This window comes from Corvus hawaiiensis, chromosome 8, assembly GCF_020740725.1.
Source record: "Corvus hawaiiensis isolate bCorHaw1 chromosome 8, bCorHaw1.pri.cur, whole genome shotgun sequence".
NCBI lineage: Eukaryota > Metazoa > Chordata > Aves > Passeriformes > Corvidae > Corvus > Corvus hawaiiensis.
The window spans coordinates 26,447,324-26,574,144 of NC_063220.1; the positions used below are offsets into that span (position 1 = coordinate 26,447,324).

Here is a 126,821-nt window from a genome sequence, read left to right on the forward strand (position 1 = left end):
TGTATAAAAAAATAAAATAGGATGATACTAAGAGAATGACTGATACTACATTTTTCCCTATTCCATTTTATTGATAATGACTATCACTCAAAGTAACAGGATTCCAATTTTTCTATTAACTTTATAGCCATACTCACCTGGACTGAGCCCTAATAAAGTTTCTCTGTAAATCTCTTTATAATTCATATATTGCCCATTATTGTATTATCTTTTTACCATATTCCATGATCTTTACTCAAAAGATACCTACCGATAAAATCTTCCAAATTAGTATGACTCCTGTGCTTTGAAATGAGGCTAAAGACAGGAAAAAATATGACTGGAAAACAACAGTGCCCCTCTGTATTTCTCTGTATTGTCTATAATGTCAATTGAAACCACTGGAATAGCACTGAGGATCTTTTTATTGACTGTAAGAGTCTTCATATTTGGCACCATCCTGTAATTTTGCTGCTTTTACTCACAGTGGCTCTGCAAGACCTCCCCTCTTCTAGTTCATATAAAAAACACCTGCCAGAGGGCATGGATTTACTGCAACCTTGAGAAAGCCCTGAAAATAAGTAAACAAAACTTAAGTGACAGAAAGTTTTATGAATGATTGCTATTGATGGTACTGATTCTCTGGAAAGATATGACTGACAAATTATCTTGACTCTAGACCTCTCCTTCTCATCAGATTGTTTTACTTGCTAATTTTCTCCTTTTCTACACCTATTTGCCTTTCTCCCCTTCCCTCATTTTGTCTTGCTTCTATCCATTTGGTTAAAATACATTTCCCTTTTTCTTTTTTTTTTTTCCTTTTACTTGCTCCTTTCCATCCCCCTACCTGTCACTACTGATATCCCATTTGGGTTATAAACCACTGAAAATGGAGCCTACATGGGTGAATGATAACCGTAGAAATGAGAAAACAAGTTTGAGCTAATAAATTACAGACAAAACACTATGACAGCAGAAAGGTAAGAAGAAAGCAGGTATCTCTAAGACTTGGGCATCCTCACTTCAGCTGCAGAAGAATCATGTTTTCCCTGGAAGCTTCTTCACTCATACTGTTTCACCACCATGGTAACTTTTAGGTGACTTCTTCTGAGTGAGGAGTAAATTGAATCAGGAATTCAGAAGAAATTCTGCATTACTAGAATCAGTTATGGAAAGACCATTTCTCAAGCTGTGTAATTTGTCTCTCTTATCAAAGCTTTCAAAGGCTGAGGATAATGACTTGATATGTAGAGATCACACACTTTTACTACAGTAACTTAAAGTTACAATTCCACCACATTAAAGAACCCAAACAAGCTTAAGTGTAGCAATACTGGATACAAATATGGATATAAACAACATGTAGGAAAGTGTTCTCTTAAACACACGTCTGTTCTGTTCTCTCACCTTTATCTCCATATTATTTATTGATATTATTTTATCAAGTTAACTGTTTAACAGGCTAACAGTTTAAATTTCTTATTTTGCTATTTTATTCTCACTTCATGTAAGGAATTCACTCCTAATTAATGCCTGTGGAAACAGTTTTCCAGGTGTTTAAAAAAACTACTTTAATACCACTTTCATTTTTGCTGTTTACTATTAGTAGCTTGCATGATACAAATAATGTGTTTTCAAGGAGTTACTGCAGTCCATCTTTTTTCCTATTGGAAATAAGCAATAAATTCTGCAAGACTCTTGGAGATATCCTTGAGGGCTATTTGGTTGGTTGCTGAAAAGCCTTGACTTAGCCCAGACGTTTTGCTGAGGGGGAGGTAGTGGTTTCATTTTTAGAGTTAACATAAGGAAGATTTGTCAAGATGTGTTTATTTCCTTTGCATAAAGAATGAAAAACCTGATCAAAGCAATAGAGTTTGAACACCGGGAATTCAAGACTCATTTCGCACCTGCTTCAAAACTCTCACCTCTAGAATTATCTAAAAATGAGCGTGGCTCAAGGCCTCTCAAATGTGCAGGTGTAGATTTCACTGGCCCATGAACATTCAGGGTAAAATAAATATTGCAGAGCAGAAAAAAAAGTCATGATTGTAGAAGGAGAGAAGGTAGTGTGTGCCTTGAGATGGGTGTTTATCACCCGGCATTTATTCTTTCATATCACCTTTCACCTTCTCTGGACCTCTGCACATGAGCATAAGTAATTCAGCTCTTTCATTCTGGAGGGTTTTTAATGACTTTTTGAGTAAATACCAATTCCAGTCAGAGCAATGTCTTGGTATGCATTCTATGTAACTCATTCCACAATAACCGCAGCTTCAGAGAGATCCTCTGCAGCATCTCCCATCTGCCATCCCTGCCATTTCCTAAGAAGACTCTCCAGGTTCTTCCATTACTAATGTCAGAGAAAATAATTCATTTTGCTTCTCACCCCTTTGCTTGTCCTTTTTGTATCTGTTTGACCTCAAATTCTCTATTCCTACACTTCATTGAATCACAATGTTTGAGGCTGGACAGTCTCTACTCCAACCTTCTGCTCAAAGCAGGACCAGCTTGAACAGGTTGCTCATGGCCATGTCTTAAAGTAATATATGCCAGGCCTTTATACATGAAGTGGCAGCTTTTAGTTTCTTAGGAAATAATTAAAGCTACATTGGGGCTAAATTGGGCTTTTATTAAAATGTATCTTGGTGTTAATTTCACTGGAAGCATTATTTCTTTAGAACTAAGCAGACATTAATACAAATTAATTTTCTGTTTATTCACCTAATAAAAGTACTAGCAGTTCATATCTCAACCCTGAGATAATGATAAATTAAAAAGCCTGTTTTCTAATCAGTCTTCATAAATAAGCCTTGTTGTACCAGAAATGGTGCAAAAATAACAAGATTAGTTAAAGTTTTCCATCTACTGATTTGTTGCTATTGCTTCATTTAAACAGCTTTAAACGATACTGGTATATCTGCCTTTAGTCTTTGGCAGTTTTCCTGTTTAAGTTATAAGCTCTCTAGAGAAATGCACAAGCATTTGTTTGTGTTACATGCTTATGTCAAGGCCTGTTAAGACAGCTTCACAAGTTCTTTGTATCCCTCCCAAATGATGAGAGGGTAGAAGGGAAAGAAAGAGCTCTGTTTCACATTCACCTCACACATCTAAAAGTTTCAGTTTGCAGATGTGGCAGTGTACAACATACAGATTTAGTGATTTGTACAACATACAGATTTAGGGGTTTGCTCATAAACCATTATAGTAAATGTAATAAATTAACCCACTCATTGTTAAAAGTTATGCCTTGGACAGCTATGGAAAAGTCTTCCATTAGAAATGGTCTCCCTTTAACCTTACAAAAAGCCATCTATATATTTTCAGTGGATGTTTTTCCAGCTGCTAAGGTCAGTTGTTTGGCTAGGGAAAGATTGTCGTCTGGCATGTAACAAAGCACAACCCTTAATTTCAATTGCATGGGGCGTGACCACACATGAGATCCACACACAGCCACAGCTCCTTTCTGAGGGAGCAGCTGGGGCTCCTTGCTGTTAAGGACAGGTCTGATCACCTGCCCAGACTAAACCCCATTACAGCCATAGATCTGTATCTCAAAAACAATTTGACAGGGAACTTCAGCTGGCTTCCAGCAGTGTGGGCTCTGTACGATCTTCTGCTCTCCCATGTCTTGTGACATTATTAGTGTATATATGTAAACCATTAGGATTTCCTCAGTGCCTTAGGAAACAGACTGATGCATTTAAACAGCTATTACCCAAGAGTTTTTGCTGCAGTGTTTCATAGATGTTTACAGTACAGGTGGTCTTTGGACTTTGAAACAAATATTGACTTTAGTACATGAAGTCAGGTTTCAGAAACCTACCTGCAAGAACAGTTGTGGAATTCATTAATTCTGGTTTCCTGACAAGTAACATTAGGTTAAATTCAGACACTTTTGACTTTTTTGAAATATAATACCAGAAGATACTTTTCCTTCATGTGGTATAAAACTGTAGTTACTTTTCTGGACCAAAACCCTTTACAAGTCTTCCCCATATGCACAGTGTATGTGAAACAATAATCAATATTTGCAGATGTACCTCTTCTATGCTTGCAAAGAAAATATTTACATACTTGAACTGCTTGATACAGGCACACATCTACTCAAACACTCAGTACTAATCTAGTAAATAATGCATAGCATAATTTTACATGCATTTTACATGACTGAAAGTAACTACACCATGCTGTGAGCTCCAGAATTAAGTGTGTATGGCTATCAGGAGAAAAAGATACAGCACACATCCAAGATTCATTTTAGCCATGATTCCTACCTGTGGTTATTCACAGCCTTTTCAGAAATTCTCCTGCTATCACTGCTACAGAGCTCAAATGCTCTACTGGTGCTGCGAGGTCTGCAGGAAACCCTTAACTAAATTAACTGATTGGTCACATCTTTCAGAAATCCTCCAACCTGACCGTGTCGCTACAGTTGATCCAGACTGGGAAGGCTGCCACTTAAGTAGCAATTTCACATACTTCACCTGGGCAAATACATTAGCAACCAGCAAAGATTACTATTGTTCATCTATGTCTGAAAGATTTCACTGCAGTTGGTCATTCAGCAGTTTCAGATACGCAAGTCTGAAATAAAACACAGCCAAAAACATTCTTAGACATCTGTCTAAACAGGGGATACTAGATAATGGATGAAGGGTATGTAGCATCAACTAACACAAGGACATAAATAGTACTATAGAAAAATTCATACAACAATCAGAACACAATCAACAGATTCCTGTTCACAGACAAAATATGGAATGAAAAATGGATCTCACCAAAAGATCTTTTGGCTTATAGATATAGTTGCCATCTCACAGTTTCATTATGATACTCTTCCTCTTTTCTTTTTCTTCTAACTCCCTTGCCCCAAAACAAGCTAGAAAGCTCAACTTGTTTTGCTCAATCTTGCTTTGACCCTTAGCAACAAGAATACTTTTAGCAATGAGAAATATCAGTATCTAGAATTTTACACCTTACCTGTTGTACTAAAACATGAAAAATGATTCGAACGAACAAAAAAAAAGCCCCAACAAACCTCCTGAATTTGATCAGTGTTTGCAATGTGAATTAAGACTATAAATTTCAAATTTTATTCTTAAGGTTTAAGATCAGTAACTTTTTTATTTTTGCAATGGAGAGTATTCAAGTTGTGCACAAATCTCAGTACTCCAGAAAATAAACCAGCAACACTAGATCATCTCAAGGAAGAAGACGGTTTTAGTCCTTTAAGTGGAAACTGAAGCCTGCAGCTCTACCAGGCAGGGAAAGAGGACAGATCTATTCTCCCTACCACCTTAAACCCTACCCTACATAGGTATATAGGCTATCCACAGGTAACAGCTCATAGCTAAACATGTGGAAGAGCTGCTCTTAGGGTATATCTCTATCTCTTTCTTCTACTCCAATATTTTCTTACCCCTTGATTTTTTTTCTTTTTCCCCTCTTCCAGGTTTTCCTACTAATCAATTTAAGGAGCACCCTAATTTCCTACATTCATACCAATCACTGATTGTGTTTCTATGCAGAGGATTCTTTCCTGTTTCTGAGGTTGATAGCTTACAGGTTTCCTGCTACTGCTTCTTTCTTATGTCCACAATCTCTGTTGCTTGTAATTAAACACCAGTGTTGCCTTTGGCCTCTCAACAGTTTGGTAAGTCAGCCAGAAAACAGAGATCAGAGCAGACCTGCCACAATCAAAACCTATCAACTACTCCTATTGACTCTGAGAAGAAAAAGCATTTGACTCATACATATTAGAAGGTTTAGCCAGTGAAGTGGAGCATACCATTTTCTGCTTTTGAAAATTGGTATTGAAATTGGCACCTAGCATAAGCCAACTCCTCTCAGATATCTTCTTTTCTGTATTTTTAGAAACCTTGGCTAATGAGAAAACTAATGGCAAATTTATACTGCAGCTTATTGTTAAATTATTCCCATTTGCTAGCAATGGCTTAGAATCCCAAGAGCAACAGTCAGAGGCTTTGGGTAATCAGTTCTAGTTTGTTCCCTCTCCACCTCTGCAGTACCATAAAATATCTCACTGGGATTCTGTAAGTCTTTAGAGGCAAGGGCAGCAAGGTTATTTCAATGTGTAATTATTTTTAAGACCCATACAGATATTCCCACGCAGTTGGCATGAATGTTCTACTAGGACTCAATGGGATTCCTGCCAGCAAATTCAGTAAAGCACAGACCTGATCTCCTTAGAAACTAAAATATGAAATTCATTTCCAGATTTTGAGTTCACAGTTATTTGAACCTATTCAAAGCTGCAGATTTCATTTTTATGGTGTTTACAACAATGAAATACTGTAAGCAATAAAAATTTATTTTACTTAAAACTAGGATTTTACTTATCCTACCAAACAAAGCAAAATTGAGAGAAGTCAGTGGATCTTTTTCTAAAGGTTAGATGGTCCTTTGATTTAAAGAAGTATGAAAAAGAATATTGGTGTATAGCTGCCAGCTGCATGAGCTTAGCACAGACAAAAGTGGCAACTTTCTCGTAGTCACAGAATAATGAGAGAGCTGTAGCTGCTGGAGAGACTTTTGAAGAAACTGCACCAAAATAAAGAAGCCTGCCTTTACTCTGTCAAGAGGCAGACCAAATGTATAGAAATAGAAATATATAGGTCTGGCTGTATTTCCTGACTTTTTGTGCCACGCAAAGCTTGGACAAATTTATAGACACATTCACACATTGTAACTATGCTGAGTTTCCAAGTGATAGCTAAAAAAACCCCTGGAAAAGTCACATAAGAAGGGTAAGGGGAAAACATGCTTGGGTTAACAGCAGCCTACATGTGAGCAGTGGCAAAAAGGTGCCTATAAACACATGATCTTTTGAGATAAGAGAATAGTTAGTGTTTCAGTATAGTGCTTTAGTATACGATCAGTCGTAGTTTTTGCAGAGTTCATACTTCTTGCCAATAAATCTGACTCCATAGGTTTTAAATACAAGCAAATACAATAACACTTAACCCAAGTTCAAGTGAGAAACGAAATACTGGCGCATTTTTGCTATGAAACCCTGGTGCATTTTTGCTATAGGCTCCTCTTAGATACATATGCCCACCGAAAAACGTTGAAGAACAGCTGTCTCAGAACTGCACCGCAGCCCCAGCCCAAGAAATATTCAGCTGTCAGTGCCTAAGGGTAACTTTTCAGTGCAGCCTGGCTTACAATGAAACAAACAGATCCTGTTTCCAGGGTTACAATTATCAGCTAAATAAATAACATTTTTTTAAACTTATCTACTAAACACATCAGTGGCAAAACCGCAATTGCTTAAGATAATGAACCAAATACAGGTGTGTCTGTGTGCAGCCAGTCATTTCTGGAAGAAAGTACATCCAAGAGGTGGAGTAGAAATTAAGCAGAATGATTGGAGAAGCCTAACACACTCCCAGGAATGTGACTTGAAACGGAGCAAAAGAGAGCTGCAGTGCCCCTCTGCTGAAATGGGAATGATTTATTATCTGAATGTTTCCTCTCTCCAACCCTCCCCACAATTAATCTCTTTTTATTTCTGTGATGTCTGCTTTGCATACAGTTTGAGGCAATCAATTCTCTCCTGTTTTAATATTAAGTACATTAAAAGTTTAATAACGAGGAGATGGCTTCTCAGAGGTAGAATTCCATGTTAGTTGAGAGCTCAATCCTCTTACGATTTCAACCACAACTTTTTCAGCAACTTCAAGGAGACCAAGACTGAGATCCTTGGAAGATATCTTCAGTGCACCAAAAAAGGGTTTGCCTCAATTTTTTTTGAAACAAAACAACAAAACCAATCAGCTCTATAATGGAGCTGGAAATATGATTCAGTTCATTAAGAAAAACAGACTAACCAAACCACTAATCAAGTTCAAACATACTTCCTCCTCCTCCCCCAGGAAAAGCCAATTTCTTTATCTGGAATCTGCTAGACAACATCTAAATTATAGACGGACCACTAAATAAAATAATTTGCTGAACTGAAACACCTGTTGGTTCTTGCATCAAATGAAAGTCACATTTTTCACATTTACTTTCCCAAGATTATGGGAAGAAAAACCCAAAACTTTTATGATATCAACTTCTATTGAGATCCATGAATGACTACATGGAGAAAGTGGCAGAATCTCCTTGGAGAGTTCATTTAAAAATTCCCAAACCTTCAAAATGCCCTTAGAGAAGCTACAATTCAGATAATTTTGGTGTGATATGCCTAAATATCAATTTTTATTTCTAAATCAAATCCAAGCTTCACATCACCATATAAAGTACATTGGAATTTTAAATTGTGCCGGATGCAAAGTAAGGAGGGAAAATTTGGAATTTTCAGTGAAGCATATATTACTGCAGCAGTACAGAAATGTCAATGGAGCCTTTGTACCAGATAAAAAAGATTAATCAACAAGAACCAAATGGCAACCTTCTCTGCTCATTACATTACTTGACAGTATGAACGTGCACTTACTTTTAGGTGATGAAACAAACATGTCCAGTATTAATAATAAAATGGTTTCAATTTTTGGGCATTGATTTTGGATGACCTGCAATTAAAGAAAAAATGGGAGCACTCAGTATCTTCAGACAGGCTCTAATGAATGTCATTTTTCATGATGTAATATTTTCTAATTTATTTACAATAAAAAATAGTATAGATTGCAAAAATTCTCATCCAAAATAGACACTGATTTTGGTTAATGATAATGATTCTATGAGGTGCAATTTAACAGGGAAGACCCACAGTATTGAAGCTGCATATACATCTGAGAACTTCCAATTCTGGGAATGAGTCTTCTGCTTAACTTCTTAAAAATTCTGCTACACTGTGACAGCTCAAAAAAAGGGCACTTTCCTCTCTACCTGGCCTTTCTTCCATTACTATTAGCCCAATACCTGTACAAATGCTGCTAATAGTGTAACTTCTTCCATTGTATGAATTATAACAAATACCTGAGTATAAAATACAATGACTGCATGAAGGTCTATAATGGTAGTGCCAGAAAACAAACAAAAGTAATAATAAATAAATAATAAGTAATAATAAAATAATAATAAGTAATAATAAAAAATAAAACCAAGCAAACAAACTCCCCCACAAAAAAACCCAAACAAAACCCCCCAAAAAAACAACACCTCAAAAACAAAACCAAAAAGCAAACAAGTGTACTGGTAAGATATTTTAAAAAGTACATCAGTTCTTATCAGCAAATAACAGGCTTAGACTCTCTTTGCTAGCTGTAGTCAATAGAAAACACTACTCTTTTCCTAACCTAAGTACAGGAAAAACTTCTTTGAAGTAAAACAATTAATAGCTGACTTCAAATATGAGTAAGCTGTATTAGTGAAGTTCAGAGGAATTCAATTTAACATTTAATCCAGACTAGTTCATCTGGCTCCCATTACCATTAGCAAATTACTGTAAAAAGCTTTTGCTTACAAAAAGATAAGTTAGTTCCTTTAGACTCTGAAGGAAAACCATTCATCATAAAGGGGACTGCAAACTTAATAAAACCTATTCTATTAAAAGATAACTTTAAAATGTGCTTGCTGCAACATGTATTTCTCCATGCAAGAGAAGGTTCTCACACTGCAGAGCTGGGTTTTCACCTCTGTGAGCACACTGATAGTTAATCTGAATCATTTTGTCCTATTCTAGGCTTCATATCTGTTTTCATCCTTGTGCTTCAGTATTGCTGGAATGAGAACAGCTGTGAATGGGCATGTTACTATCAGCATGTTCTCTGAAGGATCTGGACACGGCCTGAAAAGGACTGCTCTTACTCTGAAGAAAGGAAAAACTACAATTTCATAAATCTCTCAGTATTCAGCACCTTATTTTCAGTGACAGTTTCCATCATCTGTCTCTGAATTCTATTTTCTTCATTCCATAAAAATGTATTCAAAGGGAGTATAAGCCATAGATGAAGTTACATTTAGTAATTGTTTTTTTTTTTCCCAACATACAACTTTACATTTTATGCAGCGGTTAAATTGTGTTAACACTTCTGAAATCACATCATGCGCAGTAACTAAAATAGTCATCTGTCCTCCTCCAGGCTCTAGCTTGCTATACTCCAAAGAAAATGAAAGTTCAGAAAGAGAAGGTAAAAAATTATTTTAAGCTGCCTTAATTTCCCTCCCAGTTCAGACACTCGGGCAGAAGTCATCTTTGTTGTGAACTACATTTGCAAGTTACCAATAGGCAGGTTTGCACTTTAAGAAAGCACTGAGCCAAGAACTGTTTACCTCTTGTCCCATATCCAAGATAAGAATTCCTATAAAGCTGTAGAAGGGGAATAATGCCCCAGGTCTGTGCACATGAAATCCTGAAAAAAATGAGAATTCCTACAAATAACATTTTAACAACAAATGTTTTCTGTACCTAACAATAACGAAAGAGGTAAATTGGAATCTAGCACTTTATTTTGACCCTTGCTAAGTAATTTTCTGATAAAAGTTTCCATCCAAAACTTCCTATCTTGAAAGAAAGTGGGGAATATGGACTGCAGGACCACAAAGAAAAAGTCATAGTTAAAAATAAGCTGAAACAAAATGACAAACAGAAGTTGTAGTTTCCATGGGCTTTAACTGACAGTTCCCAGTATGTTTATTTAGGATGCACTCTAGTGGACACATTATTAAAAAAATCAAACAAAGATACAAATAGAATGAAAAGATTAAAAAAATGAAAGCAACGCATCATTAGAATTATTTTCTAGCATGTTTTAAAATAGTGTCTTACATTTTGAAGGCTGTACGGAGGTTGGAATTTTCACGGTCAACGTGACAGGACATTACGTGTAAATGGACATGAGTCACCAATTTTTGAAAATGTTAATCTAAAAATTAAGAATCAGTTATAAATAGTGGTTTAAAAGAGAAACTCCGTATGTTTATCCATTTACTCCACCCTTTTGAGATTGTCATCAGAAGCTCCTGTGCATGCAGGTGTAATTAGAACTGTGGTATCAAATAGTGTCCTTACAGGATTCTGTTGTAACTGTTACTAATAAATATAATCGTAAACTGTGCCAAAAGCTGCTTACTGAAACATCAGCCACAAGGGTGTATTCATGCCACAGGAAAGGTTTTGACTATCATAGAAATTGCAAACCTGTACCAGGCAGAATAAATGTAGACAGCAAAGCCTGACCACCTAGTCACAAAAGTAGTTCCATTTTTCATTGTCCCAAAAGTTACACAAACATTTCTAAGTATTTACACCTGGTAATGACATTTTCCTCTTTTGATTTTAAGGATACTCATGTAAGACGTGGTTATTAACAGCATCCAAAAAGCAATGTAGCAATAAAATGGGCAGAGGATTTTTTTAATAAATGTACTTTAAGAGAAAAAATAATATATTACTGTATGAAAAATCTATAGTTATTATGTTTTTAAAAATTGATAGGATTATTCTTAGTCTGATCTACATGATCAAAACCAGTTATTCAGAGCAGGAAACCATTTATTATGCGATTGTCCTTTGTATGTTGGGTGCATAGATATTTTTAACAGTTTGGCAAGGATAGCAAACCCCTTAGAGTCAGCGATACTATTAAAAAATTGAAGTGAAATTATCAGAAAAATCTCTTTCATCCCAAAACTGAAGAATGCAGTGAATGCATTAATTATGCATTGATTTTGTAATGAAAGGCATTTTCATTACACAGTATCGGCCATGACCAACTAACCTGTATTAGAAGACAGAGATGCAAAGGCACATTTTATTGAAGTGCAAGATTTCTTAATGCTGATGTCTTTTCCATTTATAACAAACAGACAGAGAACACTCTTGACAACCTATATCAAGATACCAGTGATTACAAACATCTGTTCTTATAAAAATGCATCTTTAAGGATTATAAAATTTATTTTTATAGATAACTATGGATAGAGCTAAATATTCTTTCAGATTTTTAGAAGTGAAGTTTTGAGAAATAATAATGATATTTAGTAGACAACACAGATTTAATTTGTTGATTTACAAATTCAAGAAAAATGCAGAAAAGGCTTAAAACCTTGACTAATCAAAACTGACATGCAGACACTTGCAGCTCACCTAGTACCACACAATACCCAAAAAAGGTTCTAATAAAGCCTGGAGCAAACACCCCATATTACAAAGACCACCTTATGATTTTGAAGAGACAAGATCTAGTACATCTGTCTACCGAGTCAGAGTTAAATTTATCTCTTCCAAATATATTTGGGAAATCTTCTGATTGGATTTTTGCACCAAGTCTGATGTCCAGAACACTCTCTCCATCTTCTAATCTGTACAGCATTCCCTTTTTCTATCAAAAACCATTCAAATTCTTGGAAAATAATTTTCAGTAATATTTTATTCTTTTATTTATTTTATTATTTAATACTGATCCAACTTATATTGTAGCATCGATCCTCAAATAATATAGACACATTAGTTATATTTGTATTTATTATGGTTACTTAGATATGCAATAAGTAGAAAAAATATTTGCTGCTTTCATTTCAACTGCAATTTTCTTCCTTCAAGTCAGCCATGCTAGCTACAGTTTAAGAACAAAAAGGAAGAATCAGTGTCAGAATTAGCAGACTTTATACAAACACCTTGAAAACAGACACTGGAGAAACAGGTACGTAAATCAGTTCTACTTATAAAATACATAAACCAAGATACTAAACTTCAGGATCAGCGAGTAATGAGTAGAAAATATTTTTACTGCTTTCAGGTCAGTTGGTACTTTCTTCTTCTGTTACTGTTGAGAGATCTGTTTGGCTCTGAAAAATGACAACAAAAAAATTCTATGACTTACCAGCATTCACTGAACTTTGTAAAAAGGAAAACAGACAAAACTGCCCATGATAAACAAGTTGGTACTTATCAGTATAACCATGTATTCTTCCATTCAGTGGAATACAATGAATGTCATCACCAGACTTCTATTATGAAATCCAGCAAATTTGGATGAAGCACTGTGATTCGAGGGCAGAATCAACAGTACAAGCTTATATATCTTATTTTATCAATCTGTTCTTAATTTGTAGCAAACACATCACTGTAAAACCTGAAAAAACATCCCCAAAAGCCAATGTAATCTAACACCTTTAGGTCTGAAAACCTGGCACATGTAGGAACCAGCAGGTACTACTTACTACTCACTACTCATTTTCACTTCTGGTTTTGCAATTTGTTTATTAAAGAACTCATATGCCCAAAGACTCAAGAATATTTTTTAATATGTAATTATCAGGAAATTATAAAAATTTGGGCTATATGAGATCTTGCATACTCATCTGATTTACCTCAGTGGAAAAAACACCAGTGAAAACCTTACCCTAAGAACAATCACAAGTATTTTCATAAATCTATACAGAGAACACTAATAAAACAGGCTGTTATTAAAGTAACCCTAAGTACAAAGCATATTAATATCACAACATAAATTCTGAGCTAGAATTACACTACTGGTACCAGAAATGAAGTGATTTAGTCAGAAATGAAATGGTTCACACAGCACAGGAAGGCTGCCTCCTCTCTGAGTACATTCATGCTTTAGTCAGTAACATATCTGAATACAAAAGGGTGTTTTAACTCTTGAGGATATAGTCAGCCAGCACCACAGAGTCTTTTAGAATGCCTTAACTCCTACCAGAGTGCTGCTATGGGCAGTTTGGAAGTTGTGGCCAAAATACCGTCTCTTAAAACCACAGGGGAGAGCCACCAACAGTTTTAACCTTTTGATAGGTCAGCACAGAAAAGCAGATCTGTAAGAATCAATAATTTATAATCTCTTTCTAAATACTTACCTGTTCACTCTCATCTGGCTTCTCAGCTTTGGATGAAGTAGGTGTTCCAGATCCATCTATATCGTCAGGTATTGTCTTTTCATTTTCCTGTGGTAATGAAAACTAGTTTTCAGTTAAAATGTCCCATGCCATGAAATCATGTGTTAAAATGACATTACATGTTAATATAAAGATAATATTTTAGATAAGTGCTACACAAATTTACTATATGGGAATATGGTCTTTGTATGCTTAACCCTATTTTTTTTTTTAAATTAACAGCAATTTAAAATTTTTACATATTCATTTTTTTCTGTCACTTTCATACTCTCATCTTCCTATGATTATATTTTGTCAGTATTTTAAGAGTGCTCTAAAAACTTCGATATTTCTAAAATACTCTGTGCTCCACATAAATTTAAGAAATATGCACTTTTAAAAGCTTTAGGGAGATAAACATGCCAATTATCCATGTATGTTCTTACCGAAGCAGTATTAAAAGACCATAAACATGGATATCGGTACACACACTCTTATATTAGTATAAATTCCCATACACCAGGAAGATATCAGAAGCCAGAGGCATTGCAATTCTAAAACACAGCTCCTTTTCCAGATACAGTAAGTTGACTTTGTGCTAACACCCTGTAAAGCATTACTGTCTTGATATTTAAATTAGACATGCTTATTTTATAAAATTTTCTAATAAATACCACCAAGGAATGTGGAAGCATCAGCGAAGCTGACCTTATGCTGAATATTTGCAATAAACTTCTGTTCTGGCCAGAATTCAAGTCTAAAACCCAGACTGCAGAAGCCACGTGTTAGACATTCCCCCCCAACTACACTCTTGCTTTTTTAATTATGTGTTAGTCCAACACTCATGGGCTTCTGCTCTGTGTTTTGCAATTGATGCCAGCATCTGGAAAAAATGGTTGATTAATGGTATTTTCAAACCACCAACTAAGTATTGGCTTAAACCTCTTCATCTTCCTGCTGCAAGTGCATTTCAGCTTCTTTATTCTGCAGTTCCAACTCCGCAAGTTTTTTTTGCAACTCCAACTCCTCACGCTCTTTTTCCAGCTGAGCCTGCAAACAGTTTAAAAAAGGACAAATTAGGAAGAAAAAACCCCCCACATTTATCTTTTTTACCACATTGTTTACAATGTATTTCATAACTGAAATTGTAAATAAAAACTTTACAGCTGCCATGTTATGTTAATAACAAAGTCATTTCTGTATCATCTGGCTCAACATTTTCAAAGTTTTGAGACTCTTATGGATAAAAAGGTTTTACTACCAAGAGGAAGAAGAAACAATTAACTGAAGTTAGTGTACACACTTCAGATACTGTCTCATTACACATGCTCTTTTATCAGTCTGTATTAGTTATCTCCTATCCTTTGGATTGAGCTCTTTGATACTTTGTGTAATATTTAGCACAGATGGATGAATCAATATAGAATCAAATCTATAGAAAAATTTGGCAAGCAATGTCATTAACATAAATCATGCCCATCAGCAACCTTTAGTATTTACAATTGGAAATGTCGAACAGAAAGTGTTTATTAATTGTGAACTTAAGTCCTATTACATCAAAACTTCAGAAACTGCATGATCTAAGTATTTACTTTCAACAACACTAGAGAATACTGTTTGCTCTTGCATTTTGTGAGTAACTAGAAGTATGGTCATAGTTTTCTATTCCTTTTTGGTACATAAAATCAAAACTTGCCTGAGTATCTGACTATGGCCAAAACTGAGTTAGGTTAAAAAAAAAATGCATCTAATATGAGCATTGTTCAACATCTTACCCACAGCTTATGTGAAATGATTTATTTAATGCTTTGTGAATTATCTCTTGACACAATCTTGTCATTTTCATTTACTATTTTACATCACTCATGAAACCCTTAAGCACATTACTTTTGGTTTGCAAATCAGTAAATTCCAAATTTTGTAAGTGCAAGTGAAATAAATGAATGCATCTTACACCAGAGCTGGGCTTAATGTGATCAGCATAAATTTAAAATTAAGCTTTTGATTTTAACATCATGAAAGTCAGCCATACAAAAAAAGTGCAGTCAGATCACATCAACATCACCACAACAACACTGAATTCACATGATGTCTTTATAAAGAATGGCTAGAAACACAGATATTGTATTTTTTTCTCATATTATAAGCCCAAACAATATTTTCAGTTACTTCTCACGTAAGTCCTAAATTGGCTGCTTTTTACCTTAACAGCCTTCATTTTTTAATAACATTTTACTGCCTAGTATGTAAGTTTTCCTACCCATGTGCTGACTAATAATTTCATTTACTCAGAAAAGTGAGATTAAAATACTTGCATTATGTCACTTTTATCAGTCATTATGCAGCTATTAGAAGTACACAAAGATGTACTCCAAGATGCCACAGCACCATATGCTGCTTAGAATTATCTATTATTAAATAATAATAACCTGACGTTGCTCTTCAAGTTTCCGCTCCTCTTCTTCCTGGATTTTTAACCTTTCAAGTTCAGCTATGGCTGCCTCCCGTTCTTGTTCCAGCTCAGCTCTCTCCAGCATTCTCTATTTCACCGGTAACATAGAATCAATTAAACATAAAAATGAAAGAGATATTAAATAGCATCAATTATATTGTAGCAATGTTTTTTTGCCTAAGTTGGATGCACCTTTTTTTCTTCATCTAAGTTTCTTCTATAATTGTAAATCCAGTGTGCAAGATACTCTATGGGATCTGCTGGCCGATGCTCTACAACCTCTGCCAGTCCCTTCGTCAAGCAACTTCCCAGGCATTGCTTCAGATACTGAGATTCCATCCAAATCTACTGACAATAAACAGACAGATATTAGGCACCAATGTCAGAATTAAGTCAGGGGGTTTAAAAATTCTTGCTTCAGATGCCAAACACTGACTATGACATTACTTTTTAGTAAGCTTGCAATTTAGACAGGAAAGTTATTCAGTAGTGGTTTAGTTCTTAAAAGCTCCAGTGACAGGACAGTTACACCAATCACTGCAGAAAAAAATGCTCAAACCCCATCTTACATGTATAATTCATAAATCACTTGGAAAGAGGCGACTAATTCTAGGTGTGCATTATAAAAAAAAAAAAAAAAAAAAAAAACACAAAAAAACCCCAAACAAACCAAAAACCTGAAAACCACAACACGACATAGAAAACTTCTACACAGATATCCGAAGAAAATGCAAGTAGTTCTGAGAACAATTAGGGGGGATTTTAGTTTGAATTGTCAAAGCTACCTTTAAGATATGTATGCAAGGCGAGGGCCTGAAGCACTCCCTCTATAGTTAGGAAAGGCACAGATCCTTGTGCACACTTTACTAGCCCAGTTTAAGTAAACACAACCCTTTCTTTGCTGTCAAGGAGCCTGAATCCGTGTGGGGCAGCCATGGTCCGGCGGGGCAGAGAGCCCGGGCACTTGGCACAGCAGCGAATCCTGTCCCATCCTCCGCGTTCGCGGCGCCTCCAGGGTGACCTTACTGATGCCGACCCTCTTAACCCGGAGCCTCCCCCGCGACCTCTGCCCCCGGGCTCCATTTAAGCACAGTCTGGGCCTCTCCCGTTCCCCTACGCTCCAGGCAGGGCGGGCCCGCTGCTTATCCCTACGCCTGGTGTTCGGAACCCTGGGAGGGCCTGGCACGTTACCCCGCCTCGCCCCGCGACAGTCACTGGGACCCGGTGCTGTCGCTGCCCTGCTTCTGGCACCGCGGGGCTGCGCTGTAGCCGCTCGCCTTCCCTCGGAGAGCAGCCCCGCTCTGGCTCCTTCCTGGCAGCAGCTCCCAGAGCCCCGGGACAGCAGCCCCCGGCCCGCCCCGCTCCTACCGCCCGGCCCCGGCCCTGGCCCCGGCCCCGCGGCTGCGGCCCCGCCCGAACGCGCGGCGTTGCCCCGCAACAGCGCCGCGAGCGCAGCGGGCCCCAGCGCCGCCCGCAGGAGGCGATGGAGGGTTAAAGGGCCTGGTCGGAAAGGTCCCTGGTGGCACAAACCGGGAGAAGGGGCCGAGACCGTAGAGGGTTATGTGGCCCTTGAGAGAGACCTCGACAGGCTGGAGAAGAATCTGAAATTCAATAAGGGTAAATGGAGGGTCCTGGATCTGGGAAGGAATAACTCTGAACACCGGGAGAAACTGGAGGCTCAGCTGCTGGAGAGCAGCTCTGTGGAGAAGGACCTGGGCGTCCTGGTGGGCAACGAGCTGTCCATGAGCCAGCAGTGCCCTTGTGGCCAAGAAAGCCAGTGGTATCCTGGGGTGCATTAGGAAGAGCATTGCCAGCGGTCAAGGGAGGTGATCCTGCCCCTCTGCTTAGCCCTGGTGAGGCTCTGCCTGGAGTGCTGTGTCCAGTTCTGGGGTCCCCAGCATGAGAGAGACATGGAGATCCTGGAGTGGGTCCAGCAGAGGGCTATGAAGATAACTAGAGGGACTGGGGCATCTTTCTTACAAGGAAAGGCTGAGAGGGCTGAGGCTGTTCAGCATTGAGAAGAGATGGTTTATAAGGGACTTTATTAATATGTATAAATACCTAAAGGGGAGGTGCCAAGCTCTGCTCCGTGGTGCCAACCACCGAGGCACCAGGCAATGGGCAGAAACAGATGCATAGGAAGTTCCGTCTAAACAACAGGCAGAATTTCTTTACTGTGTGCAGGTGACCACACACTGGGACAGATTGCCCAGAGACCTTGTGGAATCTCTCTATCTAGAGATATTAAAGAACTGTCTGGATACAGTTCTGTGCAGTGTGCTCTAGGACAACCCTGCTTGGACCAGATGACCCACTGTGATCCTTTCCAATTGTTTTAATGCCCTCTCTCTGTGAGCAGTTTCCCTTCACAACTGACGTGATCTTCTCTCCTCCCTGCCAAACTCCTTGGCTGATGTTCACCTCAAATTTGACCAGCTGTTTGTTCTACTGTCAGCGTCTAATCGAGTATTAAAAACCCCTGCAAATAACTGCAGCTGGAAGAATTAACTCCGTGTATTTATTAATTCCGACGCTTAAGTGCGCTAACGCTATCTTGGCCGCTCCCTGGGCAGAAATGGAAGGCTGCAGACGGGCTGCTGAAGGAAAGGCAGCTGGCAGAGGCGCTGTGAGCGGTGAGGAGCCGGCTCCAGCGGTTCGTGGATTGCGCGGGCGCGGCTGTTCCGGCCGGGGGACGTTCCGGCCGGGGGGTGTCGCTGGCGCCCCGCGAACGCCTCGCCCGGGGCCGCAGAGCGCAGCCGTGCCCGGGCCGAGGGGCCCTGCGCCGGCGCGGCCATGGCAGCGGAGCGCGGCATGGCGGCCGAGGCCCTCGTGGGGCAGGTGGTGCTGCCCGGGGATCTCCTGCTGCTCCCCGCTCAATACGACGAGGACGCGGAGGGCGAGCGGCTGCGGCTGAGCGCGGGCGCGGCGCCGCAGGGGCGGCTGCTCTGCGGGCCGGGGCTGCGGCGCAGCGGGGCCGGGCTGCTGGTGACCAAGTGCGGGCTGCTGCGGCACCGGCCCGCGGGCGGCGGCGCGTACTGGGTGGACTCGCAGCAGAAGCGGGTACGGGCGCGGCGGGACCCGGCTGTCTGTGTGTATGTGAATGTGTGTTGTCCCCGTCTCGCCCGCGCTCCCCTGACCCTCTGTCCGCCTCCCCCGCTGCAGTACGTGCCGGTGAAGGGCGACCACGTTATAGGGATCGTGACGGCCAAAGCGGGGGATGTGTTCAGACTGGATGTGGGCGGCAGCGAGCCGGCGTCCCTGTCCTACCTGGCCTTCGAAGGCGCCACGAAAAGGAACAGGCCAAACGTGCAGGTGGGTGCCCTGTAGCTGGCGCTTCAGCCACGTCGTTTGGTGGCGCTTCTGTTGCGTTTCAGTAGTTTGTCTTAGTGCAAGTGTTTGTGTAAGTTGCATGTTAGAGGAGGTGTGCAGGTCTAGTTGTAATGGTTTCGCCTTGGCCCTCCTCGGAGGGTTTTGCACCATTAGGCCCCGGGCTTTCTGAGGTTTCTTAGGAGCACTGTAACTAGTGGTTTGCTCTCTCTCAGGTGGCTGGCAGCTTCCTTCATGTTTTCATTTGCCAGCAGCAGATGCAGTTCATGAGTAATGTGCATCCAAAAGAGCACTCCGACGTTAAGGTTTTCAAACAAGCTTTTATGCCATATGATGCTGCTGGAAAATGTTAGTTGTGTGGGGTTTCTAACAGCACTGTTGTGAACGGTTGTGTGGCACATGCATGCCACAGTTTCTGCACTCGGATGAAATGCCATCACCAGAATGTAAAATGAACTGTAAAGAAAAACAGAATAGGCTGATGTGATATTTTTTTTTCTTGTCCTTCTAAGTGATTATAAGAGCAGGTTGCTTAGGCTGTTCATATCCTTGAAGTCTGAAGAAAGAAGAGTTAATATTTGGTATTTAAGAAAAACAGAGTTATCTAACTCCATTAAAAAAAAAATCTGTCCTTTTATCTTACAAATTCCAGTAGGGGTACAAGATAATTGTGGAGGGTGCTGTCTCTAGTAGAAGAAGAGAAAATTTAAATTCCTAGTATATCAGTTCGGTTTTGTGTCACTATTGTTTTGAAACTATTTTGTGGCCTCACTAGTGGATGCTTATCAATTGTTATAAATGTGCACTATGATTTCCTCTATTACTTTTGCTTTTTGACACTGTTTTGTTTAGGTGGGAGATCTTGTTTATGGTCAGTTCGTTGTAGCAAATAAAGACATGGAACCAGAGATGGTCTGTATAGACAGCAGTGGAAAATCAAGTGGAATGGGATTAATTGGACAAGATGGCTTCCTCTTTAAAGTTTCTTTAGGTCTAATAAGAAAGTAAGTACTAACAAATGTAAATGGTCCCTCTTATGTCTAATGTGGTGGGTAAGATTCCCACAACTATTTCCTCTGAGCAGTGTAGGCAGTTGTAAATCAGACTGTATAATTCTTATAGTCCATTTAAACCAGTTTTACTGAATAGAGTATGGACATTGACCTAGAAGGAAAGTTTATTTTTCCTCTTAAGAGGCTTAGAAGCTCTTTTGTATGGTGTTGCATGACCTGTTTAAAAAAAGTGGTGTGGTTGCCAAGGCAGTATGGAAAATAAACTGGTGACCTCGGGAAATCAAACATTTAGGATAGTGTTTCAGTTATGTGCATACTACGTTGGAGTTTAAAATTTGGTAATGCTTATTGTCCTTTTTCTGCTTAATGGCATATGTTTGGGCGTATGTTTGGCTGACAGCTGATTAAACGGGTCTTTGCATATCAGTACACATTATTTTCTGAATTCCAAAGAAAAAATAAATTGTATTGAAATAAAGATACAGATTAAAAAATGGTAGTATTTTAGTTTAAAACTGACACATTAATCCAGGAACTGTTTCATAAATTTTTAAATGTATTGTGAGCTTTGGAGTTACTTATGCTGATGTAAATACAAGACTTTTTTTGTGACTATCAAAGAATACCAGATTACATGGATAAACAATAGTCAAACTTTGTTGTTGCTTTTTGTGTGGAGTTTTGTTTGTTTTTGTTGTTCTTTGGATAAGCAATCTGGAGGTGCAGAGCAGCTCTTTCGTACCTATAACTGTCTGATTTATATGTCCTAGCAGAAGTGTGCATGAACTGATATGAAAACTTTTTGCAGCCATTCTGTTTTCCAAATTTTGTCTGTATGCAGGTAAAAAAATAACAGCATATTACAACTACTAAATCCTGATATGCTTTTAGTTTTTGTAAATACTTGTTCTAGCTTGATTTAATCCTAGGCATATTGCAGTATTTAGTATGCTGTCATCTAATAAAAATGAAGTAGTCTGTTTATTGCTGCTAATACTGTTGCCTGAAGTAGAAGGGAAGTCCTGTTTTGAAAGACACCTCTGGGGTGTCAGCTTTATAAATAGCACTTCAAAAATGTCATTTTTTCAAACATTGTGCTTTTAGAATTTATTAGATCATAAAATTGTTGTAAAAGTATCAATTCACTTTAAATTTGTCAGGGATTACTTCTGAATCTAATGAGAAAAAAAGAACTAAATTTACAGCTGTTTTATTTTTTAGGTGCATGTATTTTATACGAGGGGAGCTTTAAAAATCTGATACTGTATTGCTATTTTGGATGTATATGCAACTTGATCATCTCTGTGTTTCTCAAATAGCTCCCATAACAGCAATACTGCTGCAGTTATTGGTCAATAATAATGTGGTGTCTGTAAGTGTGAGCACTTCTTCCTCTGACATTTTTTGGTCTTGTTCACAGGCTCTTGGCTCCCAAATGTGAAATAATTCAGGAGTTATCACAATTGTACCCATTTGAGCTGGTGCTGGGAATGAATGGAAGAATATGGGTAAAAGCAAAAACAGTTCAACAGACTTTAATTATAGTAAATATTTTGGAAGCCTGTGAGTATATGACTGCAGAACAGAGAAAACAAGCGCTTGCCAAACTGTCAGGGAACTGATAAGAGAAAACCTTGAGGATTTGTTTGTGATGACTGTTTTGGTTATTTTTGTATTCAGATTTATATTAAAAGCATTGTTTAAAATTAAGTACTAGACTTTGGTTGTTCTTCATTTCCCTTCTTTATCCACTCAGCTTGTTTTTGTGTTGTTTAAGGAGTTGGTTTCGACTCACTTTTGTGATTATGAAGCCCTGTTTAGGTTCATGAATTTTCTGTCTAATATGAAGATGGTCTCTAGATGCTTTCATTAGCTCTGAATTTTGAAGCGTAACTACTTGGGACTTCTTTAAAAAACTGGTGATTTTATGAACTGCATGTATTTTTTTTTATAGTTATTAACATTTCAAACAATCATGTTTACTTGGGGTAGCAAAAAGTATCCCACAGGTCTTTAATTTTGGTCAGGTGCTCTATTTATAGAGTGACATGAAGTAATTATTTAATATATTATGAAATTTGGGAATAGAAATGCAGGTAGAGGATACCAGAAAAAAATTGCAGGGTGTAACATAAAAGAATCATAGGGTGGTTAAGGCAAATGATCAGATAAGACCAAAAAATGTTCACAGTGACATTATCACTTTCCCTAAGAGATGGCCTGCCTAGTAGTATTAAGGGCATAGTGATTAGGATGTCATAACAATAGCCATGGGTTTCTTGATTCTAGACACTGATTTATTTTCTTTATTAACAGTATAAAGATACCATAGAGCTTTGCTAAATGTTTAACAAAATCAACATTTCTAAAAAAAGCTATATTGGTCTTCTTTGTGTAACAGTCCCTCAGATGCATATGGAAGAGATGCTGTCCTAGGAAGGGTAAACTCTCAGTGAATTTTAGTATGTGTGTAATTTGCTACTGTTCTGAGAGAGAAAGATTAATGGAAGGGTAGTTACTGATGCCTTCTTCCTGTGGGAGAAAAGCTTGATTGTAGGTACCTAATGAACTGCTTGCAGCTGTTAGGCACTCAGTTAGATCTGTGACGTTCTGTGGTTCTTAATAAGCTGAATGGTTTAATAGCAATAGTTAAAGGAAATTATTAAAAATGAACTAATTAGGGTAAGCCTGAATACCATCTTAATTAAAGTGGAAAGATAATTTTTCCTGTTTATTCTGTATTTCATCCAAAGCTCAACCTATGGCATTTGATGATAGGGCATCTTTGGCATCTGTGCCGTTTAGAAATTGCTTCAGTTCAGAGCCACTCCTCTGAGTCATCTGTAATGTGCTTACCTTGGGCTTCCCCTGGTTCGACAAGAACACAACTCTAATGGTTTCCATGTGAGTCAAATGGCTACAATTCAGAATACTTTGTGAATTTCTCTGGTCTCCCTATTTAGCATCTAGGGCATTGCTCATCTGGCTTGGTAGATCTTTAGTCATCTTTTTTTACCTGTCATCTACCAGGTGAAGTGACTTTCATTCATATCCCATAAACTTTTTGGGTCTGTAATCTTTCTGTTACTACACTTGAGAAGCTGTAAATTGATAAGGATTTCAAGAACTGTTCTTCTCCAGAGTTTTTTCAATTTCAGCTAACCAGGGCCTCTCCAGGTTGTCTGTTATTGGAACAATAGCTGGCATAGGCAGAAGAGCATTTGCCAAATTATCTCAGGGTGCTAACTTGTTTTTTTGTGAATGTTCTGGGATCATAATAAAACCACAGGAATGGGCAATGCCATGGATCATTTCCTGGATAGTTGTGGCTTGAAATGGAATTAGCTTTAGCACTCCCCTTTACCTAAGCAACCTCCTTTCCCTCCCAAAAGCCTGCATTCCAAGCTTAACCTGCAAGATACAAATGAACAACCCCTGTTAAAATGCTGGCTTGGTAGTGCAGCATAGCAAATGGCAACCTTGAAAGTTCTTAGCATAATCAGCCCACTATTTCCTACCACAGCATTCTGTCCCACCCTCACCCGCTTATCACCCAAATACAAGAACAGGATACAAAAGGCACTAAAATTATGCTTGTTATTAATTTAGCAAAATGAAATAACCAAAAAATTCTTGGGTTTTACCCCCTACACAATGATTTTAAGTATCTGCTACATTTAAGTTTGTTGGACAGTTTATACAGTGGGAAAAAAATACAGTGGATGTGAGCAAAATGGGTGTGGGGAAAAAAGCTTGAAAGAAAGTACACTTAAACACATACTAACAGAAGGCGATACATTTTATTTTGGTTTTTTTTTACTTGGGCAAAAAAAAGCTTATCAACATTCTTCAAACCAATTGCAATTTGACAGGCTTTATCTAACAAAACATTCAGGCAAAATCTAAACTATCTTTGCAAACTTTTAGTTCTGGACTAGTGACTAAACCAGTCATGAGGAAGAGTTATGGAGTATAATTTGGTTCTAGGAAGAAAGGCTGATCATGATTTAGTTATGTATTCTGCTGTAAGTCTTCCACATTCCCATTAAAGGCGCATAAATCCATATATTTTTGGAAATAGGACTTGCAGAAGGGATGCTGTGGACTTGGAATGTACCTTGCTAAGTAAGTAGAATGTCTTTTCTGTTGCATTTCTCCATGATGTTCATGCTTATCAGGTTAAGTCATTATTTAGAGCTGTTCATTTCAGATACTCTATGATTGTGCATTGGATGCTCTGTTATATTGTTTTTCTTTCAAGCTGTTGTGATCAAGTTATGTAAAAATGATAGATAGCAGCATGAAAATTGTGCGTATGCCCATGAGAGAGATGCTCATGAGAGCACAACCTCTTAAAAAGAAAGTTCACCAAGAATTAAACAGAAAGCATATGTTGGAAGTATGAAATACATAGTTTGTGGCCCTTCCTAGGCTGATGCTGTATAAAGACCAAGAACAAATACTGTCATAAAATACAGATATGCAGTGCTGAAATTCAGTTTGATAGTAACACATTTATGTTTTGCTCTAGCAGAAGAAGGTTACACAGACAAATAGCTCAGTGTAATAAGAAGATTAAGAGCTTAACTCTAAAGCTGTGGTTAGAGAGTGTGGCTGTAACTCTGCTAGATTAGTAGTTTACTGTGCCTAGCTACTCATTACAGCCTTGCCACCAGGAGTTGGAACTGAAGCTTTCTGGCATGTATATTTGATTCCTAGCCAAGTTCTGTCAAAATGACCCACATTGGCTTCAACACTTCTAATACCAGGGCTATTTTGGTTGTATAACATGGATGTTCTTTAGCAAAAGAGGCCATGGAATTTTTCTCCCAGATTTTAAATATTAAGAGCAGAAGTGTGGTGCTGTCTTTGTGGGTAATTTGGGATGTTCATGACCCTGGTTTTGCTTGTAGAGCCTGAGGCTTGATCCCTATTCTAATGGCTTGAATAGCCATTAAAAATAACCTTTTTTTACTGGTCTTCAGTGTCCTACGTAATATGACAATACTAAAAAATCAGAGTGACATTTTTTGTAGCACTGCAATAAACAGGAGACAGGCAAACTATAGCCCACAGATTCTATTTTGCTTACACTTAGTAATTACACTTACCTGACACAAAGATATTTAAAGACTGAAGGACAGTGGGAGGACTGATGACCTCATCTGCACTTTCCAAATGCCTTGGTTATCTTTTGTCTTGTAAATGGTAGGCTTTTCTGTAATTCAGTGTTTATTAGGCTATTGCAAAAGAGATTTGTTATAAGAATCTGTATACTCGATGAAAAGACTTACTAATTCTTTCTTCCTGTTCTTGTCCAGATGGAGGGTATTGCACCAATCTCTTCTTGGTATCCCACTGTGAACTGCTTATGTGAATGAACTAATTTCAAAAGACCTGTATTTCCTTTGGTTTCTTCTGTGACTACTGCACTCTAATCTTAGCTAAAATAAATCTGAGATTCTGTGTCTGGGCAGACTGGTGTGTTTATTTCCTGAGAATCAGGATGAGGTTGAGAACACCACTACATGAGTACATGTCACTGTACAGCCTCCAAACAAGAGACAGCTTTTGCATGGCCTAGCAGAGATCTACGTCAGTCTGCATCTGTGTGCGTTTGCCTTTAGTGGCACATAGGTGAAAAGTTCAAGCTGTATTTTTTTTTTTTTTTGTATCTACATCTAATCTTATTGGCTTGGTATTGAAAATGTTAATTAGTCTGGAAGTCCTTTTACAGACCTAGGGCCTAGATCCTGCCTTAGTCCACCACTGTCTTTCCTTTAGAGATCTTCTGTTTCCTCATAGAAAAGACAACTTGTTTAGTATAAGCCATTTGTCTAACAATTCCCTTGGTCTAAGGCTGATCTATAGAAGCATGATCCAACAAGAAAAAGAAATAACCCCTGAAATAACACACAGCTTTGTCATTCTGTACATGAATTGAAAGTTTCGTAATGCTAGATCATGTTTTAGCACAGCTACTGATACAGTGCATTCTGACTTACACACAGGCATGCCAGGGAAATTTAATTAACTGATGTACAAGCAGTTCACAGACTGATTCTCCTCATTCACTGCTATAAAACTGAACTATGAAGGCAGGAAGAGAAGGGCTGAATGGGCTTTTTAAGAACACTGTTCAGAACCTGGGGATTTGAAGATTAAATAATGGTGTCTGTTGCTTTGTGAAATGTGCATGTGTGTGCGTTAGTTTATTAGTCTCTTTTTGTAAGAGGAAGAGTATGTGAATAATATCTGAAAGGGTGTATGGAAAAGCTAAACTTTTCATAGATCATAGATCAATCATAATATGATTTTATCAAGAGGGAAAACCAGAAAACCAAAGAAGTCAAACTCCCATTCAGCTTTCCTGACAAAATTGCACTACTTTTCTGAAGCGATGAAAGCAAGGATAGTCTTAATAAGGACAAAGTAAGGTTGCTGCAACTCCACTTAATGCAACACAGTAACTTTTCAAAGAAAGCAAGCTTTTCTGGAGATGTGGATAAGGCAGATTACATTCCAGTATTTTCATGAGACCGTGTTTCTTTGAGTTCTGTGCCTATTAGATGTGTGCATGCATTCAAAGGATTTTGCTGCTTTGCAAAGTAGGACAGTATTCCTGGATGGAATCCGGATGTGTGGGCTCAGATTTTTCTGCATCTTTTGGAACATTTTTACAATAGGGACACATGAAGTCAGAGTCACTTCTGAGATTAACTGCTTGTTATTCTTGCCTGGTGCCTTGTCATGGACTCTTAGCCAGGGAAAAGAATAAATAGATATTTTCTTTTTGTGACAGGTGGGTTTTTTTTTTTCCTCCTCAGCAATATTGGCTACCTTGGAACTGTGAAGGCCAGCAGCCAGGTTGTTAGAGGTGTAATGTGCAGAAGTATCATTAAGAAAAAAATTCATTTAGTGTGCTTACCATGGAAGAAAAATAATGGAGCTGCCATTCTACCATTGCCAAATGATGTCAGCTGGGTCCACAACCATGGTAAAATTCAGAAGAAAGGAATGTTGACAGCCTGCAGAAATTAGGATTTTAATTATATCAAGATGGGTGACAAAATTTGCCTATTTTTTTTGCTCATAATGTTTTTCCAAAGATTGCTGTGTCAGCATGGCAGATACATATATTCTAATGCTGATTGCATTTAAAAAAAATGACAAAGTCACTTCAGCATGTTTGGTGTTGACAGAGAACCTTCCCACATTGGTTGAGGAGAAAAAGCACAGATATGGTTTCATGTATTTCCCAGGACAAAAGCAGCCACAAATTCTCAATCCTTCTAAATTCCCCATTTCTTTCAGGCAGTCCGGTAATGCTGTTTCTGCCATGAGGTTTGCTTAGGTTATTCTTTTATTGCTGCTAAGACCGAGTGACTTTAGTGCTTTTTATAATCCATTTGATTTCTAAAAGAATGTGTATAGATAAAAGCATAACTACCACAATTTTGGGCAAAAAGACCAAAATCTTTTCCTTGCAACTACCTCCGCCAATGCCACTCTGACATGTGCAATGCAACATGGTGCAATAGGCTCTGTCTTGCAGAACTTGCTGTTCCATGTGGCTTTCTGGCAGCACATAGCTGCTGCTGTGCTCTGCTGTAGGAGCAGAGTGATAAGAAAAGGCCATTTTGTCTAGTTAAGTTTGGAACGTGATGAAAAACTGTATGGTGGAACGTAGACATTCCAGTACCATCAAAAGGGTTGTGTTCATTCTCCTGAGCTACTGTTGTGTTACCGACCAGACTGTTCTGTCTGTCATTGACACTACCTTTTTTTTTTTTTTTTTTTTTTTTTTTTTTTTTTTTTGGTTGTTTTTTTGGGATTTTAGGTGCCAGGTTAACAGGAGTCCTCAGGAAATAGTCCCAAGGTAGTGAAGATGAGTCCTCTGAGTCTGTGGTTGGAGTGGTGCCTAATGACCACAAGCATCTGAAAAGCGTGTTTGTTAAAGGATGTTGTGACATGCTTTTGGCTGGCTTATCTGAGCAAGTATATTCTTGAATGCAATATATATGCAAACATTTTAAGTGCCCCGTTAATCAGATTACTTGAATGATAAGCTCACTACATTCTTGGACTCAGGTCGTTATGGGTTGGGTGCTTTTTTTTGTCTTGCATATTTAAGCACTGTATCCCATAATGTATTTCGTTTCTTTCTTTGCTTAGCCAGAAGCTACAGTAGCCCCGGAGAGGAGACAGTGGGTTCCGAGAGAGAACAGAAGGCTAACGGCGGGGATAATCCCGCTGGCCGCCCCGGCGCAGAGCCGCGGGGCCGAAGGGCACCGAGCGCTGCCGGCAGCGGTGCGTGCGCGGAGAGCGCCGGGGGCGGTGCCGGCGGCCGCGGGCCGGGAGCGGCGGCGCTGTGAGTGCGGGGCCGGGGGGTCGCGGTGCGAGTGCGGGGCAGTGACGGTGCGAGTGCGGGGCCGCGCTGTGAGTGCGGGGCCGTGACGGTGCGAGTGCGGGGCCGCGCTGTGGGTGCGAGTGCGGGGCCGTGACGGTGCGAGTGCGGGGCCACGCTGTGAGTGCGAGTGCGGGGCAGTGATGGTGCGAGTGCGGGGCCGCGCTGTGGGTGCGAGTGCGGGGCAGTGATGGTGCGAGTGCGGGGCCGCGCTGTGGGTGCGAGTGCGGGGCCGTTACGGTGCGAGTGCGGGGCCGTGACGGTGCGAGTGCGGGGCCGCGCTGTGAGTGCGGGGCAGTGACGGTGCGAGTGCGGGGCCGCGCTGTGAGTGCGAGTGCGGGGCAGTGATGGTGCGAGTGCGGGGCCGCGCTGTGAGTGCGGGGCCGCGCTGTGAGTGCGAGTGCGGGGCAGTGACGGTGCGAGTGCGGGGCCGCGCTGTGAGTGCGGGGCCGCGCTGTGAGTGCGGGGCCGCGCTGTGAGTGCGAGCGTGCGGCCGCGGGTGCGTGCGGTGCGTCGGGGGTGGGCGGGGCGGCGCTGTGAGCGCGGGGCCGCGGCGTGGGCGCCCGGTGGGCCCACGGGATCGCTTTGTGCCGCCCCGGGCCGAGCTGTCCCCGCGGGGGTGCTGTTTCCCTCCCCGCTGGTCCCCGGGTCGCAGCCGCAGTGCGGCGGCGGGGAGGAGGCGGCGGTGATCGCCGGCTGCTGATCACCGAGGGGCGGCCGGGGACCCCCGCGACTCTCGCCATCGGAGCTCTGCTGCCCACCCCGAGCTGTCGAGGTTTGAAATCCTGCTTATGTCTGCCCTCGTGGTTTAACGTTTTGAGAGATCCCTGCAAACTTATCCTGTGTAAGTAGGCACAGCAAGATCCGTGAAGGACGAGGAGACTCCGTGCTTCGTTTCTCATTTCATTCCTGATGCGCTGGTTGGGTCCTGGGTGCAATGGCACAGCTCAGGAAATCCACCTTTGAGCTGCTCGAAGGACCAGCTTGGAGCCCTCCCAGCCTTTTCTTTTACGACCACAGGGACACTGTTCCCATCAGACCTGGTGCATAGCAGGCGATAAAAGGGGAAGCAAGGTTGTGGGGAAATGGTTCTGCACTGGCTGGGTGTATGGCGATGTGTTACAGCCTCGTTTATGCATAGAGCCCCCCTGCCCTATGGGGTGGAGTTGAAACGTGTCCATTTTCTTGTGTCTTTGATTTTAATAACAATTTTGCTGTTATTAATTTTATAGTGTGAGAACTGTGAAAGTTAGAATATAAGCAAGGCCTAAAACCCCAAAAAGGTGGGAAAATCTTCATTTAAGGTTGAATCTGCAGGACTTAGAATTCTTGGATCTGCTGGGTGGGAACAGGAGGGATCACTTGCTGCCTAGCACCTTCTGTGCTTTCAGTGAATGCTGATTTTTATTCTTAGCGGGTCTGTTGGTATTCCCTTTCCTCCCCCACCTCTGCAGACTGACACAGGGTGCAGCTTTCCTGCTCTGGATCACTAGCAGACCAAGCCATGAGTTCATCCTGTATTATCTTCAGATAGGTACCTTTTGCAGTTCTGTGCTCCATGAAATATGTCCCATCTCCGTGGTATCCATTTGCTGACTGATCAGAGATCTGAATTTTTCCATATACAGTATCTAGCTGCCTGTTCCCTCTCAATACAAGAGAGCTGGAAGATTTCCAAAGTTGTGTGCCAGAGCCCTTTGCTCTTGCTTGCTCGAAAGAAAAGACTTGTTGAGATGTTGGGTTTCTTCAAAACAGTCTGAAAATGGGAGCGATTATTTGGTCTAACAACTAACTTCCTTTCAAAGGAAGGAGTATGGTTTGTTTGCTTGACACAGCAACTTTCTCTACAGCTACAGCCAAGAGCACAGAATTCAGCAGTGAACCATGCACGGATTGGGAAGAAACCTAAAAAGATGATCATTATTCTTGACACAAGGAGTGGTTTGTTAGGTCTTTACAATGGCAAAAAGAAAGGAAAAAAATCCCTTGTGTTGTGAAAATTACATTCATGCCACCAGAAATGTTAGGAGGCTTCTCTGTGTTTTGATATTGGTATTTTACAGGCCAATTTAAGTTGGAAGAGACCTCCTAAGTTTCTCCAGTACTTAGCCCTGCTTCAAGCAGGGCTAAATTTGAAGGTCTGTCAGGATGCTGTATTTCGTAATCCTTAATGGTATTTAAAAGCTCATGAAATCTTGATGAGCATGTTACCAGGTTATTGTGAATTGTAAATTTTCTTTATAGGAGTTAGCTTACAAAGATATTTGTAATCATGACTCATTTGGGGGAGGGGGGGAGGGGGCAGAATGTCTCATAAAAAATCAGCTCAGCTTGTTTGGGATACACAAGTTCCGACAAAGCTCTGAAACATTTTTAGGCTTGATATGGAATGTCTTGGAGAAGCTGGAGTGGGAGAGAAAGGAAGAACAAGCAACGGTCAAAGCTGCTTTAGGCTAGAGAGTATTTGCTAGTGCAGTCCCAATTGTAAGACAGTTTTCTTTTTAGGAAAAGTATGTAAGTAAATCTGTTTGCTTCTCTGAGTCTTATTGACATCTTGAAAACAGAGGCTTTTTTTTTTTTTTTTTTTTTTGGACACAGCTGGAATGGGTCCTGTTTATGCTGTTAAAATAAATGTTTAAGGATAGCTGTCCTCTGAATGACAATTTTTTTATGGTTGTGGGTGGGAGGGAAATGAGACATCTGGAAAACCATGTCTTGACAAAAGTGAAGACCCATCCACTGGCACTTAAAACAGGATTAAGATTAATCTTGTTTAAATTCTGGTTAACTGAGTACTGACAGGCCATAAAATAACTCACTGCTATTTTGTAGATCTCTTGTGGTCACCACAAAAACAGACACACAAAAAGATGTTTTTCCTTTTTTTTTCTTTGGCCTCTGCTGTTTAAAGAGGAGTGTTCATTCTTTTCTGGAAGTTTTAGCAGACTTGAGAGATTGAAGATCTGATAGTCCCAGAGAAAATGATGCTTTTTAGCAAATGGATGTTGCCACTAGAGAAGGTAGCTGACCATAGAAACACTGGGTTAATTCACTAGTACAGCCTCTATACTAATTTTTTTTTCCTAATATTGTGTGTTGTGATGACTTTTTAATTGTTTCCAGGGTTGTTTGTATTGTTTTGGCATACAGTGCGCATGTGTGAAGGGGTTAGATGTAGAATAGGCTGAAACATAGGGAAAACGTTTCCTGTAAAAATGCCCAGTTCTACAGAAGAGCATGGCTTAGCCTGCAGGTCTTAAAGCTGTGTTCCCAGCTTCAGAAAAGCTTTCTGTAATTCCTATTCCCTGTACCTACCCACCCCATAAAAAGGGTAAACACGTGTTGACTTTAAAAAGAAAAAGGTTGAATGATTAAGATAGCTGCAAATGAACCTTGCCCTGGATTGGACAGCCGCTTGGTTTTATCACCTCAGGGTGGCTGGGCGGGGATTGGCAGAGGCAGGAGAGCCCGGTCCTGCAGAGTCAGAGGCTCCCGAGCTGGACTCCTCCCCAGCCCTGCCCCTCGCACCCGTGCAGTGCAGTTTGGCTCCTCTCCTGCCTGCCCACGCCTGCAGGAGCTGCTGGTGGCCGAAGCTCATGCAGCCTGCATGGGTTCTGGTGAGTGCTGCACCCCTGCTAAAGGCTTGCGGGATGCTGTCCTGTCTCTTCTCAGGGATTATGGTTTATGGGATGCTTTCTTGTGTCTTCGTATTGCTGATCGGTGTTTAAAAACTTGATCACAAGGCAGTTGTGTTTGTATTTTAAGGTGGGGGGGAGGGTTGTGAAGTCCTTTTGAGCTTCAGATTTCCTTAATAAACAGCAGCTAACCAGAAGTGAAGCTGCTAGTTGCAAATGCTCAGCTGTTTTCCAGTCAGTCTCGCCACTTGGGGTACAATGACATGATGTGTCAGGGCTCAGCTTGTCTTGTTAGCAAATGTTTTAATAATCCTGCCTGCTGCTTCCCATGCATATTTTTCAAAGTGGCTCATTATGGTGTTTGCTTAGCGGGGGAGGAATTTAGGTATCACCCTGCAGAGCTGCATTTTCCTTTCGCCTATTTATAGAAATAGCAAAAATTTCACATATTTGAATAGGGGTATTTTTTTGTAACTGTGTGGAGACCGAAGAGTCCAAGTAAACTGAAGAAGTGTGTTGATTAAGCTTCATGATCTCCTGGATCAGTGACCACTAATTTGAAGCTTCTTTTGAGATGCAATTTATGCTAATAAAAATAAAAAGCTATGTGAGAACTACTCATTAATCACTTGCCACAAACTTTGCAACATTTTTGTGCACAAATGATGTGCATAAAGGAGTAATACTTGGGTCCTTCACCCCCCTGTAACGATGAGTTAAGAAGAAAACACTTCTTGACCTGACGAGATTGAAATCGAAAGAATAGTCGAGTAATTGGACTCTGGGAGGGGGAGCAGGGCTATAGCCTTTTGGGTATGCCACAGAGATTTTCAGTCTTAAGGATATTGCTGCATTACATACATTTTGAGTTACATTTGCATCATTCCAAAGGCTGGGGTCAGGATGGTCTCTGATAGGTGTCAGAGGCAGATACAAAAAAAATGTCATTACAACGTGACTTCATGTTTGAAAGAAGTATGTAAAGAAAGCTGATATGGTCAAGGACGTTTTCACTTGGTTAGAAATAAGTGGTGAAATAGGGTAGGATCTGTTCTCTTGTCTGCATGATGTTTGTGTAAACTGGCCTTGTTTCTTGCTTGGGATCATGGATTACTTACGTTTCTAGATGCCATGATACTTCCTTCCTTGAAACCAAGTATGCTGTTAAAAGAACAATGTGATCTTTTTTTTTTTTTTTGTTTCCCAACGTTTTATTTGTTTATCGGCAGAATTCTGGAGCTGGGCTTAAGGATAGAAAGGGGTTCTCTCAAACAGAATTCTGGGCACAAAAGCGAGGAGCTACTCCTAATTGTTTCTGAATTCTGGCAACAGCTGTGGGGATAAAAATCATCTGTATGTGTCTGGGTTATTGCCAGTCACAGTTCAAAAGTGTAATATTTTATTACATTTATTAGGGTGGGGATATCACCCATACAAAAGTATATATAGACAGCAATATTCACCAAAATATTCTATCAGGAAATAGGGGTTTTGTGGGGGGGAAAAAAAAAAAAAAAAAAAAAAAATTCCATTCTCCATAATGTGTAATGCTACAGTTGTGTGAGTGCAAATCTACAGCCCTTGTGATGCAAGTGACTTCTTATACTGCCAAAACTCCAGTGATTCTTGTACCAGTTATTACTCAGAGCTGGATGTTGAACTTTGTCCATGAGGCAGGGCTAAGTGTGATTTCCAGCATCCTCAGTAACTGATGCTGCCTCACTGGAGGGTGCCTGTCAGCCCTTTCCAGGCTTGTGAAACACTTGCAAGGGTCAGGATTGGGCTGTGGGGGGTTTGTGGATGGAAGGTGGTGAAACAAAATTGCCAGCTAACTCGAGCCACCGGTAACCACAAGCAGGGTTTGTACTTTCACACTGGAGTATTTGTATGTAATGGTTCCCATTGCAATGCTATCAGTTCTCAGTGGTGGGTGTGAGTTTAGGCTGTTTGTTCCTGCTGTCCTTTCTGCTTTAGCAAGAGTGGCAGTGAGTTAGCATAGGGAACGAAGGTGCTGTCCCAGGCATGTTTGTAATGTTGGATCACTGGGTAATAAAATGGTTGCAAGTCTACATTTTTCTGTCTGCAAGCATGAGCTCTAAGTTTGGCTTGGTGCCTGCTTTGGTTCTCAGTGGGGAACTGTAAGGAATGTGAAAGGTTACCAGTTATGATGAACCAGATATAGCAGGATTAGATTTCTTTTTTTCCCAAGCCTTCTGTAGTATATTTGTGAAGTTCACTGTTTAATATAGATTAGTGTGTGTAAAACATTTAATTTACAAATGCTTCTTTTTTTGAAAGAAACTGCTGTCTTCCTGTAATAACTTAGGTTACTGTCTAATATACAGGTCATATTGTTAGAGCCTCTTTATTACACACATGCACTTCGATCATCTTTCTCCTCATTGCATTCAAGCCCTTTAATAATTAAAGTTTTTGTCAGCCTGGTAGCAGGGAAGGATAAGAACATCTTGTTAATATCTAGTTTTGATGTGGGTCAGGCACAGAACTGGAATGTAATCTCTATCTTTTAAAACCCATTTCAGTACATTAATGAATATACAAATCATCTCCATTAAACCAAAACTACCTGCATGAGCTTTTAGTTGTTTTAATCCAATTCATGCTCCTCTGGCATCATTGACATCCAGTGTCAGAACTGTTCTTTCTTTCTCATTCCAGAAATGTCCTTCCTGCCTGACTTGGGGACCTTCACCATGGGCATCTGGTCTATTGGCCTTGGAGCCATTGGTGCAGCTGTGACGGGGATCGTCCTTGCTAACACTGACTTATTTTTGTCCAAGCCGGAAAAGGCTACATTGGAGTTTTTAGAGGAGATAGAGCTGAAAACTTTGGGTTCAGGTAAGATTCTGGCTATTTCAGACCATATTCTTCAATAATTGGATTTTTATAAAAACCTTTCTAAGGCCAGGTTTGGAAGCAGTTTTCTTAGTCTTTCCTAGTTATGACATGTAGTTGATATCCAATATTTCTGGCGAAGGAAAAGCAACCAAAACTGTTATTTCTGGATGAAACAAGATACCCTTCTAAAAACCAATAATGCAAGAATATCCTCCTATACATATAGATTTTATTTCTTCTCCTGTTAGAACTATATTTGAATGTGGAATTCTCTGCAGTGCTTTGTATTGGTCCATAAAGTATTAATCATTATAAACAAGAATGGCTGATATTGTTATTGATGTTGTTTCTCCTGTACAAACAGAACAAAGGACATTCAAAGCAGGTGAACTATGGAAGGAGAATGGTGCAGTGATCATGGCTGTACGAAGACCTGGATGATTTTTGTGCAGAGAGGTACTTGCTGGGCCTGGGAATTAATTAAGAAGAGTTGAGGTCTCCTTGCATAGATACTCTGTAAATAAAGGGAGGGGATGAATAGGACAGTCATCAAATACATCTAAAACATCTGAAAGTTTTTGTTTTCTTCTTCAAACTGATCACCAGCTACCAGCACACTTAGTTTCCTTTGCAGCTGGTTTGTGCGATCCAGGTCCTGAGCATTTTCCTTCTGAAGGTGATGGTTACATGATTTTTACATCTGCCAGGGACCTAGCCCATGGTAATTATAAAAGGGAGATTGCACAAAATCCGGTTGGTAATGAGTCTTATGAGCTAGTTATACATATAGAGTCCAGAATAAATCTCTGTGAGCCAGATAGTCTCTGGTCAAATATAGCTCAAGATTGGATTGGCAGAAAGCCACCAGATAAAGCTCATCTGCAAAAAAAAGAGCTGTGCCTAGAGGGAGTCCCTCTCTGTTCTGGGTGCTAAATGTGAGGCAGGAAGGTACAGACTCTGAAGATATGGAGTTACTGTCATAACAAGGTGGGTTGGAAAACAGATTTTGATCCTTAAGTTGACATTAGGCTCCTTGGGTGGAGCTTCTTGGAAGGAGACACCTAAAACACAATTTGAATGTAGTGAGTGCTTGGGAACAGCCAGAGCTTGCATCTTGGACATTATGTTTCTCATAGCTATAGGGAAAAATAGTTATTATGTTGTTACTCACTACTCTATAACACGGAGTAATTAATATGGTAACCACTTCATTATGGCATCTGCTCCCATCAATAGTAATTGCTTAAGTACGTGTAGAATTCATGGAAGGTTAAAGTGCTTTTCTCTCTGAACAGGTGTAGCGTGGGCAGGAGGAGAATGCACGTACATGCCTGATTCTAACTTTCACACACAGTCAGTCAGGAATCCATGAGTGATTCTTTATTATTATTATTATTAATGAAAGTTTCAAATTTTCCTGTCTGTTCATCCCCATCTGTTTGCTACTTGGTACTCTGTAAATTCTAGATGTCCTGCAAGCCTTTCAGTTAAGGTATTTCAGTTAGGTGACTGAAAGTGATCATGTAAACTGTGTCCATGTTTTTAAAGTGTGGAGTTGGTTTTTTTTGGTGGGAATTTTGTCCAGTGAAAGGACCTTTCTCCATGGGAGATAGGAAATCTATTTTCAGTGCACACTCTGGTCTGTTCAAAACCTCAGGGATCTTTGTATAAACTATGGGAATTGGGATTTCTTCAGGAGAACAAAAAACCCAGCAGATGAGTGGCGACACCTTACACTTTTACTCACCAGAAAAAGCAGTATTCCTTCTGGGATACTGAAAGTCTGTGAAGGAATTCATTGATTATTTTTACTGGGGCATTTAGGAAGGAGAGTGTACCTTCATTACTTGCTTTAAACCTGTATAGCCTGCTCCAGCACAGAGCCCTCAAAATACTTTGCAGAAGTACTGATAATGATGGATGTCAACTTGGAAAAAAGAATTGAAAATTCTGAAAAAGTTAAGTGATGTGCAGGCATTATATTTTTACCATTCTTAAATACTTTAGAAGATAATTGAAGCCCTATTACAGGCAGGGTATATCTACAGCTTTGAGTTAAAAAAAGATGTTTTCTTCAGGATTAATATTTTATTAAAGAATGTGCTTCCTCCATGCTTAACAAAGAAAATTGTAGTAAATCTGATGAAGAGCTGCCTAGGAGTACAGCTAGCTTAAATGTTACAGGTCTGTTTCTGGTTTGTGCCTCAAGCTAGAACTTACGTGTTTCTGATGGTCTTGAAATTCAAGGTGAACCTTTCCAACCTCCATTTATTGACTGAAATGTTTGGGTTTTTTCCTTTGCTTAGGAGGCTTCTGAGCTCTCCTCTCTGAAACCCCAGCTGTCCAAGCTGGGTGTCCCTCTCTATGCTGTTGTGAAAGAGAAGATAGGGACTGAAGTGGAGGATTTTCAGCATTATTTCAAAGGAGAAATCTTTCTGGATGAAAAGGTATAGCGAAGTCAGTGTTCTCCTTTTGTTTAAAAACAAACCTAAGAATGCCTTCTTTGAAGAGCTTGTATAAATAAGTAGAATGTAGTCTGAATGAAAAAGGATTTAGTAGCACTGTAGTTTAAGAAGTTAATTGGTTTTGTTTTTCTATATTTATACATTCTGCTGAGCTTACAAACTGCGGTGTAGCTATGCACTGATAACGTGCTGTTGCAAGATTATTCCTCCCCTTTAACAGATAAACAATATGGCCTGTTAATATTTATTCCTTTCTTCCACTGGCCGTGTGACTTGCTGATGTTTACAATGTGTGAATCAAGGTTTGAAGGTGACACAATTTATGGTGTACAGGCCAGATTGCAGTGATATGGCTTGTCCCAGTACACTGGCACGTGCTGGATTGCCAATCTCATGTCATACAGAACCACAGCCCTGCTTTCTCCTTACACCAGGAGATACATTTAAAAATCATTTGTCTGCTGAAAAAAAAAGAATATATAATACTAAAAATCAGCTAGATGATCCCTTTATTTTCTCTGTCCCCCCTGCCTGTTTGAAAGAATCAGGCTGAATTAAAAAAAAACCAACAACCAACCGAACAAAACACATGTTTATCCCAAAGCACCACTGTTGTCAGCAATAGGAATGTTGGTGTACATGGGGCTTAAATACTTGTGGATGAGCTTAAAATCCACATGAATGAGAAGTCTTTTTTACTTTTTTTGCTGATGTATTTTCTGTTTCCCTGCAGAAAGGCTTTTACGGTCCACGCAGACGAAAAATGATGTTGTCAGGCTTTTTCCGCTTGGGAGTTTGGCAAAATTTCTTCCGTGCATGGAGAAGTGGATATAGTGGAAATCTGGAAGGAGAAGGATTCACCCTGGGAGGTGTATATGTGATTGGGGCAGGAAGACAGGTACTGCAGGCCACCTAGGAGGCTTTTATGTCTTGTATAAGACAAGAAGTTGTTTCCTGGAAACAGTGGATCTCTTGTAGGGAGATGTATCTGAATTTCTCTCTTGTGTCTTTGACTAGGGTGTTTTACTGGAGCATCGTGAGAAAGAATTTGGAGACAAAGTCAGCCTTCCATCTGTCCTTGAAGCTGCTGAGAAGATAAAACCACAAGCTTCATAAGTGGAAAAACAGCTGCACATGTTTCTGATTAGAGCTTGAAATGTAGAATGCATCCATGTCTTGAATGTGCAGTGTCATTGCTTAACTATTTAGGGATCAATGCACAGGAAAGGTTCTCTATGCAAACATAGAAAAAGATGAAAATCCTCTTGGATTGTTTTTTGTTCCTTTGCAGCCTTCCAGGTTGTCAGGATTTTGACTGGTCCTTTGTATCTGACTGTATTAATGAAAGGCTGGGTCTAAAATCTGACCTAGCCTAGATGTTTTCAGTGAGAGACAGTCAGTTGAAAACCTGTCTACCTAGGGAAACAAAACTCTGCTAAGGCTGGAATAATGGAGTACTAGCTGAGGGGAAGAGATAATAAAACTTCATGTAAATGAAATGCCTTTGGTTTTTGCTTTTTCATTACCATGTAAACACATCTGTGTTTCTAGAGGACTACATCCTGTCAGTCTAATTCTGAGATTTTGCATTCAAGACATGGCACTATGTCTGCACAGTGAGTTTCTTGTTAGTTAACTGCTGGCTGTAGATCTTCTAGCTCCATGTGATTCCCTGCAAGGAGGATAATTGTGGCACGAGGACAGGTTCCATTTTGTGTTTAAGATTCTCTTAAAAAAATTACATCATTATGAATTAAATCCTGACCTTTTTTTCTTAGTATTTATGTCCAGGTAAAACTGATTTTAACCAAAAATATTTATATGCTCTTCAGAGTCTGTTCTTCACAGTTCCCAGAAACAACACTACCAGTGAGGATTTTGAGTGATTCATATGTTTCATTTGGAAACTAAACAGAAATTGGACTCGTGTGCTACTATCAGCTGAAATTTGTGTTTGACTGTTTGGGGGGATGAAGTAACAGGATTTGGAGAGTACAGCAGCAAGGTCTATAGCAAATTGACTCTGTGATATGGACTTCCTCTATAAAGGCCCTCCTTGGAGCCATGGACAGGTGCAGAGCACCTGTATTGTCTCTGTCCATGTTCAGAGCTGCCCACGTCACCATGCCCATAAATGCTCTTGGATTCTCAAAGACATAAAATGCCTGGCTGGAGATGGGCTCTTTGGAGCCAGGCTGTTCCATGAAATAAAGAAATGTGCCTGAGGGATTCTTTTCCTGGGTTTAACTGCTGAAAGGCAGTACTGGTATTGTGTGCTGACACAAGGCCCCTAAAAAGTTCAAAGCATCGTGTAAGTGTCCACTTGTCTGCAGTAGGTGTATGGACACTTGGAAGTGCAAGTGGTGGGAAAGACGAGAGATGCCAAAAGAAAGGGGTGTGAGCTACGGTTCCTTACAGTTGCAAGAGGCTGTGAACAACAAAGATCTTACAGCAGGAGTATTCTGGATCATGGCTTCTGCAGAGTTCTGAATTTTCTTTCTCATGGGAACTAGAAAGCTTTGCCATTTGCAGAGAATGGATCTTGCACAAAGACCAGCAAAGGAGGTACTGATCTTAGACCTGCATTTCAGGCCTTGTCCCGAGGACTGTTTATGCATATCACATAAACATGAAATGTGAAAGGCATAAACAGTCCTTGGAGAATGGGATGGAAGCCAGATAAATTCCAAGAAATTGAAGATAAAGTAAAGTGCCTGTAGAACCTGCTAAATCTGGAGAGCATTTCCTTACAGTTTTGTGTACTTGCAACTGAATTCCACCTACTCTGTCAGAGCTGGCTGCCCAGTCTGCAGAGAGCCCTAGATGGTGACAAGGATGCCATGGGGCTGCAGCCCTGCTCTTAGCCTACCCAAAGGGATTGGAAACAGAAGCAGGAAGCTGTGTTGTCCAGCATTTGGAATGTTTATTGGAAGTATAATGGCTGTCAAACATACAAATCACTAATGCTACAACGTGCTGAAGTGTTCCTGTAGGGTAAACACCTTTTTAGAAAGACCCATGAAGTTTTTGAATTTATTAAAGTACTCATGGAAACTGAAAGCTCTCTGCTTGGGCAGGTTCCCCAGAGGCATTTACACAATAACCACGTCAGAGGTCTTTTCCTGCTCTAAACAGCATTAGTTCCTGTAAACAGTTAGTGCATTTCTTGATTTGAGAGTTACATAAGCTTACCTGCATTTCAAAGTTTTAGAACTCTGTATTTCAGAAATGAAATCAAAATTTGGAGCCTTAGAAGGTAAAAATGACATTTGAAATTGTTCTGAAAAATTATCGATAAATCTGATTTTTTTTTTTCAAGCCAGCCTTGGGGTTAGTTGGAGTTAACTCGCCTGTTCTGAACTCCATGTTTACAAAATAAAAATGTGAAGGATAGAAAATAGGTGGTACCTAGCAGCTAGGAACAGTTAATAACCATTGGAAATGGGCTATAAGCCAAATAACTAAAATTACAGCAAAAATAGTAAAGGAGGAACAAATGAAATCTAAGTGAATTTCCAATACTGGAGACTGAATTTAGAATGTTCACTTAAAAAAAAATTACAGTTGTTTATTTTGTTGTGCTAACAGCTACCTCTGCTGGCCCAGTTCTTCGTATGCATTTAATGTTTTGATTTTTTTTCTTTTAACACGACATGTACCCAAAATCTAAATCACTTCTAGGCACATCAAATATCACATCATGCTTCAACACTCAGCTGGCTACTGGAAACTAATAATTGAAAGTTTGTTTGTTGTTCTGAGATGTGCATTTTGCACCCATGCAGTATGATACTATTTATTTTCACCTTTAGATGAAGATGGATCAGGTCAGTAGGAAAGTGCACAAAGTGCAAGGGTAGGGCTTGAGAAACAAAACTCTGCTATAGTAATTTCTCTTCAATCAACTTTTCCTTGTTTGCCAGCCCATTTATCTTTTTTCAGAACATAACCGGGGTTAATAAAAACATTTTAAAAATGAAAATGCCGTGAAGTCAATGATGTAGGTGTAATATCGGAAAGAGCTTTTTATTTGAACTTAAGGGATCACCAATTGTATTTTCTATGTGTAGTCTCCTTTTAGGGCCATTAGAAAGATGATCTGCTACAGAGGGTGTTCTTGGTTCTGCATTTTTGTTTCCCCATGCGGGTTCTCTGTTCCCACGGCTTTCAAATTGCCTGCTCTTGGTGCCATTTGCGAATATCCACAACGAGACGGGAATGCCAAGGGATCCCTGCCATTTTCTGATGCGTTTCCTGTGATGCACTGTGGTAGAAAAAAAAGAATGAGCAAGTTTCTCTCCGCACCGCTGGATGTCACTGCTACCCAGCCAAAATGCAGGTGAGCGGTAAACCCGAGGGGTTTTCTGCAGTAGAAGATTTGCTTAACAGGTTCCAGGAACAGACCACTGTAGGACCACTGAAGAAAGGTGTTGGAAAAGACATCTATCCCTGCGACCTTTTCACTTGTGTGGACGTTTTCCCTTCAAGGATAAGAAACTTGGAGGAAGAATATATTGTATTGAATGACAGTCTGCGGTATATAGATATTTCTAAGTACTAGTATTTGTAGCATTTCTAAGAGGGAATAAATTATTAACAGACTCACTACAATACTTAAAAACTTTACCTATTACGATTTTGGGGTACTAATTTCCGATCCTGCGGGGTGTGCGCGGCTGCCTTTGTTGCACACTGTCCGCAGGAGAGAGGTGCGACAGCCGCTGGTAACAGCAGGGGGAGGTGGGGAAACGCTGTGGGACGGAGGGAAAACTTAAATCACTGATTCAGCCTAATCACCTCGAATTTTAATCTGACCAGTTCCATCCTAATTTATTATTCTTCTCATCGATCTCGAACATGTTATAAAGGCTCTCCCTAAAATATTTCTGCTTTGTCTTTTAGATCCAGCTACTGATTTCTTTGTATTTAAAGTTGCTTAAGGTCTCTCAGTAGCTTCTGTGGGCTTTGGCTCCTTGCACACCCCTCTCTCTTAACCTCATAATTATCAAAACCACGTGACAATTCCAAGTGTAACTCTGATTTCCGGATGCCTTCCTCCATAAACAGACCTTTTTTTACACTCAAAAATGGTGTTTGGTGATAATGTTGAACACATATAGTGGTGAACAGCTCTGGTTGGGCCTTTTTCCGCCGGCTACTCCTCATGATGAATTCATTAATTGCAGAAAATATTGTGCAGTAGTCAGAGGAAAAGAGCATTGACAAACTATACATGAACATCAGCCTGCACATGTTCACTAAAAAATCAGATTTCCCATTTTCATTCCTGCAGGATTATTACACCTCTTACTGCTGAAGTGACTGTCTCTTAAAAGTGTTCCAATTTGCCCTAGCACTTAGTTAATGGTTTCTGTGATGGATGAGATTTTTACTCTAATTTTCTTGGCAACACAGTGAAGCACTGTGCAGAGATAATGTCAGAGGCAAATAAATGGGACACAGAGAGGCTGTTCAAACTAGCTCCATGCTAACAGTGAACACAGTCAATTCAACTACGCTGTGAACCGCTAACACTGACCATTTTACAAATGGTAAATTGCAAGAGAACCTTATTTTATCGACAAATGCCCTTCCCAATTCCACAGTCTTTACATCCTAAAGCTGCTGAATTTCCCTGAAATTTCCCATTTTCCCTGTTGAATCTTTGCAGTTGCTATTGCACCATCTTCCTATCTCTTACAGAATCAGCACACTAGAGCTTTCTGTCTTGGCTCTGGACTTTCTGAAGATGTGACTCAGTGCTCTGTGAGATTACTTCAGTACTTCCAAGATGGAGAAAGGATCTCTTCCAGTTCTTTTAACCATCTGATAATCCAGTGACCTTTCCAAGCTCCCCTTCCCCTCTTAGATCCTGCCTAAAATTCAGGTAGTTCTTCTAGCATCTTCTGTCAGCTTTAACACTCAGTTCAATTTTGCTTTGGTTTCTAAGAAGTCTTGAGCAAGCTTGGGGGAGGCTGGCAAATACTCCCCCTCCCTTAAAAAAAAAAACAAAAACAAAAAACTCAAAACAAACCCAACCCCCCATTTATTTAAATAACTGCATGTAGGAAATGAGAAGCAATCTTGATAATGTGACTGGTGAGTGGGTGACACGCTGGTGTGTATCTGCTTTCTCAGACATCAGAAGGGTGTGGGTGATGGGAACTGTGTATTTACTATTAATTCTAGCATGCTTTTGGTTGTCAGCTTTGATGAGTGGAGAATTAGCACACTAGAGAATTGCTAAGCTCACACCATTTGATTGCTCAACAGTTCCTTTCACTTCAGTGGGATTGCTGCTGTCTTTGTGAGCGGGCTTCATCCTGATCCAGGGGAAATAAGGATTTCCTGAAAGTCCAAGGGCTGGAGCAGGTGAAGAAAGTGTAGACAACATGAGGCAGCCTGTAAGAACACGTGTGGTGCTGCACTGCTTCCCTGGGCCTTGCCTTCCTGCACACAAAAGTATTTTCTCAGTCAGCGAGGCACTGAAGACTAATTAGTTTTGCTCTATATATGAGGAAGGGAATGAAGGTGACAGAAGTGTTTCCATGTGTCAAGAGAGATCACAAGGTATGGAAAGGGAACAGAAGGAGAGCGTGGAGGTTGGGAGCCAAGCTAGACGGCAGGGGAGCACTTCCCACCTGCCAGGCGGCGGCTGCCTCAGGTGGGAGCTATCACTTGCTAACTACATGGGTTTAAACAGCTCAGCCCTCGTTCCCTTCCCTCCTCTCTTCTTAGCGTCTCTCCCGGGAGGTGTAAAAGGCCTGGGCCGCCTGAAGACTCAAAATATTCTTCAGGATCGTTTTATGTCTTTCCTTCGCCTTCCGGCTCTCCAGGTAGGCTCGACCGCGCCTTCAATATTGCTCAGCATGTGCTGTCTCGGACATGCCGGTTCATGTTCCAAAAGCCCTGAGGGAGTAAGAGGCGCCGCTGAGGGCTATGCAGCGCTCCCTCAGCCGAGCTGAGGCGGGCTGGGCTGAACCCCTTCCGCAGGGCCGGGGCGGGGGACGCGGCCACCTCGGCCATGGAGCGAATCCAAGATAACAAAGCCCTGGGCCTCGCCGAGGAGCCGCGCTCCCCCGGCTGCTGAGGCGCCCCAGGGCTGCGGGGGAGGGACCCTGACGGGCCGCCGCTCCCGCCCGCCGCGGGGCGGGGGCCACTGGCGCCCGCAGCACCCCCCCAGCCCCGGGGGTGCTTGGGGGGACGCCCGCCAGGGGGTCACAGCGGGCGAAGCCGGCGGGAATTGGGGAGTCCGGAGGCAGAGCTGGGCTTCCTGCACGCCCCTTTTGTGTAGAGCACGGCTGCGTGCGGGCGTGGCCGGGGACATTGCATTTCCGCGCTGCCTCGGCCCGGCGGGAGGGCGGTGGGGCGGCTCGGCACAAGGGCACGCCTGGCGCACCGGCCAAGCTGACGCGGGGAGGAGGGTCCGGGAGCGCTGCCGTGTCCATGGACTAGGCGAGGCAGCGGAGGGACCCCCGCTTACGCCGACCGCCGCCTCGCCCTCCGCCCAACTCGGCGAAACTTAGCGAGCAGACTGCTGCCCCGGTGAGTCCCTGTCCGCCCCGGCCCGGGCATCCCATCCCCTCCGCCGCCTGCCCCGGGGGTCGCGCCGTCCGGAGCCCCCCTTTCTCTCCCCGTCCTGAAGCGCCGGCGTTTCTGCTCCCTCTCCCCGGAGCACGTCTGCTCCCTGCAGCATCCCCTGGGGGCTGGCGGCCACCGAGCCGGGCGGGGAGCAGCCCTCCGGCCGCCTAAGTTTCCCGACAGTGCGGGGCTATGGCGAGCCCCTGCTATTGTCCTTGTCCATTAAAGGAAGCCGCAGAGGCCGGGTGAGGCTTCCTCTGGGAGTTCACGCTAGCTTGTCTCCTTGAGGTGTCACGAGGGAGAAAAATTTAAAAAAAAAAAAATAATAGAAATAATAGAAAAAGGCCTTTCGGAGTGCTACAGCTAGAGTTTGCCCTCTCTGTTCTCCGCCGTCGCCTCGGTTGCTGCCAGACTCTGACCTGAGCCCAGGATGTTTAGAGGGAGCAACGGCGCAGTGGGTGTAAGGATTGAGGCCCGTAACTTAATTTTTTAAATATTTTAACTGTAATTGCCTGTAGGCTGTGGTAGTGAGCGACCTCTCTGACACCCTTTCAGCCTCCTGCCGAAACAGGCCCGGCCGTGGAGCGCAGGGGTACCAGAGGTGATGCTCCGTGGTCAGTTCTGTTTTGGCTCTTGCTTTACCTTCTGTACTCTATGTGGGCTTAGCGGTTTCATTTTGAGACATTCTGAATAAAAAAAAGAAATAAATAAACTCCCACAAAGAAACTTAATCCATGCTGTAAAAGAAGCTACTTGTTTGTTTTTTCCTTTCTTTACTAGGTCTTCCAAGGAGGTGGTGGTGAAGGTGGGAAGGATATTGTAAAATGTCAGGACAAAATTCTTCCAGCACTGCTTTTTTATTTGGTTGGATTTTTGTTTGTTTGTTACAGTGACAGAAGCCTTGTGACCTAGAACTCTGGATAAAATGGAAAGAAAGCAGTTCCTAGAGAATGGAAGCACAGGGTGTGTCTTGTTCATAAGTGCTCTCTGGTGAGATGATCCATCTCTTTTCTGGCTATCTCCAGCAGGGAGTAAGGCATCAGTACTGAGACACCTTATACTCGCAATAAGTGTGTGAAATGCTTTGGTGTGGAAGGTTGAGGGTCTAGCACTACCTACTTAACAGAAGAATTGTGTGCAGAGAGAACGGGTCAGGTGGGAATTCAAGTCTAGTCATTGGTGTGAAGTAGGAATGAGCTGTGGTGGAAATTATTTTGCAGCTTTTGGTTTGTGTGGGTTTTGTTTTTTTCTAAAGGAATTCAGGACGCTTGTGTTGGTGGAATGGTGTTCTTTATCCTTTGGTTAATGACACTGGAAGAAAGTACTTGTAGGGTGTGATCTATAACCTTTTTGTTCTGTTCTTGGAGGATGGAATATAGTGTTGCCTGTCCTTAGAAGATTGTCTTGTTCAAAACTATAATGCCACTGAAAGAGGAATTTTTAGAATAGCTTCCCAAAAGTTTGGAAATACATTTATATTGAAAAAACAATGTACAAGTAAGTTACACAGTTGGCATTTTGTTTTATTTTTGTTGATCTTGTTCCCAGAAGGACTTGCTGAAGATGCAGTCTAGGTCTAAATCACAATCACGGAAAGCTGCTTTTCTGGGTGGTGTGTGTACAGTGTGATTTTATTGATTTTTTTTTTTTTTTTTTTTTTTTTTTTTTTTTAGTGTAAGTTGGTCTGGTTAGCATCCTTTGTGTTGAAGTGTTACCTCCAGTCATCAAATCAGAAGGAAACTCACTTAAGTTTTAATTGAGTCTTGTTCTTGTTTCTGGACACAGGCTTTGCCTGACATTTAGTGTGTTGTAGAAAAACTAATCTTACTGTTTCCTGTTTAAAGCCTCTTTCCTGTCCTTCTGGCCTCCTTGTGGGGAGCAGGAGGGTGGCAGAAAAGAAGGAAAAAGTATGATCTTTTGCTAGGAGCAGTGTCTGTGCAGAGCCTTCACATAGGTAACATACCTAACAGGACTGCAAGGGGGTGTGTTCTGGGCTACCTTTTACTAGCATTAGACCTTGTAATACTTAATGAAAGGATCATAAAAAGCTCTTGCTCTGAGCCCTAAGATGCTATTTAACTGGGATGCTTTCTTTGGTATTGAAGGTATAACTTTTTGCTCTTGGATGTAGCAAGAAAAATGTTGACATGGTGTCATGAATTTGGTCATATCTAGATGATGAATAAGTTTAAGCTGTATGCTTGCTTCTAATGAATAACTGAGGAATATTGATCCATTGGAGTGCTTTTGAGGCTGATCTCTGATTTTCTTAGAGAGTTTTTTTAATTAGTTTATGAAGTGTTAGTGGGTGGCTACTAGTGTGCCATTACCTGTAAATGGGTGTTTGGTAAAAAAAGGAGGAATTTTTCTGCTGACAAACTGCTACAGTTAATTCTCATAGTCTATCAAGTTTCTCATCGTGGTTTAGGTGTGGCACAGTTTGAGCACTGATTAGTGTGAATAAATGAAACTCTTGTTTTAATTTCATTGTGTTTGTTCAGAATTCTCATTGGGGTGTGTGTGAGGGGAAGTGGAGTTCACGGAACTATTGTCAAAACTGTTCCACAGATCCTCTGTTTATGTACTTTTTTGCTTTTACAAAAATTTTCACCTGGGTGGGGTATGGAAAAATGTGTGGATTTCAGACACACTTTACTTGGGGGCTCTCTGTGCTATGTTGCCCTGCACTTTGGCTTCCTGTGTCAAAACTTCCTGGTTTTGGGTAGAATGGACTTCTGTACTCTGTCACCTGTGGTGTGTTTCTAAGGCTAAGAGGGCTGCAGTTCACAAAATCCATGAACATGCTGTGGTTCTCATGTTGCTTTAAGCTGAAGTAGGTCAGATAAAGTAAATTAGACCCTCAAACAGTAAATGGTGCAGGCTGTTACTAGAGGGGAATTAAGCAGAGGTTATTTCTAGATGGCTTCTGATTGTACATCCAAAGGATGGTCGTGTGTCTTCCTCTCTGGTACTGCCCAGTCCTGAAGTCTCTGGCTCTTCCAGAGCTGTGCTGTTGGTGGCTTGGGTGGAGGCACTGATGCTGCCTTCAGCCCGTGGGACAGTTTGGGCAGGAACAGGATCCTTCTCCTTGAACCTTTGGCTCATGCTCAGACAAAAGCATCTCATAGAGGTTAAGCACAATGTCAGAGATAATCAGACTAATTCTTATCAAGATTAGGTATGTGTGGGTTTTAAAGAGCAAAATAGTTTGGGTCCTTCCAAGAATACAGGAATCTGGATTTTGATTTAGCGATCTAAAAAGAAGGGGGATTGAAATGTCTAGGCTCTGATGACTTAATTTTAAATGCAGCCATAATTTAACTACATAACTATGGCTGAATGTCATATTTGAAATTTTTCTGTGTTGTAAAACAACTTTATTCTGGATGAAATCTGTTTTCAGATGGTCAGTGAACTGAAAAATCACTGTGATTCACTGCAGATTCTTCTATTTTAGGGATGTCACAGGTGAAGATAGTAGCAAAATGCAGGTGTTGAGGGTCACCTGCAAAAGTGGTGATCCTTAAAAATTGACTGTATAAGGGATTGGGATGTTTGCAGTTGAAACCACTGCCTTGGATGGCCAATCTGACATAAATCTTGGGATCAAAGCCCTCAGAGAGCAGTACCACTCTGCTTGATTATTCACATGTGAGTTCTGTTATTGCTTGTGCAGAAATCCTTTAACAAATATGCTGGCCACAACAGGAGCTATATCCAAACCCAGGGCTCTTAGCTGGATTTAAAAATAAGTTTATTTTCCTTTCTGGTTCAAAGTGTGCCTCAGCCCCTGTTTGGCAGGGGGGACCAGCACTTGTTCAGGTTTCCTGTCTTTCTTCAGCTCTTTGGGAGCAAAGCAACTGTGTTTTGTCCTTTTCATTGTAGCACTGCTTACGTATGATATGTGTGAGTGGAAGAATTTCTCTTCTTACCTAGGGTGACTGCTTACCTGTGTTTCTTCTGAGAGCTCTTTCTGTGTTGTTACCTTTAGAAGTCCATGTAAAAGCTGAAAATCTTAGGCCTGTCTTCATCCTTAATCTGAACCTGTGTGGGAAAGGCAAGGGTGTAATAAACACAGGGCTCTGGTTCCCCTTGATCTTTGTAGTAAGCATTGCTGAATGTTGTCTTGGTATTGTAAACCAGCTCCTGTGGTACTATAAAAGAGCTTCTTTCTGTTTTATGTTCCTGGGCTAGAGAACAGGCATTTGTATCAAACTGATAAAGGTCTTCCATGTGAAGACCTGTCCTGAAACCCCCTGATGTAGCTGGGGCTCTTTGGTGCTAATTGGCTCAGGGACTTGATGAGCTCCTGTGTGCATGTAGTTGTTTTATTTTGGCCTTCTCATTCTGTTTCAGGCAGGTTGTTGGTGTACAACCCCAAATATGTTCCTGTGGCCCAATGGCCCTTTCCAGAAATCTCTTTTCCTCTTTTAATGGTTTTTGTTTCCTGCTCAAAGACTAAATAAATGATACTTGAGTCTCTCTGGAAAGGAGTTTCTTCTAAATAATTGATGGCCTTGAAGGTAACAAGGTGTTTGAGTTGCTGCACTTGCAGCTACAGGATGAAACAGAGTATTTGGAGGTGCCTGAATGCTGTGAATTTTAATGTGTTACAAACCTCATTTGTTCAGCTTGGCAAGTGATGTACTCTTGCTTTGGGGCATAAAATGGATGCTGAAATATGTTCACTGACATCTAGAAACTTCTGGAATAGAAAACAAAGGGAATAGCCTCAGGTAACTTGCATCTGAAGGAAGACACCTGAGAGGTTGGACTTCGGTCTTTATGTGACAGCAGCCTTCTGACTGCCAGAATATGGAGCTGATTCTTTTGATGCACGTTGCTTTTCCCTCAACAGTTTGTTAGTAGATGGTGCTCGGGGAAGTACTTCATGGGTGTGAAATATGCCTGCAGTGGTATAGCTGTATCTAATAAAGGGTAAAAACGGCAAAGCTTTCTACCCTGCCCTGAGTACTAAGTTACTTGAGTTTGGCCACATGCAAGCCTGTGGAGCAGGAAGGTTCGTCAGAAAAGTTGTCTGACTTGAAATTAATGGAAGGCAATTGGTGAGATGACTCTTGGAAAGTTAATTGGTGAGATGACTCTTGGAAGACAACAAGGTGGCTTTCTTTGCAAAGTGTCTAGCATGTTGAGGCTGCAAAAACGGTATTTTGGCAAAGTGGTCATAGCAGTGGTCTGCTCCTGCAAAACAGGAGGGTGTTCAACTGAGAGAGCCTGTCCAGCTGGGGCGAGTGAGAAGGAAAGGTGTAGCTCAGCTCTGTGTTGTTGTTTTCTCTGAGCTGTGGTGCTTGTGTAACTAGTCATACTGTACTGTCAGCCTGTTCAGATGGCAGTTTCCTGTGTTGTCACGTTTTTTCCATCAGGAGGTATGCTTTTCGTTTTACTAAAGGCACAGATTAGGAAGTGTTTGTGTCTAAGCTCTGTGCCTTCTAATTCTGCTGGTGTGTTAGTAATTAGCTGTTGCAGAGACTGAGGTCTGCGTTGGAAGGAGTACTGACTGTGTCCCTTCACAGCCTTTGTTGCCCTGATCTCTAAATGGCACAGTGTTGTTCTTGGCATCATCTTGAGAGGTGGAAAGCCTGTTTTTCCTCCTTCCCCAGGGGCGGATGCAGAGACTTTGGGCGAGACAGTCAAGGCTTTCTCACGACCTGCCAGAACACTGGCTTTTGGGGGAAGGGCTGGAGCTGTTCAAGCACAGGCTTGTCCTGAAGCAGCATTGGTTTTTGCCTTTTTAATTTTTTTTCGTGTGGTAGCATGTGCAGGGTGCTCTGCAAACCTACTTGCTATAACTCCTGAAGCATTAGCTTGTTCCTATGTACTTGGGCTGAGACATTTATTCTGGTTAAGAGCTGACAGTGGCTAGCATTGTGAGACATTGGTGAAGGCTGTTTTGTCACATGTTTAAGATTTGCTAGTGCTGCCTTAGAGGTTTATCTTCTCGTTGGGTTTTGCAAGTTTCGCAAGTGTGTTTCTTTACCAGAAAGGAGGTAAAGAGATGAATTACATGGTGGTTGAGCTGTCTACGTGGCCACAAAGAACCATTTTCTCTTGTGGCTTGTAAGCTGGTGATTGTTGTCTTTAGCAAGTAAAATAAGACTGTCCCGGTTGTGTTATGAATGCAGTTGCTGGAGGTGGAGGGCAGCAAAAGAAAGCTTTGAGAGCATTGTCCCCAAACCCTACATGCCTTTCCCCAGAAAGTAGCATTCCCAGGTGCATCACTTGAAATGAGTGTTCCTCTGGTGTTGAAAGCATAAGCCCTGTTAATTGGGGTGGGAAGGGACCAAAAAACAGAGGTTTTATGGATTGAACTCCACATCGTGTTTCCATGACATGGAGTCAGCATTGTTTAAGCAGAACAGGTGATGACTGTAACTAGTGTTATGTGATATTGCAGTCATTTCTTAGCAGGCTCATTACTGGAGATCAGATTTCAACACAGGAATTTAACATTTTTTTAACTAAGAAATACCTTGGTCTGGTTTAAACTGTTACAATAAATATCTATTTTATTATATGTAATATATAAGTTTACAGATATAAATTCATTTTTAGGAATATTCAATGTGAAGGCTAAGAAATTTGGTGTGGATGTAGACAGACTGCACATTATATCCAAAGCAAGGAACATTTTTAAGAAAAACAACCACAAAACCCGAAGCAAATTATATGCTCATCTCTTCTTTATTGTGTATTGCTATAATCAGTCTCTTGGGGGTTTTTTCTTAAAAGAGAAAATGAAGGTATATTCTTTTTGTCTGAAATGTAACTGGAAACTGAACAAGTGGCATTCCTGGAAGTGGAGGAAAGTCACGATATGTATAAAAGTTTAGGATGTTCTCTGAAGAAAGAGTATTTTTGGCAGCAAAGAGAGTTGGTGGCTTCCTGTCTTATTTTTATGATATGAAGTGGTATAGCAAATGGAGGGACCCATTTTGTGCTTGAAACCTTTTGGTCTGTATGGAGGTATGGGAGAGAGCAGACAGAGTGTATGGAATAGGTTCTGTTACTGTTGGATTACTAAATAGAACTAAAATTATTCCCCGAACTGGAAGTTCTGGCTCCTCAGCTAAGATACTCACTTTGTAAGGGTTCCAAAACCTTCTGTTGGAAGGCAACAAAAAAATCAAATTACATGTTTCTTTTAAATTAAGACTTTTGAGTTTTGCCTTGCAACTGTTGATGTTACAGAGAGTGGGTGTGTATCTGCTCTAATGAGAGGTAGTAGAAAGCAGTTGAGGAGTTTGGGTCAGCTCAGATTATTCTGGTTACTTGTTCCAGCAGGTTTTGCACCCTGGGGTGAATAAATTCCTGCTCAGAATGACTAACTGGCTTCTGTGTTTCCCAATACCTGAACTTTCTGTGAAGTAAAAGGAAAGTATGACTTGTGGCTTGTTGTGTATAGTGAGTAAGTTGTGGCACAGGCAAGTTCCTATTCAGATGAAACTGCTCAATAGCTTTATTAAAGAAAATTTTCATGGATGTGAAAGATTTTTCTAAACTTCTCTAAGATGTTAACGAGGCATCTTTTCAACTGTAGTGAAAATATCTAGTGTTGTTTTCACTGACCCTGGTGTAATCCCAACTGAATTTTAACTCCGGAAGTATATCCAATAGTGCTTTTGAGCATAGGGTCAGTGAAGGCCCTACATCCTGTGCTTCTACTGTGTTCTCCTCATGTTTGGAAAATTGCTGGCTTTTAGATGAAGCTTACATTTCCTTTTCTCTCTGTTTCCTGTGCTATCTCTTGCTTTAAGTCAGAATGTGGAGTATATGCTTTATTTGCAGTCAGCTGTTTCGAGCAGATTTTCCTTGAACTAGGTAAGAGATCCTTGCATTTTAGTTGATACCTTTGTCAAGCACCTCTGTATTTTGAAGCAGAAAGTATCTGTTCAGTTACTACTTCAATGAACCTGAGGGTCAGTAAGGCAGAACTAGCATAAATGTACTAAAATTCTGTGGACGATTGAGTTGTGCCTCTTCTCAGTGTCAATAACTAAAAATATTTGCGGTTTGAATTTACATTGTCAAGACTTCCAGTGTACAGCGTCATTGACTTGCATTCTGACTGGTTTGTATAAATGAAAATATGGAATCTCTGGAACTTCTTTTGTTCTGTGGATTTTTTTTTTTAAATATTAGTAATAGCTTTTTTTTTGCTGAGTAGGAATAAATACTTCCACACGTGGAAGCAAGGCCAGCCAGCTGTATCTTTTGTAGCTTCTGTATGAAGAACAGTGAAAAGTGAAGTTGGTAGAACTGCTGTTGTCCTCTGTTCCAGCTTTTGAGTTGCTGTGGGAGCAGTACTGAATTCTGCTTGCCTTTTTCAAGTCTTCCTTTAGTGTGGTTCTGTTAGTTTAGGAGATCAAATGGAGCTGAAAATATTCCATGAATCATAGCTTGAATAGCTCCTTGAATTACAGTTGTGCGGTGTAGAGCCTTTATGCCACAGGATTAGTGATGTTTGTTAGTCAAGTGGGTTGTTCAGAAGAGGTTCTTGATGACCATGTAGCTTATTCCTTAGAAGGTGGAGTGTCCACTTTGGGAATGTTACTGAGTTCAGAGCACTTGGATTGTGTTTTGGATGCAACTCATCTGCATAGAAGTAGTGGCTTGGCCAAAAGCACAGCATAACTTGAGTGTGAGTTATAGAGACCTGGAGCGGAGCTCTTTTGAATTACTGCTTCCTTGTTTGGGGTTTGGAAATACTGGTGTATGTTTCTGACAAGTTTCCTAAGTTGTAGTTTGTGCTGTAGTAGCAGAACAAAGCCTGGTAACTGAAACATGAAACCCTTCCCAATAGGTTGGGGATTTTTTCTTCTCTGAGGGATTGTTTTTTAGTGCTCGCACTGGAGCGACTTCGGTTTGAAATATTCTTTGAGGACTTAGAGTCTTCAGCACAGTACAAAATAAGGGTCCCAAAAGATGATGTCTTAAGAATTCTGTCTGGCTTTGGCCATGTTTTCCCTTGAATTCTGAGATTTGTTGCTTGCCATGATTTTTCTGGTGAAACAGGGATAACCTATTAATGATAATGTCTTTCATCATAAGTCTTTCAGGTTAAGAAAATACCCTTTTGTTGATTAATCCTCAGGTCTCTTCTAAGAATGAGCAGATATTTTTCTGCTCATCTGAACTGCAGCAGAACTAAATAAACTATACTTATATTCCTTAAGAGAAGCTTGTCTGTTCTTTCTGAGGCCCTAGTCTGAGTTCCTTGGAGACAAAATTGCAAAATCACAGGTGCTTGCTTGGAGTTCCTGAGTCATCAGCAGGACTACTCTATCTGTTTCCATGAACAGATCATTTTAAGAGCATCAAATCCTGTTAGTTTTTCTTGGCTTTTTGTTGTACCAGCTCAGCCCCTACACGTGAAGATTTGATGGCTAACACCCAGATACTGTTCTGAACATTAGGAACCCTTTGGTGGTCAGCTCTGTCTAGGATGTGGAAAGAGCAGTCTATAGGTGCCTTTTAGTTCTTCCATTTTTAGAAGGTCCTAAGAATATCTGAATTATGCCTGGTCAGGGATAAGGCTGCCTTTTACTTTCACAAAAGCCACTAATGATTTGGGCACCTTCAAAGAATGGCAGTAGTTTTTAAGGGCACCATGTCTTGAATGAACTGATGCTTTTTGGTATAGATTTGGTGTTGATGGAGTAATGGAATTGAGTCATGTCAAAACAAGTCATAGACCAAAGTACATCTCTTGCTGTATTTTAAAAATTCTTGCTCCTCAGCATATTCTTCTTTGTTCATTTGCTTCACCAGCTCCATATAGATGTGATGCTTTGTATTGATGAACAGTGGAGGAGCAGCCAACAGCTTGGCAAATGAATTTTTTTTTCTCTTGCCTCAGTTGTGCCCCTGTTCCCCTAGCTTCATCTGTTTTGGCATGTTGGCTTCAGGCGTGGTGCTGGCATAGGCTGGCACCAGAGGGGTGCTGCATTTCCACGAGCACGCTCAAGCTACCTCTGCTTTTGCTTTCCCATCCTTGTTCTCCTGCCACCTCCTGACTGCCCCCATGCTGGCATTTGTACATGCTCTGGAAAGGTAGGTTGGAAGGCTTAAAACTGTTTACTTCTTGGTGTGTGGTACAAGACTAGATTTGCTACATGATTTGCTCTGTGGCTGTTTGCTCCACTGAGTTAGGTTGATGAATGGTTGTGGATTTTAGGAGGGGCAGTGAAGGGGATCAGGACTCTGTATATGGTGGCAGTATTGGCTGAACTTGGAACTTCAGTGTGACTTAGGTCTGCTTTGTAAAGTAAATGCCTGTGGAGGATTAAAAGAATTTGTGGACCTAAATCTAGAAATTTGTTTTGTTTCAGTTGTTCTAAACTTAACATCTTATCCATGAGGATTTCTCTGCATACCCACGTTAGATTAGTTAATAGATCACATCATCTGCTTTGTTAGAGTGAGGAATATACATTAGGAATACCACTGCTGTAGCACTTTGAAGGTAAGAGTGGAATTGTGGTTGTTGAAAAGCTTTGGAAACGGCAGTAGCCTCTTGATGAATGACTGTATTTTTCCCCTCACTAAAGCTGTAAACACCAAGACAAAATTATATTCTACCAAAGCAGCAGTGCTCTGTATTTAATTTTTAGAAATTCCTGTTGCTGTGAGTGGGTGATAACTGTCAGCTGACACAATGTGACTTGCTTTGTCTGAAACACAGTAGAGAACGTTATTAGTCTGTGCTGCCCACATACTGCTTTAATCTTCCAAGTGTTTTTAGTATTGCCTAACCATAGCTGTGCAGCCTGTGCTGTGAATGAAGTGAATTACTGACATAGCAGATTTCAAGACTGGTAACAGATGCCTTCTGTGTTAGGAAACATGACTGCTTTTAGTATAAACACAGGGAAGGTAGCTGTGTAGCCTTGAGTGGACTGCTTCATTTGTTTGTAGTGTTAGGGGGGAAAAAAAAATCACATTACCTGCACTTCAGATTTATCATGCCACTCCCATACCAGCCATACAGTGTTCAGTGGTCTTTCAAGAACCACCAAAAGAATTCTGATGAGGGTAAGCACAGAGCAAGCCAAATCAGCTCTTAAGATAGGCAGATGTTTTGGAAGCTAATATCTGTCTGAGGAGCTGTTTGCTGTTACAGGACAGCTTCTTGCTAGTACTGGTAATATACCCCCCCATCATCTCCAAGCATTAAGTAGTGAGTATTTTGAAAGGAGTATTTTGAAAGAAGTATTTTGCTTTTTCATTCTGTTAAAATACTGTGAGTAGTGTTGACTGGGGCATCTTAGCAGCTATTTGAAGTGTAGAGAAATGTCTTGCAAGCTGGTGGTCATAATAGCGAGGTAGGTGGGGAGTAGTGCTTATCAGTAAGGATATTTTTAATGCTCTTATTCCTGTGAATAGTTCGAGTGAAGCTGGGACTGAACAGTTGGATATAAGTGCAGTGCCAGGGAGGGTAACCTAACAGAAAGTAAGTCTTCAGATGATGTGTATCCTTAAGGTCCTGAAATGGTGTGCTTGCTTTTTTGCCTCAAATTATATTTTAGGCCTCTTTGTCTACCAGAACCTCATTTTTATGAAATTTAATGATGTGCTAGCTAAATGCTGTCTTCTCTTTTGTAGATGTAGCAGCACCAAAAGCAACATTCCTTATCAGCATTTTGCAGTTGCTACTCCTGTCTTTTACCAGGTTGCTAATTTTCACAGGGAAGGAAGCAGAGCAGTGATGGAGGCCTCAGTGTGTCTGCATCTGGAGAATATATTTGCTCTGGCAGCCAGTGTATTGCTGTAAAATGGGATTACACTCATGCAAATGGAGTCTTGGACTCTGCTCAGATTAGCGGGATTCTGTTCTTGTAGCCTCTCTTTCCTCTTTTCTCCAGGCACATCAGAATTACTGAGTTGTACAAGTGTGTGAGTATTGATTGTTGAAATATAAATTGCAATTTGGAGCTAGAAGCTGAAATTAAGTTGGGAAAACCAAACTTTGTTCCTTCTCTTATATTCTCTCAGTTGTGGGCTTAGATAAGCAGGAGGATGGTGCTTAAGCAAGAGTTCTTTGCTAGGATTCATCACGGTTGTAAAGGTTCCTAAATTTTGTCTGTAATATTGGATGGGTTGAAAAGGTCAGTAACAAAATTACAAAACTTATTTTGTGTGGTATGACTGGGCCACATGTAGGAAGGTCCTTTCCAGTTACTGCCTATGCTGCCATAAAGTATTATTTCCTTTGTTTTAACAAAAGTTAAATGTTTTTTGCTATAAATGAACTGTGTGCATTAGAAATTGTAAGGTGAAGGAAGAAAACTTGTTTTCAGTGTTTGGTTAAAATTATATGGAAATCAACATCTGAACTCTAGAAATACCAAGCTCAAGTATTAATTCACATTCTAGTCTGTAGTTGATGGAATTCTCAAAGCTAACTTCTGTTTCTTCTTTAAGGTGGAGTGTTTTTTTTTATACTTTGGGGCAGATTCCTTTCTAGAAAAACAAAACCAACCAAACAGCCCTAAAAAACCTAGTTTACCTTCTCATAGCTGTGCTTGTGGTGCAGTTCAGTTGTCTGTTCCATGGTCTGGATTTCAGACTTTACTGGGTAGGCTTGGTTTTTGCATGCTGTCTGTGAATGACCAGGGTGGCACAGTACTTTTTCTTAGTTAGGAGGTGTTTGAAAATTCTGTATTCCTGTTTCCTTGCCTTTGCAAACCTTTCACTGACATTGCCCTCAAGGAAGTGGAGGGTTGAAACGCTGCTTGTCTGTGTTAGGCAGCACTCAGCAGTCCAGAATGTGAGGGCTGTGCAAGTGCTCACTCCTGCTCTGAATTTAACAGCTTGTTCTCTGTTTTTCTTATGCATGGCATTTCTGCAGAGGTGGTTTAGTTATGATACTCTGAACAGCTGTAGTTCTCTGAAATACTTGAGCAAGAGTTGCAGTTGAACCTTATCCCTCTAGTGTGTGTAAGGAAGCAAACCAAACTCCAACAGAGCAGATTGGTTTTGAATGGTGGGACTTCTGTTCTTGAATATAAAACCCCTTACAGGAGAGGATCTGGTAAAGGAACATGCAAGTATGGAAGAGGCCGGGTACAGCTACCTATTGTATTTAGCAATCCACAGACACTGAGAGATTCCAGGTAATCACTTTGGACGTCCTGCTAGCTGGATTGCTGGATGTGCAATCCACAGGGTTTGTGGATAAGTCCAAGCAGCCATCGAGTGAGAAGGCAGATGAATGTCAACTTGCTGATGTAGATCTTCCTAGGCTAACTGTATAGTGAGTTTCCTTTGTGGGTGTGCCCACCCTGTTACAACATTAGGGTGCTTAAAGATAGGATTATTAAGCAACAAATACTGAAAGGGAAGTGTAGGGTCAGTGGAAGTTTGAGCTGACTTTGAAATAACTCTGGATGGCATATGGTACAGATTACTGTACTCCCTTTCTCAACAGAACAAGAGAGACCTAAAAAAATCCATTATTTTTGAAATCTTTACCTAATCCCTGTCATTCTTTCTCTTCTGTGCAGACGCTGTGCTATAGAAGATGCACTATTACCGATATTCTAATGCAGAAGTCAGCTGTTGGTACAAATACTTGCTCTTCAGCTACAACATTGTCTTTTGGGTGAGTACAAAATGTAGAGACTGAAATAGTTTAGGCATAGCTCAATTTTATTAACTTCATTACTCTGTTGAAGAGAGCAAGTTGAAATAGTTGCCTGAAAGCAGGAAACTGATGTGTAGTATGCCCCAGATGTTTTGTAATTGAAGCAGCTTATCCTATGTGAGAAATTAATTATTATTGAAAATGTGAGGACTCAGTATCCATCTTATTTATGTTAAGTGCTTCCCTGTTAAAAGAATATCCTCTTACAATGTTTCCTTTCAGATCATCTTTGATCTTTGTTGGGTGATGTAGCTGTAAATACACTATGCAGAAGAAAAAGGAGCTGCCTCAGATGTGTCAGCCGCTGGCAGTACATGTCTGCTCTGTGGGCAGCTGAATTGTCTGATACAGTCTTGAAATACTTTGCTATGGACTAACCTGCCTATAGTATTTGTTTAGAATTGTGAATGTGAAAATGTACAGCAATAGAAGTGTGGTTTTAGATGTGTATGATGGTTAAGGTTAATGGCACCTGCCTTGGAAAACAAGGCTCTTTAAAGGTTAATGCATAGTGTTGCACTAGAAAGAATTAAGATGTCTGTGAGGGGAAGGTGAGGATGCAATTCGGATCAACTCAATAATTCCTTTTGGAGCTTTCAGGTCAAATGTTAAGAGTTTGCACCTGAAGTCATAGGAACTGCAGTCATGGAAAGGCATGGGTGGGCTTGGGTAAGTGTAGATACAGTGATTTGTCCAGTGCTAGCAGTATAGGTGCTGAAAACCACAGAACTTTTTGCTACTGTCAACACCTCTTGTTTACTAGTGCAATGTTCTAACATGATACTGCAGCATTAAGCCACAGGGGAGTTATCCTTGTGTGAATAGCAGGGCAGAAAAGATGTGTAGAAACTTTTGTTCCAGTAAGGGTTAATTTGCTACAATATTGCATAGTGCAAGTGTTCAGTAGGATGATATTTTCTGTGTTGCAACAGGTGCTTACAAGCCACCAGCTCTGCAGTTCCTTTTCTTCTGTATTGTACAAATTCCCACGTACCTGTAGTGCAGTGTGGTGCATTGAGAAGTAATACTTGCCAGACTGTTCTGGTTTTCAGGGAAATCACGTCATAACTGGGTGGATGCTCTTCAGCAGTTCCTGGTGGGATATGTGAGAAATTGACATTCTTGTTCATTAATATATTAAGATTCTTCTAGACTTCTGTTTTTTTTTCCTAGTGTCTCATGTCTATGACTGACTCTTTCTGACCACCTTTTAAAAACTGAAAATTTTTGTCTTCACTGTAAGGGGAAGACAGTCAAGAACTTGCCTCTGCTTTTTCACAGGAATCAATTTTGTATCTTTTTTTCTTGTCTGCAGTCATTACATTTTTTCACTTTTTTTAAACTGTATTCTCTTGAAATGAATGATGAAGATCTAAAGGTTTTTCTGTTCTTTAAAGAAAAACTTTAAAAGAGATGCCAAAAATTGAGGAGAATTCATAATACAACCTGTGTTTTTCAGCTGATCTGTTGGCTGGAGGAACTACCTTTCTGAACAGGTACTTGTAGTCTTGGTAGCTTCCTCAGCAAGGAGTCTGAGGCTTCTACTGATGTTATCAGGCTGACCTGGTCAATGATGTGCAGCTACAGCTCTTTTGATAAGATTTTTGGCACCTTTAGCTGTAGAACAAGCTATGTAAATGTTGAAGGTAGACGTCTCTATGGGCAACACATGAATCATTTAGCTGACACAAGGATTCAGGAGCCTCTGAAATCCTGCTGCCTGGGATGACTGCAAATTCACCATTTGTGAAACAGTAAATTTTCTATGTGCCTTAAAAGAACTGAAGGGCTACAAAACCAGAAGGGAAAATGTAACCATACCTCACAAGCAGCGTTTAAGAAGGGAATGTTAATCTTGATTCACTTTCCTTGGGTTACAGGACAGGTGCTTGTGGGAACTTGTTTGTGAGCATTTGTTGGTGAGCATGGCTGCTCTAGAGGTGTGTGAGGGATGGATTTAGATAGATGTCAGAGAGTCTGTTGCCCATATAAGCTGTTAGAGCTCTCCTGTGCCTCAGCTCAGGACAGTTTATGCACAAGCCAGGTTATGTGTGTGTAAATAGTTGCATGTGTTCTTCTGTCTTACTTATTAAAGGTAAATGTTGACTTTCCCATTGTAGCTCTAAAAATAACATCAGTGACTGTATAAACTTTAGAGCATGTGGTGATGTAGTAATTTACAGAATTTTTAAACTTTTCAGTGAGTGGTTACTGTAGTTTGTGTCATGCTTCAAATACAGTTCACATAGGTTGGGATAAAACAAAATACTGAACTAAAAGAGGGCAAATATGACTAATAATGGTGAGCTCAGTGTAATCAGCCTTTAGAAATCTGTAAATCTTCATTCTTTGGAAGTATTTCTTTTTTTTAGGTGAGTGACTTGGGAATAGAAAGTTCTGACTTCTAGTTGTGCACTGCTGGGGTTGTATTATCACTTCCCTATTCTTTTAAGAAAGAGAATGAAGGCTCTGCCTTCCTAGGCATGATTTTGATGTGCCATTACTTTATTTTCACCGTCCTTTTTAAGCATGCTCACAAGACTTAGCTTGTCTGAGTACACTCTTGTTAATGAGTGGTGATAAGGCAGTACTGCAGCTGTTAAGATAGCCCTGCAAGAGAGCAAGATAAGAAGGCTGGACCTTTTTGTGTTTGAAAGCGTTTTGGTTTTTTTTGTCAAATAACTTCATTTGTCATGGTGCAATTTAAAGACTGCAGTAATGCCAAGTGAAGAGCTTGGTTTTGGCACCTTTCTGTTCTGAGTCATTCTGCAATTGAGTGAGCTCTTCTGTGAAAGCTCTGGTGCTTGCTGCTTTGCCTCCAGCTGAAAGGGTTTTTTTTGGGTAGTCTGAGAATGGCACCTCATCCGGGACATGGCTTTTTCAGTGAAGTGAAGGATTGCACGTGTGCTGTGCCAAAGCCTTTTAGGTTACATATGAGCTCACTGTCTCCCACATGAATTGAGAGGAGAGGACAAAACAGCTTTTAGCTACTGTCTTCTGGATTTATCTTCTAAAGGTCTGTAGTTGTGTGACTCTTAAGGGTGATGGGAGACAAAACCTGAACTTGTTACTCATCGTATAGGAGATGTGGTGTTTTGCCCTGAACATGGGGGTGAAGGGCAAAAATCCTCTTCTGTTCTGGAAAAGAATTCTGAGTTCATATCTTTGAAAAATAAGAGAAGACCCAGGTTAGCATAAGATTTTCTTGGCTTTTGCAGAGGATGTTGTTTTCCAGGAACTTCTGAAACAGCAAGGCTGTGCCCGGAAGAGGAAAGAATGTACCACCAGGTGGTTTCCTGGCTCTGAGAGGAAGAGTCTGAAGAGACAAGGATAGGAAGGAAGGGCTGCAGGCTGCTGATTGCTCCCGTGTGGGTGGAGCTGCAGTGTAGAATAGGTTTATCCAGGGAGTGGGAAATGTATTCTCTGTAAGAGTATACAAAAACTGAGTGCAATTCCTATTGCTCCTGATCAGACCTAGGAGCAGACTGACCCACAATCAGTTGGTGTGCAAGGGTTGTCTTGCAAGAATTACTTAGCTGCTGCCTACATTTGAGAAACAAATTGCCCCCGTTTTCTCAGTTGGTAGTGTGATTCTGACAGCATAGTCAAAGGAATCACAGGAATTCAAAGTGTGATTGGGAATGGATAAATGAATAATGCTTAAAAGTGGTGTCTTGGACACAGTGTCACCAAGTTGGCATCAGTATTGTACATCTGAGCAGAGCCTACAGTTTGATGCAATATGTTAAAAAAGTGGATTTCTTAGTTCTAAAGCAGGAAATAACCAAATGCTGGTAAACAGTGTTTTGATTTCCTGTTCCAAGGGACACAACTGAGCTGCTTTGTGTATGTTTCCATCTAACCTTTCATGCAGTATATGGCTTACATGACTCTCCAGCACAGCAGTGAATTGGGTGTCCAGTTTGTTCATGTTTGCACGTCATTCAGATTCTGGTGAAAGCCAAATTTCAAAATGTTGTGCGTTTTTGAAATGGCTGACTAGCCTTCTCTCACCTCGCGAACACTTTTGGTTGTCCTTGCTTCTTCTCAGCTGCCTGTTGTCCCATTCACTCAGCCATTTAGTTTAGTGAGCTGAAGAAGGTTAAAGCTTGGCCTTTAGTTTAGGCAGGATCAGTTCCCTGCTCTGCCTCGTAGCCATCACTTGGATGCCTCTGTGCAAGTGTGTTAGGGTATTTTCCTGGTGCTAATTCTCTGTAGAACTCTGGGCATGCTCAGTCACACTAACTTCTGAGCTAGTTTGATCACCATGGTGTGTTTTACAGTAGTTTTCAGTGAGATATTTTCAAGTCTTTAAAGCAAAAGGATTTCATTTCATTTCCCATTTCACTACTACTTTACTTTGTTGTAAATTGGTTTTTTTGGTAATTGCACCTGTCAATGTAGTGGCTGATGGCTTTGTTTCTTCTGCAAGTACATCGTACTTTACTGGATTTTTGCTAAAGAAACTTAATGTGTCTGGTGTGGTTGCTTCTAGTGAAAATTATGAATTGCTTGTCTTAGCTGAATTAAGTTTTAGATTTATCCTCATTGATTTAATGAGACTAAGTTTATTTTTCTTCTGATAAACTCTATTTTACTTGTAGATAGTTTGCATAGATGCTTATGGAAATAATTTTGCAAAAATAGTATAGTTTCTTGAAACTGGACATTTTGTAAAAACATGAGAGCAAAGTTCATGTTCAAAGGTGAGAATAATGCATGCTAGTGAAAAATCTACTTAATCAAAAATCCATTACAATTTAATTAAGAAGGTAATTATAATGAAAAGCAGACAGTCTGAAGAGGTCACCCTAGTTACAAATTCAATAGCACAATATTAGCATTCTAGTACCCTTAATTTGTATACAGAGAGTGGAATATGTCTTCCCACTTATTTTTTTCACCCTGTTTTCTGTAGAAAAAGTTTCCAAAGATCTAGTCTGTATAATTTACCTTGATTACTGCAAATTATACCAGCTGTCTTCATCTGTCTCCCAGCATTCCCGGAGCATTTGGAATGAAAAGGATGAAGGATGCATCAATTACATGCACTGTGCAACTTAATGACATACAAGTTTGATTCCTGACTCTTTTCCCTTCTTTTTTTAATCTGAAGATCACTGGTTAAGATCTAGGGTTAATCTGGGTCAATATTCTGTTTATATTGATGTGGTTTTTAATAGTGTTTTGCAAGTTATGCTTTGATCTAAATGATCACTTTAGGTATTCTTAGCCCATTCAGAGTCCAAGATGAATAGTCACTGTGCTACTGCTTATTAAGCAGCATCTGGGAATTTATTTAGCACTCCTTTGTCCAGTTGTAACTCCATGTATTAGTGGTGGTTTTGGTTGCTTAATCTGTGTTTAAGACCAAGAATATGGCATATAATAATTGCTCCTTAGACAGAAGTGTTTAACGTAATTTGAGTAATTTTTAGAGAGTAATACGAATGATGCTTGCAGCCCTTTTTGGCTTTGCTTTCCCCCGCCCTCCCCAGCAGAGTAAATGCAGAACATCTTCACTTGCCCTAAGTGAGCTTAGGGCAAGCAGCCCATGAGCCCAGCAGTATTCAAAACCTACACATCTGTTTTCTGTAAGAGGGTTCCATTTTTGCCTCTTGCCTGTGCTGTAGGGAATTGCCTGTGATGCCCATTTAGTTCATGGGAGGTGCTGCATTTCCTAGAGAAGAGGATTTCTTATTCAAAGTGTTTTTTCAGTTTTGGAGTTTTACTCTTCAATGTGTGTAAGGCTTGGCACTGGAGAGGCAACCTCAGTCCTCTCTACAGAATAATCAAATCATTTAGGCTGGAAAAGATGGCTAAGATCAAACTCAGCTGTTGGCAAAACTGCCAAGTAGTCCATGTCCCTAAGTGCCATGTCTGTGCATCCTTTAAATATATCTGGGAATGGTGACTGAGCCACTTGCTCCCATGCTTTGATAACCCTTTCAGGGGACAAATATTTCCTAATATTCACTTTAAACTTCTCCTGGTGCAACCTGAAGCCATTTCCTCTTGTGCTGTTACTTATTATATGGGAGAAAAGACTGATATCCCCCTCACTACAATGTCCTTTCAGGTAGTTGTAGAGAGCCATGAGGCCATAGCAGGGTTGAATGCTTTTTAAGTAATGAGGAAGAGCTGCCCTTGGATTATAGAGAGGTCATTTTAGTTTGATTATTGAAATTGGATGTTAAAAACAAGCTGCCTGAGTGTTGGAGAAAGGGAGTGAATGTTAGAATAAGGAACTCTTGCTTCATTTGGGTGACTATGATTCAGAAGTGTTTATTATACAAACACATGAATCAGTGGAGGGTTTGTTGTCAGATTTGGTGCTTATGGAAAGTAAGCAAATGGACCATTAATCTAGCTTGATTCAGATGGGCTTAAACAAGGTAAGGATTCAGAAGACAAACTGTACCTAATCAGAGAAGAGGCTAATATAGTGAGCCTTGACATTGAGAAGTTACAAGGAATCAAGCATGGCTACTGTCATAGCCATAATATTGGTACTATTAAATGTCTAAATAGGGAATAACCTCAAAATGCATTAAATATTCTGACATCTTCATTGGTGTGCTGGCAGACATTTTATGGCAAGTCATTGGGAAAAGGATAACTCCCACTTGCATGCTACTGTGTGGGATTGTCAGTTAAGTACCGTGTGCTTCTTGAGTAATCATGAAGAATCAAATTGTAATACTTTTTAGAAAGTAGTTGATAAAATGCATAAATGCTGTGGAATAAATGCCCTTCAAATCATTTTTGTAAAAGATTGACTTATGGGGAGGAGTGTTCCATTACTATTGTCTCAAATTACAATATTTGTTTTACTTGAGCAGTAGTGCTACAGGCTAAGTTTTTTGAGAATGTGGTTGATTAGTGCATCTAATTAATTTTTTCTTTTTTTTTTTAAATTTTAGCTAGCTGGAGTGGCCTTCCTTGCAGCTGGTCTGTGGGCATGGAGTGAAAAGGTAAGGGTAGAAATGATTGGTCTTACTTCAGTGGCTGCCCCCTCCTGCTCCAGTAAAACTACTTCCTCAGGTGTTCAAATAATCTAAACTGAGTTTAGTTGGAATTTGCTTCTTGTCCCTGATCAGGAATTAAGATGTGACCCTTGATATTCAGAGCTTTTTTATGAAATTGTAAGAGCAGGATGCTAGGGAGAATTTAGCCTTGATGAACAGGTTCTCTTTCAAAAGCATGTTTTCTAAAATAGATGTTTCTCTACCCACCTCCTTTAATTACAAACATATTTGTAAAGAGCATGAGATGTCTTTATATTAAAAACAGCGCCACTAAATCTAAATGTGCATCTTTGAAATACTTCAGAAAGATGGTCCCAGTCTGTTGGCCATCTGTTGTCCACTTTATTCCCCATGGAGTGCTTAAGCGATTGTGTTTCCACATAGAGGAGCAAAACTGCGGAACTTGATGTAGCTGAATAACTCTTGTTTTTAGCAAAGGTTTCTTGTAGCTAAAAAACTTCCTCAGTTGAAGGAAGTTGTGTGCACATGTACTCAGTTCTCCTGTTACAAGAAAAGAGAATGATGCAGGTATGGAAATGAATGGTTCAACCCCTTGAATGAATGTAAAAGCATGGACTTAATGAATTCAAGCAGTAGGTAAAAGTGACCATTACTAGATTCATTGATCTGCCTCTCAATCAGGAGTGGAGGGCAGGTGCCCTCACTGTTCAGTTTTGCTGCTAAGTAGTAAGACTTCAATTACCATCATAAGTTCACTTTTCCTTAATTGAAGTGGTTATACACAGCAGCTATCCACATACAGAGAGGTTCTGGAATTCCTCTGCTTTTTGGAAGTGAGTTTTATGATGATCTTAATTCTGAGGTATTTATTCTGCTCATCCCTGTTCCCTATGTGCCTGCACACATTCTCGTAACTAGATTAGTGCTATCATTGCTATATAGTAAGCAACCTATCTCGACACATAAATGCATTTACCTCCTGTTTTGTTGTTACAAAAGAATTTTCTTTCCAACCCTTTAAGGAGGATGTTAAACTTGTCTTGAATTTGTGTTCTCTAATGTTCATACAGTCTTCTGTTTTGTAGACAAGCACATAGGATCTGTGTGGTTGGAGGCTAATATCTCCCAACTTACCTCCATTTGCCAAATTGTCTTTATGGTACACTGAAGTTACTAAAAGGCAAAGACAGACTCTTTTGGTCTTTATTTGATAAATTTTGCCTGAGCCCGTTCTGCTTTCTGTGGTGTCTTGCAAGTAAGTGCTTCAAAGCCTTTTTCTGTGGTTTTGAACTTCTGAATGGCTTGTGAAATCTGTTCATTATTTTTTACGTCAGTTGTTCAGTGCCATGTTTTCAGTCTTTCATAGCAGTACCATTTTTCAGCCAATAGTGCCTGTGTTTTACAGATAAACATCTTGGTGAACAACAGTTGGGAAGTAAGAGAAAAACACTGCAGAAATTGTGCTGCTGTGGTAAACCCAAAGATAAACTACAGGTGGTAGAAGAGTTCTGAACATCTTGTCTATTACCACAACGTGAAGTACATTAGGTCCATTCTGGTTTTGTCTCTTTTCTTTTTGCATTAGGACTACACTTCAGATTATTTCTTCAGCAGTCTTTTTCTCTGGCTATAAATCCTGTGCTTCTCTTTTTGCTGGTAGTATGTTGAAATGAGACTGCTGGTTTGTGAGAAGTGTTGAAAATACTATGTGGAAAAATGTTACCATCCTGACCCCTGTTACTTGATTGAGTCAAATCCAGTCTCTCTAACTGGTGTATCTAATTGGCCTATCCTTATGATTTGGTAACTGGATTTAGTTATTCTGAACAGTCATGTAAAAATTAACTTGCATAAAATTTTAAGAGTCAGTATCTGTCACACAAAAGATACTGCAAAAGTCACTAAGAGTGAATTATTGTAAACTGCTGGTAGAAACAAGGTGAGTAACACTGAGCCCTCTTATCAGGAAAATGGTTTCTGTTGTTAGAACAGTTCCAAGGAGGACACAAAGGAAGATCTGGGAAACTAGAGGCTAGTCAACCTAAATTCATTCCAGCAAGTTCATGGCTAATAACAAATGGAGAGGGAGCAGTCAGTTTTCAAATTAAGACTATTGTTTAGAGGGACTCAAGATCATGGAGAAATCACTGTTCGGTGTGACTGAAAGAAAGACTTAAGGTGTGAATTTTGTTATGGAATGTCTGACACTGACTGCAGGTATCAGGCTGCATTCCTGTGTACCTGAGGAAGTCTGTGTTGTAAAGGACAGCCTGTGCTTCGAAGAGTTTGTACCAGGTGCAGATGGCACAGGCAGGAGTGTCTTTAGAGAAATGGGTAAGGTGAGATGAGAGTTTTCTGAATTAATTCTCTTGTTTCCTTCCTGCAGAATTTTTGACTTAACATCTTCTCTTAGGCAAAATCCCCATAATCTTCTTTTTCAAAGAGCATATTATAAACATTGTGTGAATATGACAAAGCTGTGGTGAACCAGTGACATCTGAGGTTGAATAATAAAGCCCGGTTCCTGCCAACTTCTATTCATAACATGCTTTGATCAGAGGAAGTTTTCTTCCAAAAGATATTGCTTGAGCAAATGAGATTATCTGAAAACAAAAAGCTTGAGTTTGATGTGGGAAGGAGATGGCTGGCAATAGTTATGAATGCTTCGGCATCCTGGTCACATAGTGTTTGGTTTCACAGCATGTTGGTTCTACAAGGACACTGCATTAGCCTGTCTGATCTTGGCATGTATTTCTTGATTGTGGGGTCTGAGCCAAGGTTTGATTAGGTGGGACTCTCATAATTAACCAGGTAGACCCAAGTTTGTTAGTTAACTGTGAGGTCTAACTTCTTTTTAGGAATGGGAATATGTGACTGGTAACATATTATCAACAAACTAGGACCATTTTCTAATAGCCTGTTCCAGCTGTTAGTCACCAGCTGTTGCAAGGCAATTCTGAGTTCTACAGTTCAATTATTTTTTTTCTTTTCATCCCATCAGCCAGTTTTCATAAAAACAACTGTCTTGCTGTTGCCAAATTATCAGCTCTGACAAAATCTGTTATGGAAGATGCTATGAAAGATGATGAAGTCCTGTGGATCACTGTAGTGATCAGTGTTAATCAGTGTCTTCAGCTGATGAAATTTCTCAAAGGGCACATTTTCTTCTGAAGCTGTATTTTGAAGATTTTATTTTTTAAGTGAGCAGTGGAATAAGAAGTGATATGGAGTTTTCCAAGGTGTTGTCTTAGGATGTATATTCTTTGCACTTAACTCTAGCACAAGTACCTGGGTAGAAAGATGAGAATTCTGTTGATGGAATTAGGCATCTTATTTCAAGTGTCTCTGATATTTCTCTTACACTAAACACGGTTAGCTTGAGAATATACTTTATAAAGGAAAAAAAGTAGCAAACGTGATGATGGGATATTGTGGTGTGTTGATTTTTGTTATTTGTTTTAAAATGAAAATATTTCCTTAAGTTGTTCTGTGTACTGGTGATGGTTGTATAATAAACACTCAGACAACGGCAAGGCTGCCTGGATGTCCCTGCAAATACACATGACATTAAAATTCCATCAAATACACATAACAGGATTCTCATGAAGAGTTTCAGTTGTTTGCCCCTTCTGTCTTCTGCATGTTCCATCTTGTTATTGCACATCACATGAGAATCCTGTTATGTATATTTGATGGAATTTTAATGGTAGCTGGTGTAATAACTTTTTAAAAGCTAATCTAGAAACTATAAGGAAGGATTTCACTGTCTTAGCATTACATTCACATAGGCTTAGAAATCTAGGCAGACAGGCTTCATAGCAAAGGTTATTGTCAAGATAAGTGGTTTCTGGATAGTTAACAAAAAAAGCATTGCTTCTATGTTTGGCAAATTCCAAATATAGGGACACCTTTTGGTGTAAGAATTTTTATCGGGGTTGAAAAGGTAAAAAGTTTTAGACTATACCTCTATATTTTTGAGTTTGGAGGAGGATAACTAAGACTCTTTGACACTAGAAGGGGATGTAACTAAAATGAGAGGAAAAGTCTGCTTTCCTCAAAAACCAGAACAAGATTGTTCACCTCTTCAAAATGTCATTCATAAGGTGCTTTATCCTCTTTATCGTTAGAATGTCTCTCCCTTTCTGCCACTTAAACAATAGGATTGGAAAATTTTTCTTAAGTTTTTTTTGGTTTTTTTTTTGTTTTTTTTTTTTTAGACCGTGATATTGGAGTGCCCTTCTGATTGATGCATTTCAAGTTAATATAAAACATTAATTCTTTTGCCTTGAAGCTAAATGAACATTCAGTGATAGTATTGAGCTTTTGGCACCATCTTGTGGAATTCTGTTTGGCACATAGACCTAGGAGGATGTAATCTGAGAAACTGACTTATTAAAAGAATTGTTAGCTATAACTTTAATACTTCCTCTGCTGGGCTGAAGAAAATTGGTGTTGTCAATAACAATTTTACAACATGACTTTTTTTGTTGGTGTCACTGTTGGCAAGTTCAAGGGTTTGCAACCAGTTCATTTGGAATCATGTGGAAGTCATCCAGAAGGAATGCTCAATGAGTAACATGCTTGTAGTGGTCACATTCTGTTCTGGTTTTTTCCTTCAGGGTGTATTGTCTGATCTGACAAAGGTGACTGGTCTTCATGGTCTGGACCCAGTGGTGCTTGTCTTAGTGGTGGGAATAGTGATGTTTACTTTGGGATTTGCTGGTTGTGTGGGAGCACTGAGGGAAAACATCTGCCTGCTGAAGTTTGTAAGTAACATCATTATATGAGGGAATTATACGTATGAAAGCTGCAGATGATGAACTGGGAGCAAACCCAGCTAATTAATTATAGAATTTGGTTTGTGACAAAGTATATGGTAAACTTGCTGCCTTGACAAACCTCTGAGTAGTGGTATTGAAAGCAGGGGTGATTCCAGCCTGTGTATTTTCCTCTTTGTGGAACATGTTCCTCCTTCCCTTTTTCCATTTGTTCTGCTCTGCAGTGATGTTATAGTACATATATCAGAATCTAACACTGTGATGTTATGGAACATGCTTAGTCAGTTAGGAATTACTGAGAGAATATATAATAGTGGAACAAAATCCCTTAAAACGTTAAAGTTTCTTATAGATGTTGGGTGGACAAAACTTTGGGACTTAGTGACTGATGTGAAATTTCTTAAATGGTTGTTTTTATACTGAGGCTGCTTCTTTGCTTTAGATCTGAAAACAGTTAAGCTGGCCAAAAAATTATAAAAAACCAATTATAAAATTAGAAACAATCCAAGAGGTAATATCAAGATTTTTTAGCCCTGTGTTTTACAGATTCTCATTTATTAATACTTTCACTGCTGTGCATAATGACTGTGTCTGATGCTCTTTTTACTGTCAAGTTCAGGTGACAAAAATAAAAGGATAACTGTCTCTTGGGCATTTCTTTACCTTGTATTCTCATTGTGCCCTCAGTGTCTGTACTGAGGCAAAATTTGAACCTAATTCTCTGTGCCTGTTTCTGGTGGTATAGGGATGCATTCAAAATGAATTCATATTTTCTGATTTAGGACTTCTTTTTTTTTTTTTTTACAGTTCTGTGGAACAATTGTGTTTATATTCCTGTTGGAGATGGCAGTAGCAGCTATGGCTTTCCTGTTCCAGGACTGGGTGAGGGACAGGGTAAAAGAATTCTTTGAGAATAACATTAAATCCTACCGAGATGACATTGATCTCCAGAACATCATTGATTCACTACAGAGAATTGTAAGTTCAAATCCTGCCACTTTGATGTCTTCTAGGAGAATATGTGGATTTAAAAGTTTTCATTTTTGTTACAGAATTATAATATTTTGTAGCTAATAGTAGTGTGTTTGATGTGCTGGTTTTCTTCCTTCTGTATTGAAAGCAGTGGGGAAGGAAGATATCCTGAGATCCAGGCTTGTTCTGATGTCCATTGTGGAAGCTCTCTCAGGCATTCTCTCAGGCATCTCTCAAAGGCCTTTGACCTTTCTCATTTGCTCCCCTTTCCCTTGCTCCCTAAGAAAAAACTTTCTCATAAAAAAATTTAGTAATGGAACTGATTGTATCTGACAATTACATCTAAAGTGATAATTTTCATGATTTTGCTTGACATGCTGACACCTGTTTCCACAAGCAGTATTCCAGACATATTGCTTTGATTTCATAGAGCCCTGTTAGTGACTACTCATTTTTTTTTACTCTGCTGTTGTCGTTGATTCTGCATAGACTTAAGCATGGTGACGATTTGTAAGCAAGCTCTTACTATTTAGAGGTATTTTAGAGATGATTTATCCACTGAACAAACTTCTGGAATGTATTCATCTGTTGCAGAACCACTGCTGTGGTGCCCAAGGTCCAGAAGACTGGGACTTTAACATATACTTTGACTGCAAGAGTGAAAGCAAGAGTCGTGAGAAGTGCGGAGTTCCTTTTTCCTGTTGTATACCTGATCCTGCTGTAAGTTGTTTCCCGGCTTTGTTCTTGCTCTGAGGTTGTAAAGTTATGACAGGAAGTACTTCCTGAATAAGGTGTTGAAGGGCTTTGAGATGTCCTAAATGACCAAAAATTACTCTTGCGCAGGCAAACTTTTTTGTGTTTCTGTTGCGTTATTTTTAGAGTCCAAATGTGGCAACGTGTTAGACAGCTGAAAATGTATTGTCCCCAGGAATTCAAGCTATTTTAGTATGGTTTGGATCTGAAGTAGTGGTGGCTGACATTTTTTTTATTCCCAGTGTATTGTTTCCTTGCATTCCTGGCCTTTGTTACCTGGTTTGTAAGGAGCTGTGATCACTGTCGAAGCACTGTGCTTGCCCCAGTTAGGATTAATGTTTCACCACCCCTCTGCCAGACAGGCAGGAGTAACTCCATTTGCTGCTTGTTTGTCAGTAATTAGTAAAGTGCTCATGTATGAAGTTTAAAGTTTCGGGGTCAATCCTTGATTTTGGGAAGGTTTAAGTGCTTTTTGGTTAATTTGTGTAGTAAAGTTTGACTTTGTGAGCCTTACAGCAGGTACCAAAATGTGGAGGTAGGAGCTAACATATAGTGCTTTATGGTATTATTAGTGGGAATACTTACAACTCAAAATTCGTCCAGCAATCCTTGTGCTGAGAGATAGCCATTGTTATATTTAATACCTTATATAGGCTGCTGATTGTATTGGAAATCAGCCAAGGAAAACCTTTGTCAGGGATATATTCCATAGTCAGATTCCCCAGTAATTATTTTCTAGTTTAGTTTGGAGCAGTACTGTTCAGCTGCACATTTTTCTGTTGCTGGTGCTGTATTTAAGGAGGCAAAAGGATGCTTAAATCTGTTTAATGTGAGATTCTATTGTTAATATTTCAATGTAACTTACTATGCATTTTGTAAATGCACATGTCTTACCTGTGTGCTGGCAGTGCAGTTTTCATGTTAAAAAGTTGCTAGTTGAATGCCAAGTGATAAAGCAGCTGAGATTTCTGGTGCAGGATATCATCTTGCTAGTACACATCTTTGCTTTGTCATAAATTTTCTTGTATTCTGCTAGGGCTTTGTTTGGTTTTGCTAAAAATGCTTCTTAAAATGGTTGGCTCTGACAATTCTGATACGTTTATGAATATAAAAAAAAACCTTGCTGTGAACAGAAGTGAGTAGAATTCAATTGGTTTATTTAAAATCTGTTTTGCTTTGCAGCAAAAAGTTGTGAATACACAGTGTGGCTATGATATCAGAAAGAAGGTAAGATGCCGTCTGTCATGTTCTGGGCCTGCAGAGGCAAAACTATAAAAATGGTGGGATTGCTGATTAGATGTGTCAGCTCAAAATTCTAGGAGCTAATTTACTGTGCTACATCATACTACAAGTAGAGCAAGGTAGACATTGTCCTTCGTTTAAAGAAGCTTGTACTGTGGGAGGGTAGAGAAAACAAGTGATAAAACAGGTGAAGGGGAAGGTGTGTTTCAAAAAGGGGTAGGACTTGGATTTCAAGTGTGCATTTCAATTATCAATTTTAATAGTCTAACACTGCTGATCTATTATCTGCTAGTCTATTAACTGATAATTCTACAGTGTTCTAATAACAGGATTTTCAGGAAGATATGAATATCAATGTCTGGCACTCCCTGATCCAAATGTGTATTTTTGAAGTGTGGTTAAAAACTTCACTGCAAAAGTGACAAAACACTAGCTTAGCTAGATCATGTGATTGATCTTATTATAAACTGGAGCAGAAAAGTAATATTCTTCTTTTTCCTTTCTACATTCAGAGCAAAAGTCAATGGGATGATCAGATTTTTGTCAAAGGATGTATTCATGCACTTGAAGCTTGGTTGCCCCGAAATATCTACATTGTTGCAGGTGTCTTCATAGCTATCTCACTGCTCCAGGTTAGTTGTTGTTATTATGATTCTTTGGAAAAAATGTCATGTTTGCACATGTTTGCAGATACAGACCTGCTGAAGGTAAAAGGAGTTATGGACAGAGGTAAAATAAATATCTTGAATATGGATTTTTTTAAGTTACAAGAAGAATATGGCAGAAACAGCAACTATAGTAAAGGGGAGTTAGTGTGAAAATACCTCTTGCTCGAAGCAGTGAAGGTCATTATAAAAATAGTGTATTAATAATACAGTGTGTGATAATTGATATATATATTGTAATATTAATGTAGTCGTATATAATATGTGATTATTATATAAAATACTACTTGTGTTTTAATGTCATGAAGGAGGGGGGATCTGCTGTCTGTTCCAGTAGATCTGAACTCCAGCCTTCTGTCCCAAACCAGAAATGATTAAGATACAACCTTGTCCTTCATGCTAGGGTTGCCTCAGCCAGCTGTAAGTGGGTGCAGCATGCTGCTCACAAAGGTTGGGAATGTAAGAGCAGGGAAATAGGTGACCAGGTTGCAAATGCAATGTTAGCAGAACCAGATGAAAGAGTCACTGTGACTTCTATTGCCTCATCAGTGCTTGGTACATCAAAGAGAGAGCTAAAATTTTCAGTAAAGCATGTTAGATTGCAGCTGTCAAGGTGGATCTTGCTTTTGTTGTGGCAGTTGTTTGCACTACATTAATTTCTCTGCTATGAAATTCCTTCAGTGGGAAATAAACTTGTAAATCTGCTACAGAAAGTATTTTCCATGTAATTGACAAGAGTGGCGTATAGAGTGCTGGTAAAATATCTTTCTCCAGCCCTGGTAATAGTGCCCTCTGTAGCTTAGGGTTTGATACTTGTTTATCACTATCTAGTGATAATACTTGCATGGGTTTGAGAAATGCTGTGCTAAGAACAGGATCTTTTGTTAGGAAGATGGTCAAGACTTGAAGTTTGATCTTCTTGCACTGTGTAGATTGACAATAACGTGACAATGTTGTTCTTTATTTGTGTCCCTAGTCTCTGTGAAACCACTTTCAGTTACTTGTGTTTTCCAATTGGGTCTTTCTTGTGCATTAAGCTATTTCATAGTGGGACTGAGAATTAGACATAACCTAACTACATTTAAATGAAATCTTTTAGCTTTCCAAAACTTCACCCCAGTTTTATATTATTTGTAAGAATGTTACAGGAAATTGGCTGAGTTACAAATTTATCCTCAATTTGTAAAGGAAGATTTCCCTGAGAACTGACATGAATGTTAAAATTTCAAATTTAAATGTCTCTGAGAAATCTGGGACTTCTCTTACTGCTGTCTGTGACAATAATTTCATTTTAGTACAGGTAATTGTCCAGTCTGTCTGTGTTTAAAAAAATTGATCTGAAAACTGACTGGATTGTTATTCAAAGCTGTGGAACAAATGAAGATGTCTGGTTTGTAGCTTTAGCAATAGGCAAGCATGGGTGTTTATGACACTCAAACTTAGTGGATGAGTAGATTTCTTCTAGCTCTAAGGCATCTGAAAGCTTATTATTTTGAATGCTGCTGAAGTTTTACATGAAAGCATCTTTCTCATGAGTTTTATTACCTGCAAGGTTCTGTTGCCTTTACTACTTCTTAGTAATAGCTATGCTTTGATGGATGATCTTGGCTGTGAAATGATATCTGAACCTGCAAACAAACATCTTATAGACTGGTACATTACAAGTTTATCTCACAAATGGTATTTTTTTTATCTTTTTAGATTTTTGGGATTTTCCTAGCCAGGACATTGATTTCTGATATTGAAGCTGTAAAAGCAAGTAATGCCTTCTGAATACGAAAGCAGACACATGTTGCAAAACAATCTATTTTGAGACTATTGATTGGACACCAAGGTGGAAGAAATGCACGGACCATGAAATACTTCTGTTGCTAAAAGCCTTATGTGGATTTTTTTCCCCTGCTTATGCTTTTTGTTTGAAGCTGTTACAAAAGAATTGCCAAACGCACACTGTCTACCTTTTCTCTAACAAGACAACTCAGTGCACCAGCGTTGTTCTCTGAGGAAGAAATGTAATTTCCCAAGACATTGGCAGAACAGATTTTAAGACTGTAGCAGGGAGACATGAAACTGCTGTAAGCCCTTTCCTTGAAGGATTGCTGTGAAGATTGTCCTGTCTTCACTCCTGTCATCTGTCTTAAAATATAATCTTTTCAAATGTCGCATGCTGATTTCTTCAGAATCTTGCAATCGTATTAATCTCTACAGTAGACTTATCCAGTCATTTTTGGCAAGATATCCAGCAACCATAATTGGAAATTGGGAAAAAATCACAAACTGTCTAGATCTTTAATTGATTCTTGGTTGTGCAAACCCCACTCTGTTTTGAAAAATGCAAGCCAGTTCCCAGGATGGGAAAAATCTGACTATCTGTAGCATTATGTGTTACAAATCTCTGTTTCAGGCAAGAGGGTTTAAAGCCCTCATGCTGTTTCCTGTCTGAGAATAATGTAAATATTCTTTATTTATAGAAGAAAAACCTCTTTAAAAATGCTTATCCTTTCAATGATCAGTAATATCTTTAAAAAGTGCTGTCTGCACATACTTCAAAATGCAGCTTGTTTCAGTAGGTAGCAAGCATGCTGTGCTAGCTGTTGATGGCTTTTGTTATTCCTGTAGTTTCTCTCACAATTGCTATGTTGATCTTCACAAGTCTCAACTGCCACTACCAGGACTGATGAAAGACTTACAAATTCAGTGTTAATCCTTACTGAAGTATGTTTTCAAGTAAGGAAGTACAGATTTAGAAAAAGATTAAGTTGAACTTTGAAGTCATCTTTAAAGCTATTGAATTATCAGTTCTGCCTGGTTCATGGTTCAAATGTGAATCAAAATACAGTGAACCAGAATGATTTCTGCAGTCATTTTCCACATGAAGCTTAATTAGTCCTTCCTATGTCAGGGTTTTTATTTTAATCTAGAGAAAACAAAACTCTTCTTCCAGTCCTCCCTATGTGGGGGTTAGTAGATGGATCTGTAGTTCAGTAGGAGTTCAAGTCTTTTCTGTAAGACTGTGGTGGTGTATCCATAGCTTTAAGGTAAAGGTATGTGTCTGAAGAGTTCTTGGAAGTAGCTGTAGCTGTCAGTTTTACTGTGGGCCATATAACTAACATCGTTTACTGCTTCCAGTGACACCAGGTTTTTCAGGGAGAGCAGGTTCATTTACAGTGCCTAACAGTGTAAATTTTAGAAAAGTATCTATTTTTATAATGATATTTTACTACATGTAGTGTGCCTGAAGGATTTAATACTTGTATTTCTAATGTATATGGCTTTCTTTGGAAGCCAAACTTTTAAATATATTATGTCCTTTTTTTCTATTATGCATGTATTACCAAACATTTCACTGGCAAAAGTTGATCAACAGTAAGAATCTTTTCTTACTGATTGAAGTTGATCAACAGTAAGAATCTGTTCTGGTTGATTATCCAGGCATCCTTCTAGCTTGCAATCTGTGAAGCACTTCGGACAGTCCTCATGTGTACTTCAGCTTTCATAGTTCTTTTTCTGGCCAGTGATCGAGACACAACAGGAAAAGGAAGCTTGTCTAAGGATGGCTGATTTCCTTACAGTAGCAGAGGGTAGTCTGCTATTAACTCATCTGAAAACCTGAAAGTAAAATGGCTGGAAGTACACCTGTGACTCTTAACTTTGGTATACAACAAGAAAACCATAGCAGTAGATCACTGAGGGGAGAGCAAGAGGCATTTCTTCTGTAAAGCCTTGAATGTGAGGTCTGTATTACTTATTTGTTGAATCTGATCCATGAGGAAACAGCCAGGAATGTGTGATTGTACTACAACTTTGCAAGCAGCAGAGCAGTGTCCAGCAAACTTTGCTTTAAATTCTGGTGCTTGAAACTTTGCAGCACCTCATCAACCAACTTACTTGGTTAAGGTTATGCGTGATAATCTGATAGATGTAAAATTGGAGAAGGATGCTTCTGATTTGTAAGTTCTTATTCATAAAACAGTGCACTGAAAATGCCAGCTAGGGAGTACATTTCCCTTTGCTAGTTTTTGGCACTGTCAGCTCCTAGTGCTAGGAAGGAATTTCAGCAGTTTGGTGAAAATCATCCCGGTGTCAAAGATGGCTGTGGAGCTCATGCACTGAAATTAGCTGCTGATAGGAGCCATCATTACAGATTAGGATTCCAGGGTCTGCAAATCTTACCAAGTTAACTGAAGATGAAGTAATACTTTTTCTTTTTGAAGTACTGTTTGCATGCAAGACAGAATTTAACTGAAGTGTTGTATTTCCACAGGTTGTTCTTAATGGCTTTAGCCATATTAACACCAGCTTTTGTATCAGTGTTTCAGTTATTTGGAACTGAAATAGAGAGAAGTTCAACTTTACTTGAGGATCTTTAAATCTGTGGAGTGATTTTTCTTTTTGCCACTGTGGATAAACTTCTTTGTGCTTATTCAGTATCATTTTTAAAATCCTGTTTTGCCTCTGTACATTCTGAAGTACCCCCGTACATGGCTAGTGTAATTTCAGGCTTGTAATGGGAATACTTTCTACTTAGTTTTATTTAGCCCCTTCTCTGTGGACCTGCAGTGACTTCATGGCGAAAGATTTAGGTTATGGTCTAAAAAAAGTCTTGTCAATAAAAGTAGCTGGGTGTGAGCCTGCCTTTAAAACCTCAAAGGAAAGTAATTCAGTGATCTCACAGTGAGGTTTGATACATTGTTGATGTTGAGATTTCAGCTGTTACATTTGGAACAACTTCACAAACACTACAGTGGAACCAAGGTTTTTAATGAAGATGTCAAATGAGGTCAGACTTGAAGAACTGGACTGAGAGAAGCAAACTTAAATGTGATCATTTTTATTTCTCAGAAATGAGCACAATTGATTTCTGTTAAGCAATGTATGTATTTGTCAGTCTGTTTGACAGTGCAACTGCCTCTGTTTCTATTAATATAACTGCATTTGGACACAGTTTCCCTGTACATGAAGAGGAGGGTGAATATAAGCACTGAAAAAAGTGCTGTGACCAGAGGACCTTGGGTTGCCTTGTGAAAACCTGAATGTTTCTTCCCAAGAGGTCTTAAGCTTTGGTGACCTCATGCAGTGCCATGTGGACAGACTTGTGCTTCCAGTCCATGGAGCTTGATGTGGCGATTGATTTCTGTGTAGAATTGCCTTGGGTTTTGTCTCCCCATTCCATCCTTCCCTCTTTCTTCCCCTTACTGCCTGTGCATTGTCATGCTGCTTGAACATTGTTCAGCCATTGGAAGGGGAGCTTCTGTCTCCTCTTCTGAGATGGCTTTTCCGAGTGACTTTCAATATATTTTTTCTCAAGCCTTAAATTTGATTAAATAAAAATTTAATATTTTCTACTCCTGGAGTATGATTCCTAAGATTTGTTGTTTCCAGTCCACTAGTATTTCACTCTCTAAGGTTTAGCCTGGCTACTGAGACTGCAGTTTGTGGATAACTCAGAAATGGTGAAGGTCCAGGGCTGCTTGTTTGTGTATTTTGCGGAAACTAATTCTTGATATTTTTTCTTTTCACTTTGGTCTGTTGAATAATAGATAAGACTGATGCTTTTCTCTGCTCTGTTAATGGAAAGCCATGAACAAGGGAACAGCTGCAGAATGGTGTAGAGTAACTATTAAATCTCTGGACATCAAAGAAGTTAAAACCTCTGTTTTTCTTTTCTCCTGTTATGTGGTAAAAACCTGCTTGTGTGTTCCTCACCAAGTGGCACTTGCCTGGGGTGGTTTTATGAAATTCCCTTTCTGAAGAGTACTCCTGAGAGTGATACTTGGTGATGAGTGTAGTGCACGTGGTAGCGTTACTGAGTTTTGCAAGTGGGAAAGCTTTTGCAGGAACAAAGTTGTCATGTTTGTTTGCAGACATAGGCCAGTTCTCAAATTGTTTGAGAACATGAGGTCTTGTTGACTTCTAAATACAGTCTGCTTTATAGGAGGTTTCTGAAGATCAGTGCTTGTCTATTTTTTTCTCAGCTTTTCTGCTGGCTGGAAAAAAAGTAATTGCTCCTGAGCTTTTCAATCTCTACCACTACATGATTTTGAATTTGGTCTCCTAGGTCTGGACAACATGATTGCCACATACCTTCAACTGCTTCAAAAAGTTCCCATAAGAACAAGTTGTGGAATAGAATCTGTTACCTTCTCATCTAGTGACCTTGTTTAGATACAAAAGGATTCCACAGAAATGTTCAAAGACATTTGTTTACTACTTTTTTTTTCCATTATCTAAAGTTAAACCCAGTTTCTCTTATGGGTGATAATGGCTGCCTTCACATCCTCACCCCTGCCCACTTCTAATTTCTAACCAACTTTATTGTTGTCTTGTGCAAGCACTGTGTGTTCACTGACTGCAGTTTCTTGAAAACTTTGCTTTTGCAGAGTCTCATTCCAGGTTTACAGCACGTGCACCTCTGAAATCAGGACAAGACTGTAGCCTCAAGTATTTAGGAATATAACTTGTGACAGGAGCCGGTAAAGTTTCAGAGATGAGCTTTAAAATTGGAGATTGAAGGGGGGAGTTAGTTTAAAGACAGTTTTGGTTTTAACATGTTCACCTAACAATTGAGCTCACAGTGTGATTCACAATGTGCAGAGGTTGAACTGGTGCTGGTTAACCCTTTGTATTGTTTAAGCTACAGATGTAATCTAACTCCTGTGTCAGGTTGCATGATAAAAGCTTAAGACTTTTATATAAGTATTTAAAAGTCCTATTGATACAAGAAAAATTGCAAGTGTGTATCCTAATGTCACAAAACCAAGCAGCTGAAAAATGTATGAGTGATAATTGCCTGATATTTCTCCTGTGATGTTTTCTAACACCACTTGCTCGACAGGACATATTCCTACTGCTGTGTGTTAGTGGCTCAGTGAAGAGCAGCAGTGGTGCAAGTATCAGGCCAAAGAGACGTGCAAATGAGGGATTTTTATATACAGCTTTCAAAGCAGGAGCTGCAGCTGGGCTTCATGCAGCAGCATGACAAATGCAAGGGTTGCAAAGCTGGTGGTGTTTGCTTCCGCAGCAGTGCTGGGTTGCCATGTGGGAGAAGGGAGGTTAGTGGGGTGTCTCTCCTCTCAAAACCTGTAATGTTGTGATGGCTTCCTTGACCACATTTGCATTGCTGTGACTGCAGAGTCACTCAAGTGTGTCTTTAATCTTGTCCTCTTCTATTTCTTGTCTCAGATCACCTGAACGAGAGATGAAATGCTGACCTGCCATGATATAGTGGCTCCCAACAATTGTTGTAAGATAAAAAGTTTGGAGTACTTGCTGTTCATAATGAGCTACTTTAATTAAAGCATTCTTTTTTTCAATAGGTACTCTTTCAGCCATTGGAAGTATTGGACTGATTAAGGTTTTTTCCTCCTGTTTGACTTCCAAGAGCTGATCAACAGAAAAAACCCAAATTTTGAAATTTTAATACAGGACAATTTCTAGCACTTTTTGCTACCATTCCACACTAGTTAGACAGCTCTTAGTGTTCCAGTTAGTCTATAAAATGCTAAGTATCTACATCTCTGGAAAAAAGTCTTATAGATCTCATCTGTTATGTCAACACTTCATAGTAGCACTGCAAGTGCTTTGTCCTATTCCAGTATCTGTGTGGCTACAGGGATAAAACAGAGTATACTGCAAAATCCAGCTTGTCTGTCAATACAGGGTGGCTCCAGGATTTGAAAGGCAGCTCACCTTGTGATCCATCTTTGCCTAAGTACAATCATTATTTTCAATTTAAGTAATTTTTGTGTTTAGATGTGAGAAACTGCAATGAGATCTTCGGAGTCCTGGTTTCAAGGTGCTTGTTTTTGTGTACTGCTGCACATCCAGGATCGTCCCATCCTGCTTGAAGCATTTTAAGTCTTCCCTGACCATGGAGTGAAACTGAAATAATACCCTTGCTATGCATTACTGAAAGTTGCTGTGTGAAGGCAGCGTTGCTAAAATGGCTGCTTTATCTCAGCTTTGGTTTGCTTACTGCACAGGCGGAACAAATGTATGCCTGCCTCTGAGCATGGTACAGACTGTGTCTTCGGACACAAAAATTCTCTGGGACTGCCAGGCAATTGTGTGTGGTCAAGTTGGACAAAGATCCCTTTACTCCAAGGCCCTAATTTTGCTATTTTGGGACTTGATTATGCCACTGACTCAGTGGAATAAAGCCTTTTTTATTCGTTTTATTCAACGGATGGTTTAATCAGCTTTTCATAAAGAAGGAAGCTACTTGACTATGATTCTTGGTGATCAATACAGAATGAACCTCTAATATCCTTTACTTACTCACTGGAGCATTGCAGGCAGCATATTTTGGTGACAGAAAACACTTCATCACAAATACCCATCCTTCCATCACAGACAACTTAAGATGAAGTTACCTGAATTAAGAAGTCTGCACAAAAGGCCCATTGAATTATATTTCACCTCAGGACTTGTATCATCATCTTGTAGAAGTTTGTGTAAGCTTTGAACTAGTTGTGATTCCTTAAAAGATTCTTCAAGGGTTTCTGAAAAATAAGTAAACAAATAGTAACCCATAGCTGTTATCTGAAAAGAAATTAGAAAGTGAATATGCTTTTTAAAAAAAAAAAATTCCTCACTGGCTTCATTTCAGATTGGCTGTGTCTTGAGCATCTGCCTTCGGTACTGAAGAATTTCTGTGCTCTTTTCTGTACAGAATTTCTTTACTGGCCTCATTCTTGAAGACAGGACCAGTCTACTATTAGCTGTATAAAGTTAACCTCATAATAAATTAAAACCTGAAATATTCAGTGCTAAAAATGCTGGTTCACATTAGTTGGCCAAATGAGTTTGAGAATTTAATGGTAGGCAAGTTGTAACGTGGGCTCTTCACAATCATACTTGTTGTTGTAGGAAGTTACAAATGTCAAGTTTATTTTTCTTTTCAATTCATCTTTTGATGTTTGTAGATTTCTGTGGTGGTGTAATAAATTGAGACCCATTTTCAAGTCATACAGGAAAAATCTGAAAAAAATTGTGTGGTAACTGAAAATTAGCTCAGGGAAAAGTCATTTGAATCTAGTTTTCTTATTTGCTTCATTTGCAGCTTCTACAATGCATTTTAATTTATGCTTCTGCTTTATTCTTTCCTCATGTATGTCTTAAGATTATTTCCTTTACTTATAGTCTTCATTGACCATTCGGGTATATAATTTGTCCTTCATTTAGCCTTTACCATCTTTTCTTATCTCAGTCACCTTTACTTTCCCTCTTTTTTTTTTTTTGTGTAGGTTTCTAGTATCATATCATGCTACTCGAATAGCTAGTGCCTGTCCACACAGCATGATGATTTGACTCTATCCTAAATAAGAAGCAAAACTTCAGGCCATTCCCAAAGCCTATTGATTTTATGATCTGAATGGCTGCCAACCTTTATTTCATGCTGAAGAGCTAAATCTAGACAAGGAAACATGCTTTTTCATACATGTTACCTAGAATTAACAGCATGACAATGTTTTTTCTTAATAATTGAGGATGTTGCACAGATAAATGCTTCTGGAGGAAAATACCTAAATCGATTGTAGATGCTATTGCCAAGGCATTCAGAGCCTCATTCTGCATGGCAGCATGTTCACTTGTAGTCATGGAAACCAGATGCTTCATTCCTTGTGCTGCCTGGATGGCTCTGACCACTTCCTGTTAAAGCAAAGGTAAAACAGATGGAAATCTGACATAGGAATACAGTAGAATGGAGAGGGAAATGAGATTGCACTCTTCAGCTTCTGAATAGATGGAAATTACTTGTCTGCTGCAGTGCAAACTGATGGTATTCAAAGACTAGAGATAACACTGCTTTTGGCACTGATCATATGTGTCTGCTTAGAGCTGGTCTAATTTACCTGGAATATCAATACTTAGAATTAAATATAGATGCATATCTGTAAAATATATATATTTTGTCTTGTTTCAGTTTGTCCTTATTCCACTCTTTCATTTCAAGTCGTCAAACTAGCAAGGATTAGTTTTGCTTTATCAAAGCCTGTGAAGATAATATCTACGTTTTTAATCACTACCTCATAGTAAAGCATGGCTGGGATGCCTGTGTGTAATAGCACAATTTACAAAAGACAGAAGCCTGTTCTAAAATACCAGCAGATAAAGATCATGCCAGATTCATTCATCATGGATAACTGGGCTCTTTGGAGCTGCTGGAGGACTGACATTTAGGACAGGCCTGGGGTTTTTTTACCATTTTAATTTAAAATTTGAAACATTTATGGACATAGAAAAGCTTTACCTGCTTACCATTTGTCAAGCCTGCTTACCATTTGTCAAGCCTTACTCGAGGAGGGTCAGTGTTGACAAGTGACAGTAAGTGACCATGGTGCTTGTTTCTGTGAGGTGTCTGTGGTTACAGAGTGCACAGGTTTCCCCCTCACTTCGCCCTTACTGGTATTGAGGCAGACCAGAGAGGTTTTTACTGTGAGCCTTCATGGTTTTTGTTGTAAAGCTGTATGTGCTGTTTAATCCCTAGCTGTGTCAACAAGCTCTAAAAATATTTGAGAAGGGTGAAGTAGAAATGTATCAGAGCAGTAGTTCTCGTACCTGGGATCTGTTGTGGTGCAGGATCGATGCCAGCAGCCGGTTTGCCTCTCTGCAGATGCTGCTGTGGTCACTCACACTGCCCCACTGCACCAGCCTGTTGAGCAGCATGGGGTCATGGCCCAGGATTTCAGCTGCGTCAGCTGAAGAGAAAAGCATCATCAAGAGGCATTTGAAATCAGACCTCTGTCTGTCTGCCACAGGAATGTGAATGTGGAAGTCACTAGGGCCGTGCATGCACTCAGCATCCTCTAAGAACTCTGCTTGAAGCTTTGGGCTTTTAAAGGATCTTGGAAATACTTACCAAAGGAATTGTGCAGGGGAAGGACAAAACAAGCTGTTCCAACAGACGTATCCTTTTCAAGAGGCTGCTGAAGTAGGGCTGAAAATGAGCAGCTTTCTATGAAAGCAAATACTCTGTTGTGATACTTCAGGGGGCCTGTCCCTTTCCCACTTGGTGTTTTGCACTTGCACTTTGAGCCCTGCATGAATGTAACCGTGGGCTCTTGGGAGCCTGTTTGTGCTGTTACAGTGATAATTCATTACTGTTGGTAGCATGGGAAGTCAAGTCTTAGTACAGAACTGCAGCATGTCAGTAATTGGATGACCTGAGTCTTAAGGATGAGTGTTGAACCACATATAAGGCATCATCAGAAATTCCCCTTGAGTGTGGAAGAGCCTTTTAATTTGCATTCCCCTGTGTTTCAGGAATCCTATTTCAAGACTTGCTAGAAATATTAGTCTGTGTGGTTGACATCTGAAAAAACCTCACTAGATAACTTTTCCTGAGAAGTGGAACTCTAATTATATTAACACCTGTAACAGAAGGGATAGATTTGATTGAGGCATCACCCTGCTCCTGTTCCTTTATCTGGCCCTTTCCTCTATGTGTTGCATTTCTTTTGAAATATGCTGGCAGGGTCAAATAGAGCATGCACCAGAAGGTCGGTGTCAGTAAACCACATGATTGCTCTGGATATTTTCAAGAAGCTGAAAATTAGCCTATACTCTGTTTTGGGGGAAGGAGGTGGGGAAGTACACACACTTCCTTTTTAATTTGTCCAGTCCACTAAGGAACAATCCACAGGTCAAAATCCCACAAGGAATCTGGGAGCTTATAGCCTAGCTGCCATAGTTTGAGATAAGAGTTACAGGGCATTGCACAGCTACCTGCATGTTATCTCCTGTAACACAAGACTTTTCTTTCTACTCAGATGTTACTCATTAGTCTGCAGAGATCATGGTAATCAGTTTAGTACAGGAAGTTGAAGAAAGAGGCTGGAGGATGGAACCAGTGTAAGAGGTTTGTTGCAAAGGCAGGTTCTTTACTCAGTTTGGCAGGCAATAGAGCTCTTTGAGATAAAACCCGATAGTTTTTCCTAACAGGAAAACCTTTTAACTTAAAATTTATTCAAATTTGTCATTTTATAGGATTGAACTTTCAGTTGTGCTGAAAGTCCTTTGGCTATTGAAGTGCACAAATTATTCTGTTCCTCTGAAGTAAAATGGTAGAAGAACCAGGAGTTAACATCTCTTTATAGTAATGAAGGTGACAGATCTGCCTGCAGTTTTCTGTGGTTAGGAAGAAACCTACCTCTTCTAGTCTGTAAGCCTCAGCATGCCTCCTGATAGTCAGAGTAATGAATTTATACTAGATAAGGCAATTAACTAATTTAGTGTGGACTTCTTAGTAGATGTGTATTCATAAGAGTTTCAGGCTGAGTTAATTAAGGGCAATGGGTAAACAGAATAGGAGGTAATTAAAAGTGATAGAATTTTATGTTCAGAGGTGGGAATGGATAAACACTGAATCTCCTACATATTTTATTCTACTTTGCATTTTGATAATAACGTTGTGTCAGATTTAGAAGTTGTACCTTGTGCCAAATTCCAACTTTGTATTAGGGCTGGTAAATAAAAAAAAAGACAGTTTAGTGTTTGATAATTTAGATCTGTGTTACTGTGATGTCTCAATTTCAAATGTTAAATGCTTCCCCCTGTCACAATTGAGATACAACTTTAGAGAAATGACATTAAAATGACTTCTTCAAAGCCTCAGAGCAGGAAGATTCTAGGTTTCTGTATATCTTGTAATGTTCATTTCCTACCACAGTGAAATATAAGTAAAAGCAGCTTTTCACTGGACTGGAAGCAGTGGAAAGTAATACAAGGGCTAGATCTAAATTTTCTATTGTGCATGTTAATTTGATAAAAGATGCAAGTAGCTGTCATATTAAGGGGTGCCTGCAGTAGTGCAATTGAAAGCAGCGTGAAATGTAGGAGAGTGAGGTTTTATCTTCTTCCATATAATTAATGAAGTGGTGTCTGTAATTGTCCCATGTCAGTTGTCACTTCCTGTCACAAAATGGTCATAACTTCTGGTTCTGGTTTTGGCATATCTCATTCCTGCATATCAAGGGATCGCTACTGATTAGTGCTCTAGAGCAGCTGCTCTGGCAATATGAAAGACAATACCAAACCCCACGACGCTTGTTTTTGTATTGTGCTCTGGTAAGAGCTAAGTAAGCCTAAGGATATATTAAGATATTGAAGTAGATCTTAATGTAATTCCGACATTGTGCATGTTTCTCAAAATGCAGTGATGTGCACAGAAAGATTATTGTTGCTTTTGCATACCCCCCTCTGTGTTAAACTGAAGTGCAAATAGATAATCAAATACATTAACATGCAAAGTAAATTCAACATTTGAACCACATGAGCACGATAAAACTGCCAACGTGTATAGAAAGACTGGTAGAAATGATTTCTCCTGCCTCTCTCCAACCCAGCCCCCTTTATTCCTTTTATGTTCTCTAGTTCTTTATTGATTTGCTGTCCTGTGATTTGACACTACAGCTTGGCTCTTTTTCATCATACTCATGCCTTGCTGCTGTATCTCTGGTGAAAAACATCATCTTTTAAGGCCTTTGCCCATTCTCACCGACTACTGTGGATTCTTTGTGTGGTTTGTTTCTCAACTACCTCTGAGGCTGACTGGGTCAGTCTGGAAAGTGTGCAGCCTCTGGCAGTAATCTCTGCTGGAAGCTCTCCAGATTGAGTGGAATTAGGTTAGGAGGACACTTAGCCCATAGTCTTGCACAGCCCTTGTTTTGCAGGGTAAGGGAGGAGGGGAGTTCATAGCTGATCTCAGTGAACATTAGTAGGTGCCTACCTTGACCATCTGCTAACATCCGTAATGTTCCAAGGAGTTTACACTGCACAGGAGGACTCTCTGACCTTAGAAGCGCCTCGATCCGCTCCGCAACACCTTCCTCCAGCATCTGAACCTTGCTGACAACTAGAACATGGAAAAGAGATGTTGATGTGAGGCTTAGTAATGACACAAACATCTGAAATATAGATATAACTGTTGTGAACTGTGTGCTGTGTTAGGCTTCTAGCAAAAAGTTCAACTTGTTAGAGAGCTCGGAAATTAAGTCAGGACTACCTGATTGTTTAGACTTCTCTGTTGGGCTAAAACTTCCCTAGGGAACTGCTCTCGGGTTATTTTGGTTGATTTTGAACTTAGCCCTGGCCAGAATAAGTACATAAAACACAACATTGTTGTTTTTCTTCCTTTTTCTAGTTGTAATAGGTTATCCATCCACTTGCCCGCTCACATGAGGAAACCTTTCTGTGCCAGTTCATCTTAACTGAACTGGGGGGAAGATGTGATTTACTCAGCCATATTTCTTGAAAATGGATTTTCTTTTCATATTTGAGCTCACTGATCCCCTGTTGTTCATGCCTTTGTTTCTGTGCTTCCCTCTCCTCATTTTTGCATCTTTACTCCACTGGTTGGTGCAGTAATCCCTGGTAATAATCATAAGCATGTCTGGAAGGAGTCTTAATACTGCTTAGCTGTGCTACCAAAAGCTGCTTCCTCTAGAGCAATTTTTTTCCCATTTCTGCATGCATTTTTGGGGAAGTAGTGAGGAAGACTGGACAGTGAAATGAGAGAACTGTTATATCCCTTTGTCCTTTTATTGGGCAAATTGGGAAGCAGACCCTCTTAAGTAAATTGCTCTTAATGTCCTTGTTTTTCAGTGGCACAGACTGACTCATTTTACTAGACCATAATGACTTTTTCAATTTTTTTTTATAAGCATCTGTTCTCTAAGATCAATACTTGAATTGAAGAGTTCTTCTGTGTCTGTTTCCAAGTGTTGACCCATATTTAATTAATGTTTATGGATTTCCACTCAGTGTTTTTTTTCTTTTTTTTTTTTTTCAGGTAGCCGATTATACTGTTGAAAGTGATAGAGTTTGTGTTTCTAGAAGTATTGCATTTCTGTTAGAATATGTAACAGATATTACAGATATTTTTATGAATTGATGAGGAAAACTGCAGTGTAGGAATAGCATTTCAAGTGTCCACACACTTGGAAAGCTCTAAAATCGTTTGTAATAGACTTGAACAGAACAGATAATCACAATGCTCTGTATTAATATATTGATATTTTATAATTCAGTTGAGCTTTTTATAATGCATCTTCAAAGAACATTAAGATTTAGTGGTTCTGTATGTAGCAGTGAATATTGGCTTTATGGAAGAGAAAGTCTGACATCCTTACCAGCTATCTCCACCTTGTACTCTGTATTTTAAGCTATAAACCCTGTTCTGATTTATTTTTTTTTTTTTTGTCTTGAGCTGCTGTATGCTATTAATATGAAACAATTTTAGCAGCTGGTAATGAGATTACGGTTTATGATATTTAAACTCTTTATGTAGATGAGGAAGTCCTGATGAATTATTCAACTGTATGTTCCTGCAGGAGAGGGGGAAAAGTCAATTGCCCCTCAAAACACAAGGGACTGGCATTGGTGAGTTGGACAGAGCTGCACAGATGACCCATCTTTACAAAGAATCGCAGTGAGTCAGTTGTCTTCAGACTGTACCTGGAATAGCGAGGTTCTGCAGTGCACTGAGTGCAGCCTGTTGGACAGAGGTGTCCCTGCTCTGGACGTGTTTCTCCAGCAGGTCCAGGAGCTGGTGTATGACTCCCAGCTGGACCATGCGCAAACAGCTGCAATCTGAAGAAAGGGGCAGAACCAAGCAGGTGAGACAGGTAAGAAACACAATGATAGAAACTAATAATGCAAATTCAGAATTCAGGGAGTCTTGACTGTTTTCATGTCTTGCTAAGATCAAGACTATAGATATTGCCTTGTTTTTTGCAACCTTCAGCTCTCTAGATAGAGGTAAGCTTCAGCTACCTGTAAACTGATGCTGAGACAGACTCCAGTAAAGTTTAGCTTAAGAGAGCTTTCAAGGGACAGTCACTGTCAAATTCAAAACCCTAGGTTTTCCAGTCTTTTTGTTTGTTTGTTTTCCTCAGTGCTGCTGTATTTTCTACTATATATGTAGTAGAATACCAGTGGCATCTTCCATTTCTCCCCAGGATACCTTTAACACTCCTTTAATTTCACTATTCTACTGATTTAAGACACTATTGTGAAACCAGGGATGTTATCCACCAACAGTAAATCTGATTACTAGTTCTGTACTGCTGTTATTCCTTGTTTTCTATGAAATAAGTTATCATTAACTACTCCTTGAAAGAATCAGAGCTAGGTTTTTCTTACCTCTTTTGAGAAACACACTTTCTGAAATGAAAAGTCTATTGGTGTTGCACTCATATAAAGGTAGGAAAATATGACCTGACCTGAAGATATCTGGTTTATTTAATCCAAGTGAAGGAGCAGATTTGTCCATTCCAAAAAACTACCACTTTCCCCAGCAATGCTCTGCAGTATTTTGTCAGTGCATGTCTCTGTCTCCTTCTGTCTTTGAGAACTTGGCTCTGTACAAGTGGCAGCTTTGTTTTCAGAAGCTGCTTAGCTCACCTTATTAGGAAATGAGAAAGTTCTGCTAAAGAGCAAAAGGAAACCCTCCATGCTACAGATGGCATCCTTTCTGAAGGAAGTGTTTTGAAGATGCCATTTGGAAAATAATTTTCTGTATTTTCCTTTATGCAGTTTGTTATGCCTCAAGAGAAGTATATGCCTGACACATACGAACATCTCCTTATTGCTGTGCTCCTACCCTGTGAAGGCTGTTAGTTAAAAAATGGCAAAACAGTGTGAACACTAAATAGACTACATGTTCACTTGGAATAAAGAGTTATCTGTGGAACTGTACACACCTCATGCAAATACATGGTCTGGCCAAAAGTATCTTTAGTACTTGTTATGGTTCTAACTAAATTTACAGACTGAGGTGTACAGGCTTCTAATTTTTGTATGTATAGCATGTGAAAAAGGGCCTTAGTAATTTTAACACCTTTGCTGGTTTGGATGATATTTCCACCTCCAAGTCATAGACACTCCTGTTGTCCTTTGAACATGTTGTCTTCTGAACAAGTGCTTATTATTCTTCTCGTCTCTTAACATTTCACTTAGTAGCCTGTTTTTCCCCTGTATTTTTACATATGTTAGATAAGAATTTGTCAAATGCTTATAAAATGTAATTGGATATTTTCCTGAGAGATCTGTTAGTCTGTGAAATAGTTAGAATTCTACTCACGCAAAAATCTTTTGATACCGTTTTATGCCCACATTGTGAAAAGCTGATGGTTTTGCTTATCATTCTTCAAGTGTTCTCTTGCCTGCTCCTAATCTTTGGAGATCAGAGTATATGAGGAAAAATTGCCCAGTCCACTTTAGGAACAGGTTCCATAGAAATAGGTCACCTCTTTTGGTCTGATAAAATTCTACAGGGAAAAAATTTCGATCTTCATATAGACTAACCTTAATTGAACTTAATTTCTCTCTTCTCCCCCACCTCTCAAACTGAAGAATGTCAGAGCTTTTTTTTTTTTTTTCCTCATGTAGTAAAGTGCAAATAGGCAGAGCCCATTAGTGGTTGCCTTGCTTTGATTGTCTCAGAGCTCCAAATTGCTTTTTTCTCCTATGGAGTTTTTGCTTTAATAGCAGCAGAACATTCAATTTAATGGCTCATAGTTAAAGTCTGATAGGAACAACCACTTTTCATAGCTGCAGAAGCTGTCTGTCATCTTTTCATTGCCTAGAAGTCATTTGATGCTGAGATCAGATTTCCATAGGACTTTTTTTCTCCCAGATTAAAAACTGTGCACACATCAGTGGCACATAGTGAGGCATGAGAGAGATTATTTGCTTCTTCCACATGAAACATCTAATGCTGTGGTGGGGAAGATGGGGGGAGAAGAGCAAGAGACAAAGCAAGCCATTCAGCTGAGTAAATTGAAATAGCCAGTTAGAGGCACTGGGGGCACTTCCGTGGCCTTTGTAGAGCCATGAGGCACAATGGCTGATTCAGAACAAGGTATAAGGCAAGGAAGAAAGGGAGCCTGGAAAGATTGAGGTGGAGGTGAAGAGATGTGTGGATGATAGCTTGCTTAAAAAAAAAAAACCCAACAAAACCAATATTCAGACAGATTTGAGGGAATCTTTTATAATAATTAAGCACCTATTAGTGCAGAAAGTTGAGCAATTTTGTTAACTCTGTTTGAAGCAAGTACGGTAGCTGTCGGTGACAAAGGACAGGAAGTGTGGTGGGGATCTTTCGCTGATGGATTGAGCACAGCATGCCTTCCAGGAGTCTGCTTATAAGAATCTCTGTTTCCCTCTGCATAGTATAAAGGCTCATTGCTTTCTATAATAGGAATTGAAAGATAAAATGGCTTATCTTGAGATTTCTCTCCCCCCTGCCAATGTGTCTGAGTAGCCCTCCCTTTCGGAAAAGTGATTTAAAACCTCAAACATCAATAACTGTGTGGGGGTGGTTTTTTTGGGTTGTTTATTTGTGTGGTGTTGTTGTTTTTGGTGGTTTTTTTTGTTGTTGGTTGGTTGGGGTTTTTTGTTGTTTGGTTTTTTTTGCTGTTTTTTGTTTGTTTGTTTGTTTTTATTTATTTCTAAAAAATATATTCCCGATGAAATATTTCCAGAGTCTCCCCTGTAATAAGGTGTGGTTCAGGAAAAAGAAAAGTGCAAAAGCTTGCCTACCTGATTGACCCATTTTTCACGATTATGGCCCCCAAATTACTTTAGTATCACTAGCATCTATAACTTAAAAGCATGCAAGTCTCCAGTCTGCAGAAAAGAATGCAACTGTTTCAGAACCAGGGAGTAGTGAAATCTGATAGTGTTGGTTTTCTCTGCACTCACAAACAGTGGCTTTCCATCTTTGAAGGGTAGAGAATAGCCAACCTTACAATTTGTTTTGTAAAATTAGCAATAGGCATTGCCCCTGTCTTGGTAGCTGCAAGTGTCTGGATGTGGTGCAAGTATCCATGTTCTAAGAGATGATGCCACAGCCCTAGGCAAAAACCTTCTGTATGTACTTATTTGTGTTATGAGAAATAGAGAATATCTCATATCTGATTATAATTAGCCCCAAAGTGAACTGTTCTGTCATTAAGTGATGACTTAGATTGTTGTAAAGGTTAATAATTTAAGACCTTTGTTGTTGATTGCTTTGGGGTTGAGAGTGGTGGGATGCAGTGTAAGTGTCCAGTTCTTGATGTTTTAATCTGTATTACCCAAAATACAGCATAGCAGCAATATAAACAAAGTTTGAGCCTTTTTGTGTTGTTCCTGAAATCAGCTTAAAGTCTTAGTAAAACATCTGGGTCACCAATGTGTGTAGTCTGTTCCTAATAGATAGATGCAGAACTTGGACTACAAGAAGTTACAACATTTCATTTGCTAACCCAGATACTCAAAAGTACCTAACAGATCTGGAATAGTGAATGGGGGAGTAGTTCAATACCCTGCAACTCAATGTGATTAGCTTCAAATTTAAGACTGGCTCTTGAGCCAGCTTTGGAAGTAAAGTTACAGAAGCAGGGTGTGACCTTATAGCCACAGTACAGCTACAATGGCTCAAGTTCCTGCACGTGGCCTTTGTGTCCTGGCCAGGGACAGACACAGGGGTTTTAGATCACCTGAGGCAACACACGTACGTGCCTGAAGGGAAGCATGATAGCCCAAGCACTGGGCTCTAGGCTATAGAAATGAAAAGTGTGGTGCCTGAGAAGGATTCCTGTACAGATGATAAAAGAGATTGTGGATGGGTCCCTGTTAAGTAAAAGAAAGCAACAGAGAAGATGGCAACTCCTCTGCTGTGGGGACTTCTGGATGCTGATTCTTTATGTACCTGGCCTGTAATATTCCCTTTTTTACCTCCAAGAAGCAGAAGAGAGACAATGAGATCCGATGCAGCCTTCACAATGCATGTATCTTCAGCTTGTGAACTGCCTTGGAGCCTCAGCAGGATTTCAGACAGCACCTCTGCCACACCTGCCTCCACCAACTGCACTTTCAGAGCATCTGCAGAGATCACAGTAAAAGTACATTAAAAACTTCTTGGCTCTTTGTGGAAGCATTTCAAGCTAAATAGAAAGCTAAATCCTTGAACTTTAGCTAGTGTTTTTTTCAGGTGCAGTCACTGTTTTGGTTTTGTTTGTAACAGCTTTCTGGAGCTAGGATGACACCAAGGCAGAATGAGCAAAACTTTCTGCATTGGTCTTTGACATTTGTGTTGCCAGTCATGAGCTTTCATGTCTTTAAAATCTGTGTCAGATATCTAGATATTTTTAGTGGACCAATGTTGGCACTGCTGCTTATAGTACACATCTTTACAGATTTACAGAATATTCTGAGCTGGAAGGGACCCACAAGGAGCAGCGAGTCGAGCTCTTAAGTAAATGACCTAAACAGGAATTGAACTTGGTACCCAGTTGTTCTGATTTTTTAAATTAAAAATACGATCTGTGTTGCTGCTTTCCTCTTACCCACCGTGGAGAATAAATTTGAATCTGCTGTCTTTTGGATCTACTGAAATGCGGTAGAGTGCTACTCTCTCCCTCCTTTCTTTGTTGTCTCACCTCTTACAATGTTGTTCAGGCCAGGATCTTGCATGTTCTTTTGGCTTTTTTCTCCTGAAAGGGTTACTAGTTCCATTAGCAGGCTCCCATGGCAAACTTGGAACCCAGAGCTTAAACCAGTTCAATACCCAGTCTCCCCTTGTTCCACCCAGACCAAAAGGAGCCTTACCGTTTTCTGCAAGTGCTTGCAGGACCTCAAAGACAATTTCTAACCTCTCATGGCTCTCTGCTCTCCTCAGTTGTTTCACCAGCTGTTCAGCAACTTTGGTCATGCTTAGAGCTTCCTTGGCTGAATCTGTACATGTGATAAAGTCAGGATTTTGAATGTTTCTTTATTTGATTAAATGTTTAGAGCATATCTCTCTATGATCTGAAGTGATTAGACACTGTTTTTGAAGGCTTTTTCTGTTCTGACAGACTCCTCTATTTCTTTGGACAGCACTGAGACAGGAAAGCTCTATCCCTTCTCCCCCCAGCTGCTTTAACTGTTTTTTCTGTAATTCCTGTAGACCTCATAGGTGTCAGATTAATCCTGGCTTAATTTACCTGACTGTTACAAATCCACCTGGAGTATGATTATTTAACACAAGAAAGTGTCATTAGCACATGTCACTTTGCTGTAGTAGTATATTTTTTGCCTTGATTAGGGGCTTCTAGTCTTGCTGGGTTCCTAAACACCATCAAGATGTATGTTAGCAAAGCTTGCCACTGTTTGACATAGAATACATTTTAATGGCATATATTGAATAATGTAAGAGCTATAATAAGGACAGACCTACTTAGAGAATAATGTGACAGTGTGATACCATGTCCCCTTCCCTGCTCCTCCCCTTAAAAGGAGGAAGCAGTAGATCAAATTTTAGCCAGACCATATATAGAGAGTGATAAAAATTTTGTACTTGGTCTTTTTCTTCTATTACTACTCACAACTTGTGTAAAGTAGGGCAAATATATTCTAAATCAGAGGATTTCAAAGCTTTTGCTTTGAAAATGGTGTAAATGAAAACGGAAGCTGTTTCAGTAAGTATGGATACTTAATTATTAAATAGAAATGAGATTTTAATAAGCAGGCTTTTAATGTACCATCTCTGAAGTAGCTGGAATTTTCAATTTATTATATGAAGTTATGCCATCTCTTCTTTTGGGGCCAAAAGCTGTCTGTTAAATCTGAATTGTTTTAATGTAGTACCAGTAAATGCTGCTGCTCCATAGAAGAGTAGTTATTTCTCCAATCCAGATAGTGTGGCCAGTTCCTGATTAGGTATCAGTAGTGTGTTAAAAACAAAGCCCAAAAAACCACCACCCCTGCCCCACCACAAAAGCAAAGGAAAAACAAAACAAAGCCAACAAATGTGTGGGCATGGAAGTGCAGTGACAGTGTGGAGATGATATTTTGCTCTAAGATGCAAAAACTTTAAAAAACTTTTAAAAAAGACCTTACTTACCAAGGTCTGCAAGATTGTACAAGGCCAATTCTATGCAACAGCCAATAGAGCAACGTGGACAAGTGGTTCACTCTCTGCATAGTCAGTTAATATTCGAACCAGTGATGGGATTACTCCAACCTTCACCAGCTCCTCCTGAAGGTCACCTGGTCAGCAAAGCATATATGTTAAAGGTGATTAAATCAGGAACTGATTAAATCAGTGGAAAGGGTCCAGCTGAGATGCTTAGCAGTAATGTAGTCTGGTTCTTTCTCACACTGTTAGAATTTGTAAAGCCTTTGTGTGGTAGCTTCAGGCTAATGTGTGTATGGAGGAAATGCAAGTTTGGAACAAATTTTTGCTAAACCTCCTGATTCTACTTTGACTTAAGTAATTAAGCCACTGTCTCCATCCACATGTGCTTGCTGAGGAAAATCCCTGATGACTGTTTTCTTTCTTTTTGTAGTTAGTTTTGTAATGAATGCTTGCTTAATATCTAAAATGATTTTGAGAATGCCAAGAACTATAAGATACAAACTTGGCCAGTGATGGTTTCTTACCAGCACAAGGGCACTGCTTGTGCAGCAGTGTCTTGCTGAGAGCTGGGCTCCTGCTTGGGTCACAGCGTGTATGGCAGACACCAGGAAGGATCTGGGTGCTATTGTAGCATGGGCAATGGAAATTCAGACAGGGAATGGTGAAGTTAATTTTTCTTCTCTTTGATGTATTTATTGCTGTATTAGTAATAGAATTTATTAAAGCACATCACAGTCGTCTTGGCAAATCTGTGCTGGGCCTGTGCTCTGCCAGAAGGGAAGCAGATGTGCAGTATGGCCATATGCTGTAGCAATGCTGGTATACAGGAGCTGCATGAGCCAGGAGTGTTATTGCAAGGAAAAGCTTTTTTTAAGCTATTATGTGTCATTCCCTGGCAAATACATGTAATTCACAGAGAGCTTAGTGGAATCTATACCAGGTACCCATCACATTTGGATTTCATAAGAACAGTGCAGGGAGGCAAACCCACAGCTTCCTAAGTAAAGCTGTGCAGATCCACACCAGAAGGATAAGAGAAGATAGGTTGAAGGCAGTGGGTAGTGGATAGAAGATACTGGGTGAAAATTTCCATATTACTTTCAGTATACAATAAATATTTTGGTCACTCTGGGAGTTAAAAGAAAAATCTTAAACGGTTTGGGCAAGTAAATGAAAATTGTTTAGTTTGTGAGACAGCAGGCAAGCTGGTGTCCAGGTACTTTGGAGCACAAAGCTCTCTTGCATACAAGCAGTGGTCCTCAGCAAAGACCACTCCTTGCATAGATAGATATCTCAGTTTGGTTTGGTTTTTTTTTTAAGTCTGTTTTTTTCTAACATGGTTTTTAAACAAGTGCTTTCCTTTATAGATGTTCTTACTACTTTGGAAGAAGTCCAAGCCATTCAGGATTTGGACCCAAGGCAGTTCTGCAAAATTGATTAAGATATGTATGAGGCTCTGCTCCTCTTGTAATTGCAACGCAGTTCTGACAGAGATGTGCTACCCTGAAGTCAAAAATACAGGGGGGAAACCCAGAGTTCAGGCAGTGCTTAGGGTGCATTCAGCCAGGTTTGTGTGAGCTGTGTGAATTGTATACCTAACTGGAGGCTGAAGTGCATTATGTGCTCAGGTCTCATAAAATTATTATGAGTTACAGGTTACAATGCCTTTTAAAGTAATGCCTTAGAGCCAGGGAAAATCAGCTTCTTTTCAGTGGATACTTACGATTGTCGTAACAGATACGGCCAATGGCCCTCCCAGCATGAAGCAGCATTTCTTGGTCTGTGCTCTCCAGCAAAGGTATCAGTGTTAGAACCAAATCTGCTTCAATACATGGTTTCTTCATTTCCTCTGCATAGATAAAAGAGAGGGAATTCCAGGCTTTTGCAATTTAGGAATGAAACAATTGCAAAAGCAATGGCTGGTAGCCATGAAACAAAATTCAGGAATGAAAACACACAGCTAATGTGCTGTAAGATGCCTTGTAGTAATACTTGAGCACAACTTACCATTTTTGGCTATCTCTGAAAGCACGTGGGCTGCTTTCACTGCACATTGTGGATTGCCCTTCAGGATTTTTGCCAAAGTTGGGAAGATGCCAGTCTCTCTGAGTAGGTGGAAGGATCTCTGCTCTGCAATGATAAGTGTTAGCAATACCTACAGTAGGTTTGCAGCTGTTTTATTCACATGCTCCTTTGTTTCCTGGAGTTCTGAGTGGGTATCTGTGGGATCCAAGGCTCTGATTTAACAAGGTTCTTAAAGTCTGTCTCACTCTGAATATATGGGCACAGTCATCTGCTTGAATTGCAGCAAGTGTGCTTCCAGCTGATTACTCTGCTTTATGCTGAATTGAAGCAGGGGTGGCAAAGCAAAGAGGAAAAGAGTTTCATCTTCTTGGACTATAAAAGGATGCTTGCATAAGGCATGGGAAGTCAGGGATTAAGATGCTATTCCTGAGGTATGGCCTAGCAATTAATTTTGTAGCTAGGCACAGTATCTTTTATTAAACTAGCAATTAGAACAGACAATTCCCACAGCCTTTTTTCATTGACAATATGGCCAGCTGTTCTGAAGGTGGTAAATCACCATCTGCCAGGAGACTCAAATAAATGCAGCTTTACGTCATTTTAGGAGACTGTGCAGAGGCTTTAGGGACTTTTGTGTAAGTAGACTAGAAACTGCTTTTTAAATGCCTGACCTGATAGGGTCACCCTAAATTAATCCTAGGAGTGTGTAGTAAATAGAATATTAAATCTGGAATTTCTCTGGAGTTTTAGGTATTTTAGTGACCAGTAACTTTGTGATTTTTATACAGAGATAAAAGAAAGCAACACAGCCTGAGGACAGCTATGGTTCCAGCAGCAATCACTCCTTGAAATAGAGTATCACAATAGTCAAAACCTGCAATTAATGCTTTTGAATTGTGCAAATTGGTGATCCAGAGTGATACTTAACTATCTTCAGTAATAGCCAGGAGAATCCCGTTCAAACTTTCAAGGATCTGATCTTCAGCTTCTGTGTCATCTTCACAAAGCCCACGGTATTCCAGGTGCTTACTCAGGGTTTCTATACAGAATGGGATAGAAAACTCTAGTGAGGCAGCATGGAAAATACTGAGTTCCTTGTGGAACAGTGCTAACATCTTATTATAAAATCATTTCCTGAAGGGTCAAGATCTAAATATGCTCATTTAATCCAAGAGCATGAGGTCAAAGGCTTGGTCACTTCTCATACAGCACATAGCTCTTGTGCAGGCATAAACATGTAGAGATATATTGTCTGGAAACAGAAATTAACATATAATAACTGTGGCAGAGTTTGAGGTGGGAAGGAGAGAGGAATAATTACAGGACCCAAATCAAGTCTGTCATTTCCAAATACCTGTTTATCATAAAGACAGTACTTGCAGCTCAGCTAACTGGGTACCTACAGTGATAGTGGCCAGTAGCAGGCCCCAAATGAATACAAGAAACAGATGAGGTCAAATACTTCTCCCTTTATTTCTGTCAACTTTGGCCTTTAGAAACATACCTAGTATTTGCATCAATATACATTTAATACATGTTGATCAACTTGTATTCAAAATTTTTTTTATCTGTATAAGTTAATTCACAATTTTTATCTCCACATCACACAGTGACATTCAGTTCCACAGTCTCACTGTTGTAAGAGGAAGACACTTTCCTTTGTTTTAAAATATTTGCCAAAAAGGTCAGAGTTGATGGCCTTTGAGTTGCTGTAGTAAGAGAAAGGAGTTATCCCTATTTGCCCTTCCATGTCTGTCATAATCAGATGGATTTTTGTTATAGTCCTCCTTTGTAATTCCTCTGCCAATTGGCTTAGGATTTACAGAAACTTTGATAACTTGCCTGAATCTTTTTCCAGTTCACTTTTATTTATTTTTTCTTTCTGGTGAGGATCTAGAATTTGAAAGTGTTCTCAAGACTCAGGTGGACTGGGATTAAGACAGAGATTGTCATGTTTTGTTTTCTACTCTGTTAATTCTTTGTCTATTTGAGAATGGCTTTTGTGCAGCTAATCAAAATGACCCATTATCTTCTGGGCAGAGGGAGTTACTTAAACCCCACTATCCTTTAGAATTTGGCCATCTTTTCCCCATGTAGGTAGTTTGCATTTGCAGGCACTGAACTTGATGTGCCTCTTTATGCCAAGTCATGCAGGATGATACAATTTTCCTGTAATTCTCTACAGTAAATTTCAATTTTGAGTATTCCAAATAATCAAAAAACTCCTTCCTATTCTGCTATTTCTAGGTCACTTATGAATATATTGAATTACACAGGTTCCAGTAAAGGTAACCTCAATAATTTTGGCTGTCTATTGTAAAAGCAGTCTTTATTCAGTTCCTCAGACTTCATCAGATAATTTATAAAAACTTGATTAATTTAACCATCTTGGGACTGATTCCTCAATAGTCCTTGTGTTTAATTCCATGCTTCTGCAGGGGCATTGAAGCAGACCCTGTTGAGACAGTTATTTTTGTGAAAAGGCAGTAGAACACCTACAGATTGTGACTAAAACTGACCAGAAAAGGATATTTATTTCTCTTTTGTGGAAAATTCTGGGGTGTTGACACTTTGTTTCATCCCATGCTGGAATAGATTGTTGAAATGGTGGAACTAGAGGCAAACCAGAACAATTTGTTGTAGTTTTTTTGCAGAAGTGGTTCTTTGCCAGCCAGGGCTGCCTGGCGCACTGCCTGGCCGGCGGGGAGCCAGGCTGGAATGGTGCCAGCCAGCTGGTCAGACAGCAGGGAGTGCCTGCCCGCCTGGCCTCTGAGGAGGGTTTTAGCAGAATAAACATGTTCTGAAGGAATACTGTTCGTTTTCTTGAATCAGCATTTTTGCCAGAATATTGCTCATCAGCTTTAGTAATTCACCGTAGAAGTGGGGGAAATGGTCACTCATTGCCTGCAGGGCCTGAGTTTAGAAATCTCTTGAGACTGAGGTACAAAAGGCTTTTTTCCTGAGCTGAAGGCATAGATTATTAATTCATACATAAATCTGTACATAAGATACTGAGTGAGAGGCATAGTAACAGATTTTTGCTGTGGGAGTTGGTTTTTGATCGTCCTAATGAGAGCAGAGACAATAGTGCAGAAAATGTGCTGTAGCACATTTCATCTGGCTTCTGCAGTGGGGAAAGAGCCATGAGGGGTGAGCTCTTTGAATCCCTTGACCCATTGCTGTGTTTTGACCTATAAAGTCCTCACGGAGTGAGGAAGAAGAATCCCACGCATCTCTCTCAGCAACTGATTTTGCCCCCTCTAAAACAGCAATGGCTTCTGATTTTTTCATTTTCATAGCACTTCACATGTGTAGAAATTATTTTCTCTTTTTTTCTGGAGGAAGTATAGACTCTATCCTTCCATACAAATGGTACTCTTGGTGTTACTTATTGTTGTTTGGGTCCTGAGCAGTGTGAGGTCTGTATGAGCCAATTTGTTTGAGGGCTTGAAACAACTTAATCCAGTCAAATACCTTGTGTTTTGCTGCTTCTTCCTTTGGTAATTTCCCATACTAAGCTTATTCTTCTGTCACTTACCTTTAGTATACTTTAGAAGGTTTTTCCATGGATGATTATTATCATCATTATTATTCAAGGCAGGGAAACAAGGTAATGTGTTTTTCCAGAGTATAAAGATGTGGTAGTTATTCACAACAGAGGTCTATTTAGCTCTGTCTAATGTCTCTTGTAATAGATGGCTAAAGAACAGTAAAAGAAGACACTATATATCCTCTCCCAGGTATGCTTTCTTCACTTCTAGTAATCAACTCCATAGGGATTTTCTTTGCCAGAAGTTTAATCTTGCTCGGTTGCACTTAAATTCATTAAAGTATTTATGTTAAATTTGTTTGAAATTTAGCTTGCAGAACATGGACTAGAGATAAGTGCCACAAAGTAACTATGGATTGAGAGAGAAAATAACTCATTCTTGTTTTTTCATGTTGAAATTGTCATCTGGCCCTCTCTTGACTGTAGTTTTCTCTAAATGTATTGCGACACCAGGGCAGGACACACAAGTCTCTATTTTGACATATCCTGTGTAACGGCTGAGGGAGGAGGGTTAGGGCTGAGAAACTGCTAGAGTTCTGCAAGTCAAGAGTAGCTGAAAAGCATAAGATGTGGCCTGAAGAAACTAAAAGCTCAACTCAGTACTGCAAAATAGCTGCTGGGTGTGTCTAGCAATGTAATTAAAAGCAAAGCAAAAAGCAAAGTTGACCTGCATTCATGTTAGTGTGGCAGCCTGCAAAATCATGTAGCTGTAAGTCTCCATTTTCTCACAGTATTTTTTTAATGCTCTTCCCTAAAATAAAAAAAAAGAATTCCTGGTTTGTGGCATGACCTATATAAACGTATGGTGATAACTGTACCTGTATGCTGAGTAGAAGTATTATTGTACAGTAGTCGAAATAAAGCTCTAGGTCTTGTCTGGGAATGTGATATTAAATTTATTTCATATGAGACATGAAGGAGTAAATTAGAGATGGAGAAGTCCAGGAGGGCTGGTAAGTGTGTGTGTGTGTGTGTGTTAAGAGCAAATAAAGCCTGTAAGGTCACATATATTCCTGCTGGCTGTGAGTGGTGCAGCTACATGATTATAGCATTTTGCTGTAAACCAATGGTAGCAAAAGTTGCTGCTTTTGATTTTGTTATCAGGGAAGGGAGAAGAAAGGTGCCATTCAATTCAAGGAAAGACTTTTTTTTTTTTTTTTTTTTTTTAAATTTCTCCAGTGTTGAATTATTGTATTTCATCTCCAGAAAGTTATGCAACTGTTTTGGGACTGGGCTGGCTTATATTCTTTCCAATAGAACTATCTTATCTGGGTGCATGAAGTAAAGTATTGGAGGAACAGATCCTCCATCTCTTCAGGCTTTCAAACCCATGGCAAGAAAATTGTTCTATAAATCAGATAAGCTATTATCTGTGTCTCCATGAAAAGCCACTTACGGCCATGTTAAAAGATACATTTTGTGTCTTTGTCACTGCACTCGAGGGTGATGAGATGTAGGAGAAAAATCACAAGATTTAAAAGGACCTGGGGAGAGAATTTAAAACTAGTATCCTGAGGATGAAAGGGATATAATTATGAACAACTCCTGACCTGGCTGGTTTTTAACTCTTGTTCCTCTGCATTCTTCAGCAACTCTCTTCAAGGAGGAAAGGAGTGGGAATGTATGAGTATAGTTTTTCCTTGAAGGCTGGAACCCTGTCATTATCTGGGAATTGAAATATCTCCTTTCACCCACTTTCAGAATCTGAGAGGGGCCATATTTTCCCCAATATTCTTTTCTCCTGGTCTAGACTGTTGGTAATTATTCTCAATGTTAATGGCCAAACACATAACAGTTTCCAAGCATGCTTTAAAAATACCTCTTGCCAAGAACTGGAAAATAGAGGAAAGCCCACTGTGTTGTCCCCAAAATCTAGCCTTTGCCCCTTGCTTTTGCAGCCTTTCTGGACTGCATTGGCCCATCCTGAACTCCTTAAAGTATTGTTCAATGCCTGTGATCCTGTGGGATGGACCTTTGAACATTTTACTATTCAAAGAATATGAGAAAGCAGCAGGTTTCAAAGGAGATTTTAGTGTTTAGCGTGAGCCACAGGTTGAAAGGATGATGAAGACAGGAATTTAAGCCTGGCTGGCTAGTACTTACGTTAATGTTCTCTATTAATCACAGGGATTTACAAAAACTTTCTATAATCCATGTCTAAAATTCTCTTAATTGTCGCAAATCAGATCGGAGAGCCACAAATGCTCTCTTTGATGTGGTGTCATGCATGGCATTATTTTTTTTTTTTTTTTTTTTTTGAAAATGAGATAAAGAAATCACCTAGCAGTAAAGTAGAAGAAGAAAAGAGGCATGGAACATAAGTGGGTCATCATCTGGTTTCCATGGCTCGATACAGAGTGTTGGATTTTCAATGCCTGAACACCAACTGCTAGACAAAGGGTGCTGCAAAGGGGTGGTGAGCAGAAAAAACTTAAAAGAGAGATTTCAAAAGAAGAGTGTGCTGATGCAGGAAGGGGTTCCAATTGATAACACCCTTTGAGAACCTGTGCATAGTTCTAACTTGAGCGAAACTGAGTGAATGGAGAAGTTGGAAATGGAAGCAGTGAAAGGAGATGGACAAATGTTGCATCATTTGGTTGGGAATTGTATGGTTGAAGCTTAGAGTTTCATGGTGCATGACTGGAGTATGAAGCTCTAAGTGCATAAACAAAGGCTTTTTTCTTCCTTAACAGTGAGAAACTGAGATGGCCCGAAGAAATTTTCAGAAAACTAGTAGAGAAATGCAGGCTCCGAAGAGCGCCTAGTAAAAGGAGATACTGATAGTCTTGTGGTAACCCATACTGATATACTATTATGGTGAGAAAAAATGGTGATTGTTGTGAAATGAAGATTGTTTGGGAGGGGGAAAGCAACTCTATATTTTTATAATTTTTGGCTTTATTCTCAGATAATTGAATTCCCACCAAGGAGGGACTACAGGAAAGAATGTGTATGAGGAAAGCTGTGGGTAGAAAGCAGATCCTGTTGGCTTGTGGCTGATGTAATGCCCTGTGGAGTCAATGAGAAAAATGGCTGCAGAACCCTGACTGAAAACAGATAAGAGGAAAAATATGATAACCTAAAGCAGGTCAGTGAGATAAGTCAAAAGAAAGCCAGCCAAGTGCAGTCAGGGAGAACATATGTGCCAAAGAGATGACCTATAGCATGAAAAGCTGCTTAATTGTATTCTGTTAAACTTACTCCTTTTTTTGAGGGGTGGAGAATAGGGATAAAATTCACTTCAGTGTAAGGGTATCAAAATGTTGTAAACTTGTGTACCAGGATGTGCCTTTTTCATGCCTGATGATTTAACTGTGACTTAGTGCTTAGGGACTAGGTCTGTTTGATATAGACCAACTTCACAGGCTAATGCTGAGCCTGAGCTCTCAGATGCTCCAATTCATTATGCAAGGTAAGGAAATTCTAGATCCAAAGGCTGGAAGTTATGCTAGCAGGAATAGCCACAAATGTGCTGTGCTCAAAAGCAAGAAGTAAAGCACCATCAGCACAATCTGTGTTTGGGTAATATTTTCAGGTAGTTTTGTTTTTTTTTTTTAATAAACAAGAGGTCAGAAAACTTGATGGTTTAAATCAAAGTTCAACTTCTTTCACAGTTGTTTGGTTCCAGGAGGTGTTGATTTCATCATGTATTGTGAAAGAGGAGTAAATTGTCAGTACAGCAAAGCTACATGTGAGCAGGTAAGCAATCAGACAAATTGTGACCGCTAGGGATAAATTGGCTTCATTTACGGAAACAAATGAAGTCTGTGTCTTGCTCACTGGAGATCTAGTTTTCTGCATTTGCTGAATGATGTTGGTCTCTAAAGATACCTTTGATCACACAGTTAATATACATCTTCAGTTTTGCAGCATAAAGTGATTTAAAGGAACCCTTCCCTACGGTTATCATGTCTGTGTGGGAAGTATGCCATAGTCTCAGCCAAAGAGCATTCAGCCTCATTTTCCTGGCTCCCTAAATTTAGCTTGAAGAGCTGTCAGTGGAGGCAAAACCAATTAGGCTCCATGGCAGAGAAAACACTAATTTCCTTTGGCTGACAAATCCTACAAGGGGTTTTTTAGCCAAGCAAAAAACAGCTGTGAAAAAATAAGCCTTTTTGCTGGTATGAAAGCCACAGCCCAGCCCTCATCTCTCCCTGCTAAGCAGTCTCTTGGGAGCGTAGGTGGATGTTGGAGACTGTGGACAGTGACAAGAAAGCTGCAGTGTCCAGGCCCAGCATGTGTTGTCACAAGGAAAGATGTCAGTGGGTGTTGGGCACAGGATGGTGGGTTGGAGAGCTGGGAAGATGTTCCATCCCTGACCCCAGTGTCTGCTGCCTCTGCAGTGAAGCAGGGTCATTCATCCCTGGCCATGGCAGTGTGTGTGAACCAGAACAGGGACTTGTTGCAAAGCCCTGCTTGGCTGCAGGTGTTTTGGTTGGTGTGTGGGTGTTACTGGAGCACGCTGATGCACAGCAGAAGCCAGAACATGTGTGCAGTGCATCACCAGGCAGGGTGCAGGAAACAGGGCTGCAAACCCAGCCATGGGCAGGGCTGGCAGGGCAAGGAGGCCTTGCCAGGGAGCCCAGTGGCAGGAGAGCTGTATGGAGTGATGACAAATAACAAAGCAAATGCAATTATTGGCCTTTTGTGCCTGGGCTCCACCTAAACAGGCACAGCACAAAGGTCCCACTGTCCAGATTAAAATTCCTGAACTTCTAGGGTTTAATTAATGATTGCTTCTATGCAAGTAAACTCATAGGCCTGAGCATTTGTCTGTTCTGCTTGTGTGTGACAAATGTTGTTTGAAGAGGCTGTAGTACAAAGATATATTGTTGGCCTTGAAAGGCATTCATTTCTCTTTGCTTCTCTGGTACAACACCAAAAAAAGAGTATATTTTGTCTGCAGCTTGTCTGCCACCTGCACCTGTCTTGTTCTTGCTGATTGCTTGTATGACTCCACTCAAGATCTGGAAAAAGACACTGAGAGAGGAGGATTTTGTTCCTGCACTGTTGAAGATAAGGGTATTGTATGACCTGTGGAGTGAGGTGTCTTTTTAATTTCAGAGGTCTCCAGAATAAAGTGGACAGCAGTGGGAATTTGCCTAAATTCTGTTAAATGTAAATTTTTTTTGTGACGCTGTCTGCAATTTTGTAGTGCTGAGTATTATAATGTTGATCCTGACGTGTGTTTGACCCATTTTATAACTTGAGAGAGATGTGAAGATCCTTGGAACACAGTATTAAAGTTGGTTGCATAGTGGATGTGCCAGGAATATTTTTTTCTTGCTTAGTGGGGGTGTGTGTGTGTTTGGCTATTTTTGTGCAGTATAAGAGACTTTGTACTGTAAAAAAAGACCATTCTCAAGTCTGACACACGTTTGAAAAGTTATGGCCTTATAAGCTCTGTTGGTGCTTAATGCAAGTAACATGTTGCTGTAAGATATGACTTATAATTCAGAGCTCTGCTCCAAACCTGAGTTGCTCAGCAGAATCTGCTTACTGGTGCATCACTTTATCAATATCTATAAAGTGTTACTTTTATGGTTGTTCCCAGCAGAGCAAGAAGGATCAGATTTTAAATGTATGCAGATGGACACAGGTGTCTTAACAATTTTGAAAATCTGGTATTTTTTTGCTGGGTAATTTTTTGTTTGGTTTAACTTAATCATGTTGACCTGGTTACCTGTGCTGTGTGAGTAGGTTTGAGCTCTGCTGTGTGAGTGGGTTGGTGTTACCTGGGCACTGAAGGTCGCAGTAAGGTTTTCCTGGACAAGTATATGTTTACATAATGCTGTGTAAGCTTTTTTGAGAGTACCTAGCACTATCAGGTTCCAAAATCTTGGCAGGTTTCTCTCACTTTTATTTGTCTGGAAGAAATGCTTGCAATCATTAGAAATTATCTAAATAATTTTAATAATATCAAAATTATCGAAGTGTATGAGAGGGGCTTTGGAGAAAAGGAAAAAGAAATGTTTAATATAGGGAGGGAGGGACTGTCTCTGAACAAGTCATAAGATTCTTTTGCTGTGCTGAGCTTGTGCATCTTAGCTGAATTACTTTCTGACTAGATTTCTTCCTATTGTTCTACTTTTTTTTGCACAAGTAAGTTAAAGAATGATAAAATTATTTGGATAAAATAGTTTTGGGATGCTAAATATTTCAACATCTGCATTGAACAGCGCTGATTCCAAAAACTTCTGATATTTCTTATAGCCTTAAAATATTCTCTAATTTATAACATGGGCTAATTTCTTTCAAGTGGGTATTTGTTTTTCCTTTCTGGAATTGATGTTTTTGAAGGAGTTTCTACAGGTCTTTCAGTAAAGCTGAGCTGCTTTTATTCCCAAATGTTTCTAGACTGATCAGGACATAGTTTTGCACTCTTGACTACCAAGCACCATAGCAAAGTCCCCATTCCAGTTTATAAATAACAATATACTGCACTGTCTTTTCCTGGACTGGGTCCTGGATGAAGTACTTTTTCTGTATAGATTTTAATTTAAATTATATCTCCATTACAAAACAGCTCCCCCTGAAAACTGGATTTTGATATTAGAATAGTGAAAAGATAATTTAGCTCTTTCCAAGCAGCACCGTATTTTATTTATTTAATTTAGGGTTTTTAATGTGTGTGGAGAGGATCCCAAAGCACAAGAGTGATAGTTTTAGCTGAATGAATATTAAAAGTTACTTGGATTGCAACAGAGCAAGAAGAGGGGTGGTGTGGTTTGGTTTTTTTTTTTTTTTTGGATTGTTGGTGACCCTGTGATGCAAACAAGTCCTTAGAAACAGAGAAGATGGAAACACATACAGGTTATGGGCCTTCAGACACAATCTCATCCTTCCTCAAGTGTAAGAGCTTTGTTTCACAAAGCACCTCAGAAATGAGGCTGAGAGCCTTTGAGGAGTTAGTTCAAAACTGCTTCTGGGACTCTGTCTGCCCTCCTGCAGCCTGTACGGGTCAGGATGGCTTTATTGACTCTGGTGCAGAATATTTCTAGTTCTACAGAGTAAGAGTGGCTGAATTTTCATTAGGTTCTAGCAACAAGCTTTGTTGACTCTAATTTAAGTGCATCTGACACAATGATTTAAAACGTGGAAGGAAAAAAAAAAAACCCAAACAACTTGAATTAAAAGCAGCAGCTGTGGGATTTCCCTATGGTATTGATATATTATGGATTTATAATGCTGTTGAAGCAAATGGCAAGGTGCTGGGGAATGCTGAAAACTGCACACACAAGGAATTTGTAATATTGTCCAGGCTGGCTTTAGTAGTATTAGTTGTAAGGAAGGTAATACAGCTTACATTTAAAAATTGCCTGAATTCTTACATGGTTTTACATGAATAAATGTTTCTTTAGAAAAGGTAAGTTTGACAAACCTGAACTTAGAAGTGCATGGGTTTCTGTTTGTTGTTTATTATTATACTGCCCAAAGTTTCATACTTAGGCAGCACAAACAGTGCCGTGTGAGCAAAAGCAGGCTGTAAAAAGTAGGAACAAAAGTGGGAATAAAAACTTTGAGCCACGACCAGCAAATATATCAAAAGGATAAGCCTTCTGAGCAGAACATTCAGAAAGTGGGACAGGTACACATAAATGATGTAGGAGTAGAAGAAACAATCCACCAAGTTCAGCTATCTCCACCTGAATTGCAATAGTAAGTCAGTCCTGCAGAAATGACCCTGTACAAATAGAGGTAGTTTAGCCAGAAGCACTGCCTGTCTAATACTGGTTTAGTCCACTTATATTTTGTTCCCATCTCTCTGACTGTTTAAGGTCCTTTTAAGTTATATTTTGACCTGTTTTTTTATCAGTGTCCCACAACTACTGAGATGTTTAACTTTGCTTGAATAATTATTTAATTGACTAGGAAGATAATTACTCTAAATGGCTGCTCAGTTGTCATACTGCTCTTAAAGACAGATTATTTTGCCCTTAAACATACTGAGTATTACTAAGATTAGTTCTGCTGATGTCACAAGGTCCAATTGTGACGTGAGTTGCCATCATGTGAATGAAGGTGGAAGACTGAACCCTTTGATCCAGTTAACCAATACCTTGGAATGATCTGGAGACTAATGGAAATTAAAGTCTCAAAGGTGTATTTTAAATGCAGTATGAAAGGCATTCCTTTCACATGGAAAGATCATAGCCAAGGGCTTGTTCTCCAGCTTTGCCTGTCCTGAGGGCTGAGTCATAAGGAAGCATATTCAAAGGCTGGACCACTTAAATGCAGCTCCAGTCCTCCCAGCAGCACTTGGCAAAGTGCAGTATGTATGCAGAGGCACATGTGAGCATATTTGCTTTGATGGATGTTGTACTGTCAATAGAGAAGAATGAATTTTAGTTCTCTTTCAAATACTTAAATTTCATGAGAACTCATCATTTTCCAGTGCTTTAAGTTCCCTTTTCATTGCCATTCTCATAATTTGCTAGTGTTCTTTAAACCAGCCTGTATTTTCATGTGACTATAAGTGTTAAGTATTGTTTGAATTAGAAGACACAAGAATTTTAGGTCTCCTATATTACTGCATTTAACATAGACCTACGCTTGTATATTTAAATGATCCTAAATTAGTTTTCTATTTCTGTCACACACATCTGCAATTTCTAGATGAGAGAAAATGAATCACATAGTAGAGATTGTATCTATCTATAGTTAACAAGAACTTTACTTACCCATAAAAGCTGTAGCTCTCCAGAATGGGGACAATAAAGAATAGCTGATCTGTGAGTCTGTGTCCTTTGCAGTGCCCAAGCTGTGAATAAGGGAGAATATTTTATAGCTTTCAAGCTGATGAGCAGCCCACAGCATGCTCACTCTTTCCTCCTCCTGCCTTTTTCTGTGACCCTGCTCTTTCAAATGCATCTAATACTCCATAATTACTTAATCCTCCACCACGGCTTTTGTTTCCAGTTCTTAGATGTCATTAACAGAAATGGAAACATAGTAATTATCACTCTGGGAGAGAACCTTTCAGATCTTCAAAACAGTTTATACTGTATTTCCCTCTGCTGTCATTCAGAAGAGTGATTATTGAATCTAATAAGGGACAGAGTTCCAAGACAGACTAGATTGATTGGCATCTACTTACAGGCAGATTTAAGAGTGCTCCTAGAAGCTGATTCTAAAGTGTAGCCAAATTTCATCCATACCTGGACCCCACCTGGCAGGTGCTAAGCCCTTGAGAAAGCATGGTCCAAGCCCTTCTTATTCTTCATACTCACCTTTCAAGTTTGTGGCTAAAATATAAAAGAGGATTTTTTTTTTTTTTTTCCTCTAAAGGAAACTTTAGAGCCTGAAGGTGCTATTTCTGGCTTACTGTTTTTGATCAAGTAGAATGTTTTCTGAAATATTCTCAATTATTATTTTGTAATGGTTCTCAAAAAAGCAATGCTGTTTTGGGAGCAATAGTTTGAAAAAAATGTACAGGGTTTGTTTTTTTTTTCTGTTGCCTAAGCCCATTTTATGGGAAAGTCGAACCTGTAATAAATAAGAGCCAGTTATAGGACAACTTAAGAAGCATGTGCTGTGTTCTATTCAGGATGCATTACAACCCCTGCTGCAGCCTGAGTTAGAGGAAATGCTGTCTGCCAGTTAATACTATTTAAAGATTGTTCCAGTAAGCAGATTGAGCTTCCCAGTGTGGTGCTGCTTGGTGGGGGCTGTGTATTGCAGTGTCTGTGGCTATAACAGTGGCTGCAAGTCTGTAGCATCCTAAAACTTCACTGCACCATGGAATTATAATCACTGTGGTGATTATAACGCTGGAGGGAGTTTAATTTGCTGACTCTTAAAAAGCAATCTGATAATGAGTTTGGAGCCTGAGGATCCTGTAAAGGAGGTGGAGATGTTTTACTGACTCTCTTGCTCAATAATTAAGAAGCTGCTCCCTTTGACTGGGCTTATGGAGAGGGAGGATGAGCTGAATTCTTTCTGACTTTTTTTTTTTTTTTTCCATTTGAAATGACATGTCTTCCAAAGTTGCATATGATTTGGAAAACAAAAGGTGAAGGTAATAGTCCTAAGGTAAAGATTGCTACCTTACATCCTGTAATGGGGAAAATTCTTGTGTGTATTGCACTGTGTTTGCATTGTCACATCCAGAAAAAAATGCTTTTTGCAGATGCTGGAGAAATAGAGCATATATGCTTGACTGCTTAAAAGGGGCCAAGGATCAGTCATGGATTAAGCTCCATGTCACAAAATGATGAGACCTTCTTGCTGGTTCAGAGATTGACAAGATGAGCTGGTTCTTGTTGGCTTTGGGGTATCAAAGGTACCACTGTTTATTGAGGTCAGAATGCAGACTGAGGCTTAGGCAGGATTGCCACATGCTGTCAGCATGGCCAGAGGTTGGGATATCTCTGAAATGCAAGCAAGAGCATTTTATTGGCAGAGCTGGTAAAGTGTGAAGCCCCAAAAGGGACAAGAACCAAAGGGGGATGAGTAGGAGGCGGTACTGCAGCATTAGACATACCAGACACATTCACCCTCCATAGGAGCCAGTTCCAGTGTGTTTTGAAGTCAATAGGAATTTTTTCAAAGAACCTGGATCAGGCTCATAGATATGTAGAAAATGGTAATAATGGAAAAAAATTAACATCTTTCCTTGGTAAAAGATTGAAGACCACAAGGAAAACAAAACGAGGTATCTAGTAAATGGGTGAAGACAAGTAAGAAATCACATCAGATAAACACATCTTCAGTGTCATTCATCATCTTGCTGCAATGAATACTAATGGGGAAAGAGAGGTTCATAACACTGCACAAAGCACTGACAAGCAGCCAGGTATGGAAATCCTGTGCCAAATGAACTGTGATTTTATATGGAAACTAATCAGTTTCAAAGATTATGACAAAATATGAGAATCCAAATTTATAGAACTGCACTGTCAAGCTAAAATGCTCTTTCTGTTTGCACATAATCCTGCAAATCTGTTGTAAGAGACACTGCATGAGGTTCTTACCAGTATCAGGTGCTGATTATGGTGGGTGCTGTACAAATGCACAGGGAGCAATTTTTGCACTGGAAAAGTTTACAGCCAAACTGAAAAATCAAAAGATACCTCATCAGTAACCTGGCACAGGGTCAGTGGCAGAGGCAGTGAGAGGAGCCAGCAGTGTTCCTGCTCCTCAGGTGAGGAACAACCTCAGCACTGGTGAAGCATTAACTGGTCAGTACTGCTGAGAGGGACAATGTGCTCCAGTCTCAGGCAGACCCTGTGCTTTTACAGCTTCTGAGGTAAAGCTGAGCCTCCACCTGGGGGACCTGAGCTGTATTTATGCCTCCTCTTCTAGACACATCCCAGGACTGATAGACAGGGAGAAAATATTTTCTCTGCAGATACCAATGAAAAAGCTTCCTTTCAGCAAAAGAAATTATCTAGAATAAATGGATGAGTCTTCCTTCCTTTCTTAGTTGATGGATTGCTTTAAGTTAAGTTAATCTAATAATTCTGCAGTGTGATGTATCTCATCTGAGGGTTAATTTGATGCTTTAATTTTTTACAAGGTGGAAATGGGATTCATTTGATTGTGGCTTCAAGTAAACTGTCCTTTTTCTAGGAGAAAAAAAAAAGGTGGACAGTGTGTACCTGCACTGCTCTGAGCAGTAAAATACCAGAAAAAGGTTTTTTGGAAAGGACTTTCTGCCCTGGGGAACATGCGCTGATTTCATATATAGTACTGTTTATCTTTGCCTTTGAATACTAGTGAAAGGGTATTTTGGTCTGATTCACAGGTCTAGTAGATACAGTTATTTTGGGAAACATCAGAAGATTTTTAGAAAAGGAGCTATCATTTTACTTGCTCAGCGTGAAACTTTTGTAACTGTGGTGAAAATAAAGCTAACAGAACAGAAGGGAGAATGGAGGAGTTGGAGTGGAGGGTGAGCATATCTGAGAGGAGAAGCTGGAGCCTGTGGTCATGCTTCAGTAAACTGCTTTGGGGAAAGAATTGGGAATAAGCTGATCTACAGCAGCACATTAAGATGCACAGCAAGTGCCATCCTTTTCATGGGGACACATCACCACACAGGGAGCAGGGCACAACTCACAGTGCTCTGAGAGGTGTGGCTGCACCTCCTGGCATGCTGCAGTGCTGCTCCAGCTGTGTGGAGGACATCAGAGATTTATTACTCTCTGCAATTCAGATTACTCTGAAGTACATTGATGGGGAATCCATCTTAGCAAATACCATTATTGAGTTTAGAGGTACACTTCTGATTTATTATAAAAATCATGGTATATTCTTATAGGTAAAAACACATAATTACAGCTACCAGAGTTCTGTCCAAGATTTCCTGAAAAGAAGCACAATCTATTGTGCACTAGATTTACTCTGCATGTTCTTGTGCATGTTGGATGTGATCTGAGCATGCTGTTTGTCCTGTATTTCTTGGTGTTTTGCAATTCTCTTGTAACTCCAGGTCTGAGTAGGCTACAGGTATCACCAAATCCAGGACAAATTGCCATTATGTACATGGAGCACTCTGGTCCCTATGTATTCGCTAGAGAGAGAATTTATGCATATCCAGGGACCATGTTTGGAGTTCTGGCAGTTAGGTCAGGTTGGTTTTTTTTTTTTTTTTTTTTTTGATATACCTAATGGTCATATTCTCAAATTGAACATTTCCTGATGGTGAAAAAAGACTTGTTCAATAAGTGTATGAATTGTTGCTGTCACTCTTATTTCACTTTCAGACTGGCTTAGCTTGGTATTCCTAATTAATTAAAAGCAGAAACACTTATAGTAATGACAGTCAGTAGTACTTCAAGTGTCCTTTTCTATGCCTCCATGAAGTATCTGGCTCCTTCAAACCTATTTATTTTTCAATAGTTTTGTCTTTGTTCTCCCTTACTGCAATTTTTATGCACCACTTCTTGCTTTCTCTTTTGTGTGGTGCTGGTGCAATAAAAATATACATACACTCACAGATTTTTTTACGCTTTTTAGTACAGAACAAAAATACCAAATGGAAAGCATCAGATGCCTGTCAGCCTGAGTGTCTTCAACCGAGGAAAAAACCACCACCATATCCTGCCTTTCCCTTGACTCCCATTTCAAAGAAGCTTATCTGGAGATTCCTGTGATGCACGGAGACCTGATGGAATTGAAGTCTGTGATTTTAGGAACCAGAAAGAAACTACCCTATTTAAGAAAAGGAGAAGGTGAAAAATACCAGTCATTTCAGTCCTCATTGCTAAGAGATGCTTCTGGAAAGCAAAGAAATGACTAACAGGAATAGACATGATAGTTCGTGATCCTGGCAGAGTTTGACTTTAGTTGGGAAGCTTGCATGTGAAGATTCAAGTTGTTGGTAATGCTGCAATGCTCTGGTTTCTACTTTTTGTGAGTCACTTTTATGAATCCTGCATGCTAATGTTTCTCAGAGTTTTCAAAACACTATTCTTAGTCTTGTTTGGTGCTGGAATAGTGTCACAGAAGAAATCAGGTTGGCTCCAAGGCATAAGCATCAGTAGTGTCGGGATGATGACCAAATCACTTCATGCTGAGGAGTGAGAGTTCCGTGCACAGTGGGCTTGGATTTACTGTCCTTCACTTCACACATTTTAAGGAGTGCTGTTGGGACAAATGATTTGTGAGCTCAGTCCAGAAGGTCATTCACACTCTTGACTTTCACTTCTACTTTGTCAGTCTTGCACTTCAGTCCTAGTGGACCAACACAGACCTTTATTGTGATGCAGTCTGCTGCTGTTGTGTTCATGTCTGGTGGGTTTGTGCAGATGCTGCTGCCCATGGAACTCCTCAGGCCGTGGCACAGACTTGCACGGACGGAGCTGTGTCTGAACTGCTGCGTGCTCAGATTTATTTCTTTGCAGGTTTTTGTTAAAGGGGTTAAAGCAGGGTTAATATTTCCCTTTCTCCCTGGAGTACTGAGGCCTCAGTAATTAGGTAGTGAGTCCTTGTAGTGAATCAGAAATCTGTGAATTGCATTAAGGCAGTAAAGGCTAAGCAACCTCAGTACATGTTCCTGAGCTCTGCCCCATGGGGCAGGAGCTGGGGATCGATGTGACCAAAGGACAGTATAACTATGAACCACTGCAATCCTCTTTTATCTAAGAATCCTTTATTATCATGAGTACAGGCCAGGTTTCCATTCCTTGTTTCTCTGGCTGCAATGTACAGCATAGCAGAAATCCTAAGTTGTCAGAGGTTAACAGTAAGACTTTATTCATGTGAAAAAAGAAAGGGGAGAAAAAAAGAGAGAGAGGGGATAGTAACTTTTCTATGGGTTCCCTAGTTTTCTTGAGGCTCAGAGATGTCATGTCCTTTCATGTAACTTACTTTCAAATCCTTTTTTTTTTTTTTTTAACTCAGGACCTTGGTAAGAAACTTTCTGAGGGAAAATTAATGAACTTTTTTAGAAACTAAGCAATAGTTAAGGGAGTATCAATGATCTGGAGGGCAACTGAACAAATCCCTTGTTTAGGGGAACTGTTCTGCCACTATGCATTTGGAAAATATTTTAGATATTGTGTGTAGCAGGCAGATTTTAAATTAGCTATAGATTTTTCATTCTTCCAGTCTGGTTCAGTAAAAAGATAATTTGCTTCATAACATGTGTCACAATAAATGCTGGCTACACAACAGAAGCTTGGTTTCAGGAAAGTTTTTTGAGGTTTTGACATTTCATTTTCTTCTACAGTGGGAAGACTTCAGGTTCATTTTTACGCTTCCACAGCCAGAGCTATACTGAGGTGTCATCTCTGGAATTGAAGCCTTGGTATTTCAGTTAGAAGGCTGCAGAGATACCCAGCTATGCTCATAAAGCTGATTTGGGAACGGGCTGCAATGCACACTCCTCTGTTCTGCCTACTGTCTGCTGAGAGCAGGTTTAGATGGGAATTCGTTCAGGTACATCCAAGATTTTAGTATTAGGGCCAGAGCAATGAGAATGTCTCACTTTCATAGATAGACCTAGCCCCATCCAGCCTTTCTTTATGGAATGTGTATTGATAAGTCTCCAAAATACTTAGGCTTTCACTGAACTTTTTTGAGCCAAAACCTTTCTGATAAATGCTAATTATTTCCATCCATGTGTGACAACATGTGGAGCACAAAAGGAAAGCTAGATCCTGCTTTCTGCAATTAGTACATTTATTGCTCAGGGGAAAGGCTTAGAAGCAGGCATTAGATTCAGTTATTTGTGCTTTATCTCTGTCAGGCTCAGAGAACTCATGTATTTGACTGCAGAATTCAAACAACACTGTAAGAACTAACATTAGTGAAATATTCAGTATCTTCTATGCCACTTTTTAATTACCTATTGTTATATAAATCCTGCTGTTCTTTTTCAGTTTATAATGGAGATCAGAGGAACTTCTTCACTGCTGAGATTAATTTTTGGTGTCAATTCTTTCTTAGGCCCTCTGAGTATTTGAGGGTTTGCTTCCAATAGTTTTCATTAATAGCTGGAGGTTTTTTTAGGCTGATTCTCCTTTAGTTGCACATGCTGAGGCTCAAGAGAGATTCAAAACCCACTGAACAAATTCTGAGGTGCTCTATTTCCAGCTCTCTGTCTCCTGAGGCAGTGGAAACTGTAATGTCAAGAGAAGGAAGCAGAGAGGTCCTACAGCTCAGCTATATAAAAAATGACCTGAGTCCTCGCTTAGGGATATTGGAAGATCATTCCAGCTGACCTTGGCAGGGACTCTGGAAGATACAGAGAACCCAGCTATGCTTGTTCCTTGTGACAGATTCCTGAAATGAAATACTTCTCCATCATTTGAGTGGAGAATGGCCTATTCTTGGATATTGGAAGAGCAGCAAAGCAATCCATCACCTTCTTTGTTCAGAGAAAAGGGCTCGTGCATTTTGCTTATAGTATTATAAAGTTGCTTGGAAGGTAAAGAAATTGCTTTTTTTTTTTTCTTTAAAGAAAACCAGAAATGATTGAAACTACCTGAGCTTCTGACTTTGTAGGGCATAGAAGAGCCTGTAAAATGCCTTGTAAATCCACAAAAAAGATCTGTTGCTGATACACATGAACTTAAAAAGAAAAATGGCAAGGGAAGGATATGTGCAAGTATATATGATGCTCAGAACTGAGTGTGTCCTGAGATTGTTGTGGATTTTCTTCACCTCATTCCACTTTGGTGATGACAATATATCATTAGACATAAAAAGTTATGAAATTAGGGTTTTTCTTTTGAGTGGAGGCGCATATATGATATCACACGTCTTTGTGTGAAGACGTGTAAATACAGAAACATAGCCTTATAAATGATTTTGTTTATTGAACATTTAGAAAAAAAATTATAAAATATCTTTACATACTACGAGTTCAGACATCATTAATGGTACAAGCTGGTTTGTTGAAATATAAGAGCTTCAAGATACAATGATATACCAGCAGCAGAGAACCCCATTTGTATTCAACCTACTGCTGAATTTAAAAAAAAGGGAATTTGCTCATAATGAAAAATAGACCATAGTCAGTCTGGAAGGTAATGAATTTCTGGAAGGTAAACATCACAGAAATCTGGATCTTGGTTGCAATTTCACAATTTCCACCTGTCCAGAATAGCTTCTGTTTGGAGATCTAGATTACAGTGAAATATTAGTGGTTAAAATATGGGCCCTTGCTTTATTGAAACAGTGTAGTCTATTTATTTTATTTTTAGTTTGTAACAGTTTTCCTTTCTCCTTCTTTTTTTAAATTCAGCTGTGACCTTAAATTCAGCTGTGACCTTAAACTGACTTCCTGTATCAACCATCTGCATCCTCTTGCAGCTTGTTTTCTTTTTTCTAAATAGGCATTTAGTCTCTGTTTTACATATTGAATGTCTGCACTATCCCTCCTAAAGAATGCAAACACTGCCCATCTTGCTCTACAGTGGATTTTATTTCTAGAAAATAAGTTTTAACGCAGCATTTTTGTTATGGAAAAACAACAACAACAACTAAAGAAATATGGTCTCTGAGTATTTCTGTAGGATCATAGGAAAAGAGGCTAAATAGAAAGGGAGAAAATGCAGTAAGATACAATCTCCAGGACCAGTTTTCTGTTTAGCTGAGCCAAAATCTTTGTATAGCCTTGGGGACTGTGGGAAGGGCCTGGAGTGGAGTTGGGGCAGTTCAAACTCCTGTGTAGCCTAGAGAAGCCTCAAGGTAGTTGCAGTGCTCTGGCTACTTTTTCTTGGCCCAAAGGGACTTGGATGTGTGCATTTTTTCTCCAAATAACCTGCCTGTTCTAGAGGGTCTTTGTAGCTTTTTGGCCTTTCAGCTGAATGTTTGCTTGGGTTTGTGAACGTCCCTGTGGCTTCCTAAGGGCTATATCTGGGATAAGAGCTTGGCCTGTATTCCCCTACATATCACATAATAGTCCCTGGTAGCTACTGTGCTTTTTCAGGGAAAATGCAATGTCTGATCCCATTTCTTCAGTGACCTACAAAGCTCTATAGTATTGCACAGTCTAGCTAATCCCACTGATTTTACTAAAGCTGACTATACAGCATAAAGTCAAATGCTTGCTCCAGTCTGTCTTCCTTTAACAACTGGGCCAACAAAGCAGGGGCTCTGCTGGTGAAAAATCTGCAGGCAATTCCAATAAAATTTAGAGAGGGACAGAAAACTCTCTTCTTTTCCATAATAATTATGGTTATAAGAACTATTAATTGAAATGAATAAAGATGAAAAATAAAATTTTTGGTACAAGTCCTGCGTTGCTCCAGTGCCTTCTGGCATTTATCCTGTTTAAGTGCTGAGTTCTTTGATCTGCTTGATGACGGCTCCACTTAGGAGCAGTCTGTCTCACTCTTGGGTGAGTTTATAGATTCATAGTAAATAAGCCAGCAGGGACTATTGGATCATTCTGATCATCACAAGCCATTTATACCTTCAGCCAGTTATCCCTGTGGTATTTGTTCTTAAGGCTGAATGTAAGAGATCTATGACCTTTCTGAATTTCATTGGAGAAAATGAGGTGGCTTCATGTGGTTCACTGGAGCACTCTAGTGCTCAGAATTGATGGTTAATTTAGTTTGCAAAGAACTCTTTGTAGTGCCAGTAGTGAAAAATTAAAAAGTTCTCATTAACCTGTTTCATGTCAGTGTATGACTCATCTCACTGAGGGACTCATGATTATCAGTATAATTTAGTCAAAGGATCTGCTTGTATCCATAAGATGTAACCTACTGGATCAGTAAGTTGAAACTCTCGAGAGTATTAATGTAAAAAACTCCCACCTCTACTAAATAAATCACATTTTACCAGTCAAATCAGAGGGACCTGGTCTTCCTCCAGAATTCACTCTTGGAGCCACAAGTGCTGTTATTTTGACTGTGAGATGAATTCCCCGAGCCGCACCTTCACTTTCAGAAGCTGACCTGCTCTCTTGCTTGCTCTCATGAGGAATAAATGATCTTTTCTAACTAGCAGGTCTAGCAGGGAGGTAGCAGCACACTAAAGGGCAGTGTTAGCCCAGCTTCTACGGAAGATTTGTGACTAGCACGGAGAGCTGGGCCACAGGCTGCACAGACAGTGGCCGTGGGATTGTGTGCCAGCCTGGCCTGGGCTTTGGAGTTGTGAGGAGAGGACTGAAAGAAGGCTGAGGATAAAGAGCAGTGCGCTGCTCTGTAGTTTGGAGCAGAACACTTAGCTGAAGGCTGCTGGAGTGCGTGGCGGTGTGAGCGCAGCAGAGCTCTGAGCTGTTCCGTTGTGCGGTCGGGGCAAGCGCTCTGTGGAAGAGAAGAGAGGGAGTGTTAGGAAGGCAGCTGCTGGTGTGGAGTGGGGTAAGTAAACCTCAGTATGAGACATCAGAATCCTAAAAATATGACAGGACCTGAATTGGTCATGTGCTAACAAAGGTTATTCCAGCTGGGATGGAAATGGACCTACAGCAGCTGCAGCCATCTGTGAATGGTTTTCAACTGGAGGCTCTCACCATTGCAGGCACAACTATGCCCATGACTGGAGCGTACTTTGGTGGCTGAATTTGAGCCCTACTCCAAATTTCTGAGGGCACTTGACAGCAGTTTCTGTCTTCCAGTGCTTTGCAGGGAATGGAAGAGATCCTTGCTGCTGCAGATCCATATGGGTAGCAGTGAGGGAGTAGAAAAATACAAAACACTGGTAGTGGTACATCACCTACCCCCTGGGCAGCTCACTCATTGTACCATGGTAAAATAAGGAGGTACTCAAAGAATTTGAAGATGAACATGTGAAAATAATCTTGTTTAGCAATTAGAAATAATATTATTTTTTTAAATTGTGGGCATGGAGGTGGCTTAAGGTGACTTACTAAAAGGAGAGAAAGACCTGGAGCATAACCTGCTTAAATCCATTGTTACTCAGAAGTGTCTAGAATATTTGCCTAACATATGTAATGTGTCTTTGTGCATGAACTAGCTTGTATGGTACAGTGTTAGTTACACCAAAGCAAGAGTTTCTGTAGGAAGAAATTCCTCAATCATCTCTGGGTACTTCAGTAATTTTGTGGCCATATTGTATAATATGTTTAATGTAATGAAGTGTATTGCATCTGCATGTTTGGGTCATGGGGAATGTAGAGGTGCTCATCTTCCTGTTGGGAGAGGGGAAAGGTGGGATACCACAGACATGCTGCAGTCCTGTGTTGCAGTGAGAAGAGCAGAGATGAAATTGCTTGACCTGGTCATTCTTCTCAGGCAGTAGCTGCTGACAGTGGGCAGAGGCTTAGTGCAGGAAGCAACAGCAACAGAACAGAAATATAAAATGCAGAGACTTAGGAGAAAATAAAAAGCTGAAGAAGTGCAGTGCATGGCACTGTTGGAAAAGAATGAGGTGACTCTCATGACTGAGGATGTGACAAGGGCAGAGAGAATGAAATAGAGCTGGTCTTACTTCATAAGTCTGCCATAAGGGATTGATAGGGACACATCCCTATTGTGAAACTTGGATCTGTCATAATTTTGCAAATAACTTTGAAGAGGGTATTTTCTGTCAGGTGAATGGAGCACAGATATGAATGCCAAATCTATGCAGGCTTGTATTGTGAAAATGAGCCAGTGGGCTTAATCAAGGTTTTGTGGTTTGAAACTGTGAAGATGATTAGAGCGGGGAAAAAAAAATCAAGTTTGTTTCATGAATGTCCTGAGCTGCTCTTTGTTCCACTGTATGTGACAGCAGTGGACGTCTTAATAAGACTTCAAGTAAATGGGAAGGATTTTCAAAATCCTTTAGGTACTGCTTTTTAAACTTTTGAACAGCACCTCAGTGTACAGACGTGGAAAGTGCTAAATGTGATCTGCAGCTGGAAGTTAGGCATTTTTTTGCAGCAGAGGTTTTGCTGCCTTAGGAGGTGGGCAGCAGGTGAAGCTAAAAATAAGACAACAATATGATACCACAAGGGTTTGTGGATTTTCCCATCTGACCCTTGAGAAAAAAGAAAAGGCTGGCTTCTTATGGTGAGCAAAATATTAAAATTAAAAAAAACCCCAACAACAGAACAAAAACAAACCCACAAAAACTCCCATCAGAAAAAAACCCCTACTTTTATCTAGCTGTATTTTGATCAGGTCTTGCAAACAGGAGTCTGATAGGCAAAAGAAATCCTTTATAGTCAGCATTCAGATTATGCTCTGTTTTTCGTAAATCTGTAGGATTGTATTGCCAGCAAAGATGACAAGAATAAGAAGTGGCTTAAATGGGCAAATATGCTATGCCCTGAAAGTAAGTCACTTGCATGGTGCCACTAAAGCAAGACATTTTGTATATAAAGCTGATGAGTCACTTAAATGATTAAAAATTTTCCTATCGGTGGCTTTCAATTACACAAGTAATCAATTCAGCTGCCATAATGCAGTGTCTGATATGATGTGAAGTTGATGTGCTACAACTGCTGCATTATGTATAATGCAGCTAAATTGTACCAGGGAGTATATTAATGAAAGTTAGCTCTCACATGATACTTTCTGATGCACTTATGGTGAGATGGAAAAAAGTGAACTTACTGAGCATTTTCGTAAGTTAATATGTATCTGAGAGAAGAAACTCACATAATGTAGAGCACGATATCTCTTGGGTAGCTCATTGTAGTGAACCTCACTGAAAACATACCAAATGCTGGAGTAATTTCATGTAGCAATTAGGTCATGGAATTCAAGGGTCTCTTTGGGCTTTGCCGATACACAAAGCGAAATAATTCGTATAAAGGAGGATACAGAATTCTTGCTTGAAGATAAGTGTCCTGTTGTTATGCAGAGAGCTGGGTCTGGAAAGGTGTGTGCTGAAGGACAGGGAAAGAAGAGCAGACCACAGCAATATTCTTTAGGCAGCTGTCTGCACTTAGAGTTTCCTCCTCGGTTAACAGATCATTATAAAGATCAGATAGAGGTAAATCAATAAAAAGAAAAGGTGTGTAGAGCCTTAAGAAAAGCCTATCCCTGCAGAGTTCAAAGGCAACCAGTTCTGCTTTGAAGGGTCATGGATGGCCTGCTTTGGCTGTGGAGACTTCTGCTGAGAAACAGATGGGCTGATGTATTTTGTACTTAACCAGCACAAAGCTGGCCTGCAGTGTGCGGTGTAAGCACAGGTGTGTTTCATACACTGCAGGATAACATCAGGACCTGATGTGAGCAAGGAAGTGTAAATAGGGGAGCAGGAGGCAGTGCGTTCTGCGTGTCTTTTTGAACTAAGAAAGTGCTTGGAGGCTGTTACCAGTGCGCCTTTAATCTGTTAAGGCCAGATCCCTACAGACATTCAGTGAGCTGGAATCGCTTCCTAAGTAGAGCCTGCTGCCCGCCAACCAAGTACTCCATGTTTGTAGCTGAGGGTCCAGCCTGAAGAGCTTGATTACTGCTTTGTAAATGAGGCATATGCCAATTGAATTAGACAGCACAATCCCAGGGAGAGGTTGGTGAAGTACCAAGAACTCTGTTTTAGTTAATTGCAGTGTATGGGAGTGTTCTGTCATCATCTTCTGCCCCTCCCCTGCAAAGTCTCTTCAGTGCCTGGCTTTTGGAACACCAGTTGATGGTTGCAAGTCTTTTTACCATGTTTTCTCAGATGAATTCTGTCAATGAATCTTGGCTTTTTTTCTGTTTGGTATACTAGCTTTCACTCTGAATTATTTTAGTAGTGGATGCTTCATTCTCCATTTGAGAAATTATGATGGGACTTGCCAGCTCTTTGTTCTGCCATGCTATTGTTAGTGTATTAATAGCAATAAACATCAAGTATATATTGTTCTACATACTTCTCAGACCTTTGTAATGCAGGTCAGAATTTTAAATATCTATTATCAACTTGAAGAAAAATTGGAGGGCTGCCCTTTCCACTCCACTTCCCAAATCTCTAATAAATTGTGCTGAACCTTGAAGGCATCACAGGCTCCAGTGTAATTGTGTGTATGACAGCTGTGGCAGGAAACACAAAGGGTTAGGCCTAAAGTAATCTTGCTGGGTAGGATTGCCACAGTGCCAGGCAAAAATAATCACTGATGGGACTTCTTCTGAAGGGCAAGTCATGTTGCAGAGTACAGAATTAAACTTGGGAGACTGGAGTAATGACAGATGGCTCTGCTGTCTGCAGCCCTGGACTTCAAATACTACTGGGTTAGTTCTCATCCCTTTGCTTTCCCTACTGCCAGTGCTCTCTGTACCTGTGGTTGTCTAATTTCTGTGTGGGACTGAGGAATAACAGATTTGAATTAAAATAAAACCAAACAAAACCCATCCACCTGATGAGACTCCTGCCACTGTAAATCTTCATTGCACCATTAAAATCCCCAGTTAGCATCGTTTCACTTGCAGCTGTAAGACTGACAGTATAAGACATCTTTACTCATGGATTGGTTTGTAGCTCTCTTCCTGCATTTCGTCTCATTAAGATGAGGTTTTAATCTATTTATTTAATTTTTATTTTGCTATACATATCTCAATTTTTTTATTCTCTTTTTTAATTAACAAACTGCCTGGTAGAAATAGCAATCTTGAACTAGTACAGAGAAGATGATGAGCATGCAAAGCCTGCCCATGTTGCAAAACAGGCTGTAGTCTGATTTACTGATGCTAGCTCTCTGTGGAAAAGGAAGGTCTGAAAAAACATGCCCTCATTCTTGCTTTATGTGGTGCTTTGTAATGGAATAGCTTTCAGGGAAACAATCATTCTGATCCACCTGCGGATTGTGCTGCTGAGAAACTCATTTCAGCCCTTAGAGGGAGCCACAGACTTGACTATGGAAATGCAGTAAAACCAGGCTGGTTTTATTACACCCATCTCTGACAGACGAGGTGGGGAAGACATGGTTATCAATTGGTTTTGGTTTTTTCTAGCTTTTAATTAACAGCAACTTGCAAATCAGACACAAGGCTAGTTCATGGGGAGTGCCAAAGCATATTTGCTTTTGTAGTGACAGATTTGTAGGGTTTAGGAGATCTCAAACAAATGTTAATTTTACCTTTCCCCTTCTACATGGTCAGCTCCCTCTGGCAACATTCAGTTCCAGGTTCTACTGTTCTCCTTTTGATTCTAACACAGCAGGAATTGAAAAATTAAAATACTGCATGCTGCTTCCTCTTAAAAAAAGAAAAATATAAAGACACAAGCCACAAAAAATTGATTAAGACCATGTAGTTCACAGTCTGGCAAACATGATCGCTGCATTTTCTGTTTCTCTTTCTTTTCTTAATCCTATCCCTTTCTTTAAGGAGAGAGCTGCATTACAGCCCTTTCTTCCCCTGTAACGTGTAGGTTATAGCACAATATTTTTATGTAAATGACATGGCTAAAATAGATTATATGGTTGTGTCATAAAATCCAAGTGCAAATGCTGTTCTGCTGGCTCAGCAATAATCAGCATTGCCAGTGAGCTGTTCAGTTCAGGGAATGGAAGATGCACATGCTCAGAGGGAAATGGATGAAGAGACTTGCAGGCCTTAGCCAATTAAGGATTTCCCCCTTTCTTAAAAAATGAAATGAAAATGTTTTTCTGCACCTTTTCCTCTCCCTCCCTCCCCTTCCCCAGCAGATGGATTCTAGTGGCAGTGCTGAGGAGTGCTTAGCCAGAAAGATGCTACACCAGAGGTGGGACAGAGTGTGTCTAATCCCAGAAGGTGCCATTTAAGATCAAAGCAAACTCCAAACTTAAATTTTAAACAGCTCTGGGTTCCTTGCAGACACTGCTACTAATTAGAGCATCAAGTTGTGTGGCAATTATTGTAAGGTAATGACTGCCAACAAAGAACTCCATTAATAGTCACTTTTATTTTGTGTATAGGTTGTTGACTTGTAATGTTTCTGTAATGATTTTAGCTTAGCTGTTGAACTAGGGGTAACTGAGGTGAAAAAGAAATGGAGAGCTCATTGTCCTTCTAAACTATTAAAAATGCTTCCCAGGAAAGCTGGAAAGATGATGGATGGCCACAATCAGGAAGCAGGCATCCTTACTTCAAATTTCCCTGCTTTTCTGAGTCATTAATTCGTCCATGTATTAATCAGGTTTGGGAAAGGAAGGGAAGAGAGATAATAATTATTTTGCAATAAAAGTTTTATTTTGTGTTTTGCCTGAGTTATTTCCTATCCCTCAGCTTTCTGGCTCTGTGTTGGTTGGAGTTGCAAACCTCATCCCTTACAAAATATGAGCTAATCCTAGCAATAGCAAGAGTTGTTAAGGTAGGTTTGGTGTTTCTTCAAGGTTGTTTTGGACCTCCTAGATTAGGTTAATTTTCGGCGCAATCAGGAGAGATCATGACAATTTCTTTGTGAAAATTCCATCTATGTATTTGGAATATTCGTGGAAACATGAACTGCAATGAGAATCAGTGTCTA

At 39.9% G+C, this 126,821-nt stretch overlaps 4 protein-coding genes and 1 pseudogene across 10 annotated transcripts; 3 read left to right on the top strand and 2 right to left on the bottom strand.

Moving 5' to 3' along the window:
* Positions 1-11,685: 11,685 nt before the first annotated feature.
* Positions 11,686-17,616, bottom strand: LOC125329622 (DPY30 domain-containing protein 1-like). Its single transcript, XM_048311818.1, has 6 exons — positions 17,426-17,616; positions 16,427-16,579; positions 16,212-16,322; positions 14,725-14,832; positions 13,765-13,851; positions 11,686-12,735 (listed from the first exon to the last, which is right to left on the bottom strand). The coding sequence occupies exons 2-6, from the start codon at positions 16,571-16,573 to the stop codon at positions 12,688-12,690; spliced, it is 501 nt and encodes a 166-aa protein (XP_048167775.1). The 5' UTR covers positions 16,574-16,579; positions 17,426-17,616; the 3' UTR covers positions 11,686-12,687.
* Positions 17,617-18,989: 1,373 nt separating this feature from the next.
* Positions 18,990-22,284, top strand: EXOSC3 (exosome component 3). Its single transcript, XM_048311817.1, has 4 exons — positions 18,990-19,294; positions 19,397-19,546; positions 20,414-20,565; positions 21,995-22,284. Exons 1-4 carry the CDS (start codon positions 19,028-19,030, stop codon positions 22,194-22,196), a joined length of 771 nt encoding a protein of 256 aa, XP_048167774.1. The 5' UTR covers positions 18,990-19,027; the 3' UTR covers positions 22,197-22,284.
* Positions 22,285-28,838: 6,554 nt separating this feature from the next.
* Positions 28,839-39,439, top strand: PRXL2A (peroxiredoxin like 2A). Of its 4 annotated transcripts, none has more exons than XM_048311814.1 (6): positions 28,839-28,945; positions 35,296-35,475; positions 35,840-35,931; positions 37,782-37,922; positions 38,674-38,838; positions 38,958-39,439. In XM_048311814.1, exons 2-6 carry the CDS (start codon positions 35,298-35,300, stop codon positions 39,054-39,056), a joined length of 675 nt encoding a protein of 224 aa, XP_048167771.1. In that variant the 5' UTR covers positions 28,839-28,945; positions 35,296-35,297; the 3' UTR covers positions 39,057-39,439. The 4 variants fall into 4 exon arrangements, with proteins under 4 accessions (XP_048167771.1, XP_048167772.1, XP_048167770.1 ...); XM_048311815.1 differs by lacking the exon at positions 28,839-28,945 and adding an exon at positions 29,552-29,756; XM_048311813.1 differs by lacking the exon at positions 28,839-28,945 and adding an exon at positions 29,553-29,825.
* Positions 39,440-44,671: 5,232 nt separating this feature from the next.
* TSPAN14 (tetraspanin 14) lies at positions 44,672-79,928 on the top strand. 4 transcript variants are annotated; one of them, XM_048310714.1, is made up of 10 exons: positions 45,178-45,485; positions 46,412-46,511; positions 59,045-59,142; positions 66,108-66,158; positions 70,793-70,939; positions 71,759-71,929; positions 72,518-72,643; positions 73,859-73,903; positions 74,431-74,550; positions 76,285-79,928. In XM_048310714.1, the coding sequence occupies exons 3-10, from the start codon at positions 59,062-59,064 to the stop codon at positions 76,354-76,356; spliced, it is 813 nt and encodes a 270-aa protein (XP_048166671.1). In that variant the 5' UTR covers positions 45,178-45,485; positions 46,412-46,511; positions 59,045-59,061; the 3' UTR covers positions 76,357-79,928. The 4 variants fall into 4 exon arrangements, with proteins under 4 accessions (XP_048166670.1, XP_048166672.1, XP_048166671.1 ...); XM_048310713.1 differs by lacking the exons at positions 45,178-45,485; positions 46,412-46,511 and adding an exon at positions 44,672-44,776; XM_048310712.1 differs by lacking the exon at positions 46,412-46,511 and having other exon boundaries at positions 45,180-45,485.
* LOC125329176 lies at positions 79,399-111,076 on the bottom strand (annotated as a pseudogene).
* Positions 111,077-126,821: the final 15,745 nt, after the last annotated feature.

What these genes read in the sequence shown, in the direction of transcription:
- LOC125329622 (XM_048311818.1), bottom strand. Translation starts at nt 16,573, where the DNA reads ATGGAATCTCAGTATCTGAAGCAATGCCTGGGAAGTTGCTTGACGAAG. An exon ending in AACTTGAAGAGCAACGTCAG is followed by an intron (nt 14,833 to 16,211) that starts GTTATTATTATT and finishes AACTGTTTGCAG; the next exon opens with GCTCAGCTGGAAAAAGAGCG. An exon ending in AGCCAGATGAGAGTGAACAG is followed by an intron (nt 12,736 to 13,764) that starts GTAAGTATTTAG and finishes GTCATTTTTCAG; the next exon opens with AGCCAAACAGATCTCTCAAC.
- EXOSC3 (XM_048311817.1), top strand. Translation starts at nt 19,028, where the DNA reads ATGGCAGCGGAGCGCGGCATGGCGGCCGAGGCCCTCGTGGGGCAGGTG. An exon ending in TGGACTCGCAGCAGAAGCGG is followed by an intron (nt 19,295 to 19,396) that starts GTACGGGCGCGG and finishes CCCCCGCTGCAG; the next exon opens with TACGTGCCGGTGAAGGGCGA. An exon ending in GGAACAGGCCAAACGTGCAG is followed by an intron (nt 19,547 to 20,413) that starts GTGGGTGCCCTG and finishes TGTTTTGTTTAG; the next exon opens with GTGGGAGATCTTGTTTATGG.
- TSPAN14 (XM_048310713.1), top strand. Translation starts at nt 59,062, where the DNA reads ATGCACTATTACCGATATTCTAATGCAGAAGTCAGCTGTTGGTACAAA. An exon ending in GCTATGATATCAGAAAGAAG is followed by an intron (nt 73,904 to 74,430) that starts GTAAGATGCCGT and finishes TTCTACATTCAG; the next exon opens with AGCAAAAGTCAATGGGATGA. An exon ending in TAGCTATCTCACTGCTCCAG is followed by an intron (nt 74,551 to 76,284) that starts GTTAGTTGTTGT and finishes TTATCTTTTTAG; the next exon opens with ATTTTTGGGATTTTCCTAGC.